The sequence below is a fragment of the Oncorhynchus nerka genome, linkage group LG11, assembly GCF_034236695.1.
Source record: "Oncorhynchus nerka isolate Pitt River linkage group LG11, Oner_Uvic_2.0, whole genome shotgun sequence".
Lineage (NCBI taxonomy): Eukaryota > Metazoa > Chordata > Actinopteri > Salmoniformes > Salmonidae > Oncorhynchus > Oncorhynchus nerka.
In genome coordinates this window covers 54,450,242-54,594,420 of record NC_088406.1, presented here as the reverse complement: position 1 = coordinate 54,594,420, position 144,179 = coordinate 54,450,242, and the positions used below count along the sequence as shown (strand labels likewise).

At 38.5% G+C, this 144,179-nt stretch overlaps 2 protein-coding genes across 2 annotated transcripts; one reads left to right on the top strand and one right to left on the bottom strand.

Annotated features, from left to right (window-relative positions):
* Positions 1-75,565: 75,565 nt before the first annotated feature.
* LOC115137512 (NACHT, LRR and PYD domains-containing protein 3-like) lies at positions 75,566-85,102 on the bottom strand. The gene is made up of 7 exons (XM_065024086.1): positions 85,092-85,102; positions 84,845-84,953; positions 82,814-83,547; positions 80,877-81,050; positions 77,241-77,414; positions 76,950-76,996; positions 75,566-76,092 (listed from the first exon to the last, which is right to left on the bottom strand). The coding sequence occupies exons 1-7, from the start codon at positions 85,100-85,102 to the stop codon at positions 75,566-75,568; spliced, it is 1,776 nt and encodes a 591-aa protein (XP_064880158.1).
* Positions 85,103-86,585: 1,483 nt separating this feature from the next.
* ano7 (anoctamin 7) lies at positions 86,586-143,232 on the top strand. The gene is given in 25 exon segments (XM_029673280.2): positions 86,586-86,873; positions 99,011-99,121; positions 99,496-99,553; positions 103,280-103,431; positions 103,969-104,076; positions 104,424-104,560; positions 104,975-105,032; positions 105,709-105,819; positions 108,136-108,304; positions 109,734-109,824; positions 110,065-110,161; positions 111,801-111,944; positions 112,133-112,270; positions 112,588-112,686; positions 116,614-116,716; positions 116,823-116,934; positions 117,058-117,112; positions 132,311-132,408; positions 132,805-132,965; positions 134,876-135,081; positions 135,179-135,318; positions 135,459-135,549; positions 139,101-139,178; positions 139,180-139,221; positions 141,045-143,232. Coding segments are annotated over 24 exon segments (2,706 nt in total). The 5' UTR covers positions 86,586-86,873; positions 99,011-99,028; the 3' UTR covers positions 141,210-143,232.
* The last annotated feature ends 947 nt before the right edge of the window (positions 143,233-144,179 follow it).

Here is a 144,179-nt window from a genome sequence, read left to right as displayed (position 1 = left end):
GTTGGTGTGTTATCAACAACAGTGAATAATGTTGGTAAGGTGTGTTATCAACATCTGTGAATAATGTTGGTAAGGTGTGTTAACAACAACAGTGAATAATGTTGGTAAGGTGTGTTAACAACAACAGTGAATAATGTTGGTAAGGTGTGTTATCAACAACAGTGAATAATGTTGGTAAGGTGTGTTAACAACAACAGTGAATAATGTTGGTGTGTTATCAACAACAGTGAATAATGTTGGTAAGGTGTGTTATCAACATCAGTGAATAATGTTGGTAAGGTGTGTTAACAACAACAGTGAATAATGTTGGTAAGGTGTGTTAACAACAACAGTGAATAATGTTGGTAAGGTGTGTTAACAACAACAGTGAATAATGTTGGTAAGGTGTGTTAACAACAACAGTGAATAATGTTGGTAAGGTGTGTTAACAACAACAGTGAATAATGTTGGTAAGGTGTGTTATCAACAACAGTGAATAATGTTGGTAAGGTGTGTTAACAACAACAGTGAATAATGTTGGTGTTATCAACAACTGTGAATAATGTTATGTTGGTAAGGTGTGTTAACAACAACAGTGAATAATGTTGGTAAGGTGTGTTATCAACAACAGTGAATAATGTTGGTAAGGTGTGTTATCAACAACAGTGAATAATGTTGGTAAGGTGTGTTAACAACAACAGTGAATAATGTTGGTAAGGTGTGTTATCAACAACAGTGAATAATGTTGGTAAGGTGTGTTATCAACAACAGTGAATAATGTTGGTAAGGTGTGTTAACAACAACAGTGAATAATGTTGGTAAGGTGTGTTAACAACAACAGTGAATAATGTTGGTAAGGTGTGTTATCAACAACAGTGAACAATGTTGGTAAGGTGTGTTATCAACAACAGTGAATAATGTTGGTAAGGTGTGTTAACAACAACAGTGAATAATGTTGGTAAGGTGTGTTATCAACAACAGTGAATAATGTTGGTAAGGTGTGTTATCAACAACAGTGAATAATGTAGGTAAGTGGTGTTATCAACAACAGTGAACAATGTAGGTAAGTAGTGTTATCAACAACAGTGAATAATGTTGGTGTGTTATCAACAACTGTGAATAATGTTGGTAAGGTGTGTTAACAACAACAGTGAATAATGTTGGTAAGGTTTGTTAACAACAACAGTGAATAATGTTGGTAGGTGTGTTAAACAACAACAGTGAATAATGTTGGTAAGGTGTGTTATCAACAACAGTGAATAATGTTAGGTAGGTGTGTTATCAACAACAGTGAATAATGTTGGTAAGGTGTGTTATCAACAACAGTGAATAATGTTGGTAAGGTGTGTTATCAACAACAGTGAATAATGTTGGTAAGGTGTGTTATCAACATCTGTGAATAATGTTGGTAAGGTGTGTTATCAACAACAGTGAATAATGTTGGTGTGTTATTGTGAATAATGTTGGTGTGTTAACAACAACAGTGAATAATGTTGGTAAGGCGTGTTAACAACAACAGTGTTAACAACAACAGTGAATAATGTTGGTAAGGCGTGTTAACAACAACAGTGAATAATGTTGGTAAGGTGTGTTATCAACAACAGTGAATAATGTTGGTAAGGTGTGTTATCAACAACAGTGAACAATGTAGGTAAGTGGTGTTAACAACAACAGTGAATAATGTTGGTAAGGTGTGTTAACAACAACAGTGAATAATGTTGGTAAGGTGTGTTATCAACAACAGTGAATAATGTTGGTAAGGTGTGTTATCAACATCTGTGAATAATGTTGGTAAGTGTGTGTGAATAATGTTGGTGTGTTATCAACAGTGAATAATGTTGTTGTTAACAACAACAGTGAATAATGTTGGTAAGGTGTGTTATCAACAACAGTGAATAATGTTGGTAAGGTGTGTTATCAACAACAGTGAATAATGTTGGTAAGGTGTGTTAACAACAACAGTGAATAATGTTGGTAAGGTGTGTTAACAACAACAGTGAATAATGTTGGTAAGGTGTGTTATCAACAACAGTGAATAATGTTGGTAAGGTGTGTTATCAACAACAGTGAATAATGTTGGTAAGGTGTGTTAACAACAACAGTGAATAATGTTGGTAAGGTGTGTTAACAACAACAGTGAATAATGTTGGTAAGGTGTGTTAACAACAACAGTGAATAATGTTGGTAAGGTGTGTTAACAACAACAGTGAATAATGTTGGTAAGGTGTGTTAACAACAACAGTGAATAATGTTGGTGTGTTATCAACAACTGTGAATAATGTTGGTAAGGTGCGTTAACAACAACAGTGAGTAATGTTGGTAAGGTGTGTTATCAACAACAGTGAATAATGTTGGTAAGGTGTGTTATCAACAACAGTGAATAATGTTGGTAAGGTGTGTTAACAACAACAGTGAATAATGTTGGTAAGGTGTGTTATCAACAACAGTGAATAATGTAGGTAAGGTGTGTTAACAACAACAGTGAATAATGTAGGTAAGTGGTGTTATCAACAACAGTGAACAATGTAGGTAAGTAGTGTTATCAACAACAGTGAATAATGTTGGTGTGTTATCAACAACTGTGAATAATGTTGGTAAGGTGTGTTAACAACAACAGTGAATAATGTTGGTAAGGTTTGTTAACAACAACAGTGAATAATGTTGTACGGTGTGTTAAACAACAACAGTGAATAATGTTGGTAAGGTGTGTTATCAACAACAGTGAATAATGTAGGTAAGGTGTGTTATCAACAACAGTGAATAATGTTGGTAAGGTGTGTTATCAACAACAGTGAATAATGTTGGTAAGGTGTGTTATCAACAACAGTGAATAATGTTGGTAAGGTGTGTTATCAACATCTGTGAATAATGTTGGTAAGGTGTGTTATCAACAACAGTGAATAATGTTGGTGTGTTATCAACAACTGTGAATAATGTTGGTAAGGTGTGTTAACAACAACAGTGAATACTGTTGGTAAGGCGTGTTAACAACAACAGTGAATACTGTTGGTAAGGCGTGTTAACAACAACAGTGAATAATGTTGGTAAGGTGTGTTAACAACAACAGTGAATAATGTTGGTAAGGTGTGTTATCAACAACAGTGAATAATGTTGGTAAGGTGTGTTATCAACAACAGTGAATAATGTAAGTGGTGTTAACAACAACAGTGAATAATGTTGGTAAGGTGTGTTAACAACAACAGTGAATAATGTTGGTAAGGTGTGTTATCAACAACAGTGAATAATGTTGGTAAGGTGTGTTATCAACAACAGTGAATAATGTTGGTAAGGTGTGTTATCAACAACAGTGAATAATGTTGGTAAGGTGTGTTAACAACAACAGTGAATAATGTTGGTGTGTTATCAACAACTGTGAATAATGTTGGTAAGGTGTGTTAACAACAACAGTGAATAATGTTGGTAAGGTGTGTTATCAACAACAGTGAATAATGTTGGTAAGGTGTGTTATCAACAACAGTGAATAATGTTGGTAAGGTGTGTTAACAACAACAGTGAATAAATGTTAACAACAACAGTGAATAAAGGTGTGTTATCAACAACAGTGAATAATGTTGGTAAGGTGTGTTATCAACAACAGTGAATAATGTTGGTAAGGTGTGTTATCAACAACAGTGAATAATGTTGGTAAGGTGTGTTATCAACAACAGTGAATAATGTTGGTAAGGTGTGTTATCAACAACTGTGAATAATGTTGGTAAGGTGTGTTATCAACAACAGTGAATAATGTTTGGTCAACAACTGTGAATAATGTTGGTAAGGTGTGTTAACAACAACAGTGAATAATGTTGGTGGTTAACAACAACAGTGAATAATGTTAAGGTGTGTTATCAACAACAGTGAATAATGTTGGTTCAACAACTGTGAATAATGTTGGTAAGGTGTGTTAACAACAACAGTGAATAATGTTGGTAAGGTGTGTTAACAACAACAGTGAATAATGTTGGTAAGGTGTGTTAAACAACAACAGTGAATAATGTTGGTAAGGTGTGTTATCAACAACAGTGAATAATGTAGGTAAGGTGTGTTATCAACAACAGTGAATAATGTTGGTAAGGTGTGTTATCAACAACAGTGAATAATGTTGGTAAGGTGTGTTATCAACAACAGTGAATAATGTTGGTAAGGTGTGTTATCAACAACAGTGAATAATGTTGGTAAGGTGTGTTATCAACAACAGTGAATAATGTTGGTAAGGTGTGTTATCAACAACAGGTGTGTTATCAACAACAGTGAATAATGTTGGTAAGGTGTGTTATCAACAACAGTGAATAATGTTGGTAAGGTGTGTTAACAACAACAGTGAATAATGTTGGTAAGGTGTGTTATCAACAACAGTGAATAATGTTGGTAAGGTGTGTTAACAACAACAGTGAATAATGTTGGTAAGGTGTGTTAACAACAACAGTGAATAATGTTGGTAAGGTGTGTTATCAACAACAGTGAATAATGTTGGTAAGGTGTGTTAACAACAACAGTGAATAATGTTGGTGTGTTATCAACAACAGTGAATAATGTTGGTAAGGTGTGTTATCAACATCTGTGAATAATGTTGGTAAGGTGTGTTAACAACAACAGTGAATAATGTTGGTAAGGTGTGTTAACAACAACAGTGAATAATGTTGGTAAGGTGTGTTAACAACAACAGTGAATAATGTTGGTAAGGTGTGTTAACAACAACAGTGAATAATGTTGGTAAGGTGTGTTAACAACAACAGTGAATAATGTTGGTAATGTTAACAACAACAGTGAATAATGTTGGTAAGGTGTGTTAACAACAACAGTGAATAATGTTGGTGTGTTATCAACAACTGTGAATAATGTTGGTAAGGTGTGTTAACAACAACAGTGAATAATGTTGGTAAGGTGTGTTATCAACAACAGTGAATAATGTTGGTGTGTTATCAACAACAGTGAATAATGTTGGTAAGGTGTGTTAACAACAACAGTGAATAATGTTGGTAAGGTGTGTTAACAACAACAGTGAATAATGTTGGTAAGGTGTGTTAACAACAACAGTGAATAATGTTGGTTGTGTTAACAACAACAGTGAATAATGTTGGTAAGGTGTGTTAACAACAACAGTGAATAATGTTGGTGTGTTATCAACAACTGTGAATAATGTTGGTAAGGTGTGTTAACAACAACAGTGAATAATGTTGGTAAGGTGTGTTATCAACAACAGTGAATAATGTTGGTAAGGTGTGTTATCAACAACAGTGAATAATGTTGGTAAGGTGTGTTAACAACAACAGTGAATAATGTTGGTAAGGTGTGTTATCAACAACAGTGAATAATGTAGGTAAGGTGTGTTAACAACAACAGTGAATAATGTAGGTAAGTGGTGTTATCAACAACAGTGAACAATGTAGGTAAGTAGTGTTATCAACAACAGTGAATAATGTTGGTGTGTTATCAACAACTGTGAATAATGTTGGTAAGGTGTGTTAACAACAACAGTGAATAATGTTGGTAAGGTTTGTTAACAACAACAGTGAATAATGTTGGTACGGTGTGTTAAACAACAACAGTGAATAATGTTGGTAAGGTGTGTTATCAACAACAGTGAATAATGTAGGTAAGGTGTGTTATCAACAACAGTGAATAATGTTGGTAAGGTGTGTTATCAACAACAGTGAATAATGTTGGTAAGGTGTGTTATCAACAACAGTGAATAATGTTGGTAAGGTGTGTTATCAACATCTGTGAATAATGTTGGTAAGGTGTGTTATCAACAACAGTGAATAATGTTGGTGTGTTATCAACAACTGTGAATAATGTTGGTAAGGTGTGTTAACAACAACAGTGAATACTGTTGGTAAGGTGTGTTAACAACAACAGTGAATAATGTTGGTAAGGGTGTTAACAACAACAGTGAATAATGTTGGTAAGGTGTGTTAACAACAACAGTGAATAATGTTGGTAAGGTGTGTTATCAACAACAGTGAATAATGTTGGTAAGGTGTGTTATCAACAACAGTGAACAATGTAGGTAAGTGGTGTTAACAACAACAGTGAATAATGTTGGTAAGGTGTGTTAACAACAACAGTGAATAATGTTGGTAAGGTGTGTTAACAACAGTGAATAATGTTGGTAAGGTGTGTTATCAACATCTGTGAATAATGGTAAGGTGTGTTATCAACAGTGAATAATAATGTTGGTAAGGTGTGTTAACAACAACAGTGAATAATGTTGGTAAGGTGTGTTATCAACAACAGTGAATAATGTTGGTAAGGTGTGTTATCAACAACAGTGAATAATGTTGGTAAGGTGTGTTAACAACAACAGTGAATAATGTTGGTAAGGTGTTAACAACAAACAGTGAATAATGTTGGTAAGGTGTGTTATCAACAACAGTGAATAATGTTGGTAAGGTGTGTTATCAACAACAGTGAATAATGTTGGTAAGGTGTGTTAACAACAACAGTGAATAATGTTGGTAAGGTGTGTTAACAACAACAGTGAATAATGTTGGTAAGGTGTGTTAACAACAACAGTGAATAATGTTGGTAAGGTGTGTTAACAACAACAGTGAATAATGTTGGTAAGGTGTGTTAACAACAACAGTGAATAATGTTGGTGTGTTATCAACAACTGTGAATAATGTTGGTAAGGTGTGTTAACAACAACAGTGAATAATGTTGGTAAGGTGTGTTATCAACAACAGTGAATAATGTTGGTAAGGTGTGTTATCAACAACAGTGAATAATGTTGGTAAGGTGTGTTAACAACAACAGTGAATAATGTTGGTAAGGTGTGTTATCAACAACAGTGAATAATGTAGGTAAGGTGTGTTAACAACAACAGTGAATAATGTAGGTAAAGTGGTGTTATCAACAACAGTGAACAATGTAGGTAAGTAGTGTTATCAACAACAGTGAATAATGTTGGTGTGTTATCAACAACTGTGAATAATGTTGGTAAGGTGTGTTAACAACAACAGTGAATAATGTTGGTAAGGTTTGTTAACAACAACAGTGAATAATGTTGGTACGGTGTGTTAAACAACAACAGTGAATAATGTTGGTAAGGTGTGTTATCAACAACAGTGAATAATGTAGGTAAGGTGTGTTATCAACAACAGTGAATAATGTTGGTAAGGTGTGTTATCAACAACAGTGAATAATGTTGGTAAGGTGTGTTATCAACAACAGTGAATAATGTTGGTAAGGTGTGTTATCAACATCTGTGAATAATGTTGGTAAGGTGTGTTATCAACAACAGTGAATAATGTTGGTGTGTTATCAACAACTGTGAATAATGTTGGTAAGGTGTGTTAACAACAACAGTGAATACTGTTGGTAAGGCGTGTTAACAACAACAGTGAATACTGTTGGTAAGGCGTGTTAACAACAACAGTGAATAATGTTGGTAAGGCGTGTTAACAACAACAGTGAATAATGTTGGTAAGGTGTGTTATCAACAACAGTGAATAATGTTGGTAAGGTGTGTTATCAACAACAGTGAACAATGTAGGTAAGTGGTGTTAACAACAACAGTGAATAATGTTGGTAAGGTGTGTTAACAACAACAGTGAATAATGTTGGTAAGGTGTGTTATCAACAACAGTGAATAATGTTGGTAAGGTGTGTTATCAACATCTGTGAATAATGTATGTAAGGTGTGTTATCAACATCTGTGAATAATGTTGGTAAGGTGTGTTAACAACAACAGTGAATAATGTTGGTACGGTGTGTTAACAACAACAGTGAATAATGTTGGTCAACAACTGTGAATAATGTTTAAGGTCGTTAACAACAACAGTGAATAATGTTGGTAAGGTGTGTTATCAACAACAGTGAATAATGTTGGTAAGGTGTGTTAACAACAACAGTGAATAATGTTGGTAAGGTGTGTTAACAACAACAGTGAATAATGTTGGTACGGTGTGTTAAACAACAACAGTGAATAATGTTGGTAAGGTGTGTTATCAACAACAGTGAATAATGTTGGTAAGGTGTGTTATCAACAACAGTGAATAATGTTGGTAAGGTGTGTTATCAACAACAGTGAATAATGTTGGTAAGGTGTGTTATCAACAACAGTGAATAATGTTGGTAAGGTGTGTTATCAACATCTGTGAATAATGTTGGTAAGGTGTGTTATCAACAACAGTGAATAATGTTGGTGTGTTATCAACAACTGTGAATAATGTTGGTAAGGTGTGTTAACAACAACAGTGAATACTGTTGGTAAGGCGTGTTAACAACAACAGTGAATAATGTTGGTAAGGTGTGTTATCAACAACAGTGAATAATGTTGGTGTGTTATCAACAACTGTGAATAATGTTGGTAAGGTGTGTTAACAACAACAGTGAATACTGTTGGTAAGGCGTGTTAACAACAACAGTGAATAATGTTGGTAAGGTGTGTTAACAACAACAGTGAATAATGTTGGTAAGGCGTGTTAACAACAACAGTGAATAATGTTGGTAAGGTGTGTTATCAACAACAGTGAATAATGTTGGTAAGGTGTGTTATCAACAACAGTGAACAATGTAGGTAAGTGGTGTTAACAACAACAGTGAATAATGTTGGTAAGGTGTGTTAACAACAACAGTGAATAATGTTGGTAAGGTGTGTTATCAACAACAGTGAATAATGTTGGTAAGGTGTGTTAACAACAACAGTGAATAATGTTGGTGTGTTATCAACAACAGTGAATAATGTTGGTAAGGTGTGTTATCAACATCTGTGAATAATGTTGGTAAGGTGTGTTAACAACAACAGTGAATAATGTAGGTAAGGTGTGTTAACAACAACAGTGAATAATGTTGGTAAGGTGTGTTAACAACAACAGTGAATAATGTAACAACAACAGTGAATAATGTTGGTAAGGTGTGTTAACAACAACAGTGAATAATGTTGGTAAGGTGTGTTAACAACAACAGTGAATAATGTTGGTAAGGTGTGTTAACAACAACAGTGAATAATGTTGGTAAGGTGTGTTAACAACAACAGTGAATAATGTTGGTAAGGTGTGTTAACAACAACAGTGAATAATGTTGGTGGTGTGTTAACAACAACAGTGAATAATGTTTGGTTATCAACAACTGTGAATAATGTTGGTAAGGTGTGTTAACAACAACAGTGAATAATGTTGGTAAGGTGTGTTATCAACAACAGTGAACAATGTTGGTAAGGTGTGTTATCAACAACAGTGAATAATGTTGGTAAGGTGTGTTAACAACAACAGTGAATAATGTTGGTAAGGTGTGTTATCAACAACAGTGAATAATGTTGGTGTGTTATCAACAACAGTGAATAATGTTGGTGTGTTATCAACAACTGTGAATAATGTTGGTAAGGTGTGTTAACAACAACAGTGAATACTGTTGGTAAGGTTTGTTAACAACAACAGTGAATAATGTTGGTACGGTGTGTTAAACAACAACAGTGAATAATGTTGGTAAGGTGTGTTATCAACAACAGTGAATAATGTAGGTAAGGTGTGTTATCAACAACAGTGAATAATGTTGGTAAGGTGTGTTATCAACAACAGTGAATAATGTTGGTAAGGTGTGTTTCATCAGGTGTGTTATCAACATCTGTGAATAATGTTGGTAAGGTGTGTTATCAACAACAGTGAATAATGTTGGTGTGTTATCAACAACAGTGAATAATGTTGGTAAGGTGTGTTAACAACAACAGTGAATAATGTTGGTAAGGCGTGTTAACAACAACAGTGAATAATGTTGGTAAGGTGTGTTATCAACAACAGTGAATAATGTTGGTAAGGTGTGTTATCAACAACAGTGAACAATGTACGTAAGTGGTGTTAACAACAACAGTGAATAATGCTGGTAAGGTGTGTTATCAACATCTGTGAATAATGTTGGTAAGGTGTGTTAACAACAACAGTGAATAATGTTGGTAAGGTGTGTTAACAACAACAGTGAATAATGTTGGTAAGGTGTGTTAACAACAACAGTGAATAATGTTGGTAAGGTGTGTTAACAACAACAGTGAATAATGTTGGTAAGGTGTGTTAACAACAACAGTGAATAATGTTGGTAAGGTGTGTTAACAACAACAGTGAATAATGTTGGTGTGTTATCAACAACTGTGAATAATGTTGGTAAGGTGTGTTAACAACAACAGTGAATAATGTTGGTAAGGTGTGTTATCAACAACAGTGAATAATGTTGGTAAGGTGTGTTATCAACAACAGTGAATAATGTTGGTAATGTTAACAACAACAGTGAATAATGTTGGTGTGTTATCAACAACTGTGAATAATGTTGGTAAGGCGTGTTAACAACAACAGTGAATAATGTTGGTAAGGTGTGTTATCAACAACAGTGAATAATGTTGGTAAGGTGTGTTATCAACAACAGTGAACAATGTAGGTAAGTGGTGTTAACAACAACAGTGAATAATGTTGGTAAGGTGTGTTAACAACAACAGTGAATAATGTTGGTAAGGTGTGTTATCAACAACAGTGAATAATGTTGGTAAGGTGTGTTATCAACATCTGTGAATAATGTATGTAAGGTGTGTTATCAACATCTGTGAATAATGTTGGTAAGGTGTGTTAACAACAACAGTGAATAATGTTGGTACGGTGTGTTAACAACAACAGTGAATAATGTTGGTGTGTTATCAACAACTGTGAATAATGTTGGTAAGGTGTGTTAACAACAACAGTGAATAATGTTGGTAAGGTGTGTTATCAACAACAGTGAATAATGTTGGTAAGGTGTGTTAACAACAACAGTGAATAATGTTGGTAAGGTGTGTTAACAACAACAGTGAATAATGTTGGTAAGGTGTGTTAACAACAACAGTGAATAATGTTGGTAAGGTGTGTTATCAACAACAGTGAATAATGTTGGTAAGGTGTGTTATCAACAACAGTGAATAATGTTGGTAAGGTGTGTTATCAACAACAGTGAATAATGTTGGTAAGGTGTGTTATCAACAACAGTGAATAATGTTGGTAAGGTGTGTTATCAACATCTGTGAATAATGTTGGTAAGGTGTGTTATCAACAACAGTGAATAATGTTGGTGTGTTATCAACAACAGTGAATAATGTTGGTAAGGTGTGTTAACAACAACAGTGAATAATGTTGGTAAGGTGTGTTAACAACAACAGTGAATAATGTTGGTAAGGTGTGTTATCAACAACAGTGAATAATGTTGGTGTGTTATCAACAACTGTGAATAATGTTGGTAAGGTGTGTTAACAACAACAGTGAATAATGTTGGGTGTTAACAACAACAGTGAATAATGTTGGTAAGGTGTGTTAACAACAACAGTGAATAATGTTGGTAAGGCGTGTTAACAACAACAGTGAATAATGTTGGTAAGGTGTGTTATCAACAACAGTGAATAATGTTGGTAAGGTGTGTTATCAACAACAGTGAACAATGTAGGTAAGTGGTGTTAACAACAACAGTGAATAATGTTGGTAAGGTGTGTTAACAACAACAGTGAATAATGTTGGTAAGGTGTGTTATCAACAACAGTGAATAATGTTGGTAAGGTGTGTTAACAACAACAGTGAATAATGTTGGTGTGTTATCAACAACAGTGAATAATGTTGGTAAGGTGTGTTATCAACATCTGTGAATAATGTTGGTAAGGTGTGTTAACAACAACAGTGAATAATGTTGGTAAGGTGTGTTAACAACAACAGTGAATAATGTTGGTAAGGTGTGTTAACAACAACAGTGAATAATGTTGGTAAGGTGTGTTAACAACAACAGTGAATAATGTTGGTAAGGTGTGTTAACAACAACAGTGAATAATGTAGGTAAGGTGTGTTAACAACAACAGTGAATAATGTTGGTAAGGTGTGTTAACAACAACAGTGAATAATGTTGGTAAGGTGTGTTAACAACAACAGTGAATAATGTTGGTAGGTGTGTTAACAACAACAGTGAATAATGTTTGTGGTGTGAATAATGTTGGTCGTTAACAACAACAGTGAATAATGTTGGTAAGGTGTGTTATCAACAACAGTGAACAATGTTGGTAAGGTGTGTTATCAACAACAGTGAATAATGTTGGTAAGGTGTGTTAACAACAACAGTGAATAATGTTGGTAAGGTGTGTTATCAACAACAGTGAACAATGTAGGTAAGTAGTGTTATCAACAACAGTGAATAATGTTGGTGTGTTATCAACAACTGTGAATAATGTTGGTAAGGTGTGTTAACAACAACAGTGAATACTGTTGGTAAGGTTTGTTAACAACAACAGTGAATAATGTTGGTACGGTGTGTTAAACAACAACAGTGAATAATGTTGGTAAGGTGTGTTATCAACAACAGTGAATAATGTAGGTAAGGTGTGTTATCAACAACAGTGAATAATGTTGGTAAGGTGTGTTATCAACAACAGTGAATAATGTTGGTAAGGTGTGTTATCAACAACAGTGAATAATGTTGGTAAGGTGTGTTATCAACATCTGTGAATAATGTTGGTAAGGTGTGTTATCAACAACAGTGAATAATGTTGGTGTGTTATCAACAACAGTGAATAATGTTGGTAAGGTGTGTTAACAACAACAGTGAATAATGTTGGTAAGGTGTGTTAACAACAACAGTGAATAATGTTGGTAAGGTGTGTTATCAACAACAGTGAATAATGTTGGTAAGGTGTGTTATCAACAACAGTGAATAATGTTGGTAAGGTGTGTTATCAACAACAGTGAATAATGTTGGTAAGGTGTGTTATCAACAACAGTGAATAATGTTGGTAAGGTGTGTTAACAACAACAGTGAATAATGTTGGTAAGGTGTGTTAACAACAACAGTGAATAATGTTGGTAAGGTGTGTTAACAACAACAGTGAATAATGTTGGTAAGGTGTGTTAACAACAACAGTGAATAATGTTGGTAAGGTGTGTTATCAACAACAGTGAATAATGTTGGTAAGGTGTGTTAACAACAACAGTGAATAATGTTGGTGTGTTATCAACAACTGTGAATAATGTTGGTAAGGTGCGTTAACAACAACAGTGAATAATGTTGGTAAGGTGTGTTATCAACAACAGTGAACAATGTTGGTAAGGTGTGTTATCAACAACAGTGAATAATGTTGAATAATGTTATCAACAACAGTGAATAATGTTGGTGTGTTATCAACAACTGTGAATAATGTTGGTAAGGTGTGTTAACAACAACAGTGAATACTGTTGGTAAGGTTTGTTAACAACAACAGTGAATAATGTTGGTACGGTGTGTTAAACAACAACAGTGAATAATGTTGGTAAGGTGTGTTATCAACAACAGTGAATAATGTTGGTGTGTTATCAACAACTGTGAATAATGTTGGTAAGGTGTGTTAACAACAACAGTGAATACTGTTGGTAAGGTTTGTTAACAACAACAGTGAATAATGTTGGTACGGTGTGTTAAACAACAACAGTGAATAATGTTGGTAAGGTGTGTTATCAACAACAGTGAATAATGTTGGTAAGGTGTGTTATCAACAACAGTGAATAATGTTGGTAAGGTGTGTTATCAACAACAGTGAATAATGTTGGTAAGGTGTGTTATCAACAACAGTGAATAATGTTGGTAAGGTGTGTTATCAACAACAGTGAATAATGTTGGTAAGGTGTGTTAACAACAACAGTGAATAATGTTGGTAAGGTGTGTTAACAACAACAGTGAATAATGTTGGTAAGGTGTGTTAACAACAACAGTGAATAATGTTGGTGTGTTATCAACAACTGTGAATAATGTTGGTAAGGTGTGTTAACAACAACAGTGAATAATGTTGGTAAGGTGTGTTATCAACAACAGTGAACAATGTTGGTAAGGTGTGTTATCAACAACAGTGAATAATGTTGGTAAGGTGTGTTAACAACAACAGTGAATAATGTTGGTAAGGTGTGTTATCAACAACAGTGAATAATGTTAGGTAAGGTGTGTTAACAACAACAGTGAATAATGTTAGGTAAGTGGTGTTATCAACAACAGTGAACAATGTAGGTAATAATGTTATCAACAACAGTGAATAATGTTGGTGTGTTATCAACAACTGTGAATAATGTTGGTAAGGTGTGTTAACAACAACAGTGAATACTGTTGGTAAGGTTTGTTAACAACAACAGTGAATAATGTTGGTACGGTGTGTTAAACAACAACAGTGAATAATGTTGGTAAGGTGTGTTATCAACAACAGTGAATAATGTAGGTAAGGTGTGTTATCAACAACAGTGAATAATGTAGGTAAGGTGTGTTATCAACAACAGTGAATAATGTAGGTAAGGTGTGTTAACAACAACAGTGAATAATGTTGGTAAGGTGTGTTATCAACAACAGTGAATAATGTTGGTAAGGTGTGTTATCAACAACAGTGAATAATGTTGGTAAGGTGTGTTATCAACAACAGTGAATAATGTTGGTAAGGTGTGTTAACAACAACAGTGAATAATGTTGGTAAGGTGTGTTAACAACACAGTGAATAATGTTGGTAAGGTGTGTTATCAACAACAGTGAATAATGTTGGTAAGGTGTGTTAACAACAACAGTGAATAATGTAGGTAAGGTGTGTTATCAACAACAGTGAATAATGTTGGTAAGGTGTGTTAACAACAACAGTGAATAATGTTGGTAAGGTGTGTTATCAACAACAGTGAATAATGTTGGTAAGGTGTGTTATCAACAACAGTGAATAATGTTGGTAAGGTGTGTTAACAACAACAGTGAATAATGTTGGTAAGGTGTGTTAACAACAACAGTGAATAATGTTGGTAAGGTGTGTTAACAACACCAGTGAATAATGTTGGTAAGGTGTGTTATCAACAACAGTGAATAATGTTGGTAAGGTGTGTTATCAACAACAGTGAATAATGTTGGTAAGGTGTGTTATCAACAACAGTGAATAATGTTGGTAAGGTGTGTTATCAACATCTGTGAATAATGTTGGTAAGGTGTGTTATCAACAACAGTGAATAATGTTGGTAAGGTGTGTTAATCAACAACAGTGAATAATGTTGGTAAGGTGTGTTATCAACAACAGTGAATAATGTTGGTAAGGTGTGTTAACAACAACAGTGAATAATGTTGGTAAGGTGTGTTAACAACAACAGTGAATAATGTTGGTAAGGTGTGTTATCAACATCTGTGAATAATGTTGGTAAGGTGTGTTATCAACATCAGTGAATAATGTTGGTAATGTTAACAACAACAGTGAATAATGTAGGTAAGGTGTGTTATCAACAACAGTGAATAATGTTGGTAAGGTGTGTTAACAACAACAGTGAATAATGTTGGTAAGGTGTGTTAACAACAACAGTGAATAATTGGTAAGGTGTGTTAACAACAACAGTGAATAATGTTGGTAAGGTGTGTTATCAACAACAGTGAATAATGTTGGTAAGGTGTGTTATCAACAACAGTGAATAAATGTAGGTAAGTGGTGTTAACAACAACAGTGAATAATGTTGGTAAGGTGTGTTAACAACAACAGTGAATAATGTTGGTAAGGTGTGTTATCAACAACAGTGAATAATGTTGGTGTGTTATCAACAACTGTGAATAATGTTGGTAAGGTGTGTTAACAACAACAGTGAATACTGTTGGTAAGGTGTGTTAACAACAACAGTGAATAATGTTGGTACCGTGTGTTAAACAACAACAGTGAATAATGTTGGAGGTGTGTTATCAACAACAGTGAATAATGTGGTAAGGTGTGTTATCAACAACAGTGAATAATGTTGGTAAGGTGTGTTATCAACAACAGTGAATAATGTTGGTAAGGTGTGTTATCAACAACAGTGAATAATGTTGGTAAGGTGTGTTATCAACATCTGTGAATAATGTTGGTAAGGTGTGTTATCAACAACAGTGAATAATGTTGGTAAGGTGTGTTAACAACAACAGTGAATAATGTTGGTAAGGTGTGTTATCAACAACAGTGAATAATGTTGGTAAGGTGTGTTATCAACAACAGTGAATAATGTTGGTAAGGTGTGTTATCAACAACAGTGAATAATGTTGGTGTGTTATCAACAACAGTGAATAATGTTGGTAAGGTGTGTTATCAACAACAGTGAATAATGTTGGTAAGGTGTGTTATCAACAACAGTGAATAATGTTGGTAAGGTGTGTTAACAACAACAGTGAATAATGTTGGTAAGGTGTGTTATCAACAACAGTGAATAATGTTGGTAAGGTGTGTTAACAACAACAGTGAATAATGTTGGTGGTGTGTTATCAACAACAGTGAATAATGTTGGTAAGGTGTGTTATCAACATCAGTGAATAATGTTGGTAAGGTGTGTTAACAACAACAGTGAATAATGTTGGTAAGGTGTGTTAACAACAACAGTGAATAATGTTGGTAAGGTGTGTTAACAACAACAGTGAATAATGTTGAATACAGTGAATAATGTTGGTAAGGTGTGTTAACAACAACAGTGAATAATGTTGGTAAGGTGTGTTAACAACAACAGTGAATAATGTTGGTAAGGTGTGTTATCAACAACAGTGAATAATGTTAAGGTGTGTTATCAACAACTGTGAATAATGTTGGTAAGGTGCGTTAACAACAACAGTGAATAATGTTGGTAAGGTGTGTTATCAACAACAGTGAATAATGTTGGTAAGGTGTGTTATCAACAACAGTGAATAATGTTGGTAAGGTGTGTTATCAACAACAGTGAATAATGTTGGTAAGGTGTGTTAACAACAACAGTGAATAATGTTGGTAAGGTGTGTTAACAACAACAGTGAATAATGTTGGTAAGGTGTGTTATCAACAACAGTGAATAATGTTGGTAAGGTGTGTTAACAACAACAGTGAATAATGTTGGTGTGTTATCAACAACTGTGAATAATGTTGGTAAGGTGTGTTAACAACAACAGTGAATAATGTTGGTAAGGTGTGTTATCAACAACAGTGAATAATGTTGGTAAGGTGTGTTATCAACAACAGTGAATAATGTTGGTAAGGTGTGTTAACAACAACAGTGAATAATGTTGGTAAGGTGTGTTATCAACAACAGTGAATAATGTAGGTAAGGTGTGTTAACAACAACAGTGAATAATGTAGGTAAGTGGTGTTATCAACAACAGTGAACAATGTAGGTAAGGTGTGTTATCAACAACAGTGAATAATGTTGGTGTGTTATCAACAACTGTGAATAATGTTGGTAAGGTGTGTTAACAACAACAGTGAATAATGTTGGTAAGGTTTGTTAACAACAACAGTGAATAATGTTGGTACGGTGTGTTATCAACAACAGTGAATAATGTAGGTAAGGTGTGTTATCAACAACAGTGAATAATGTTGGTAAGGTGTGTTATCAACAACAGTGAATAATGTTGGTAAGGTGTGTTATCAACAACAGTGAATAATGTTGGTAAGGTGTTATCAACATCAACAGTGAATAATGTTGGTAAGGTGTGTTATCAACAACAGTGAATAATGTTGGTAAGGTGTGTTAACAACAACAGTGAATAATGTTGGTAAGGTGTGTTATCAACAACAGTGAATAATGTTGGTAAGGTGTGTTATCAACAACAGTGAATAATGTTGGTAACAGTGAATAATGTTGGTGTGTTATCAACAACAGTGAATAATGTTGGTAAGGTGTGTTATCAACATCTGTGAATAATGTTGGTAAGGTGTGTTAACAACAACAGTGAATAATGTTGGTAAGGTGTGTTAACAACAACAGTGAATAATGTTGGTAAGGTGTGTTATCAACAACAGTGAATAATGTTGGTAAGGTGTGTTAACAACAACAGTGAATAATGTTGGTGTGTTATCAACAACAGTGAATAATGTTGGTAAGGTGTGTTATCAACAACAGTGAATAATGTTGGTAAGGTGTGTTATCAACAACAGTGAACAATGTTGGTAAGGTGTGTTATCAACAACAGTGAATAATGTTGGTAAGGTGTGTTACAACAACAGTGAATAATGTTGGTAAGGTGTGTTAACAACAACAGTGAATAATGTTGGTAAGGTGTGTTATCAACAACAGTGAATAATGTTGGTAAGGTGTGTTATCAACAACAGTGAATAATGTTGGTAAGGTGTGTTATCAACAACAGTGAATAATGTTGGTAAGGTGTGTTATCAACATCAGTGAATAATGTAGGTAGGTGTGTGTTATCAACAACTGTGAATAATGTTGGTAAGGTGTGTTAACAACAACAGTGAATAATGTTGGTAAGGTGTGTTATCAACAACAGTGAATAATGTTGGTAAGGTGTGTTAACAACAACAGTGAATAATGTTGGTAAGGTGTGTTAACAACAACAGTGAATAATGTTGGTAAGGTGTGTTAACAACAACAGTGAATAATGTTGGTAAGGTGTGTTATCAACAACAGTGAATAATGTTGGTAAGGTGTGTTATCAACAACAGTGAACAATGTAGGTAAGGTGTGTTATCAACAACAGTGAATAATGTTGGTAAGGTGTGTTATCAACAACAGTGAATAATGTTGGTAAGGTGTGTTATCAACAACAGTGAATAATGTTGGTATCAACAACTGTGAATAATGTTGGTAAGGTGTGTTAACAACAACAGTGAATACTGTTGGTAAGGTGTGTTAACAACAACAGTGAATAATGTTGGTAAGGTGTGTTAACAACAACAGTGAATAATGTTGGTAAGGTGTGTTATCAACAACAGTGAATAATGTAGGTAAGGTGTGTTATCAACAACAGTGAATAATGTTGGTAAGGTGTGTTATCAACAACAGTGAATAATGTTGGTAAGGTGTGTTATCAACAACAGTGAATAATGTTGGTAAGGTGTGTTATCAACATCTGTGAATAATGTTGGTAAGGTGTGTTATCAACAACAGTGAATAATGTTGGTAAGGTGTGTTAACAACAACAGTGAATAATGTTGGTAAGGTGTGTTATCAACAACAGTGAATAATGTTGGTAAGGTGTGTTATCAACAACAGTGAATAATGTTGGTAAGGTGTGTTATCAACAACAGTGAATAATGTTGGTAAGGTGTGTTATCAACAACAGTGAATAATGTTGGTAAGGTGTGTTAACAACAACAGTGAATAATGTTGGTAAGGTGTGTTAACAACAACAGTGAATAATGTTGGTAAGGTGTGTTATCAACAACAGTGAATAATGTTGGTGTTGTTATCAACAACAGTGAATAATGTTGGTGTGTTATCAACAACAGTGAATAATGTTGGTAAGGTGTGTTATCAACATCTGTGAATAATGTTGGTAAGGTGTGTTAACAACAACAGTGAATAATGTTGGTAAGGTGTGTTAACAACAACAGTGAATAATGTTGGTAAGGTGTGTTAACAACAACAGTGAATAATGTTGGTAAGGTGTGTTATCAACAACAGTGAATAATGTTGGTAAGGTGTGTTAACAACAACAGTGAATAATGTTGGTAAGGTGTGTTAACAACAACAGTGAATAATGTTGTTAACAACAACAGTGAATAATGTTGGTGTGTTATCAACAACTGTGAATAATGTTGGTAAGGTGTGTTAACAACAACAGTGAATAATGTTGGTAAGGTGTGTTATCAACAACAGTGAATAATGTTGGTAAGGTGTGTTATCAACAACAGTGAATAATGTTGGTAAGGTGTGTTAACAACAACAGTGAATAATGTTGGTAAGGTGTGTTAACAACAACAGTGAATAATGTTGGTAAGGTGTGTTAACAACAACAGTGAATAATGTTGGTAAGGTGTGTTAACAACAACAGTGAATAATGTTGGTAAGGTGTGTTAACAACAACAGTGAATAATGTTGGTGTGTTATCAACAACTGTGAATAATGTTGGTAAGGTGCGTTAACAACAACAGTGAATAATGTTGGTAAGGTGTGTTATCAACAACAGTGAACAATGTTGGTAAGGTGTGTTATCAACAACAGTGAATAATGTTGGTAAGGTGTGTTAACAACAACAGTGAATAATGTTGGTAAGGTGTGTTATCAACAACAGTGAATAATGTAGGTAAGGTGTGTTAACAACAACAGTGAATAAAGGTGTGGTGTTATCAACAACAGTGAACAATGTAGGTAAGTAGTGTTATCAACAACAGTGAATAATGTTGGTGTGTTATCAACAACTGTGAATAATGTTGGTAAGGTGTGTTAACAACAACAGTGAATAATGTTGGTAAGGTTTGTTAACAACAACAGTGAATAATGTTGGTACGGTGTGTTATCAACAACAGTGAATAATGTAGGTAAGGTGTGTTATCAACAACAGTGAATAATGTTGGTGTGTGTTATCAACAACAGTGAATAATGTTGGTAAGGTGTGTTATCAACAACAGTGAATAATGTTGGTAAGGTGAGTTATCAACATCTGTGAATAATGTTGGTAAGGTGTGTTATCAACAACAGTGAATAATGTTGGTAAGGTGTGTTAACAACAACAGTGAATAATGTTGGTAAGGTGTGTTATCAACAACAGTGAATAATGTTGGTAAGGTGTGTTATCAACAACAGTGAATAATGTTGGTAAGGTGTGTTAACAACAACAGTGAATAATGTTGGTGTGTTATCAACAACAGTGAATAATGTTGGTAAGGTGTGTTATCAACATCTGTGAATAATGTTGGTAAGGTGTGTTAACAACAACAGTGAATAATGTTGGTAAGGTGTGTTAACAACAACAGTGAATAATGTTGGTAAGGTGTGTTATCAACAACAGTGAATAATGTTGGTAAGGTGTGTTAACAACAACAGTGAATAATGTTGGTGTGTTATCAACAACAGTGAATAATGTTGGTAAGGTGTGTTATCAACATCTGTGAATAATGTTGGTAAGGTGTGTTAACAACAACAGTGAATAATGTTGGTAAGGTGTGTTAACAACAACAGTGAATAATGTTGGTAAGGTGTGTTAACAACAACAGTGAATAATGTTGGTAAGGTGTGTTAACAACAACAGTGAATAATGTTGGTAAGGTGTGTTAACAACAACAGTGAATAATGTTGGTAAGGTGTGTTAACAACAACAGTGAATAATGTTGGTAAGGTGTGTTAACAACAACAGTGAATAATGTTGGTATCAGGTGAATAATGTTAAGGTGCGTTCAACAACAGTGAATAATGTTGGTAAGGTGTGTTATCAACAACAGTGAATAATGTTGGTAAGGTGTGTTATCAACAACAGTGAATAATGTTGGTAAGGTGTGTTAACAACAACAGTGAATAATGTTGGTAAGGTGTGTTATCAACAACAGTGAATAATGTTGGTAAGGTGTGTTATCAACAACAGTGAATAATGTTGGTAAGGTGTGTTAACAACAACAGTGAATAATGTTGGTAAGGTGTATTAACAACAACAGTGAATAATGTTGGTAAGGTGTGTTAACAACAACAGTGAATAATGTTGGTAAGGTGTGTTAACAACAACAGTGAATAATGTTGGTAAGGTGTGTTAACAACAACAGTGAATAATGTTGGTAAGGTGTGTTAACAACAACAGTGAATAATGTTGGTCAACAACTGTGAATAATGTTGGTAAGGTGTTAGTGAATAATGTTGGTAAGGTGTGTTATCAACAACAGTGAATAATGTTGGTAAGGTGTGTTATCAACAACAGTGAATAATGTTGGTAAGGTGTGTTAACAACAACAGTGAATAATGTTGGTAAGGTGTGTTAACAACAACAGTGAATAATGTTGGTAAGGTGTGTTAACAACAACAGTGAATAATGTTGGTAAGGTGTGTTAACAACAACAGTGAATAATGTTGGTAAGGTGTGTTATCAACAACAGTGAATAATGTTGGTGTGTTATCAACAACTGTGAATAATGTTGGTAAGGTGTGTTAACAACAACAGTGAATAATGTTGGTAAGGTGTGTTATCAACAACAGTGAATAATGTTGGTAAGGTGTGTTAACAACAACAGTGAATAATGTTGGTAAGGTGTGTTATCAACAACAGTGAATAATGTAGGTAAGGTGTGTTAACAACAACAGTGAATAATGTAGGTAAGTGGTGTTATCAACAACAGTGAACAATGTAGGTAAGTAGTGTTATCAACAACAGTGAATAATGTTGGTGTGTTATCAACAACTGTGAATAATGTTGGTAAGGTGTGTTAACAACAACAGTGAATAATGTTGGTAAGGTGTGTTAACAACAACAGTGAATAATGTTGGTAAGGTGTGTTATCAACAACAGTGAATAATGTTGGTAAGGTGTGTTATCAACAACAGTGAATAATGTTGGTAAGGTGTGTTATCAACAACAGTGAATAATGTTGGTAAGGTGTGTTATCAACAACAGTGAATAATGTTGGTAAGGTGAGTTATCAACATCTGTGAATAATGTTGGTAAGGTGTGTTATCAACAACAGTGAATAATGTTGGTAAGGTGTGTTAACAACAACAGTGAATAATGTTGGTAAGGTGTGTTATCAACAACAGTGAATAATGTTGGTAAGGTGTGTTATCAACAACAGTGAATAATGTTGGTAGGTGTGTTAACAACAACAGTGAATAATGTTGGTAAGGTGTGTTATCAACAACAGTGAATAATGTTGGTAAGGTGTGTTATCAACATCTGTGAATAATGTTGGTAAGGTGTGTTAACAACAACAGTGAATAATGTTGGTAAGGTGTGTTAACAACAACAGTGAATAATGTTGGTAAGGTGTGTTATCAACAACAGTGAATAATGTTGGTAAGGTGTGTTAACAACAACAGTGAATAATGTTGGTGTGTTATCAACAACAGTGAATAATGTTGGTAAGGTGTGTTATCAACATCTGTGAATAATGTTGGTAAGGTGTGTTAACAACAACAGTGAATAATGTAGGTAAGGTGTGTTAACAACAACAGTGAATAATGTTGGTAAGGTGTGTTAACAACAACAGTGAATAATGTTGGTAAGGTGTGTTAACAACAACAGTGAATAATGTTGGTAAGGTGTGTTAACAACAACAGTGAATAATGTTGGTAAGTTAACAACAACAGTGAATAATGTTGGTCACAACAACAGTGAATAATGTTGGTGTGTTATCAACAACTGTGAATAATGTTGGTAAGTGCGTTAACAACAACAGTGTAATGTTGGTAAGGTGTGTTATCAACAACAGTGAATAATGTTGGTAAGGTGTGTTATCAACAACAGTGAATAATGTTGGTAAGGTGTGTTAACAACAACAGTGAATAATGTTGGTAAGGTGTGTTAACAACAACAGTGAATAATGTTGGTAAGGTGTGTTAACAACAACAGTGAATAATGTTGGTAAGGTGTGTTAACAACAACAGTGAATAATGTTGGTAAGGTGTGTTAACAACAACAGTGAATAATGTTGGTGTGTTATCAACAACTGTGAATAATGTTGGTAAGGTGCGTTAACAACAACAGTGAGTAATGTTGGTAAGGTGTGTTATCAACAACAGTGAACAATGTTGGTAAGGTGTGTTATCAACAACAGTGAATAATGTTGGTAAGGTGTGTTAACAACAACAGTGAATAATGTTGGTAAGGTGTGTTATCAACAACAGTGAATAATGTAGGTAAGGTGTGTTAACAACAACAGTGAATAATGTAGGTAAGTGGTGTTATCAACAACAGTGAACAATGTAGGTAAGTAGTGTTATCAACAACAGTGAATAATGTTGGTGTGTTATCAACAACTGTGAATAATGTTGGTAAGGTGTGTTAACAACAACAGTGAATAATGTTGGTAAGGTTTGTTAACAACAACAGTGAATAATGTTGGTACGGTGTGTTAAACAACAACAGTGAATAATGTTGGTAAGGTGTGTTATCAACAACAGTGAATAATGTAGGTAAGGTGTGTTATCAACAACAGTGAATAATGTTGGTAAGGTGTGTTATCAACAACAGTGAATAATGTTGGTAAGGTGTGTTATCAACAAAAGTGAATAATGTTGGTAAGGTGTGTTATCAACATCTGTGAATAATGTTGGTAAGGTGTGTTATCAACAACAGTGAATAATGTTGGTGTGTTATCAACAACTGTGAATAATGTTGGTAAGGTGTGTTAACAACAACAGTGAATACTGTTGGTAAGGCGTGTTAACAACAACAGTGAATACTGTTGGTAAGGCGTGTTAACAACAACAGTGAATAATGTTGGTAAGGCGTGTTAACAACAACAGTGAATAATGTTGGTAAGGTGTGTTATCAACAACAGTGAATAATGTTGGTAAGGTGTGTTATCAACAACAGTGAACAATGTAGGTAAGTGGTGTTAACAACAACAGTGAATAATGTTGGTAAGGTGTGTTAACAACAACAGTGAATAATGTTGGTAAGGTGTGTTATCAACAACAGTGAATAATGTTGGTAAGGTGTGTTCAAATCAGTGAATAATGTTGGTAAGGTGTGTTATCAACAGTGAATAATGTTGGTAATCTGTGAATAATGTTGGTGTGTTGTTAACAACAACAGTGAATAATGTTGGTGTGTTATCAACAACAGTGAATAATGTTGGTAAGGTGTTATCAACAACAGTGAATAATGTTGGTAAGGTGTGTTATCAACAACAGTGAATAATGTTGGTAAGGTGTGTTAACAACAACAGTGAATACTGTTGGTAAGGTGTGTTAACAACAACAGTGAATAATGTTGGTACGGTGTGTTAAACAACAACAGTGAATAATGTTGGTAAGGTGTGTTATCAACAACAGTGAATAATGTAGGTAAGGTGTGTTATCAACAACAGTGAATAATGTTGGTAAGGTGTGTTATCAACAACAGTGAATAATGTTGGTAAGTTGTGTTATCAACAACAGTGAATAATGTTGGTAAGGTGTGTTATCAACATCTGTGAATAATGTTGGTAAGGTGTGTTATCAACAACAGTGAATAATGTTGGTTATCAACAACTGTGAATAATGTTGGTAAGGTGTGTTAACAACAACAGTGAATACTGTTGGTAAGGCGTGTTAACAACAACAGTGAATAATGTTGGTAAGGTGTGTTATCAACAACAGTGAATAATGTTGGTGTGTTATCAACAACTGTGAATAATGTTGGTAAGGTGTGTTAACAACAACAGTGAATACTGTTGGTAAGGCGTGTTAACAACAACAGTGAATAATGTTGGTAAGGTGTGTTAACAACAACAGTGAATAATGTTGGTAAGACGTGTTAACAACAACAGTGAATAATGTTGGTAAGGTGTGTTATCAACAACAGTGAATAATGTTGGTAAGGTGTGTTATCAACAACAGTGAACAATGTAGGTAAGTGGTGTTAACAACAACAGTGAATAATGTTGGTAAGGTGTGTTAACAACAACAGTGAATAATGTTGGTAAGGTGTGTTATCAACAACAGTGAATAATGTTGGTAAGGTGTGTTAACAACAACAGTGAATAATGTTGGTGTGTTATCAACAACAGTGAATAATGTTGGTAAGGTGTGTTATCAACATCTGTGAATAATGTTGGTAAGGTGTGTTAACAACAACAGTGAATAATGTAGGTAAGGTGTGTTAACAACAACAGTGAATAATGTTGGTAAGGTGTGTTAACAACAACAGTGAATAATGTTGGTAAGGTGTGTTAACAACAACAGTGAATAATGTTGGTAAGGTGTGTTAACAACAACAGTGAATAATGTTGGTAAGGTGTGTTAACAACAACAGTGAATAATGTTGGTAGGTGTGTTAACAACAACAGTGAATAATGTTGGTAAGGTGTGTTAACAACAACAGTGAATAATGTTGGTAAGGTGTGTTAACAACAACAGTGAATGAATAATGTGAATAATGTTGGTAAGGTGTGTTAACAACAACAGTGAATAATGTTGGTAAGGTGTGTTATCAACAACAGTGAACAATGTTGGTAAGGTGTGTTATCAACAACAGTGAATAATGTTGGTAAGGTGTGTTAACAACAACAGTGAATAATGTTGGTAAGGTGTGTTATCAACAACAGTGAATAATGTAGGTAAGTAGTGTTATCAACAACAGTGAATAATGTTGGTGTGTTATCAACAACTGTGAATAATGTTGGTAAGGTGTGTTAACAACAACAGTGAATACTGTTGGTAAGGTTTGTTAACAACAACAGTGAATAATGTTGGTACGGTGTGTTAAACAACAACAGTGAATAATGTTGGTAAGGTGTGTTATCAACAACAGTGAATAATGTAGGTAAGGTGTGTTATCAACAACAGTGAATAATGTTGGTAAGGTGTGTTATCAACAACAGTGAATAATGTTGGTAAGGTGTGTTATCAACAACAGTGAATAATGTTGGTAAGGTGTGTTATCAACATCAGTGAATAATGTTCAACAACAGTGAATAATGTTGGTAAGGTGTGTTATCAACATCTGTGAATAATGTTGGTAAGGTGTGTTATCAACAACAGTGAATAATGTTGGTGTGTTATCAACAACTGTGAATAATGTTGGTAAGGTGTGTTAACAACAACAGTGAATACTGTTGGTAAGGCGTGTTAACAACAACAGTGAATACTGTTGGTAAGGCGTGTTAACAACAACAGTGAATAATGTTGGTAAGGCGTGTTAACAACAACAGTGAATAATGTTGGTAAGGTGTGTTATCAACAACAGTGAATAATGTTGGTAAGGTGTGTTATCAACAACAGTGAACAATGTAGGTAAGTGGTGTTAACAACAACAGTGAATAATGTTGGTAAGGTGTGTTAACAACAACAGGTGTGTTATCAACAACAGTGAATAATGTTGGTAATGTTGGTAATGTTGTAAGGTGTGTTATCAACATCTGTGAATAATGTTGGTAAGGTGTGTTAACAACAACAGTGAATAATGTTGGTACGGTGTGTTAACAACAACAGTGAATAATGTTGGTGTGTTATCAACAACTGTGAATAATGTTGGTAAGGTGCGTTAACAACAACAGTGAATAATGTTGGTAAGGTGTGTTATCAACAACAGTGAATAATGTTGGTAAGGTGTGTTAACAACAACAGTGAATAATGTTGGTAAGGTGTGTTAACAACAACAGTGAATAATGTTGGTACGGTGTGTTAAACAACAACAGTGAATAATGTTGGTACGGTGTGTTATCAACAACAGTGAATAATAGGTAGGTGTGTTATCAACAACAGTGAATAATGTTGGTAAGGTGTGTTATCAACAACAGTGAATAATGTTGGTAAGTTGTGTTATCAACAACAGTGAATAATGTTGGTAAGGTGTGTTATCAACATCTGTGAATAATGTTGGTAAGGTGTGTTATCAACAACAGTGAATAATGTTGGTGTGTTATCAACAACTGTGAATAATGTTGGTAAGGTGTGTTATCAACAACAGTGAATAATGTTGGTAAGGTGTGTTAACAACAACAGTGAATAATGTTGGTAAGGTGTGTTATCAACAACAGTGAATAATGTTGGTGTGTTATCAACAACTGTGAATAATGTTGGTAAGGTGTGTTAACAACAACAGTGAATACTGTTGGTAAGGCGTGTTAACAACAACAGTGAATAATGTTGGTAAGGTGTGTTAACAACAACAGTGAATAATGTTGGTAAGGCGTGTTAACAACAACAGTGAATAATGTTGGTAAGGTGTGTTATCAACAACAGTGAATAATGTTGGTAAGGTGTGTTATCAACAACAGTGAACAATGTAGGTAAGTGGTGTTAACAACAACAGTGAATAATGTTGGTAAGGTGTGTTAACAACAACAGTGAATAATGTTGGTAAGGTGTGTTATCAACAACAGTGAATAATGTTAACAACAACAGGAATAATGTTGGTGTGTTATCAACAACAGTGAATAATGTTGGTAAGGTGTGTTATCAACATCTGTGAATAATGTTGGTAAGGTGTGTTAACAACAACAGTGAATAATGTTGGTAAGGTGTGTTAATCAACAACAGTGAATAATGTTGGTAAGGTGTGTTAACAACAACAGTGAATAATGTTGGTAAGGTGTGTTAACAACAACAGTGAATAATGTTGGTAAGGTGTGTTAACAACAACAGTGAATAATGTAGGTAAGGTGTGTTAACAACAACAGTGAATAATGTTGGTAAGGTGTGTTAACAACAACAGTGAATAATGTTGGTAAGGTGTGTTAACAACAACAGTGAATAATGTTGGTACGGTGTGTTAACAACAACAGTGAATAATGTTGGTGTGTTATCAACAACTGTGAATAATGTTGGTGTGTTAACAACAACAGTGAATAATGTTGGTAAGGTGTGTTATCAACAACAGTGAACAATGTTGGTAAGGTGTGTTATCAACAACAGTGAATAATGTTGGTAAGGTGTGTTAACAACAACAGTGAATAATGTTGGTAAGGTGTGTTATCAACAACAGTGAACAATGTAGGTAAGTAGTGTTATCAACAACAGTGAATAATGTTGGTGTGTTATCAACAACTGTGAATAATGTTGGTAAGGTGTGTTAACAACAACAGTGAATACTGTTGGTAAGGTTTGTTAACAACAACAGTGAATAATGTTGGTAAGGTGTGTTAACAACAACAGTGAATAATGTTGGTAAGGTGTGTTATCAACAACAGTGAATAATGTAGGTAAGGTGTGTTATCAACAACAGTGAATAATGTTGGTAAGGTGTGTTATCAACAACAGTGAATAATGTTGGTAAGGTGTGTTATCAACAACAGTGAATAATGTTGGTAAGGTGTGTTATCAACATCTGTGAATAATGTTGGTAAGGTGTGTTATCAACAACAGTGAATACTGTTGGTAAGGCGTGTTAACAACAACAGTGAATAATGTTGGTAAGGCGTGTTAACAACAACAGTGAATCATGTTGGTAAGGTGTGTTATCAACAACAGTGAATAATGTTGGTAAGGTGTGTTATCAACAACAGTGAACAATGTACGTAAGTGGTGTTAACAACAACAGTGAATAATGCTGGTAAGGTGTGTTATCAACATCTGTGAATAATGTTGGTAAGGTGTGTTAACAACAACAGTGAATAATGTAGGTAAGGTGTGTTAACAACAACAGTGAATAATGTTGGTAAGGTGTGTTAACAACAACAGTGAATAATGTTGGTAAGGTGTGTTAACAACAACAGTGAATAATGTTGGTAAGGTGTGTTAACAACAACAGTGAATAATGTTGTAAGGTGGTAACAACAACAGTGAATAATGTTGGTGTGTTATCAACAACTGTGAATAATGTTGGTAAGGTGCGTTAACAACAACAGTGAGTAATGTTGGTAAGGTGTGTTATCAACAACAGTGAACAATGTTGGTAAGGTGTGTTATCAACAACAGTGAATAATGTTGGTAAGGTGTGTTAACAACAACAGTGAATAATGTTGGTAAGGTGTGTTATCAACAACAACAGTGAATAATGTGAATAATGTTGGTAAGGTGTGTTAACAACAACAGTGAATAATGTTGGTAAGGTGTGTTAACAACAACAGTGAATAATGTTGGTAAGGTGTGTTAACAACAACAGTGAATAATGTTGGTAAGGTGTGTTATCAACAACAGTGAATAATGTTGGTGTGTTATCAACAACTGTGAATAATGTTGGTAAGGTGTGTTAACAACAACAGTGAATACTGTTGGTAAGGTTTGTTAACAACAACAGTGAATAATGTTGGTACGGTGTGTTAAACAACAACAGTGAATAATGTTGGTAAGGTGTGTTATCAACAACAGTGAATAATGTAGGTAAGGTGTGTTATCAACAACAGTGAATAATGTTGGTAAGGTGTGTTATTAACAACAGTGAATAATGTTGGTAAGGTGTGTTATCAACAACAGTGAATAATGTTGGTAAGGTGTGTTATCAACATCTGTGAATAATGTTGGTAAGGTGTGTTAACAACAACAGTGAATAATGTTGGTAAGGTGTGTTAACAACAACAGTGAATAATGTTGGTAAGGTGTGTTAACAACAACAGTGAATAATGTTATCAACAACTGTGAATAATGTTGGTAAGGTGCGTTAACAACAACAGTGAATAATGTTGGTAAGGTGTGTTATCAACAACAGTGAACAATGTTGGTAAGGTGTGTTATCAACAACAGTGAATAATGTTGGTAAGGTGTGTTAACAACAACAGTGAATAATGTTGGTAAGGTGTGTTATCAACAACAGTGAATAATGTAGGTAAGGTGTGTTAACAACAACAGTGAATAATGTAGGTAAGTGGTGTTATCAACAACAGTGAACAAAGGTAAAGTGTTATCAACAACAGTGAATAATGTTGGTGTGTTATCAACAACTGTGAATAATGTTGGTAAGGTGTGTTAACAACAACAGTGAATACTGTTGGTAAGGTTTGTTAACAACAACAGTGAATAAATAAACAACAACAGTGAATAATGTTGGTAAGGTGTGTTATCAACAACAGTGAATAATGTAGGTAAGGTGTGTTATCAACAACAGTGAATAATGTAGGTAAGGTGTGTTATCAACAACAGTGAATAATGTAGGTAAGGTGTGTTAACAACAACAGTGAATAATGTTGGTAAGGTGTGTTATCAACAACAGTGAATAATGTTGGTAAGGTGTGTTATCAACAACAGTGAATAATGTTGGTAAGGTGTGTTAACAACAACAGTGAATAATGTTGGTAAGGTGTGTTAACAACAACAGTGAATAATGTTGAATAGGTGTGTTATCAACATCTGTGAATAATGTTGGTAAGGTGTGTTATCAACATCTGTGAATAATGTTGGTAAGGTGTGTTAACAACAACAGTGAATAATGTTGGTAAGGTGTGTTATCAACAACAGTGAATAATGTTGGTAAGGTGTGTTAACAACAACAGTGAATAATGTTGGTAAGGTGTGTTATCAACATCTGTGAATAATGTAGGTAAGGTGTGTTATCAACATCTGTGAATAAAGGTGTGTTAACAACAACAGTGAATAATGTAGGTAAGGTGTGTTATCAACAACAGTGAATAATGTTGGTAAGGTGTGTTAACAACAACAGTGAATAATGTTGGTAAGGTGTGTTATCAACAACAGTGAATAATGTTGGTAAGGTGTGTTATCAACAACAGTGAATAATGTTGGTAAGGTGTGTTATCAACAACAGTGAATAATGTAAGGTGGTTATCAACATCTGTGAATAATGTAGGTAAGGTGTGTTATCAACATCTGTGAATAATGTTGGTAAGGTGTGTTAACAACAACAGTGAATAATGTTGGTAAGGTGTGTTATCAACAACAGTGAATAATGTTGGTAAGGTGTGTTAACAACAACAGTGAATAATGTTGGTAAGGTGTGTTAACAACAACAGTGAATAATGTTGGTAAGGTGTGTTATCAACATCTGTGAATAATGTAGGTAAGGTGTGTTATCAACATCTGTGAATAATGTTGGTAAGGTGTGTTAACAACAACAACAACAGTGAATAATGTTGGTAAGGTGTGTTAACAACAACAGTGAATAATGTTGGTAAGGTGTGTTAACAACAACAGTGAATAATGTTGGTAAGGTGTGTTATCAACATCAGTGAACAATGTTGGTAAGTGGTGTTAACAACAACAGTGAATAATGTTGGTAAGGTGTGTTAACAACAACAGTGAATAATGTTGGTAAGGTGTGTTATCAACAACAGTGAATAATGTTGGTAAGGTGTGTTAACAACAACAGTGAATAATGTTGGTAAGGTGTGTTAACAACAACAGTGAATAATGTTGGTAAGGTGTGTTATCAACAACAGTGAATAATGTTGGTAAGGTGTGTTATCAACAACAGTGAATAATGTTGGTAAGGTGTGTTATCAACAACAGTGAATAATGTTGGTAAGGTGTGTTATCAACATCTGTGAATAATGTTGGTAAGGTGTGTTATCAACAACAGTGAATAATGTAGGTAAGTAGTGTTATCAACAACAGTGAATAATGTTGGTGTGTTATCAACAACTGTGAATAATGTTGGTAAGGTGTGTTAACAACAACAGTGAATACTGTTGGTAAGGTTTGTTAACAACAACAGTGAATAATGTTGGTACGGTGTGCTAAACAACAACAGTGAATAATGTTGGTAAGGTGTGTTATCAACAACAGTGAATAATGTAGGTAAGGTGTGTTATCAACAACAGTGAATAATGTTGGTAAGGTGTGTTATCAACATCTGTGAATAATGTAGGTAAGGTGTGTTATCAACATCTGTGAATAATGTTGGTAAGGTGTGTTATCAACAACAGTGAATAATGTAGGTAAGGTGTGTTATCAACAACAGTGAATAATGTTGGTAAGGTGTGTTAACAACAACAGTGAATAATGTTGGTAAGGTGTGTTATCAACAACAGTGAATAATGTTGGTAAGGTGTGTTATCAACAACAGTGAATAATGTTGGTAAGGTGTGTTATCAACAACAGTGAATAATGTTGGTAAGGTGTGTTATCAACATCTGTGAATAATGTTGGTAAGGTGTGTTATCAACATCAGTGAATAATGTTGGTAAGGTGTGTAAACAACAACTGTGAATAATGTAGGTAAGGTGTGTTATCAACAACAGTGAATAATGTTGGTAAGGTGTGTTAACAACAACAGTGAATAATGTTGGTAAGGTGTGTTAACAACAACAGTGAATAATGTTGGTAAGGTGTGTTAACAACAACAGTGAATAATGTAGGTAAGGTGTGTTATCAACAACAGTGAATAATGTTGGTAAGGTGTGTTATCAACAACAGTGAATAATGTTGGTAAGGTGTGTTATCAACAACAGTGAATAATGTTGGTAAGGTGTGTTATCAACATCAGTGAATAATGTTGGTAAGTGTGTGTTAACAACAACAGTGAATAATGTTGGTAAGGTGTGTTAACAACAACAGTGAATAATGTTGGTAAGGTGTGTTATCAACAACAGTGAATAATGTTGGTAAGGTGTGTTAACAACAACAGTGAATAATGTTGGTAAGGTGTTAACAACAAAGTGAATAATTGGTAAGGTGTGTTATCAACAACAGTGAATAATGTTGGTAAGGTGTGTTATCAACAACAGTGAATAATGTTGGTAAGGTGTGTTATCAACAACAGTGAATAATGTTGGTAAGGTGTGTTATCAACATCTGTGAATAATGTTGGTAAGGTGTGTTATCAACAACAGTGAATAATGTAGGTAAGTAGTGTTATCAACAACAGTGAATAATGTTGGTGTGTTATCAACAACTGTGAATAATGTTGGTAAGGTGTGTTAACAACAACAGTGAATACTGTTGGTAAGGTTTGTTAACAACAACAGTGAATAATGTTGGTACGGTGTGCTAAACAACAACAGTGAATAATGTTGGTAAGGTGTGTTATCAACAACAGTGAATAATGTAGGTAAGGTGTGTTATCAACAACAGTGAATAATGTTGGTAAGGTGTGTTATCAACATCTGTGAATAATGTAGGTAAGGTGTGTTATCAACATCTGTGAATAATGTTGGTAAGGTGTGTTAACAACAACAGTGAATAATGTAGGTAAGGTGTGTTATCAACAACAGTGAATAATGTTGGTAAGGTGTGTTAACAACAACAGTGAATAATGTTGGTAAGGTGTGTTATCAACAACAGTGAATAATGTTGGTAAGGTGTGTTATCAACAACAGTGAATAATGTTGGTAAGGTGTGTTATCAATAACAGTGAATAATGTTGGTAAGGTGTGTTATCAACATCTGTGAATAATGTAGGTAAGGTGTGTTATCAACATCTGTGAATAATGTTGGTAAGGTGTGTAAACAACAACTGTGAATAATGTAGGTAAGGTGTGTTATCAACAACAGTGAATAATGTTGGTAAGGTGTGTTAACAACAACAGTGAATAATGTTGGTAAGGTGTGTTAACAACAGTGAACAGTGAATAATGTTGGTAAGTGTGTTAACAACAACAGTGAATAATGTTGGTAAGGTGTGTAACAACAACAGTGAATAATGTTAATGTGTGTTATCAACATCTGTGAATAAAGGTAAGGTGTGTTATCAACATCTGTGAATAATGTTGGTAAGGTGTGTTAACAACAACAGTGAATAATGTAGGTAAGGTGTGTTATCAACAACAGTGAATAATGTTGGTAAGGTGTGTTATCAACAACAGTGAATAATGTTGGTAAGGTGTGTTATCAACAACAGTGAATAATGTTGGTAAGGTGTGTTATCAACAACAGTGAATAATGTTGGTAAGGTGTGTTATCAACAACAGTGAATAATGTTGGTAAGGTGTGTTATCAACATCTGTGAATAATGTTGGTAAGGTGTGTTATCAACATCTGTGAATAATGTTGGTAAGGTGTGTTAACAACAACAGTGAATAATGTAGGTAAGGTGTGTTATCAACAACAGTGAATAATGTTGGTAAGGTGTGTTAACAACAACAGTGAATAATGTTGGTAAGGTGTGTTATCAACAACAGTGAATAATGTTGGTAAGGTGTGTTATCAACATCTGTGAATAATGTAGGTAAGGTGTGTTATCAACATCTGTGAATAATGTTGGTAAGGTGTGTTAACAACAACAGTGAATAATGTTGGTAAGGTGTGTTATCAACAACAGTGAATAATGTTGGTAAGGTGTGTTAACAACAACAGTGAATAATGTTGGTAAGGTGTGTTAACAACAACAGTGAATAATGTTGGTAAGGTGTGTTATCAACATCAGTGAATAATGTTGGTAAGTGGTGTTAACAACAACAGTGAATAATGTTGGTAAGGTGTGTTATCAACAACAGTGAATAATGTTGGTAAGGTGTGTTATCAACAACAGTGAATAATGTTGGTGTTAACAACAACAGTGAATAATGTTGGTAAGGTGTGTTAACAACAACAGTGAATAATGTAGGTAAGGTGTGTTATCAACAACAGTGAATAATGTTGGTAAGGTGTGTTATCAACAACAGTGAATAATGTTGGTAAGGTGTGTTATCAACAACAGTGAATAATGTTGGGTGTGTTATCAACATCTGTGAATAATGTTGGTAAGGTGTGTTATCAACAACAGTGAATAATGTAGGTAAGTAGTGTTATCAACAACAGTGAATAAATCAACAACTGTGAATAATGTTGGTAAGGTGTGTTAACAACAACAGTGAATACTGTTGGTAAGGTTTGTTAACAACAACAGTGAATAATGTTGGTAGGTGTGTTAACAACAACAGTGAATAATGTTGGTAAGGTGTGTTAACAACAACAGTGAATAATGTTGGTAAGGTGTGTTATCAACAACAGTGAATAATGTTGGTAAGGTGTGTTATCAACAACAGTGAATAATGTTGGTAAGGTGTGTTATCAACAACAGTGAATAATGTTGGTAAGGTGTGTTATCAACAACAGTGAATAATGTTGGTAAGGTGTGTTATCAACAACAGTGAATAATGTTGGTAAGGTGTGTTATCAACAACAGTGAATAATGTTGGTAAGGTGTGTTATCAACAACAGTGAATAATGTTGGTAAGGTGTGTTATCAACAACAGTGAATAATGTTGGTAAGGTGTGTTATCAACAACAGTGAATAATGTTGGTCAACATCTGTGTGTAGGTAAGGTGTGTTATCAACATCTGTGAATAATGTTGGTAAGGTGTGTTAACAACAACAGTGAATAATGTTGGTAAGGTGTGTTAACAACAACAGTGAATAATGTTGGTAAGGTGTGTTAACAACAACAGTGAATAATGTTGGTAAGGTGTGTTAACAACAACAGTGAATAATGTTGGTAGGTGTGTTATCAACATCAGTGAACAAGGTGTGTTATCAACAACAGTGAATAATGTTGGTAAGGTGTGTTAACAACAACAGTGAATAATGTTGGTAAGGTGTGTTAACAACAACAGTGAATAATGTTGGTAAGGTGTGTTATCAACAACAGTGAATAATGTTGGTAAGGTGTGTTATCAACAACAGTGAATAATGTTGGTAAGGTGTGTTATCAACATCTGTGAATAATGTTGGTAAGGTGTGTTATCAACATCAGTGAATAATGTTGGTAAGGTGTGTTAACAACAACAGTGAATAATGTTGGTAAGGTGTGTTATCAACAACAGTGAATAATGTTGGTAAGGTGTGTTAACAACAACAGTGAATAATGTTGGTAAGGTGTGTTTATCAACAACAGTGAATAATGTTGGTAAGGTGTGTTATCAACAACAGTGAATAATGTTGGTAAGGTGTGTTATCAACAACAGTGAATAATGTTGGTAAGGTGTGAATAATTAACAACAACAGTGAATAATGTTGGTAAGGTGTGTTAACAACAACAGTGAATAATGTAGGTAAGGTGTGTTATCAACAACAGTGAATAATGTTGGTAAGGTGTGTTAACAACAACAGTGAATAATGTTGGTAAGGTGTGTTAACAACAACAGTGAATAATGTTGGTAAGGTGTGTTATCAACAACAGTGAATAATGTTGGTAAGGTGTGTTAACAACAACAGTGAATAATGTTGGTAAGGTGTGTTAACAACAACAGTGAATAATGTAGGTAAGGTGTGTTATCAACAACAGTGAATAATGTTGGTAAGGTGTGTTAACAACAACAGTGAATAATGTTGGTAAGGTGTGTTATCAACAACAGTGAATAATGTTGGTAAGGTGTGTTATCAACAACAGTGAATAATGTTGGTAAGGTGTGTTATCAACAACAGTGAATAATGTTGGTAAGGTGTGTTATCAACAACAGTGAATAATGTTGGTAAGGTGTGTTAACAACAACAGTGAATAATGTTGGTAAGGTGTGTTATCAACAACAGTGAATAATGTAGGTAAGTAGTGTTATCAACAACAGTGAATAATGTTGGTGTGTTATCAACAACTGTGAATAATGTTGGTAAGGTGTGTTAACAACAACAGTGAATAATGTTGGTAAGGTTTGTTAACAACAACAGTGAATAATGTTGGTACGGTGTGCTAACAACAACAGTGAATAATGTTGGTAAGGTGTGTTATCAACAACAGTGAATAATGTTGGTAAGGTGTGTTATAAGGTGTGTTATCAACAACAGTGAATAATGTAGGTAAGGTGTGTTATCAACAACAGTGAATAATGTTGGTAAGGTGTGTTATCAACAACAGTGAATAATGTTGGTAAGGTGTGTTATCAACAACAGTGAATAATGTTGGTAAGGTGTGTTATCAACAACAGTGAATAATGTTGGTAAGGTGTGTTATCAACATCTGTGAATAATGTTGGTAAGGTGTGTTATCAACAACAGTGAATAATGTTGGTAAGGTGTGTTATCAACAACAGTGAATAAATAAGGTGTGTTGTCAACAACAGTGAATAATGTTGGTAAGGTGTGTTAACAACAACAGTGAATAATGTTGGTAAGGTGTGTTAACAACAACAGTGAATAATGTTGGTAAGGTGTGTTATCAAACTGTGAATAATGTGAACAACATCTGTGAATAATGTTGGTAAGGTGTGTTAACAACAACAGTGAATAATGTGGTAAGGTGTGTTATCAACAACAGTGAATAATGTTGGTAAGGTGTGTTAACAACAACAGTGAATAATGTTGGTAAGGTGTGTTATCAACAACAGTGAATAATGTTGGTAAGGTGTGTTATCAACAACAGTGAATAATGTTGGTAAGGTGTGTTATCAACAACAGTGAATAATGTTGGTAAGGTGTGTTATCAACAACTGTGAATAATGTTAGGTAAGGTGTGTTATCAACATCTGTGAATAATGTTGGTAAGGTGTGTTAACAACAACAGTGAATAATGTTGGTAAGGTGTGTTATCAACAACAGTGAATAATGTTGGTAAGGTGTGTTAACAACAACAGTGAATAATGTTGGTAAGGTGTGTTATCAACAGTGAATAATGTAGGTAAGGTGTGTTATCAACATCTGTGTGGTAAGGTGTGTTATCAACATCTGTGAATAATGTTGGTAAGGTGTGTTAACAACAACAGTGAATAATGTAGGTAAGGTGTGTTATCAACAACAGTGAATAATGTTGGTAAGGTGTGTTAACAACAACAGTGAATAATGTTGGTAAGGTGTGTTAACAACAACAGTGAATAATGTTGGTAAGGTGTGTTATCAACACAGTGAACAATGTTGGTAAGTGGTGTTAACAACAACAGTGAATAATGTTGGTAAGGTGTGTTAACAACAACAGTGAATAATGTTGGTAAGGTGTGTTATCAACAACAGTGAATAATGTTGGTAAGGTGTGTTATCAACAACTGTGAATAATGTAGGTAAGGTGTGTTATCAACAGTGAATAATGTTGGTAAGGTGTGTTATCAACAACAGGTGTGTTATCAACAACAGTGAATAATGTTGGTAAGGTGTGTTAACAACAACAGTGAATAATGTTGGTAAGGTGTGTTATCAACAACAGTGAATAATGTTGGTAAGGTGTGTTATATCAACAGGTGTGTTATCAACAACAGTGAATAATGTTGGTAAGGTGTGTTATCAACAACAGTGAATAATGTTGGTAAGGTGTGTTATCAACAACAGTGAATAATGTAGGTAAGTAGTGTTATCAACAACAGTGAATAATGTTGGTGTGTTATCAACAACTGTGAATAATGTTGGTAAGGTGTGTTAACAACAACAGTGAATACTGTTGGTAAGGTTTGTTAACAACAACAGTGAATAATGTTGGTACGGTGTGTTAAACAACAACAGTGAATAATGTTGGTAAGGTGTGTTATCAACAACAGTGAATAATGTTGGTAAGGTGTGTTATCAACAACAGTGAATAATGTTGGTAAGGTGTGTTATCAACATCTGTGAATAATGTTGGTAAGGTGTGTTATCAACAGTGAATAATGTTGGTAAGGTAAGTGTTATCAACAACAGTGAATAATGTTGGTAAGGTGTGTTATCAACAACAGTGAATAATGTTGGTAAGGTGTGTTATCAACAACAGTGAATAATGTTGGTAAGTGTGTTATCAACAACAGTGAATAATGTTGGTAAGGTGTGTTAACAACAACAGTGAATAATGTTGGTAAGGTGTGTTATCAACAACAGTGAATAATGTTGGTAAGGTGTGTTATCAACATCTGTGAATAATGTAGGTAAGGTGTGTTATCAACATCTGTGAATAATGTTGGTAAGGTGTGTTAACAACAACAGTGAATAATGTAGGTAAGGTGTGTTATCAACAACAGTGAATAATGTTGGTAAGGTGTGTTAACAACAACAGTGAATAATGTTGGTAAGGTGTGTTAACAACAACAGTGAATAATGTTGGTAAGGTGTGTTATCAACAACAGTGAACAATGTTGGTAAGTGGTGTTAACAACAACAGTGAATAATGTTGGTAAGGTGTGTTAACAACAACAGTGAATAATGTTGGTAAGGTGTGTTAACAACAACAGTGAATAATGTTGGTAAGGTGTGTTATCAACAACAGTGAATAATGTTGGTAAGGTGTGTTATCAACAACAGTGAATAATGTTGGTAAGGTGTGTTATCAACATCTGTGAATAATGTGGTAAGGTGTGTTGTGAATAATGTTGGTAAGGTGTGTTATCAACAACAGTGAATAATGTTGGTAAGGTGTGTTATCAACAACAGTGAATAATGTTGGTAAGGTGTGTTAACAACAACAGTGAATAATGTTGGTAAGGTGTGTTATCAACAACAGTGAATAATGTTGGTAAGGTGTGTTATCAACAACAGTGAATAATGTTGGTAAGGTGTGTTATCAACAACAGTGAATAATGTTGGTAAGGTGTGTTATCAACATCTGTGAATAATGTAGGTAAGGTGTGTTATCAACATCTGTGAATAATGTTGGTAAGGTGTGTTAACAACAACAGTGAATAATGTAGGTAAGGTGTGTTATCAACAACAGTGAATAATGTTGGTAAGGTGTGTTAACAACAACAGTGAATAATGTTGGTAAGGTGTGTTAACAACAACAGTGAATAATGTTGGTAAGGTGTGTTATCAACATCAGTGAACAATGTTGGTAAGTGGTGTTAACAACAACAGTGAATAATGTTGGTAAGGTGTGTTAACAACAACAGTGAATAATGTTGGTAAGGTGTGTTATCAACAACAGTGAATAATGTTGGTAAGGTGTGTTATCAACAACAGTGAATAATGTTGGTAAGGTGTGTTATCAACAACAGTGAATAATGTTGGTAAGGTGTGTTATCAACAACAGTGAATAATGTTGGTAAGGTGTGTTATCAACAACAGTGAATAATGTTGGTAAGGTGTGTTATCAACAACAGTGAATAATGTTGGTAAGGTGTGTTATCAACATCTGTGAATAATGTTGGTAAGGTGTGTTATCAACAACAGTGAATAATGTAGGTAAGTAGTGTTATCAACAACAGTGAATAATGTTGGTGTGTTATCAACAACTGTGAATAATGTTGGTAAGGTGTGTTAACAACAACAGTGAATAAGGTTTGTTAACAACAACAGTGAATAAAGGTGTGTTAACAACAACAGTGAATAATAAGGTGTTGGTAAGGTGTGTTATCAACAACAGTGAATAATGTTGGTAAGGTGTGTTATCAACAACAGTGAATAATGTTGGTAAAGTGTGTTAACAACAACAGTGAATAATGTTGGTAAGGTGTGTTATCAACAACAGTGAATAATGTTGGTAAGGTGTGTTATCAACAACAGTGAATAATGTTGGTAAGGTGTGTTAACAACAACAGTGAATAATGTTGGTAAGGTGTGTTATCAACAACAGTGAATAATGTTGGTAAGGTGTGTTATCAACATCTGTGAATAATGTAGGTAAGGTGTGTTATCAACATCTGTGAATAATGTTGGTAAGGTGTGTTAACAACAACAGTGAATAATGTTGGTAAGGTGTGTTATCAACAACAGTGAATAATGTTGGTAAGGTGTGTTAACAACAACAGTGAATAATGTTGGTAAGGTGTGTTAACAACAACAGTGAATAATGTTGGAATAATGTTGGTAAGGTGTGTTATCAACAACAGTGAATAATGTTGGTAAGGTGTGTTAACAACAACAGTGAATAATGTTGGTAAGGTGTGTTATCAACAACAGTGAATAATGTTGGTAAGGTGTGTTATCAACAACAGTGAATAATGTTGGTAAGGTGTGTTATCAACAACAGTGAATAATGTTGGTAAGGTGTGTTATCAACAACAGTGAATAATGTTGGTAAGGTGTGTTATCAACAACAGTGAATAATGTTGGTAAGGTGTGTTATCAACAACAGTGAATAATGTTGGTAAGGTGTGTTATCAACATCTGTGAATAATGTTGGTAAGGTGTGTTATCAACAACAGTGAATAATGTAGGTAAGGTGTGTTATCAACATCTGTGAATAATGTTGGTAAGGTGTGTTAACAACAACAGTGAATAATGTTGGTAAGGTGTGTTATCAACATCTGTGAATAATGTATGTAAGGTGTGTTATCAACATCTGTGAATAATGTTGGTAAGGTGTGTTAACAACAACAGTGAATAATGTTGGTAAGGTGTGTTATCAACAACAGTGAATAATGTTGGTGTCAACAACAGTGAATAATGTTGGTAAGGTGTGTTATCAACAACAGTGAATAATGTTGGTAAGGTGTGTTATCAACAACAGTGAATAATGTTGGTAAGGTGTGTTAACAACAACAGTGAATAATGTTGGTAAGGTGTGTTAACAACAACAGTGAATAATGTTGGTAAGGTGTGTTAACAACAACAGTGAATAATGTTGGTAGGTGTGTTATCAACATCTGTGAATAATGTAGGTAAGGTGTGTTATCAACATCTGTGAATAATGTTGGTAAGGTGTGTTAACAACAACAGTGAATAATGTAGGTAAGGTGTGTTATCAACAACAGTGAATAATGTTGGTAAGGTGTGTTAACAACAACAGTGAATAATGTTGGTAAGGTGTGTTAACAACAACAGTGAATAATGTTGGTAAGGTGTGTTATCAACAACAGTGAATAATGTTAACAACAACAGTGAATAATGTTGGTAAGGTGTGTTAACAACAACAGTGAATAATGTTGTGTCAACAACAGTGAATAATGTTGGTAAGGTGTGTTAACAACAACAGTGAATAATGTTGGTAAGGTGTGTTATCAACAACAGTGAATAATGTTGGTAAGGTGTGTTATCAACAACAGTGAATAATGTTGGTAAGGGTGTTATCAACAACAGTGAATAATGTTGGTAAGGTGTGTTATCAACATCTGTGAATAATGTTGGTAAGGTGTGTTATCAACAACAGTGAATAATGTTGAATAATGAATAATGTTGGTAAGGTGTGTTAACAACAACAGTGAATAATGTTGGTAAGGTGTGTTAACAACAACAGTGAATAATGTTGGTAAGGTGTGTTAACAACAACAGTGAATAATGTTGGTAAGGTGTGTTATCAACAACAGTGAATAATGTTATGGTGAATAATGTTGGTAAGGTGTGTTATCAACAACAGTGAATAATGTTGGTAAGGTGTGGTAATGTTGGTAAGGTGTGTTATCAACAACAGTGAATAATGTTGGTAAGGTGTGTTAACAACAACAGTGAATAATGTTGGTAAGGTGTGTTATCAACAACTGTGAATAATGTGGTAAGGTGTGTTATCAACATCTGTGAATAATGTTGGTAAGGTGTGTTATCAACAACAGTGAATAATGTTGGTAAGGTGTGTTATCAACAACAGTGAATAATGTTGGTAAGGTGTGTTAACAACAACAGTGAATAATGTTGGTAAGGTGTGTTAACAACAACAGTGAATAATGTTGGTAAGGTGTGTTATCAACAACAGTGAATAATGTTGGTAAGGTGTGTTATCAACAACAGTGAATAATGTTGGTAAGGTGTGTTATCAACAACAGTGAATAATGTTGGTAAGGTGTGTTATCAACAACAGTGAATAATGTTGGTAAGTTATCAACAACAGTGAATGATGTTGGTAAGGTGTGTTATCAACATCAGTGAATAATGTTGGTAAGGTGTGTTATCAACAACAGTGAATAATGTTGGTAAGGTGTGTTAACAACAACAGTGAATAATGTTGGAATAACAACAAAGTGAATAATGTTGGTAAGGTGTGTTAACAACAACAGTGAATAATGTTGGTAAGGTGTGTTATCAACAACAGTGAATAAAGGTGTGTTATCAACAACAGTGAATAATGTTGGTAAGGTGTGTTATCAACAACAGTGTTATCAACAAATGTAATGGTAAGTAGTGTTATCAACAACAGTGAATAATGTTGGTGTGTTATCAACAACTGTGAATAATGTTGGTAAGGTGTGTTAACAACAACAGTGAATACTGTTGGTAAGGTGTGTTAACAACAACAGTGAATAATGTTGGTACGGTGTGCTAAATCAACAACAGTGAATAATGTTGGTGTTGGTTATCAACAACAGTGAATGGTAAGGTGTGTTATCAACAACAGTGAATAATGTTGGTAAGGTGTGTTATCAACAACAGTGAATAATGTTGGTAAGGTGTGTTATCAACAACAGTGAATAATGTTGGTAAGGTGTGTTATCAACAACAGTGAATAATGTTGGTAAGGTGTGTTAATCAACAACAGTGAATAATGTTGGTAAGGTGTGTTATCAACAACAGTGAATAATGTTGGTAAGGTGTGTTATCAACATCTGTGAATAATGTTGGTAGGTGTGTTATCAACAACTGTGAATAATGTTGGTAAGGTGTGTTAACAACAACAGTGAATAATGTTGGTAAGGTGTGTTATCAACAACAGTGAATAATGTTGGTAAGGTGTGTTAACAACAACAGTGAATAATGTTGGTAAGGTGTGTTAACAACAACAGTGAATAATGTTGGTAAGGTGTGTTATCAACAACAGTGAATAATGTTGGTAAGGTGTGTTATCAACAACAGTGAATAATGTTGGTAAGGTGTGTTAACAACAACAGTGAATAATGTTGGTAAGGTGTGTTATCAACAACAGTGAATAATGTTGGTAAGGTGTGTTAACAACAACAGTGAATAATGTTGGTAAGGTGTGTTATCAACAACAGTGAATAATGTTGGTAAGGTGTGTTATCAACAACAGTGAATAATGTTGGTAAGGTGTGTTATCAACAACAGTGAATAATGTTGGTAAGGTGTGTTATCAACATCTGTGAATAATGTAGGTAAGGTGTGTTATCAACAACAGTGAATAATGTTGGTAAGGTGTGTTAACAACAACAGTGAATAATGTTGGTAGGTGTGTTATCAACAACAGTGAATAATGTTGGTAAGGTGTGTTAACAACAACAGTGAATAATGTTGGTAAGGTGTGTTATCAACAACAGTGAATAATGTTGGTAAGGTGTGTTATCAACATGAATAATGTTAACAGGTGTGTTATCAACAACTGTGAATAATGTTGGTAAGGTGTGTTATCAACAACAGTGAATAATGTAGGTAAGGTGTGTTATCAACAACAGTGAATAATGTTGGTAAGGTGTGTTATCAACAACAACAGTGAATAATGTTGGTAAGGTGTGTTATCAACAACAGTGAATAATGTTGGTAAGGTGTGTTAACAACAACAGTGAATAATGTTGGTAAGGTGTGTTAACAACAACAGTGAATAATGTTGGTAAGGTGTGTTAACAACAACAGTGAATAATGTAGGTAAGGTGTGTTATCAACAACAGTGAATAATGTTGGTAAGGTGTGTTAACAACAACAGTGAATAATGTTGGTAAGGTGTGTTATCAACAACAGTGAATAATGTTGGTAAGGTGTGTTATCAACAGTGAACAATGTTGGTAAGTGTGAACAGTGAATAATGTTGGTAAGGTGTGTTAACAACAACAGTGAATAATGTTGGTAAGGTGTGTTAACAACAACAGTGAATAATGTTGGTAAGGTGTGTTATCAACAACAGTGAATAATGTGGTAAGGTGTGTTATCAACAACTGTGAATAATGTTGGTAAGGTGTGTTAACAACAACAGTGAATAATGTTGGTAAGGTGTGTTATCAACAACAGTGAATAATGTTGGTAAGGTGTGTTAACAACAACAGTGAATAATGTTGGTAAGGTGTGTTAACAACAACAGTGAATAATGTTGGTAAGGTGTGTTATCAACAACAGTGAATAATGTTGGTAAGGTGTGTTATCAACAACAGTGAATAATGTTGGTAAGGTGTGTTATCAACAATCTGTGAATAATGTTGGTAAGGTGTGTTATCAACAACAGTGAATAATGTGGTAAGGTGTGTTTATCAACAACTGTGAATAATGTTGGTAAGGTGTGTTAACAACAACAGTGAATAATGTTGGTGTTGTTAACAACAACAGTGAATAATGTTGGTAAGGTGTTAACAACAACAGTGAATAATGTTGGTAAGGTGTGTTATCAACAACAGTGAATAATGTTGGTAAGGTGTGTTATCAACAACAGTGAATAATGTTGGTGTGTTATCAACAACAGTGAATAATGTTGGTAAGGTGTGTTATCAACAACAGTGAATAATGTTGGTAAGGTGTGTTAACAACAACAGTGAATAAATAATGTGTTATCAACAACAGGTAATGTTGGTAAGGTGTGTTATCAACAACAGTGAATAATGTTGGTAAGGTGTGTTATCAACAACAGTGAATAATGTTGGTAGGTGTGTTATCAACAACAGTGAATAATGTTGGTAAGGTGTGTTATCAACAACAGTGAATAATGTTGGTAAGGTGTGAATAATGTTGGTAAGGTGTGTTATCAACATCTGTGAATAATGTTGGTAAGGGTGTGTTAACAACAACAGTGAATAATGTTGGTAAGGTGTGTTATCAACAACAGTGAATAATGTTGGTAAGGTGTGTTAACAACAACAGTGAATAATGTTGGTAAGGTGTGTTATCAACAACAGTGAATAATGTTGGTAAGGTGTGTTATCAACAACAGTGAATAATGTTGGTAAGGTGTGTTAACAACAACAGTGAATAATGTTGGTAAGGTGTGTTAACAACAACAGTGAATAATGTTGGTAAGGTGTGTTATCAACAACAGTGAATAATGTTGGTAAGGTGTGTTATCAACAACAGTGAATAATGTTGGTAAGGTGTGTTATCAACAACAGTGAATAATGTTGGTAAGGTGTGTTATCAACATCTGTGAATAATGTAGGTAAGGTGTGTTATCAACATCTGTGAATAATGTTGGTAAGGTGTGTTAACAACAACAGTGAATAATGTAGGTAAGGTGTGTTATCAACAACAGTGAATAATGTTGGTAAGGTGTGTTAACAACAACAGTGAATAATGTTGGTAAGGTGTGTTATCAACAACAGTGAATAATGTTGGTAAGGTGTGTTATCAACAACAGTGAATAATGTTGGTAAGGTGTGTTATCAACAACAGGTGTGAACAGTGAATAATGTAGGTAAGGTGTGTTATCAACATCTGTGAATAATGTTGGTAGGTGTGTTAACAACAACAGTGAATAATGTTGGTAAGGTGTGTTATCAACAACAGTGAATAATGTTGGTAAGGTGTGTTAACAACAACAGTGAATAATGTTGGTAAGGTGTGTTAACAACAACAGTGAATAATGTTGTTATCAACATCAGTGAACAATGTTGGTAAGTGGTGTTAACAACAACAGGTGTGTTAACAACAACAGTGAATAATGTTGGTAAGGTGTGTTATCAACAACAGTGAATAATGTTGGTAAGGTGTGTTAACAACAACAGTGAATAATGTTGGTAAGGTGTGTTATCAACAACAGTGAATAATGTTGGTAAGGTGTGTTATCAACAACAGTGAATAATGTTGGTAAGGTGTGTTATCAACAACAGTGAATAATGTTGGTAAGGTGTGTTATCAACAACAGTGAATAATGTTGGTAAGGTGTGTTATCAACATCTGTGAATAATGTTGGTAAGGTGTGTTATCAACAACAGTGAATAATGTAGGTAAGTAGTGTTATCAACAACAGTGAATAATGTTGGTGTGTTATCAACAACTGTGAATAATGTTGGTAAGGTGTGTTAACAACAACAGTGAATACTGTTGGTAAGGTTTGTTAACAACAACAGTGAATAATGTTGGTAAGTGTGCTAAACAACAACAGTGAATAATGTTGGTAAGGTGTGTTATCAACAACAGTGAATAATGTTAGGTAAGGTGGTCAACAGGTGAATAATGTAGGTAAGGTGTGTTATCAACAACAGTGAATAATGTTGGTAAGGTGTGTTATCAACAACAGTGAATAATGTTGGTAAGGTGTGTTATCAACAACAGTGAATCATCAAAGTGAATAATGGTAAGGTGTGTTAACAACAACAGTGAATAATGTTGGTAAGGTGTGTTAACAACAACAGTGAATAATGTTGGTAAGGTGTGTTATCAACATCTGTGAATAATGTGAATCAAATGTTGTGAATAAAGGTGTGTTAACAACAACAGTGAATAATGTTGGTAAGGTGTGTTATCAACAACAGTGAATAATGTTGGTAAGGTGTGTTAACAACAACAGTGAATAATGTTGGTAAGGTGTGTTATCAACAACAGTGAATAATGTTGGTAAGGTGTGTTATCAACATCAGTGAATAATGTTGGTAAGGTGTGTTATCAAATCTGTGAATAATGTTGGTAAGGTGTATTATCAACAACAGTGAATAATGTAGGTAAGGTGTGTTATCAACAACAGTGAATAATGTTGGTAAGGTGTGTTAACAACAACAGTGAATAATGTTGGTAAGGTGTGTTATCAACAACAGTGAATAATGTTGGTAAGGTGTGTTATCAACAACAGTGAATAATGTTGGTAAGGTGTGTTAACAACAACAGTGAATAATGTTGGTAAGGTGTGTTCAACATCAACAACAGTGAATAATGTTGGTAAGGTGTGTTAACAACAACAGTGAATAATGTTGGTAAGGTGTGTTAACAACAACAGTGAATAACAGGTGTGTTATCAACAGTGAATAATGTTGGTAAGGTGTGTATCAACATCAGTGAATAATGTAGGTAAGGTGTGTTATCAACAGTGAATAATGTTGGTAAGGTGTGTTAACAACAACAGTGAATAATGTTGGTAAGGTGTGTTATCAACAACAGTGAATAATGTTGGTAAGGTGTGTTAACAACAACAGTGAATAATGTTGGTAAGGTGTGTTAACAACAACAGTGAACAATGTTGGTAAGGTGTGTTATCAACATCAGTGAACAATGTTGGTAAGTGGTGTTAACAACAACAGTGAATAATGTTGGTAAGGTGTGTTAACAACAACAGTGAATAATGTTGGTAAGGTGTGTTAACAACAACAGTGAATAATGTTGGTAAGGTGTGTTATCAACATCTGTGAATAATGTAGGTAAGGTGTGTTATCAACATCTGTGAATAATGTTGGTAAGGTGTGTTAACAACAACAGTGAATAATGTAGGTAAGGTGTGTTATCAACAACAGTGAATAATGTTGGTAAGGTGTGTTAACAACAACAGTGAATAATGTTGGTAAGGTGTGTTAACAACAACAGTGAATAATGTTGGTAAGGTGTGTTATCAACATCAGTGAATAATGTTGTTGGTAACAACAACAGTGAATAATGTTGGTGTTATCAACAACAGTGAATAATGTTGGTAAGGTGTGTTATCAACAACAGTGAATAATGTTGGTAAGGTGTGTTAACAACAACAGTGAATAATGTAGGTAAGGTGTGTTATCAACAACAGTGAATAATGTTGGTAAGGTGTGTTATCAACAACAGTGAATAATGTTGGTAATGTTATCAACAGTGAATAATGTTGGTAGGTGTGTTATCAACAACAGTGAATAATGTTGGTGTGTTATCAACAACTGTGAATAATGTTGGTAAGGTGTGTTAACAACAACAGTGAATACTGTTGGTAAGGCGTGTTAACAACAACAGTGAATAATGTTGGTAAGGTGTGTTAACAACAACAGTGAATAATGTTGGTAAGGCGTGTTAACAACAACAGTGAATAATGTTGGTAAGGTGTGTTATCAACAACAGTGAATAATGTTGGTAAGGTGTGTTATCAACAACAGTGAATAATGTTGGTAAGGTGTGTTATCAACAACAGTGAATAATGTTGGTAAGGTGTGTTAACAACAACAGTGAATAATGTTGGTAAGGTGTGTTATCAACAACAGTGAATAATGTTGGTAAGGTGTGTGTGAATAATGTTATCAGGTGTGTTATCAACAGTGAATAATGTTGGTAAGGTGTGTTAACAACAGTGAATAATGTGAGGTGTGTTATCAACAACAGTGAATAATGTTGGTAAGGTGTGTTAACAACAACAGTGAATAATGTTGGTAAGGTGTGTTAACAACAACAGTGAATAATGTTGGTAAGGTGTGTTATATCAGGTGTGTTATCAAATCAGTGAATAATGTTGGTAAGGTGTGTTAACAACAACAGTGAATAAATGTGTGGTGAATAATGTTGGTAAGGTGTGTTAACAACAACAGTGAATAATGTTGGTAAGGTGTGTTAACAACAACAGTGAATAATGTTGGTAAGGTGTGTTATCAACATCAGTGAACAATGTTGGTAAGTGGTGTTAACAACAACAGTGAATAATGTTGGTAAGGTGTGTTAACAACAACAGTGAATAATGTTGGTAAGGTGTGTTATCAACAACAGTGAATAATGTTGGTAAGGTGTGTTATCAACAACAGTGAATAATGTTGGTAAGGTGTGTTAACAACAACAGTGAATAATGTAGGTAAGGTGTGTTATCAACAACAGTGAATAATGTTGGTAAGGTGTGTTATCAACAACAGTGAATAATGTTGGTAAGGTGTGTTATCAACATCTGTGAATAATGTTGGTAAGGTGTGTTATCAACAACAGTGAATAATGTTGGTGTGTTATCAACAACTGTGAATAATGTTGGTAAGGTGTGTTAACAACAACAGTGAATAATGTTGGTAAGGTGTGTTATCAACAACAGTGAATAATGTTGGTAAGGTGTGTTAACAACAACAGTGAATAATGTTGGTAAGGCGTGTTAACAACAACAGTGAATAATGTTGGTAAGGTGTGTTATCAACAACAGTGAATAATGTTGGTAAGGTGTGTTATCAACAACAGTGAATAATGTTGGTAAGGTGTGTTATCAACAACAGTGAATAATGTTGGTGAATAATGTTGGTAAGGTGTGTTAACAACAACAGTGAATAAAGGTGTGTTATCAACATCTGTGAATAATGTAGGTGGTGTGTTATCAACATCTGTGAATAATGTTGGTAAGGTGTGTTAACAACAACAGTGAATAATGTAGGTAAGGTGTGTTATCAACAACAGTGAATAATGTTGGTAAGGTGTGTTAACAACAACAGTGAATAATGTTGGTAAGGTGTGTTAACAACAACAGTGAATAATGTTGGTAAGGTGTGTTATCAACATCTGTGAATAATGTAGGTAAGGTGTGTTATCAACATCTGTGAATAATTTTGGTAAGGTGTGTTATCAACAACAGTGAATAATGTTGGTAAGGTGTGTTATCAACAACAGTGAATAATGTTGGTAAGGTGTGTTATCAACAACAGTGAATGATGTTGGTAAGGTGTGTTATCAACATCTGTGAATAATGTTGGTAAGGTGTGTTATCAACAACAGTGAATAATGTTGGTAAGGTGTGTTAACAACAACAGTGAATAATGTTGGTAAGGTGTGTTAACAACAACAGTGAATAATGTAGGTAAGGTGTGTTATCAACAACAGTGAATAATGTTGGTAAGGTGTGTTATCAACAACAGTGAATAATGTTGGTAAGGTGTGTTATCAACAACAGTGAATAATGTTGGTAAGGTGTGTTATCAACATCTGTGAATAATGTTGGTAAGGTGTGTTATCAACAACAGTGAATAATGTAGGTAAGTAGTGTTATCAACAACAGTGAATAATGTTGGTGTGTTATCAACAACTGTGAATAATGTTGGTAAGGTGTGTTAACAACAACAGTGAATACTGTTGGTAAGGTTTGTTAACAACAACAGTGAATAATGTTGGTACGGTGTGCTAAACAACAACAGTGAATAATGTTGGTAAGGTGTGTTATCAACAACAGTGAATAATGTAGGTAAGGTGTGTTATCAACAACAGTGAATAATGTAGGTAAGGTGTGTTATCAACAACAGTGAATAATGTTGGTAAGGTGTGTTATCAACAACAGTGAATAATGTTGGTAAGGTGTGTTATCAACAACAGTGAATAATGTTGGTAAGGTGTGTTAACAACAACAGTGAATAATGTTGGTAAGGTGTGTTAACAACAACAGTGAATAATGTTGGTAAGGTGTGTTATCAACATCTGTGAATAATGTAGGTAAGGTGTGTTATCAACATCTGTGAATAATGTTGGTAAGGTGTGTTAACAACAACAGTGAATAATGTAGGTAAGGTGTGTTATCAACAACAGTGAATAATGTTGGTAAGGTGTGTTAACAACAACAGTGAATAATGTTGGTAAGGTGTGTTAACAACAACAGTGAATAATGTTGGTAAGGTGTGTTATACATCAGGTGTGTTATCAACAGTGAATAATGTTGGTAAGGTGTGTTAACAACAACAGTGAATAATGTAGGTAAGGTGTGTTATCAACAACAGTGAATAATAATGTTAACAACAACTGTGAATAATGTTGGTAATGTGTGTTATCAACAACAGTGAATAATGTTGGTAAGGTGTGTTATCAACAACAGTGAATAATGTTGGTAAGGTGTGTTATCAACAACAGTGAATAATGTTGGTAAGGTGTGTTATCAACATCTGTGAATAATGTAGGTAAGGTGTGTTATCAACATCAGTGAATAATGTTGGTAAGGTGTGTTAACAACAACAGTGAATAATGTAGGTAAGGTGTGTTATCAACAACAGTGAATAATGTTGGTAAGGTGTGTTAACAACAACAGTGAATAATGTTGGTAAGGTGTGTTATCAACAACAGTGAGGTGTGTTATCAACATCTGTGAATAATTGGTAAGGTGTGTTATCAACATCTGTGAATAATGTTGGTAAGGTGTGTTAACAACAACAGTGAATAAAGGTAATGTTATCAACAACAGTGAATAATGTTGGTAAGGTGTGTTAACAACAACAGTGAATAATGTTGGTAAGGTGTGTTAACAACAACAGTGAATAATGTTGGTAAGGTGTGTTATCAACATCAGTGAACAATGTTGGTAAGTGGTGTTAACAACAACAGTGAATAATGTTGGTAAGGTGTGTTAACAACAACAGTGAATAATGTTGGTAAGGTGTGTTAACAACAAACAACAACAACAGTGAATAATGTTGGTAAGGTGTGTTAACAACAACAGTGAATAATGTTGGTAAGGTGTGTTATCAACAACAGTGAATAATGTTGGTAAGGTGTGTTAACAACAACAGTGAATAATGTTGGTAAGGTGTGTTAACAACAACAGTGAATAATGTTGGTAAGGTGTGTTATCAACAACAGTGAATAATGTTGGTAAGGTGTGTTAACAACAACAGTGAATAATGTTGGTAAGGTGTGTTAACAACAACAGTGAATAATGTAGGTAAGGTGTGTTATCAACAACAGTGAATAATGTTGGTAAGGTGTGTTATCAACAACAGTGAATAATGTTGGTAAGGTGTGTTATCAACATCTGTGAATAATGTTGGTAAGGTGTGTTATCAACAACAGTGAATAATGTTGGTGTGTTATCAACAACTGTGAATAATGTTGGTAAGGTGTGTTAACAACAACAGTGAATACTGTTGGTAAGGCGTGTTAACAACAACAGTGAATAATGTTGGTAAGGTGTGTTATCAACAACAGTGAATAATGTTGGTAAGGTGTGTTATCAACAACAGTGAATAATGTTGGTAAGGTGTGTTATCAACAACAGTGAATAATGTTGGTAAGGTGTGTTAACAACAACAGTGAATAATGTTGGTAAGGTGTGTTATCAACATCTGTGAATAATGTAGGTAAGGTGTGTTATCAACATCTGTGAATAATGTTGGTAAGGTGTGTTAACAACAACAGTGAATAATGTAGGTAAGGTGTGTTATCAACAACAGTGAATAATGTTGGTAAGGTGTGTTAACAACAACAGTGAATAATGTTGGTAAGGTGTGTTAACAACAACAGTGAATAATGTTGGTAAGGTGTGTTATCAACATCTGTGAATAATGTAGGTAAGGTGTGTTATCAACATCTGTGAATAATTTTGGTAAGGTGTGTTATCAACAACAGTGAATAATGTTGGTAAGGTGTGTTATCAACAACAGTGAATAATGTTGGTAAGGTGTGTTATCAACAACAGTGAATGATGTTGGTAAGGTGTGTTATCAACATCTGTGAATAATGTTGGTAAGGTGTGTTATCAACAACAGTGAATAATGTTGGTGTGTTATCAACAACTGTGAATAATGTTGGTAAGGTGTGTTAACAACAACAGTGAATAATGTTGGTAAGGTGTGTTAACAACAACAGTGAATAATGTTGGTAAGGTGCGTTAACAACAACAGTGAATAATGTTGGTAAGGTGTGTTAACAACAACAGTGAATAATGTTGGTAAGGCGTGTTAACAACAACAGTGAATAATGTTGGTAAGGTGTGTTATCAACAACAGTGAATAATGTTGGTAAGGTGTGTTATCAACAACAGTGAATAATGTTGGTAAGGTGTAACAACAACAGTGAATAATGTTGGTGTGTTATCAACAACAGTGAATAATGTTGGTAGGCGTGTTAACAACAACAGTGAATAATGTTGGTAGGTGTGTTAACAACAACAGTGAATAATGTTGGTGTGTTTATCAACAACAGTGAATACTGTTGGTAAGGCGTGTTAACAACAACAGTGAATAATGTTGGTAAGGGTGTTAACAACAACAGTGAATAATGTTGGTAAGGTGTGTTATCAACAACAGTGAATAATGTAAGGTGGTATCAACAACAGTGAACAATGTAGGTAATAACAACAACAGTGAATAATGTTGTAAGGTGTGTTAACAACAACAGTGAATAATGTTGGTAAGGTGTGTTATCAACAACAGTGAATAATGTTGGTAAGTGTGTTATCAACAACAGTGAATAATGTTGGTAAGGTGTGTTATCAACAACAGTGAATAATGTTGGTAAGGTGTGTTATCAACAACAGTGAATAATGTTCAACAACAGTGAATAATGTTGGTAAGGTGTGTTATCAACATCTGTGAATAATGTAGGTAAGGTGTGTTATCAACATCTGTGAATAATGTTGGTAAGGTGTGTTAACAACAACAGTGAATAATGTAGGTAAGGTGTGTTATCAACAACAGTGAATAATGTTGGTAAGGTGTGTTAACAACAACAGTGAATAATGTTGGTAAGGTGTGTTAACAACAACAGTGAATAATGTTGGTAAGGTGTGTTATCAACATCTGTGAATAATGTAGGTAAGGTGTGTTATCAACATCTGTGAATAATGTTGGTAAGGTGTGTTAACAACAACAGTGAATAATGTAGGTAAGGTGTGTTATCAACAACAGTGAATAATGTTGGTAAGGTGTGTTAACAACAACAGTGAATAATGTTGGTAAGGTGTGTTAACAACAACAGTGAATAATGTTGGTAAGGTGTGTTATCAACATCAGTGAACAATGTTGGTAAGTGGTGTTAACAACAACAGTGAATAATGTTGGTAAGGTGTGTTAACAACAACAGTGAATAATGTTGGTAAGGTGTGTTATCAACAACAGTGAATAATGTTGGTAAGGTGTGTTAACAACAACAGTGAATAATGTTGGTGGTTATCAACAACAGTGAATAATGTTGGTAAGGTGTGTTAACAACACCAGTGAATAATGTTGGTAAGGTGTGTTAACAACAACAGTGAATAATGTAGGTAAGGTGTGTTAACAACAACAGTGAATAATGTTGGTAAGGTGTGTTAACAACAACAGTGAATAATGTTGGTAAGGTGTGTTAACAACAACAGTGAATAATGTTGGTACGGTGTGTTAACAACAACAGTGAATAATGTTGGAATAATGTTGGTAAGGTGTTATCAACAACAGTGAATAATGTTGGTAAGGTGTGTTATCAACAACAGTGAACAATGTTGGTAAGGTGTGTTATCAACAACAGTGAATAATGTTGGTAAGGTGTGTTAACAACAACAGTGAATAATGTTGGTAAGGTGTGTTATCAACAACAGTGAATACTGTTGGTAAGACGTGTTAACAACAACAGTGAATAATGTTGGTAAGGTGTGTTAACAACAACAGTGAATAATGTTGGTAAGGCGTGTTAACAACAACAGTGAATAATGTTGGTAAGGTGTGTTATCAACAACAGTGAATAATGTTGGTAAGGTGTGTTATCACCAACAGTGAATAATGTTGGTAAGGTGTGTTATCAACAACAGTGAATAATGTTGGTAAGGTGTGTTAACAACAACAGTGAATAATGTTGGTAAGGTGTGTTAACAAAAACAGTGAATAATGTTGGTAAGGTGTGTTATCAACACAGGTGTGTTATCAACATCTGTGAATAATGTTGGTAAGGTGTGTTAACAACAACAGTGAATAATGTAGGTAAGGTGTGTTAACAACAACAGTGAATAATGTTGGTAAGGTGTGTTATCAACATCTGTGAATAATGTAGGTAAGGTGTGTTATCAACAACAGTGAATAATGTTGGTAAGGTGTGTTAACAACAACAGTGAATAATGTTGGTAAGGTGTGTTAACAACAACAGTGAATAAATGTTATCAACATCTGTGAATAATGTAGGTAAGGTGTGTTATCAACATCTGTGAATAATGTTGGTAAGGTGTGTTATCAACAACAGTGAATAATGTTGGTAAGGTGTGTTATCAACAACAGTGAATAATGTTGGTAAGGTGTGTTATCAACAACAGTGAATGATGTTGGTAAGGTGTGTTATCAACATCTGTGAATAATGTTGGTAAGTTATCAACAACAGTGAATAATGTTGGTGTGTTATCAACAACTGTGAATAATGTTGGTAAGGTGTGTTAACAACAACAGTGAATAATGTTGGTAAGGTGTGTTAACAACAACAGTGAATAATGTTGGTAAGGTGCGTTAACAACAACAGTGAATAATGTTGGTAAGGTGTGTTAACAACAACAGTGAATAATGTTGGTAAGGCGTGTTAACAACAACAGTGAATAATGTTGGTAAGGTGTGTTATCAACAACAGTGAATAATGTTGGTAAGGTGTGTTATCAACAACAGTGAACAATGTAGGTAAGTGGTGTTAACAACAACAGTGAATAATGTTGGTAAGGTGTGTTAACAACAACAGTGAATAATGTTGGTAAGGTGTGTTATCAACAACAGTGAATAATGTTGGTAAAGTGTGTTATCAACAACAGTGAATAATGTTGGTAGGTGTGTTAACAACAACAGTGAATAATGTTGGTAAGGTGTGTTATCAACAGTGAATAATGTTGGTAATGTGTGTTATCAACATCTGTGAATAATGTAGGTAAGGTGTGTTATCAACATCTGTGAATAATGTTGGTAAGGTGTGTTAACAACAACAGTGAATAATGTAGGTAAGGTGTGTTATCAACAACAGTGAATAATGTTGGTAAGGTGTGTTAACAACAACAGTGAATAATGTTGGTAAGGTGTGTTAACAACAACAGTGAATAATGTTGGTAAGGTGTGTTATCAACATCTGTGAATAATGTAGGTAAGGTGTGTTATCAACATCTGTGAATAATGTTGGTAAGGTGTGTTAACAACAACAGTGAATAATGTAGGTAAGGTGTGTTATCAACAACAGTGAATAATGTTGGTAAGGTGTGTTAACAACAACAGTGAATAATGTTGGTAAGGTGTGTTAACAACAACAGTGAATAATGTTGGTAAGGTGTGTTATCAACATCAGTGAACAATGTTGGTAAGTGGTGTTAACAACAACAGTGAATAATGTTGGTAAGGTGTGTTAACAACAACAGTGAATAATGTTGGTAAGGTGTGTTATCAACAACAGTGAATAATGTTGGTAAGGTGTGTTAACAACAACAGTGAATAATGTTGGTGTGTTATCAACAACAGTGAATAATGTTGGTAAGGTGTGTTAACAACACCAGTGAATAATGTTGGTAAGGTGTGTTAACAACAACAGTGAATAATGTAGGTAAGGTGTGTTAACAACAACAGTGAATAATGTTGGTAAGGTGTGTTAACAACAACAGTGAATAATGTTGGTAAGGTGTGTTAACAACAACAGTGAATAATGTTGGTACGGTGTGTTAACAACAACAGTGAATAATGTTGGTGTGTTATCAACAACTGTGAATAATGTTGGTAAGGTGCGTTAACAACAACAGTGAATAATGTTGGTAAGGTGTGTTATCAACAACAGTGAACAATGTTGGTAAGGTGTGTTATCAACAACAGTGAATAATGTTGGTAAGGTGTGTTAACAACAACAGTGAATAATGTTGGTAAGGTGTGTTATCAACAACAGTGAATAATGTAGGTAAGGTGTGTTAACAACAACAGTGAATAATGTAGGTAAGTGGTGTTATCAACAACAGTGAACAATGTAGGTAAGTAGTGTTATCAACAACAGTGAATAATGTTGGTGTGTTATCAACAACTGTGAATAATGTTGGTAAGGTGTGTTAACAACAACAGTGAATACTGTTGGTAAGGTTTGTTAACAACAACAGTGAATAATGTTGGTACGGTGTGTTAAACAACAACAGTGAATAATGTTGGTAAGGTGTGTTATCAACAACAGTGAATAATGTAGGTAAGGTGTGTTATCAACAACAGTGAATAATGTTGGTAAGGTGTGTTATCAACAACAGTGAATAATGTTGGTGTGTTATCAACAACAGTGAATACTGTTGGTAAGGTGTGTTAACAACAACAGTGAATAATGTTGGTAAGGTGTGTTAACAACAACAGTGAATAATGTTGGTAAGGTGTGTTATCAACAACAGTGAATAATGTTGGTAAGGTGTGTTATCAACAACAGTGAACAATGTAGGTAAGTGGTGTTAACAACAACAGTGAATAATGTTGGTAAGGTGTGTTAACAACAACAGTGAATAATGTTGGTAAGGTGTGTTATCAACAACAGTGAATAATGTTGGTAAGGTGTGTTATCAACAACAGTGAATAATGTTGGTAAGGTGTGTTATCAACAACAGTGAATAATGTTGGTAAGGTGTGTTATCAACAACAGTGAATAATGTTGGTAAGGTGTGTTATCAACATCTGTGAATAATGTAGGTAAGGTGTGTTATCAACATCTGTGAATAATGTTGGTAAGGTGTGTTAACAACAACAGTGAATAATGTAGGTAAGGTGTGTTATCAACAACAGTGAATAATGTTGGTAAGGTGTGTTAACAACAACAGTGAATAATGTTGGTAAGGTGTGTTAACAACAACAGTGAATAAAGGTGTGTTATCAACATCTGTGAATAATGTATGTAAGGTGTGTTATCAACATCTGTGAATAATGTTGGTAAGGTGTGTTAACAACAACAGTGAATAATGTTGGTAAGGTGTGTTATCAACAACAGTGAATAATGTTGGTAAGGTGTGTTAACAACAACAGTGAATAATGTTGGTAAGGTGTGTTAACAACAACAGTGAATAATGTTGGTAAGGTGTGTTATCAACATCAGTGAACAATGTTGGTAAGTGGTGTTAACAACAACAGTGAATAATGTTGGTAAGGTGTGTTAACAACAACAGTGAATAATGTTGGTAAGGTGTGTTATCAACAACAGTGAATAATGTTGGTAAGGTGTGTTAACAACAACAGTGAATAATGTTGGTGTGTTATCAACAACAGTGAATAATGTTGGTAAGGTGTGTTATCAACATCTGTGAATAATGTTGGTAAGGTGTGTTAACAACAACAGTGAATAATGTAGGTAAGGTGTGTTAACAACAACAGTGAATAATGTTGGTAAGGTGTGTTAACAACAACAGTGAATAATGTTGGTAAGGTGTGTTAACAACACCAGTGAATAATGTTGGTAAGGTGTGTTAACAACAACAGTGAATAATGTAGGTAAGGTGTGTTAACAACAACAGTGAATAATGTTGGTAAGGTGTGTTAACAACAACAGTGAATAATGTTGGTAAGGTGTGTTAACAACAACAGTGAATAATGTTGGTAAGGTGTGTTAACAACAACAGTGAATAATGTTGGTAAGGTGTGTTAACAACAACAGTGAATAATGTTGGTAAGGTGTGTTAACAACAACAGTGAATAATGTTGGTAAGGTGTGTTAACAACAACAGTGAATAATGTAGGTAAGGTGTGTTAACAACAACAGTGAATAATGTTGGTAAGGTGTGTTAACAACAACAGTGAATAATGTTGGTAAGGTGTGTTAACAACAACAGTGAATAATGTTGGTAAGGTGTGTTAACAACAACAGTGAATAATGTTGGTACGGTGTGTTAACAACAACAGTGAATAATGTTGGTGTGTTATCAACAACTGTGAATAATGTTGGTAAGGTGCGTTAACAACAACAGTGAATAATGTTGGTAAGGTGTGTTAACAACAACAGTGAATAATGTTGGTAAGGTGTGTTATCAACATCAGTGAACAATGTTGGTAAGTGGTGTTAACAACAACAGTGAATAATGTTGGTAAGGTGTGTTAACAACAACAGTGAATAATGTTGGTAAGGTGTGTTATCAACAACAGTGAATAATGTTGGTAAGGTGTGTTAACAACAACAGTGAATAATGTTGGTGTGTTATCAACAACAGTGAATAATGTTGGTAAGGTGTGTTAACAACACCAGTGAATAATGTTGGTAAGGTGTGTTAACAACAGTGAATAATGTAGGTAAGGTGTGTTAACAACAACAGTGAATAATGTTGGTAAGGTGTGTTAACAACAACAGTGAATAATGTTGGTAAGGTGTGTTAACAACAACAGTGAATAATGTTGGTACGGTGTGTTAACAACAACAGTGAATAATGTTGGTGTGTTATCAACAACTGTGAATAATGTTGGTAAGGTGCGTTAACAACAACAGTGAATAATGTTGGTAAGGTGTGTTATCAACAACAGTGAACAATGTTGGTAAGGTGTGTTATCAACAACAGTGAATAATGTTGGTAAGGTGTGTTAACAACAACAGTGAATAATGTTGGTAAGGTGTGTTATCAACAACAGTGAATAATGTAGGTAAGGTGTGTTAACAACAACAGTGAATAATGTAGGTAAGTGGTGTTATCAACAACAGTGAACAATGTAGGTAAGTAGTGTTATCAACAACAGTGAATAATGTTGGTGTGTTATCAACAACTGTGAATAATGTTGGTAAGGTGTGTTAACAACAACAGTGAATAATGTAGGTAAGGTGTGTTAACAACAACAGTGAATAATGTTGGTAAGGTGTGTTAACAACAACAGTGAATAATGTTGGTAAGGTGTGTTAACAACACCAGTGAATAATGTTGGTAAGGTGTGTTAACAACAACAGTGAATAATGTAGGTAAGGTGTGTTAACAACAACAGTGAATAATGTTGGTAAGGTGTGTTAACAACAACAGTGAATAATGTTGGTAAGGTGTGTTAACAACAACAGTGAATAATGTTGGTAAGGTGTGTTAACAACAACAGTGAATAATGTTGGTAAGGTGTGTTATCAACAACAGTGAATAATGTTGGTAAGGTGTGTTAACAACAACAATGAATAATGTTGGTAAGGCGTGTTAACAACAACAGTGAATAATGTTGGTAAGGTGTGTTAACAACAACAGTGAATAATGTAGGTAAGGTGTGTTAACAACAACAGTGAATAATGTTGGTAAGGTGTGTTAACAACAACAGTGAATAATGTTGGTAAGGTGTGTTATCAACAACAGTGAATAATGTTGGTAAGGTGTGTTAACAACAACAGTGAATAATGTTGGTACGGTGTGTTAACAACAACAGTGAATAATGTTGGTGTGTTATCAACAACTGTGAATAATGTTGGTAAGGTGCGTTAACAACAACAGTGAATAATGTTGGTAAGGTGTGTTAACAACAACAGTGAATAATGTTGGTAAGGTGTGTTATCAACATCAGTGAACAATGTTGGTAAGTGGTGTTAACAACAACAGTGAATAATGTTGGTAAGGTGTGTTAACAACAACAGTGAATAATGTTGGTAAGGTGTGTTATCAACAACAGTGAATAATGTTGGTAAGGTGTGTTAACAACAACAGTGAATAATGTTGGTGTGTTATCAACAACAGTGAATAATGTTGGTAAGGTGTGTTAACAACACCAGTGAATAATGTTGGTAAGGTGTGTTAACAACAACAGTGAATAATGTAGGTAAGGTGTGTTAACAACAACAGTGAATAATGTTGGTAAGGTGTGTTAACAACAACAGTGAATAATGTTGGTAAGGTGTGTTAACAACAACAGTGAATAATGTTGGTACGGTGTGTTAACAACAACAGTGAATAATGTTGGTGTGTTATCAACAACTGTGAATAATGTTGGTAAGGTGCGTTAACAACAACAGTGAATAATGTTGGTAAGGTGTGTTATCAACAACAGTGAACAATGTTGGTAAGGTGTGTTATCAACAACAGTGAATAATGTTGGTAAGGTGTGTTAACAACAACAGTGAATAATGTTGGTAAGGTGTGTTATCAACAACAGTGAATAATGTAGGTAAGATGTGTTAACAACAACAGTGAATAATGTAGGTAAGTGGTGTTATCAACAACAGTGAACAATGTAGGTAAGTAGTGTTATCAACAACAGTGAATAATGTTGGTGTGTTATCAACAACTGTGAATAATGTTGGTAAGGTGTGTTAACAACAACAGTGAATACTGTTGGTAAGGTTTGTTAACAACAACAGTGAATAATGTTGGTACGGTGTGTTAAACAACAACAGTGAATAATGTTGGTAAGGTGTGTTATCAACAACAGTGAATAATGTAGGTAAGGTGTGTTATCAACATCTGTGAATAATGTTGGTAAGGTGTGTTATCAACAACAGTGAATAATGTTGGTGTGTTATCAACAACAGTGAATACTGTTGGTAAGGCGTGTTAACAACAACAGTGAATAATGTTGGTAAGGTGTGTTAACAACAACAGTGAATAATGTTGGTAAGGCGTGTTATCAACAACAGTGAATAATGTTGGTAAGGTGTGTTATCAACAACAGTGAACAATGTAGGTAAGTGGTGTTAACAACAACAGTGAATAATGTTGGTAAGGTGTGTTAACAACAACAGTGAATAATGTTGGTAAGGTGTGTTATCAACAACAGTGAATAATGTTGGTAAGGTGTGTTATCAACAACAGTGAATAATGTTGGTAAGGTGTGTTATCAACAACAGTGAATAATGTTGGTAAGGTGTGTTATCAACAACTGTGAATAATGTGAATAATGTTGGTAAGGTGTGTTATCAACAACAGTGAATAATGTTGGTAAGGTGTGTTATCAACATCTGTGAATAATGTAGGTAAGGTGTGTTATCAACATCTGTGAATAATGTTGGTAAGGTGTGTTAACAACAACAGTGAATAATGTAGGTAAGGTGTGTTATCAACAACAGTGAATAATGTTGGTAAGGTGTGTTAACAACAACAGTGAATAATGTTGGTAAGGTGTGTTAACAACAACAGTGAATAATGTTGGTAAGGTGTGTTATCAACATCTGTGAATAATGTTGGTAAGGTGGTCAACATCTGTGAATAATGTTGGTAAGGTGTGTTATCAACATCTGTGAATAATGTTGGTAAGGTGTGTTAACAACAACAGTGAATAATGTAGGTAAGGTGTGTTATCAACAACAGTGAATAATGTTGGTAAGGTGTGTTAACAACAACAGTGAATAATGTTGGTAAGGTGTGTTAACAACAACAGTGAATAATGTTGGTAAGGTGTGTTATCAACATCAGTGAACAATGTTGGTAAGGGTGTTAACAACAACAGTGAATAATGTTGGTAAGGTGTGTTAACAACAACAGTGAATAATGTTGGTAAGGTGTGTTATCAACAACAGTGAATAATGTTGGTAAGGTGTGTTAACAACAACAGTGAATAATGTTGGTGTGTTATCAACAACAGTGAATAATGTTGGTAAGGTGTGTTATCAACATCTGTGAATAATGTTGGTAATGTTGGTGTGTTAACAACAACAGTGAATAATGTTAGGTAAGGTGTGTTAACAACAACAGTGAATAATGTTGGTAAGGTGTGTTAACAACAACAGTGAATAATGTTGGTAAGGTGTGTTAACAACACCAGTGAATAATGTTGGTAAGGTGTGTTAACAACAACAGTGAATAATGTAAGGTAAGGTGTGTTAACAACAACAGTGAATAATGTTGGTAAGGTGTGTTAACAACAACAGTGAATAATGTTGGTAAGGTGTGTTAACAACAACAGTGAATAATGTTGGTAAGGTGTGTTAACAACAACAGTGAATAATGTTGGTAAGGTGTGTTATCAACAACAGTGAATAATGTTGGTAAGGTGTGTTAACAACAACAATGAATAATGTTGGTAAGGCGTGTTAACAACAACAGTGAATAATGTTGGTAAGGTGTGTTAACAACAACAGTGAATAATGTAGGTAAGGTGTGTTAACAACAACAGTGAATAATGTTGGTAAGGTGTGTTAACAACAACAGTGAATAATGTTGGTAAGGTGTGTTAACAACAACAGTGAATAATGTTGGTAAGGTGTGTTAACAACAACAGTGAATAATGTTGGTACGGTGTGTTGACAACAACAGTGAATAATGTTGGTGTGTTATCAACAACTGTGAATAATGTTGGTAAGGTGCGTTAACAACAACAGTGAATAATGTTGGTAAGGTGTGTTATCAACAACAGTGAACAATGTTGGTAAGGTGTGTTATCAACAACAGTGAATAATGTTGGTAAGGTGTGTTAACAACAACAGTGAATAATGTTGGTAAGGTGTGTTATCAACAACAGTGAATAATGTAGGTAAGGTGTGTTAACAACAACAGTGAATAATGTAGGTAAGTGGTGTTATCAACAACAGTGAACAATGTAGGTAAGTAGTGTTATCAACAACAGTGAATAATGTTGGTGTGTTATCAACAACTGTGAATAATGTTGGTAAGGTGTGTTAACAACAACAGTGAATACTGTTGGTAAGGTTTGTTAACAACAACAGTGAATAATGTTAACAACAACGGTGTGTTAAACAACAACAGTGAATAATGTTGGTAAGGTGTGTTATCAACAACAGTGAATAATGTAGGTAAGGTATGTTATCAACAACAGTGAATAATATTGGTAAGGTGTGTTATCAACATCTGTGAATAATGTCGGTAAGGTGTGTTATCAACAACAGTGAATAATGTTGGTGTGTTATCAACAACTGTGAATAATGTTGGTAAGGTGTGTTAACAACAACAGTGAATACTGTTGGTGTGTTAACAACAACAGTGAATAATGTTGTTGTGTTATCAACAACAGTGAATAATGTTGGTAAGGTGTGTTAACAACAACAGTGAATAATGTTGGTAAGGTGTGTTATCAACAACAGTGAATAATGTTGGTACGGTGTGTTATCAACAACAGTGAATAATGTTGGTAAGGTGTGTTATCAACAACAGTGATATTTGAGGTGTAACACTGGAAGAAGACATTTGGTCTCCCATATTCTCCAGTAATACATTAACAGACACTATATTATTGGTTCTAATACATGGTATTAAGTGCCGTGACCAATGAAAAGGCACAAATACCATAACTATTCTCTGGGGAAGTGGGTATCAACACCCTAACTATTCTCTGGGCAAGTGGGTATCAATACCATAACTATTCTCTGGGGAAGTGGGTATCAATACCATAACTATTCTCTGGGGAAGTGGGAATCAATACCATAACTATTCTCTGTGGAATTGTGTATCAATACCATAACTATTCTCTGGGGAAGTGGGTATCAATACCATAACTATTCTCTGGGGAAGTGGGTATCAATACCATAACTATTCTCTGTGGAAGTAGGTATCAATACCATAACTATTCTCTAGGGAAGTGGGTATCAATACAATAACTATTCTCTGGGGAAGTGGGTATCAATACCATAACTATTATCTGGGGAAGTGGGAATCAATACCATAACTATTCTCTGGGGAAGTGGGTATCAATACCTTGGAAAACAGTTAATAACAGACTTAGAGCTGGGAGTGAAGAAGATATGAACACCATGGACATCTTTGGGGAAAGGTCTCAGAATAATAACTACTGAAATGGAGACAGAAGGACCAGATTCTCCCTGTAAAGTGGGACTAGAGGAAGAGAAGTTTAATAAGTGCTCGGGCATTCTACTAATTTGGCTCCAATATGGGAACAATACGGAACATTCTAATCTAATAAAGAACTCAGAGATGTTCTTGTGGTCTGGCACAATAAATAACATTAAGCTGGCACACACCCAGAAACAAACATTATTTTGTGTGGAGGTGCTGACTAACGGCAAATAAACTATAAAGTAAAAAAAAGAGAGTCCCACACTCCATATATAAACTCCCAGTAATTTATTGGGTTTTTACCAACGTTTCAGCATCACTGCTCCTTCTTCAGGGTGATGTCATGAATACTTGAACCAGGTTATGTAGACAAACAGTGCAATTAGTGCAACCAATGACAGTAGTGAGGGGTGTGTCATAATTATTAAGTTAATTAGAATGAATTAATGAACTGTTAAAAAAACAATAGTTTATGGCATATTGAATATATTAGGCTATTATATATTCACCCAAACAACTTGATATAAGTCATTGCTAGGGTTGGGTTGGGTTGGGATGGGCTGGGCTGGGCTGGGCTGGGTTGGGTTGGGTTAGGGTTGGGTTGGGTTAGGGTACAGTAGGGTAGGGTACGGTAGGGTAGGGTACGGTAGGGTAGGGTAGGGTACGGTAGGGTAGGGTTGGGTTGTGAAAGGGTTAGGGTGGGTTTAGGGTTAAGTTGGGTTTGGGTTGTGAAAGGGTTAGGGCGGGTTTAGGGTTGGGTTAGGGTTAGGGTTGGTTTAGTTGGGTTATGGTTAGGGTTAGGGTTGGGTTAGGGTTGGTTTAGGTTGAGTTAAGGTTTGGTTAGGTTTAGGGTTACGGTTAGGTTAGTGTTGGGTTGGGTTGAGGTTAGGGTTGGGTTAGGGTTGGGTTAGGGTTAGGGTTACAATTAGTGTTAGGATAGTGTTGGGTTGGGATTAGGGTTGGTTTAGGGTTGGGTTAGGGTTACGTTTAGGGTTAGGTTAGGTTAGTGTTGGATTTGGTTGAAGCTAGCATGTGGATGGACATGAGTCTAAGATTTGAGGATATATAATTCATTCTCTGTATTGACCTGATTGAGTCTAAATTTGAGGATATATAATTAATTCTCTGGCTGTATTGACCTGATTGAGCCATATTTCTAGTCCTGTAAACAGAGAGACAACAACATACATGGAATTGTGTTTAACACGGTTTCATTTTAATCATGTTAATTTGTAACTCTCTCTCTGTATGGCAGATTCTCAGTAGGTTTCCATAGTCCATTAACCTAACAGCCTGGCAGGCCTACACTGTGTGTGTGTGTGTGAGTGTGAGTGTGAGTGAGAGTGAGAGTGAGAGTGAGAGAGAGAAAAAGGTACTGTGGGATTATTTAATCAGTTTAGCTCATTGGACAGGTCAGAGTCAATGTTTGTGAGAGAGGGGGAGTGTGAGTGTGGAGACTGTAGAAGGGGAGACGGAGAGAGGAGCGAAAAGAGAGAGAGGAGACCGGAGACATTATAACCACCTACCACTAGAGGGTGACGAATACACAATTTTGTTAGTTTGTCATTCTTACATTCATGGTAACAAAATGAACACTCCTCAAATGGCACCATATTCCCCATAATACACTACACAGCCCTATAGAACCTGGTCAAAGTAGTGCACTATATAGGGAATAGGGTTCCACTTGGGACAGGCGTCAGACTTGAATCAATGGTCCTGGAGACTGCTAGTTGTTCATACGGTGTTGATTTTAATGATTGAACTTGAAATGCAGTGGTCTGAATCAGGGTCACACAGTGTTTGTTGGAAGTCTAAAACCAATCTACTTTGAAACAAAGATGTGCACCACAAACACATGGTTACGGGCTTAATGAAAGAAGACACCTGTACCATGTCAGATATGAAGTTGAAATGGATTCCATATTTTTTTTTTTTCATCCCAATATTACACTTTATATAGATCACAGATGACTGAAATATAGCAAATCCATTTGGCATAGAAACACCGGATCTTCGGCATGAAAAAACAAATTCTTTATTAATTATGAAATTATAAAAAATATGAATAACATTCCAGCATGAGGTCACTAGGTAATTTGACTGCAGGAAAGGACTCCAGGTAATAATGATACAATATGAATAACATTCCACCATGAGGTCACTAGGTAATAATGATACCATATGAATAACATTCCACCATGAGGTCACTAGGTAATAATGATACAATATGAATAACATTCCACCATGAGGTCACTAGGTAATAATGATACAATATGAATAACATTCCACAATGAGGTCACTAGGTAATTTGACTGCAGGAAAGGACTCCAGGTAATAATGATACAATATGAATAACATTCCACCATGAGGTCACTAGGTAATAATGATACCATATGAATAACATTCTACCATGAGGTCACAAGGTAATAATGATACAATATGAATAACATTCCACCATGAGGTCACTAGGTAATAATGATACAATTTGAATAACATTCCACCATGAGGTCACTAGGTAATAATGATACAATATGAATAACATTCCACCATGAGGTCACTAGGTAATAATGATACAATATGAATAACATTCCACCATGAGGTCACTAGGTAATAATGATACAATATGAATAACATTCCACCATGAGGTCACTAGGTAATAATGATACAATTTGAATAACATTCCACCATGAGGTCACTAGGTAATAATGATAGAATATGAATAACATTCCACCATGAGGTCAATAGGTAATAATGATAGAATATGAAAAACATTCCACAATGAAGTTACTAGGTAATTTGACTGCAGGAAAGGACTCCAGGTAATAATGATACAATTTGAATAACATTCCACCATGAGGTCACTAGGTAATAATGATACAATATGAATAACATTCCACCATGAGGTCACTAGGTAATAATGATACAATTTGAATAACATTCCACCATGAGGTCACTAGGTAATAATGATACAATATGAATAACATTCCACCATGAGGTCACTAGGTAATAATGATACAATTTGAATAACATTCCACCATGAGGTCACTAGGTAATAATGATACAATATGAATAACATTCCACCATGAGGTCACTAGGTAATAATGATACAATTTGAATAACATTCCACCATGAGGTCACTAGGTAATAATGATACAATATGAATAACATTCCACCATGAGGTCAATAGGTAATAATGATAGAATATGAAAAACATTCCACAATGTTGTACTAGGTAATTTGACTGCAGGAAAGGACTCCAGGGAATAATGATACAATATGAATAACCTTCCACCATGAGGTCACTAGGTAATAATGATACAATTTGAATAACATTCCACATCGAGGTCACTAGGTAATAATGATACAATCTGAATAACATTCCACCATGAGGTCACTTGGTAATAATGATACAATTTGAATAACATTCCACCATGAGGTCACTAGGTAATAATGATACAATATGAATAACATTCCACCATGAGGTCACTAGGTAATAATGATACAATATGAATAACATTCCACCATGAGGTCACTTGATAATAATGATACAATTTGAATAACATTCCACCATGAGGTCACTAGGTAATAATGATACAATTTGAATAACATTCCACCATGAGGTCACTAGGTAATAATGATACAATATGAATAACATTCCACCATGAGGTCACTAGGTAATAATGATACAATATGAATAACATTCCACCATGAGGTCAATAGGTAATAATGATAGAATATGAAAAACATTCCACAATGAAGTTACTAGGTAATTTGACTGCAGGAAAGGACTCCAGGTAATAATGATACAATATGAATAACATTCCACCATGAGGTCACTAGGTAATAATGATACCATATGAATAACATTCCACCATGAGGTCACTAGGTAATAATGATACAATATGAATAACATTCCACCATGAGGTCACTAGGTAATAATGATACAATTTGAATAACATTCCACCATGAGGTCACTAAGTAATAATAATACAATATGAATAACATTCCACCATGAGGTCACTAGGTAATAATGATACAATTTGAATAACATTCCACCATGAGGTCACTAGGTAATAATGATACAATATGAATAACATTCCACCATGAGGTCACTGGATAATAATGATACAATTTGAATAACATTCCACCATGAGGTCACTAGGTAATAATGATACAATATGAATAACATTCCACCATGAGGTCAATAGGTAATAATGATAGAATATGAAAAACATTCCACAATGAAGTTACTAGGTAATTTGACTGCAGGAAAGGACTCCAGGTAATAATGATACAATATGAATAACATTCCACCATGAGGTCACTAGGTAATAATGATACAATTTGAATAACATTCCACCATGAGGTCACTAGGTAATAATGATACAATATGAATAACATTCCACCATGAGGTCACTAGGTAATAATGATACAATTTGAATAACATTCCACCATGAGGTCACTAGGTAATAATGATAGAATATGAATAACATTCCACCATGAGGTCAATAGGTAATAATGATAGAATATGAAAAACATTCCACAATGAAGTTACTAGGTAATTTTACTGTAGGAAAGGACTCCAGGTAATAATGATACAATATGAATAACCTTCCACCATGAGGTCACTAGGTAATAATGATACAATATGAATAACATTCCACCATGAGGTCACTAGGTAATAATGATACAATTTGAATAACATTCCACCATGAGGTCACTAGGTAATAATGATACAATATGAATAACATTCCACCATGAGTTCACTAGGTAATAATGATACAATTTGAATAACATTCCACCATGAGGTCACTAGGTAATAATGATAGAATGTGAAAAACATTCCACAATGAAGTTACTAGGTAATAATGATACAATATGAATAACCTTCCACCATGAGGTCACTAGGTAATAATGATACAATATGAATAACATTCCACCATGAGGTCACTAGGTAATAATGATACAATATGAATAACATTCCATCATGAGGTCACTAGGTAAACTGACTGCAGGAAAGGACTCCAGGTAAATAACAGTGTTATTTCCTGATAGTTGCTGATTTAAAATATAATCTACATAGCACCTTATAATCAGCAAGTTTAACATTGATGGAGCTTTGGCTTGCTTGGTGACATCACCAGGTGGTATAAGTTCAAGAGGGAACCCTTGGTGACATCACCAGGTGGTATAAGTTAAGAGAGAAGCCTTGGTGACATCACCAGGTGGTATAAGTTAAGAGGGAACCCTTGGTGACATCACCAGTTGGTATAATTTAAGAGGGAACCCTTGGTGACATCACCAGGTGGTATAAGTTAAGAGAGAACCCTTGGTGACATCACCAGGTGGTATAAGTTAAGAGGGAACTCTTGGTGACATCACCAGGTGGTTTAAGTTAAGAGGGAACCCTTGGTGACATCACCAGGTGGTATACGTTAATAAAGAACCCTTGGTGACATCACCCTGATCAAGGAGCAAATAATAATAATAAACAGTCTGTCCTACAAACAATAATTATATAAACACTTTTTGGGTATTAAAGTGTAGTATTGTTTAATAATAATATGTATAATTTATTTAAAGGTTTATTAATATAATACATCAAAAAAATCAATTTAGCCTCAAGTAAATAATGAAACATGTTCAATTTGGTTTAAATAATGCAAAAACAAAGTGTTGGAGAAGAAAGTAAAAGTGCAATATGTGCTATGTAAGAAAGCTAACGTTTCAGTTCCTTGCTCAGAACATGAGAACATATGAAAGCTGGTGGTTCCTTTTAACATGAGTCTTCAATATTCCCAGGTAAGAAGTTTTAGGTTGTAGTTATTATCGGAATAATAGGACTATTTCCCTCTATACCATTTGTATTTCATTAACCTTTGACTATTGGATGTTCTTATAGGCCCTTTAGTATTTCCAGTGTAACAGTATAGCTTCCGTCCCTCTCCTCGCTCCTCCCTGGGCTCGAACCAGGAACACAACGACAACAGCCACCCTCGAAGCAGCGTTACCCATGCAGAGCAAGGGGAACAACGACTAGAAGGCTCAGAGCAAGTGACGTTTGAAACGCTATTAGTGCGCACTAACTAGCTAGCCATTTCACTTCGGTCACAACAGCCTCATCTCGGGAGTTGATAGGCTTGAAGTCATAAACAGCTCAATGCTTGACGCACAACGAAGAGCTGCTGGCAAAACGCACAAAAGTGCTGATTGAATGAATGTTTACGCGCCTACCACCGCTCAGTCAGATACTTAGATACTTGTATGCTTGTATGCTCAGTCAGATTATATGTAACGCAGGACACGCTAGATAATATCTAGTAATATCATCAACCATGTGTAATTAACTAGTGATTATGATTGATTGGTTTTTATAAGATAAGTTTAATGCTAGCTAGCAACTTACCTTGGCTTACTGCATTCGCGTAACAGGCAGTCTCCTTGTGGAGTGCAACTAGAGAGAGGCAGGTCATTATTGCGTTGGACTAACTCTAAGGCTGCAATTTTGGTTCCCCGAGTTGACAAGGTGAAATTATGCCCCTGAACAAGGCAGTTAACCCACCGTCATTGAAAATAAGAATGCATTCTTAAACTGACTTGCCTAGTTAAATAAAGGTATAAAAAAACATATTTAAAAAAATAATCGGCAAATCGGTGCCCAAAAATACCGATTTCTGAATGTTATGAAAACTTGAAATCGGCCCTAATTAATCGGCCATTCTGATTAATGGGTCGACCTCTAATGTGGACTGTATCTATAATGTTATCTCTCTCAATGTATAATATGTTTTACAGTTTTTTACAACTGCTTACACACAAAATCTTTTCATGTCACACGATTTTTGAAACCTCTCACTCAAAGTACAAAACTACACACCAAATATCCAATACCATAAGCTATTTCTCAGCCTTTGACTCAGTTGCATAAATTGCACTTTTTTTCAAAACACTACACACAATTCTCTACCTAAAACACAAAAATCTAACAGGAAGTGACTTGCTTTACTTTTCCAAACACAACCAATCAAAATGCTACAATTATTCACCAGGTCACACACACACTCCTCACATGTGCAAACACTAATAGCTTAACTGATCACTTACCAATCACTGCTTTACTGTAGTATAGGCCTATAAATAGGTCAAAGGTCAGATTACCTGTTTTGAACAATGGATGCCAACAATGGACAGAGAGCAAGAGGAGTAGGAGGGAGAGGAAGAGGAAGAGGAGGACGGGAGCAAAGAAGAGAAGGAAGGAGAGCCATCTATGATGAGATTAGGGCAACACTTGTTGATCATGTGATCATGTGATCAACCACGGTTTGACCATGAGAGAGGCTGGACTGAGAGTCGATTTACAGTGGCGTCCATAATTCTAACCTTCAGAAATGAGAACAGGTATGCAACTATAGCCATCCATTTACTGCACTGCAATGAATGAATGAGGTTGGTTATCATGCTGTACTACATTTTTTTGTACATTGTTTACAGTTCCTATGCTGAACACATACTGTGTTTGAATTCTGTACAGAGTGGAAAGGCAAAGACATATTGGAGGACGAGTACGCTTGTTTACGTATGTACAAGAAACTGTCATTATAAATATGGTTTTGGCCAACAATGCAATTAGGATTCGGGAGATAAGAGAGCATATCTTGAATAATGACACCATATTTAACAACATCAATGCTGTAAGCCTGTTGACCATAATGAGCCTGTCGACCACGATGAAACAACTTTACAAGGTGCCATTTGAGAGAAACTCTGACAGAGTCAAGAATATGCGACATGACTTTGTAGAGGTATGTATGCAACACTACTTCCAGTACTTCAGACATACCATATTTACTCATCTGTATATCCTTTTGTCTGTTACAGAGAGTATTGGAGCTGGATGCCCATGTAATTCTCCATGAATTTATTTATGTGGATGAGGTTGGCTTCAACCTCACCAAAACCAGGCGCCGCGGAAGAAATGTAATAGGACAGTTACCAATGTCCCTGGACAGCGTGGGGATAATATAACTGTGTGCTGCCATCAATCAAAACGGGGTTCTCCATCACAATGTCACACTGGGTCCGTACAACACCGGCCATATGCTCACTTTTCTGGATGCAATTTACACAATGCTTGTCCCTGATCCAGATCAGGAGCCTGCTAGATTTGTCGTTTTTATGGGACAATGTTAGTTTTCACCGGGCTGTTCTGGTCCAAAACTGGTTTGCCACCCATCCACAATTTGTAGTTTTGTACCTACCCCCATATTCACCTTTTCTAAATCCCATAGAGGAATTCTTCTCAGCCTGGCGCTGGAAAGTGTATGATCATCAACCCTATGCCCGCATGCCGCTTCTCCAGGCAATGGAGGACGCATGTGGGGACATAGAGGTTTCCTCTGTCCAAGGTTGGATACGCCATGCTAGGAGATACTTCCCTCGATGTTTGGCAAGAGAAAACGTATCTTGTGATGTGGACAAAGTATTGTGGCCAGACCCAGGCCGGAGAAGAGATGAAGTGTAACTTAGCACTGGTGACTGCCTCCCCCCTCACCAATTCCTGGACTACCCCCTCCCCCCCCCCCCCAGGACCCCACACACACAATTGTGTTCTTTAATGTATTCTAAAAAATATACTTTTGGTTTACATATGTTTATGGTTTTGTTGTATGCTACTGTATACAGCAGTAATGTTTGGCCTAATAAATATTTTTTGTTTCTACATTGCATTGGTGTTTACAGTGTACTTGTTACCCCTCTCAGCAGATTACTTTCACTGTAGAACATTGTATTGAAATGTAGATATAAGCCTATGAAATACCAAAGAGCTTTAGATTTAGAACAACAGTGTTTACATGGTATATCCAAAAATGTACTATTATGAAAGCAGTGTTTGCCATTTGATGCAAATGCTTCATTCTGACATGTGTTTATGGCATTTTGAATGCAGTGTTACATTTTGAAGGAGATGTGAGGCATTTTGCATTTTGTGTGTGCATTTTTGGGAATTGTGTGTAGAGTTTGGAAAAAAGGAGACAGTTTTGAAAACGTGTGTAAGCAGTTGGAAAAAACTGTAAATTAAGACCATAAAACAACGTTATTTTCCACAGCCAATTTTGACTTCGCAGCTGGCATATCTAGAGGAAATTGCACAGTTCTGCCTCCAGGTCAAGATTCATAACAAACGTCAACCTGCGACTGGCAGAGGCAATGTAAAATAATAACTAAATTGTTTTCACAATTAACATGCTTATTCCTTGTTTCAAGTTTGTTTTATTATGAAAAGTACAATATATCCTTGTATACTTGTACAACTATGGAGCGTTTGTCCATATTTAATTGTACAATTTGTTATTCAACATAAAAGACGCACAACAAATGATCACATTGCTATTTTAACGGTGTTATTGTAAGAGTTTAAATGTTTAAACAGAGGATACATCTACAACAGTATAAAACAAGTGCAGTATGTTCTGAGTATGTTACTTTAACGTCAACTCATAACGTCACACTATAATTTCATGCGAGTCTTGTGGAAAGACTGCATGTTGTTTTGGGTGGATTGAGTGACGTCTTCATCAACATTTGCAGAATATTCCTGTAATATTTTCACCTCTGTGTTTGTGGGACCACTTAGAAATGGAAAGAGGTGTGTGTTTGTTCCCAATCAGAAATGATGGTCCTCATTGGAAGGTCCTGTGTCAAGGTCCTCACAATTATAGGGAGACGTATGTGTGTGTGTTGTGTGAGTGTTTGTCCAGTGTGTGTGTGTATCAGTGTGTGTGTGTGTGTGTGTCCAGTGTGTGTGTGTGTTTGTCCAGTGTGTGTGTGTGTGTGTGTGTGTGTGTGTGTGTGTGTGTGTGTGTGTGTGTGTGTGTGTGAGTCCAGTATGTGTGTGAGTCATGTGTGTGTGTGTCCAGTGTGTGTGTGTGTGCATCCAGCGTGTGTGTGTCCAGTGTGTGTGTGTGTGTCCTGTGTGTGAGTCTAGTGTGTGTGAGCATACAGGGTGTATGTCCAGGGTGTGTGTGTGCATCCAGCGTGTGTGTGTTTGTGTGTGTGTGTGTGTGCGCATGTAGTGTGTGTTTGTCCAGTGTGTGTTTGTTCAGTGTGTGTGTGTGTGTCCAATGTGTGCGTGTGTGTGTCCAGTTTTTGTCAGTGTGTGTGTGTGTGTCCAGTGTGTGTGTGTGTGCCCAGTGTGTGTGTTTAATTGTGTCCAGTGTGTGTGTGTGTGTGTGTCAGTGTGTGTGTTTGTGTGTTTTCAGTGTGTGTGTTTGTCCATTGTGTGTGTATATCAGTGTGTGTGTGTGTGTTTGTGTGTTTCCAGTGTTTGTCCGGTGTGTGTGCATATCAGTGTGTGTGTCAAGTGTGTGTGTGTGTATATCAGTGTGTCTGTGTGTATGTCAAGTGTGTGTGTGTGTGTGTGTGTGTGTGTGTGTGGTATGTGTGTGTCCAGTGTGTGTGTGTGTATGTCGTGTGTGTGTGTGTTTGTGTGTCCTGTTTGTGTGCGTGTGTGTCCAGTGTTTGTGTGTGTGTGTATGTGTCCAATGTGTGTGTGTGTGTGGATCACTGTTAACATGGTAGTTATTTACAGGTTATTATTTACAGGGACACTGAGGAGTCATCACCCCAAAACCTAAACCCTGTATAGAGGGGCTCTGTGAATGTGGAGGTGAATGTGTACAGGTGGGTCAGTGTGTCAGAGGAGGCTCTATAGAAGGACAGAGTGCCGGCTGAGCAGTCCAGATACACTCCTACTTTGTGGGAGCCGGAGGGGTGGACGTCTATGGTTGTGGTAATATTATTGTGACAGGCATAGTAACTGTTGTCAGAGCAGAACAGACTCCAGGACTTGTTATTCCATCCAAGACAACAGTCATCACCCCCTCCTCTCCTGTTGATTCCTTTATATGTCACTCCGATGCCAACCCTTCTCCCACTCCACTCTACCTCACAGTAACAGCACCCAGTCAGACCCTCTCTACACAGCACCTGTTCACTGCCCTCAAATCTCTCTGGGTGATCAGGATACAGCTGCTCCTCTTTCCTACGTGTCACCTTTCTGTTCTCCTCAGACAGAGAGAGGAATCTGTTTACTGTGTTTGGGTCCAGTGTCAGATCACACACATCTGATGGATGAAAACAATATTAGAAATCATCATCATTCAGAGAATGTTAACTCACTTTTCACTAATTAATTTAATGTAGATGTTTCTAGGTATCAAAAGGAGAAGTTAAGGTAACTTGAGACTTGTTGAATGATCTTATGTTATACTTTATGGTAATATAAAACACACTTATTCACACACACACACACACACACACACACACACACACACACACGCATGTAATGGCTTTCGTCCTCGTCTGAAGAGGAGAGGCGAGAAGGATCGGAGGACCAATATGCGGCGTGGTAAGTGTCCATGGTTGTTTAAACACAAACTGAACACCATACAAAAACAATAAACGTAACGTCAATAACCAAAACCGAAAACAGTACCGTGTGGTGTAAAACACAGACACAGAAACAATCACCCACAAACAAACAGTGAAACCCAGGCTACCTAAGTATGATTCTCAATCAGAGACAACTAACGACACCTGCCTCTGATTGAGAACCATACTAGGCCGAACACAGAAAAACAACCTAGATACACAAAACATAGAATGCCCACCCAACTCACGTCCTGACCAACTAAAACAAACAAGTAACACAATAACTAGGGTCAGAACATGACAACACCTGTATACATCATGAACACAAACACACATTTCTTATGTAATACGAACACGCCACACACAAACACAGACACACACATTGTCAAAACAACTATTTTTAAACGTTGGTGTCCCTGATTTCTGCTTCTGTAGAACTACAGCTGATATTTAATATGACCAAGTAAGTAATGATGGTGGTCTTTGACTTTGACTTAACTTGAATTAAGATTTATTCTTAGTCATATTCTTCACAGCAGTCAACACTCACATTTTCTAAGCCCAGGTTTCATTGTGTACTCTCCACCATGTTCCACACTGTAGGGGTAAGCAGAAGAACAGACAGTCATTGAGTGATACACCTGAACACACACACACACACACACAACACACACACACACACACACACACACACACACACACACACACACACACACACACACACACACACACACACAGTCAACATATACCTTTGTCCAAGTTGTGGTAAGAATGTTTGTCTTAACTAGCCTGATAAGTCAAACATGTCTGATATGAACATTGACATAAACCCTCTACAAACTTGAGTTTCTCCAGTCTGCAGTGTGTGTCCTCCAGTCCAGCAGAGAGCAGTCTGACTCCTGAGACTCCTGGGTGATTGTAGCTCAGGTCCAGCTCTCTCAGGTGTGAGGGGTTTGACCTCAAAGCTGAGACCAGAGAAGCACAGCCTTCCTCTGTGACTAGACAGCGTGACAGTCTGCAAAGAGTCAAAACATTTTAAAATCACACTGCTATTCTTTGGCGGTGAAAATTGTGGCAGTGTATTTTTTCAACATTTTTAGATATATCAGTGTCCTGAAAACTGCCATATCCATAAATGAATGTATCATTATTAGAAATGACAAATTAAAAAGTATTAAAGTAAAGTATTGCCTGTAGAGAGAAAAATGTTTAGTACAAATATTTGAGTAGACATGCTGCAATAGTTTGTGTCGGGGGGCTAGGGTCAGTCAGTTATATCTGGTGTATTGCTCCTGTCTTATCCAGTGTGAAATTAAGTATTCTCTCTCTCTCTCGCTCTCTCTCTCTCTGAGGACCTGAGCCCTAGGACCATGCCTCAGGACTACCTGGCCTGATGACTCCTTACTGTCCCCAGTCCACCTGGTCATGCTGCTGCTCCAGTTTCAACTGTTCTGCCGGCGGCTATGGGACCCTGACCTGTTCACCGGACGTGCTACCTGTCCCAGACCTGCTGTTTTCAACTCTCTAGAGACAGCAGGAGTGGTAGAGATACTCTGAATGATCGGCTATGAAAAGCCAAATTACATTTACTCCTGAGGTGCTGACCTGTGATTATTATTATTTGACCCTGCTGGTCATGTATGAACATTTGAACATTTTGGCCATGTTCTGTTCTAATCTCCACCCGGCACAGCCAGAATAGGACTGGCCACCCCTCATAGCCTGGTTCCTCTCCTGGTTTCTTCCTAGGTTCTGGCCTTTCTAGGGAGTTTATCCTAACCACCGTGCTTCTACACCTGCATTGCTTGCTGTTTGGGGTTTGAGGCTGGATTTCTGTACAGCACTTTGTGACATCAGCTGATATAAGAAGGGCTTTATAAATACATTTGACTGATTGATTGAGTAGACTGACCAGACCAGTTTAAAAAGCAGTATCAGTCAAAAGACAGACAGTTAGGTATCAAATTTAGATTGTATTGAGTTTTTAGATTGTATTGTTTTATTTGAGGTGACAGTATAAAGGGACCTGGGTTTTTACTTTACCTTCTATACCGGTATTGATGCAGGGACCGGTTTGGGTTGTTACTTAACCTTCTATACCGGTATTGATGCAGGGACCGGTTTGGGTTGTTACTTTACCTTCTATACCGGTATTGATGCAGGGACCGGTGTGGGTTGTTACTTTACCTTCTATACCGGTATTGATACAGGGACCGGTTTGGGTTGTTACTTTACCTTCTATACCGGTATTGATGCAGGGACCGGTTTGGGTTGTTACTTAACCTTCTATACCGGTATTGATGCAGGGACCGGTTTGGGTTGTTACTTTACCTTCTATACCGGTATTGATGCAGGGACCGGTGTGGGTTGTTACTTTACCTTCTATACGGTATTGATACAGGGACCGGTTTGGGTTGTTACTTTACCTTCTATACCGGTATTGATGCAGGGACCGGTTTGGGTTGTTACTTAACCTTCTATACCGGTATTGATGCAGGGACCGGTTTGGGTTGTTACTTTACCTTCTATACCGGTATTGATGCAGGGACCGGTGTGGGTTGTTACTTTACCTTCTATACCGGTATTGATACAGGGACCGGTTTGGGTTGTTACTTTACCTTCTATACCGGTATTGATGCAGGGACCGGTTTGGGTTGTTACTTTACCTTCTATACCGGTATTGATGCAGGGACCGGTTTGGGTTGTTACTTTACCTTCTATACCGGTATTGATGCAGGGACCGGTTTGGGTTGTTACTTTACCTTCTATACCGGTATTGATACAGGGACCGGTTTGGGTTGTTACTTTACCTTCTATACCGGTATTGATACAGGGACCGGTTTGGATTGTTACTTTACCTTCTATACCGGTATTAATGCAGGGACCAGTTTGGGTTGTTACTTTACCTTCTATACCGGTATTGATGCAGGGACCAGTTTGGGTTGTTACTTTACCTTCTATACCGGTATTGATGAAGGGACCGGTTTGGGTTGTTACTTTACCTTCTATACCGGTATTGATGCAGGGACCGGTTTGGGTTGTTACTTTACCTTCTATACCGGTATTGATACAGGGACCGGTTTGGGTTGTTACTTTACCTTCTATACCGGTATTGATGCAGGGACCGGTTTGGGTTGTTACTTTACCTTCTATACCGGTATTGATACAGGGACCGGTTTGGGTTGTTACTTTACCTTCTATACCGGTATTGATGCAGGGACCGGTTTAGGTTGTTACTTTACCTTCTATACCGGTATTGATGCAGGGACCGGTTTGGGTTTTTAGTTTACCTTCTATAACGGTATTTGAATGTTTGGTTTGTTAAATGTGACACGCCATGTGTAATGTACATTTTTATAGTTTACTTCTTTACTTGAGTCATTTCCCTCTGCTCTTTCTCTCCGTGCAGCTTTCCACAGTGACCTATCCACGTCCCCTGTCACTCAAAGAACGCATTTGATGTTCCTCAACCACGAGACACTTGCGTTCAGTCTGCATGGATAATGCAGCACATGGAACAATGTTGATGACAACAAAGCTGTTTTCACTTTGCTTCTTCAAATAAATCCACCAACGTTCTGTAATGACACTATTAGTTTGTGTTTATTACATCAGCAAAACAGCTAGTTTGTCTTTTCTTAGCGAGTTGCCCTAAATCTTGTGAGACGCTAATTGTTCGCCACTAATGCTAATATCTAGCTAGATAGCTAATAAATGTACTGAATAAGAGCAAACGTAGCTAGATAATACAGCCTGATAATACCAGTGATGGTGTAGACCTAAATCAGCATGTTGATTGTGCAAAAGTCTCTTCTTAACCAAAGAGGAATATGCAGAGCAAGAACATGTTACCTACATGAAGTAGCTAAGAGAAAACATGCAATGTAGCAAAAGCTTATAGGGTCCCCTAGGAAACACTTACCAACACTTTAGTTCCTACCCTGTCACAATAACTCCTCACTGGCATTTTAATTTGTTGTCATCTCAAACACTGTATTCAAAGTGCCAAAAACTAAAAATACCTTCAAATACCTTCATACCATCCAATGTTTTGAATATTCTGTGATATAATATTTTGGCCATATCGCCCAGCCCTAGTTTGTTTGTGTGTCTGTGTGTTCATTGAGTGATACACTTGCAAACACATACACACCCACACTGGACACACACAGAACACACACACAATGGACAAACAGGACACACACACACAGGACGAACACACACAGGACGGACACACACTGGACACACACTGGACACACACACACACGCACACACACACACACACACACACACACACACACACACACACACACACACTGGACAAACACACACAGTTCAAAAGGCTGGAGCATAGCGCAAATTTAAAACTGTAAGCTTCACTGTCCAAACACATATGGTGTGGACTATGTGTGTCTGGTAAACACATGTGGATCTGGTGAACAGTTATCACTTGTTGACCAACTACAGGAATACTGACCTCAGAGTCTCCAGTTTACAGTGGGGATTCCCCAGTCCAGCAGAGAGCAGCTTCACTCCTGAATCCTTCAGGTCATTGTTACTCAGGTCCAGCTCTCTCAGGTGTGAGGGGTTTGACTCCAGAGCTGAGACCAGAGAAGCACAGCCTTCCTCTGTGACTCCACAGCCTGACAGCCTGACAAAGAGATCATCATGACTTCACAAACACACTGTTGTCATGACTCTCCTGATCAGGTCAGGAGACCACAACCCTGCAGATCATCTCTCACCCCCAACAGCGAAGGAGAGATCTAGGGGTCTGAAGATGTGGGGGTTTTATGACCCCTCACGCCCCTGGTAAATCTTAGGCCACAGACAACATTCCTTTGTCCTCTCACTATGGAGACCCACCCTCAGAACATTAAACATGCAATAAGGGACTTTGGAACAATGGTTTCCGTCAGCCACATTGGTGGTCATGACGATAGATGGAATATGAAAATGTATGTCATTTTTTGTTGTTATTAAAGGTTAATAGATGACATTATAAAGAAAACATTGTAACTTTAAGAGTTTTCCTAGGATATGCTTGATGTTTATACATTGCACGTGGAAAATGTCCAAATCAAAGAGAATGTTTTGGTAAAGATGAAATGTGAAGTGAGTTGTCTAAAATTGGAATTGAGTAAAATCTAGACCTTGCCTCGGTGCGCCCAGAGAATTGCCCTAAAGGCGGTTACTCCCACTTCTGACCCGAGGGTATAAGACATATGCATTAAGAATTAACATATCAGACTATGTGACCCAAACTGCAGCCATGATCTAAAAAGTAAATGAACCCAGAACGCAAAACAAGTTTGCAGAAAAATACATCTTTTTCTACCCAAGCTACGGATGAGACCCCCTAGCATCCAATCCCAGCGAATCGTGGTATCTAAACGGTTTCATTCCTATGCTGTGAGCTCTGAGTTTCAGAGCTGTCCATCCTCAGAAGACCCATTCCAGAGCAAATGTGAGGAAACAGACCACTAAGCCAAAAGGACACTGACATCGTGAGGACAGCCAGAGTTACGCCAGAGAAGTGCGTCATTGAGCAGCCTAAACGGACCACGCGGAGCTTCCCATCTGAGAACTTCCACACGTAATTACATCATTATATTCTGACCCATAAGAGCGGCAGTTCGGGGCAAGGCTAGGGTTAAAATAAGCAGATGCTGACAAATGCACCCAAATGTATATTTCTCTCGTGTACTTTCTCTTTTTCTCTCTCCTTAAATCCCCATTTTGGGTAACACGCGCCATAGTGTGTTGGCCCGTTATACTAAGTTCTAATCTATAGCCTAGATTGTGTTTTTGTGTATGTGTATTTTTTATCATAATTTTAGCTTTCTAGTAAATAAATAATCAACTAAGATTGATGTGGTACGAACTCATTGGTGAGACTCGGGTTTGTGCAGATTTCCGGATTATGCGACGTTCAGAAAGAGATTGTAGAGGAAACTGATTAATTAGTGACCGTTGTAAAAATCGATATTCTGATATACTTTGAGTTCATTTAGGAAATAGAAACTCAATAAAACAAATTTTCCCATGGTGCCCTAGGTAAATGAGTTAATAATTGCTTGATTCATTTAATCACGCAATTAGAAACCTTTAATCATTCGATGAGCAACAGTCGTCACATTAACTAATACAACGTCATGACACTGTTCATTTAACACCAGTAGTGCAGAAGGACAAAGGCAGATGCATTTGGTTTATTCTCTCAAACAACATATAGATTCATCTTCGGGTCTCCTAGAATTGTATGGTCATATTGTTATACTAATGTGAAAACCAATGCACTGATTCAATGTGTAATTCAATATGATATTGTATATATATTACAATACATATTTTTCTCTAAACTGAATATTGCTTCCTGATGATTAATTCTGATGTGTAATTTTATGTACTCACAGGACAGCTCTGGAGGCTTTGACCACTGGCAGCAGCCTCAGAAGACCTTCCTCTGATCTGGAGTATTTTTTCAGGTCAAACACATCCAGCTCCTTTTCTGAAGTCAGCAACACAAAGACCAGAGCTGACCACTGTGCAGGTGACAGGTTGGCTCCAGAGAGACTTCCTGTTCTCAGGTAGCTTTGGATCTCCTCCACTAGAGAATGGTCATTCAGTTCATTCAGACAGTGGAACAGATTGATGCTCCTCTCCGGAGAAAGATTCTCCCTGATCTTCTCCTTGATGTACTTGACTGCTTCTTCATGGCTCCGTGAGCTGCTTGTCTTTGTCAGTAGACCTTGTAAGTACTTCTGATTGGACTCCAGTGAGAGGCCCAGAAGGAAGCGGAGGAAAAGGTCCAGGTTTCCTGTCTTACTTTGTAAGGCTTTATCCACAGCACTCTTGAAGAAACTAACTTCAGGCTCGTCTCTGAATAGCAAAGAAAAGTTATTGGATTTTGTTTGCTGTTTGTCCATTAGATTCTCGTTGTTGTTGATGAATGAGAGGAACACATAAACAGCAGCCAGAAACTCCTGAATGCTCAGATGAACAAAGCAGTACACCTTCTCCTGGTCCAGCCCACATTCCTCTTTAAAGAGCTGTGTGCCCAATCCCGAGTACACTGAGGCTTCAATGACATCAATACCAGCCTCTTTCAGGTCCTCTTCATAGAAAATCAGATTGCCCTTCACAAGCTGTTGAAAAGCCGGTTTTCCCAGTGACAGAATGCTCTCTTTATTCCAGTGTGGACCTGTCTCTTCTTTCCCAAGATACTTTTCATTCTTCTGTTTGGTATGAAACACCACAAGGTGTGTGTACATCTCAGTCAGAGTCTTGGGCATCTCTTCTCTCTTATATTTCAGCATGTGTTCAAGGACTGTTGCAGAAATCCAACAGAAGACTGGAATGTGGCACATGATGTGGAGGCTCCTTGATGTCTTTATGTTTGAGATGATTCTGCTGGCCAGGTCCTCGTCACTGAATCTCTTCCTGAAGTACTCCTCCTTCTGTGGGTCATTGAACCCTCTTACCTCTGTCACCTGGTCAACACACACTGAAGGGATCTTATTGGCTGCTGCAGGTCTGGTAGTTATCCAGAGGAGAGCAGAGGGAAGCAGATTTCCCTTGATGAGATTTGTCAGCAGAACATCCACTGAGGTTGACTCTGTGACATCACAACAGATTTTGTTCTTCTGGAAGTCTAGGGGCAGTCGGCACTCATCCAGACCATCAAAGATGAACAGAACTTTGTACTTGTTGTAGAGGGAGATTCCTGATTGTTTGGTTTCCATTGAGAAGTGATTGAGAAGTTCAATGAAAGTGTGTTTGTTCTCTTTCATCAAATTCAGCTCCCGAAAAGGGAATGAAATGCTATTGAAGCGCCCCAAAGATAATATTAAAAAGTTCGGTACTTGGACACAGAGGGGTTAAACACTAAACCTCCAAACAAGCTTCAATGCCATACAACACTCCTTCCGTGGCCTCCAACTGCTCTTTAACGCTAATAAAACTAAATGCATGCTCTTCAACCGATCGCTGCCCGCACCGTTCTAGGCGGTTCTAACTTAGAATATGTGGAGAACTACAAATACCTAGGTGTCTGGCTAGACTGTAAACTCTCCTCCATACTCATATTAAGCATTTCCAATCCAAAATTAAATCTAGATTCGGCTTCCTATTTTGCAATAAAGCCTCCTTCACTCACGCTGCCAAACATACCCTCGTAAACCTGACTATCCTATCGATCCTCGACTTCGGCGGTGTAATTTACAAAATAGCCTCCAACACTCTACTCAGCAAACTGGATGCAATCTATCACAGTGCCATCCGTTTTTTCACCAAAGCTCCATATACAACCCACCACTGCACTGCGTCCTTTATGCTCTCGTTTGGCTGGCCCTCGCTACATATTAGTTGCCAGACCCACTGGCTCCATGTCATCTATAAGTCTTTGCTACGTAAAGCTCCACCTTATCTCAGCTCACTGGTCACCATAACAACATCCACCCGTAGCATGCGGTCCAGCAGGTATATCTCACTGGTCATCCGCAAAGCCAACACCACCTTTGGCCGCCTTCCAGTTGTCTGCTGCAAATTGTGACTGGAGCAAATTACAAAAATTGATGAAGTTGGAGACTCACATCTGCCTCACCATCTTTAAGCATCAGCTATCTTAGCAGCTTACCGGTCGCTGCAGCTGTACTTGGCCCATCTGTAAATAGCCCATCCAACTACCTACCTCATCCCCATATTGTTTTTATTTTTTTGCTCTTTTGCACACCAGTATTTCTACTTGCACATCATCATCTGCACATCTATCACTCCAGTGTTAATTTGCTACATTGTAATTACTTAATTGTAATTACGCTACTATGGCCTATTTATTGCCTTACCTCCTTACTCCATTTGCACACACTGTATATAGATTTTTCTATTGTGTTATTGACTGTACTTTTGTTTATCCAATGTGTAACTCTGTGTTGTTGTTTTTTGTCGCACTGCTTTGCTTTATCTTGGCCAGGTCGCAGTTGTAAATGAGAACTTGTTCTCAAGTGGCCTACCTGGTCAAATAAAGGTGAAATAAAAAATATTAAAAAACAGGATGCACCTGAGCTCAATTTCGAGTGTCATAGCAAAGGGTCTGAATACTTATGTAAATAAACCTGTTTTCGCTTTGCCATTATGGCGTATTGTGTGTAGATTGAGGAACATTTTTTATATTTAATCCATTTTCGAATAAGGTTGTAACATAATAAAATGTGGAAAAATGGAAGGGGTCTGAATACTTTCCAAATGCACTGATTATATTATAAAAGTGGTCATTTTCTTATGCCTCCGTGATTGTTTAACATAAGTATAAAAGTATCTTACCCTAACTCATTCACTACAGCATATCGACTGAAAACATCGTATTCATTATACTGTTAGAGCATGGGAAAGAGGTTATGTTAAGATATGTCAGTAGCACTTCATAAAAGCTCATACATGCTTATAAGAAATAGTAAGGCATTATATTTTATGTCCTGGATTAACTGAATGAATATGGACTTGCCCCGAAGCTGGTCAGTCAGCAGAGCCAATATATTTTACAACTTCTCCTTCATCAGTATCAGCCCTTATGTCTAGATTGGGAAAATACAAATGAGGAGCCTACACCACTAGAGTGCAGTAGAGTGATGTAGTTTGGATGTGAAATTGAAAAATCATGCCTAGCCATCAGCATAGGGGTCAATTGCATTTTATTTCAGTAAATTCAGGAAGTAAACTGAAATTCTAATTCCAGTTATAATTTTTTCCATTGCCACACACCAACAGTATTTCTGGAAGTTCTCATTTGTTCATGTAGAATAACAGTCTAAATCATTTTTAAAGTATATACATCAGAAGTTATATCAATAAGCCTGTAAAACTCATATTTTGACTGTGAAGACAAGATCGATCAACTTGACCAATGCAAATGTATGTATTTCCCTATAAAAAATGAATGATTTTGAAAAGATAAACTATTGCGTGCTTGCATCAGTGCGTACATCTGGTGTGTTTGTGTGTGTGTGTCTGCACATATGTCTCAGGGGTTGTACGGGTGAAATTAGGTGAAAGGAGCTCCACCTTCACAGCAAACAAAGCCTCTCCTCCTTCCCTCTCTCTCTCTCTCTTACTCCCTTCCTTGCTAACTTTTCTTCCCTCCCTCCTTCCCTCGTCTCTTATCTGTCCTGCCCGGATGTGTATGTCTGAGTGCTGTATCCTGCAGTGCCTCTGGCAGTAGTGACAGTTAGGGAAGTTAGTAACAACTACTACAGTAAAGGAGTACAGAACATTAGTTGCTGTTGGAGAGACACCACACGGATCAAGCCTTATAGTCTGGGAAGACCACGAACAGAGTAGGACTTCTGAGGATATCCTTCCTTCCCATCTATAGTATCTGGACTGAGGAGAGACTCCACCTGTAACGTTGTGATTGGGATTAAGTGAAGGCTCTAACCTGGGTGTGCGCCATAACGGTGAAACTGGATGAACACAGGTGAGCTCGAAAAGCGAGAAATAAGAGAAGGGAAGTGTAAATTAATAATAGTTCATGTTGAGAGCATATCCTGAGAGAGCGAGAAAGTATTTAGTCAGGTTCATAATGAGATGCTTAGGGTGATACATGCTTAAGACAGGTCTTACAATGTATTATAATTGCATCATATTCCATCTGCAGGCTAGTTAACTGTTTTTTGTTAGTTTTAGGTGTAGATCAGCTTTAATATTGCAGATTGTAGCTTCCATTATAATTTCCAATCTCCCATATATTTTTTTGTAAATATACACTACCAGTCAGTTTGGACACATCTACTAATTCAAGGGTTTTTCTTTATTTGTACTATTTCTACATTGTAGAATAATAGTGAAGACATCAAAACTATGAAATAACACATAAGGAAGCATGTAGTAACCAAAAAAGTGTTGGTGAAGCACTGTATATCAGGGTCTTCCGGGTTGGAGCGAGCCGGTCGCATCCGCGCTTCGGTCTGCAGGTTGTATAACTTTTTCATTACATTTCATTTCATTTCATTATAGTACAACGGTCTGATTTGTCTAATCTTAGCAATTTCTTCTTAGCTAGCTACATAGTCGTCGTTGTATCAAAGATAATTGCGTAATTATCGTATTTCGTCGTCTCCTATCTGCCCAACACGTTCACCGTCTACCGTAGCACTGTAGTAACTATCACACTCAACTGAACGACTTGATTAGTGTAGTATTAGCTAGCTACATAGTTGTCTTTGCTGTCTTCGTATCCAAGATAATTGTGTAGCTTAGAGTATGGAGTCTTAGAGTGATAATTGCGTTATTATCGTATTTCGTCGTCCTCCTATCTGCCTAGCAGCTAGCCAGCTAGCATACGTTCACCGGCTACCGTAGCACTGTAGTAACTATCACACTCAACTGAACGACTTGATTAGTGTAGTATTAGCTAGCTACATAGTTGTCTTTGCTGTCTTCGTATCCAAGATAATTGTGTAGTTTAGAGTGTGTAGTCTTAGAGTGATTATCTTAATTCACCGAGGTTAGCTAGCCAGCTATTTTGTCGTCCTTAACGTAGGAGACACTCCTAGCTAGCCAATAGCCAGCTAACGCCTACTGAATAGAACTTTCGCATTCAGGTCGCATTCCGCTTCGCTCCACAGGTAGTATCACATTTTCATTTCATTTCATTACAGTCCCAACGGTGTGATTTGTTTGATCGTAGCTAGCTACATAGCTAGCTACATAGCCGTCTTTGTTTCAAAGATAATTGTGTAGTCTAGAGCGATTTTCTAGGTTAGCTAGCCAGCTATTGTCGTTCTCCTAACGCAACGTAACGTAACCAACACTGCTAGCTAGCCAGCTAGCTCCCGAAAAGCAGCATTGTAGAAACTTCACACTCAACGGTACGACTTGATTAGGGTAGTGTCAACAACGCAGCTAGCCTACCCCAGCAGTACTGTATCATTTTAATCATTTTAGTCAATTAGATTCTTGCTACGTAAGCTTAACTTTCTGAACATTCGAGACGTGTAGTCCACTTGTCATTCCAATCTCCTCTGCATTAGCGTAGCCTCTTCTCTAGCCTGTCAACTATGTGTCTGTCTATCCCTGTTCTCTCCTCTCTGCACAGACCATACAAACGCTCCACACCGCATGGCCGCGGCCACCCTAATCTGGTGGTCCCAGCGCGCACGACCCACGTGGAGTTCCAGGTCTCCGGTAGCCTCTGGAACTGCCGATCTGCGGCCAACAAGGCAGAGTTCATCTCAGCCTATGCCTCCCTCCAGTCCCTCGACTTCTTGGCTCTGACGGAAACATGGATCACCACAGACAACACCGCTACTCCTACTGCTCTCTCTTCGTCCGCCCACGTGCTCTCGCACACCCGAGAGCTTCTGGTCAGCGGGGTGGTGGCACCGGGATCCTCATCTCTCCCAAGTGGTCATTCTCTCTTTCTCCCCTTACCCATCTGTCTATCGCCTCCTTTGAATTCCATGCTGTCACAGTTACTAGCCCTTTCAAGCTTAACATCCTTATCATTTATCGCCCTCCAGGTTCCCTCGGAGAGTTCATCAATGAGCTTGATGCCTTGATAAGCTCCTTTCCTGAGGACGGCTCACCTCTCACAGTTCTGGGCGACTTTAACCTCCCCACGTCTACCTTTGACTCATTCCTCTCTGCCTCCTTCTTTCCACTCCTCTCCTCTTTTGACCTCACCCTCTCACCTTCCCCCTACTCACAAGGCAGGCAATACGCTCGACCTCATCTTTACTAGATGCTGTTCCTCCACTAACCTCATTGCAACTCCCCTCCAAGTCTCCGACCACTACCTTGTATCCTTTTCCCTCTCGCTCTCATCCAACACTTCCCACACTGCCCCTACTCGGATGGTATCGCGCTGTCCCAACCTTCGCTCTCTCTCCCCCGCTACTCTCTCCTCTTCCATCCTATCATCTCTTCCCTCTGCTCAAACCTTCTCCAACCTATCTCCTGATTCTGCCTCCTCAACCCTCCTCTCCTCCCTTTCTGCATCCTTTGACTCTCTATGTCCCCTATCCTCCAGGCCGGCTCGGTCCTCCCCTCCCGCTCCGTGGCTCGACGACTCATTGCGAGCTCACAGAACAGGGCTCCGGGCAGCCGAGCGGAAATGGAGGAAAACTCGCCTCCCTGCGGACCTGGCATCCTTTCACTCCCTCCTCTCTACATTTTCCTCCTCTGTCTCTGCTGCTAAAGCCACTTTCTACCACTCTAAATTCCAAGCATCTGCCTCTAACCCTAGGAAGCTCTTTGCCACCTTCTCCTCCCTCTTGAATCCTCCTCCCCTCCTGCAGATGACTTCGTCAACCATTTTGAAAAGAAGGTCGACGACATCCGATCCTCGTTTGCTAAGTCAAACGACACCGCTGGTTCTGCTCACACTGCCCTACCCTGTGCTCTGACCTCTTTCTCCCTCTCTCTCCAGATGACATCTCGCGTCTTGTGACGGCCGGCCGCCCAACAACCTGCCCGCTTGACCCTATCCCCTCCTCTCTTCTCCAGACCATCTCCGGTGACCTTCTCCCTTACCTCACCTCGCTCATCAACTCATCCCTGACCGCTGGCTACGTCCCTCCTGTCTTCAAGAGAGCGAGAGTTGCTCCCCTTCTGAAAAAACCTACACTCGATCCCTCCGATGTCAACAACTACAGACCAGTATCCCTTCTTTCTTTTCTCTCCAAAACTCTTGAACGTGCCGTCCTTGGCCAGCTCTCCCGCTATCTCTCTCAGAATGACCTTCTTGATCCAAATCAGTCAGGTTTCAAGACTACTCATTCAACTGAGACTGCTCTTCTCTGTATCACGGAGGCGCTCCGCACTGCTAAAGCTAACTCTCTCTCCTCTGCTCTCATCCTTCTAGACCTATCGGCTGCCTTCGATACTGTGAACCATCAGATCCTCCTCTCCACCCTCTCCGAGTTGGGCATCTCCGGCGCGGCCCACGCTTGAATTGCGTCCTACCTGACAGGTCGCTCCTACCAGGTGGCGTGGCGAGAATCCGTCTCCTCACCACGTGCTCTCACCACTGGTGTCCCCCAGGGCTCTGTTCTAGGCCCTCTCCTATTCTCGCTATACACCAAGTCACTTGGCTCTGTCATAACCTCACATGGTCTCTCCTATCATTGCTATGCAGACGACACACAATTAATATTCTCCTTTCCCTCTTCTGACGACCAGGTGGCGAATCGCATCTCTGCATGTCTGGCAGACATATCAGTGTGGATGACGGATCATCACCTCAAGCTGAACCTCGGCAAGACGGAGCTGCTCTTCCTCCCGGGAAGGACTGCCCGTTCCATGATCTCGCCATCACGGTTGACAACTCCATTGTGTCCTCGTCCCAGAGCGCTAAGAACCTTGGCGTGATCCTGGACAACACCCTGTCGTTCTCAAATAACATCAAGGCGGTGGCCCGTTCCTGTAGGTTCATGCTCTACAACATCCGCAGAGTACGACCCTGCCTCACACAGGAAGCGGCGCAGGTCCTAATCCAGGCACTTGTCATCTCCCGTCTGGATTACTGCAACTCGCTGTTGGCTGGGCTCCCTGCCTGTGCCATTAAACCCCTACAACTCATCCAGAACGCCGCAGCCCGTCTGGTGTTCAACCTTCCCAAGTTCTCTCACGTCACCCCGCTCCTCCGCTCTCTCCACTGGCTTCCAGTTGAAGCTCGCATCCGCTACAAGACCATGGTGCTTGCCTACGGAGCTGTGAGGGGAACGGCACCTCACTACCTCCAGGCTCTGATCAGGCCCTACACCCAAACAAGGGCACTGCGTTCATCCACCTCTGGCCTGCTCGCCTCCCTACCACTGAGGAAGTACAGTTCCCGCTCAGCCCAGTCAAAACTGTTCGCTGCTCTGGCCCCCCCAATGGTGGAACAAACTCCCTCACGACGCCAGGACAGCGGAGTCAATCACCACCTTCCGGAGACACCTGAAACCCCACCTCTTTAAGGAATACCTAGGATAGGATAAAGTAATCCCCCCCCCCCCTTAAAAGACCTAGATGCACTATTGTAAAGTGGCTGTTCCACTGGATGTCATAAGGTGAAAGCACCAATTTGTAAGTCGCTCTGGATAAGAGCGTCTGCTAAATGACTTAAATGTAATGTAATGTAAATGTATATACATTTTTACAAATATATTTTTCTTTATTATGTTACCATAACCCTACCACCCCTCCCCTAATTGGAGTAAAATGATGGACAACAACACTTCGACTTCTACTTCCAGCTTATACATACTAAATACATTTTACGGACACAACTATTGTAAAATACATAATATATTTTTTGTTTTTAATCCCATCCTTCAGCTACCCTCAACCTATCCAATCTATCTCTGAAGACCATTCAGTTTTGTTTTTGCCACGCATTTTTAACTGTGCTGTTTTCACAAAAGTTCTGAACCTATATACATTTTACGGACCCAGTATATTTTTCATTAATTATATTGTTGTATTTAGTCCCACCCTTCAGCTAGACTCAACCCCTCCCATCTAAACTCAGCAAAAAAATTCACTGTCAACTGTGTTTATTTTCAGCAAACTTAACATGTGTAAATATTTGTATGAACATAACAAGATTCAACAACTGAGACATAAACTGAACATGTTCCACAGACATGTGACTAACAGAAATGGAATAATGTGTCCCTGAACAAAAGGGGGACAAAGGCGGGACTGAGACAGGACTGAGACGGGACTGAGACAGGTAGGGGCGGGACTGAGACAGGTAATGGCGGACTGAAAGTAGTTATGTAGATCACCTCAAGATGAAAACGTAATAGTCAATCTCGGCAAGTTAGACTAAATATTAGCACTACACAATCTGGTGGGTGATAACCTTCAATCTGGATAATAACACAAAACTAATCTTAAGACTAGAGAAATTTATTGACAAATATTACGAAAACAAGCAACACCCAAACATGACGGAGAGTAAGACAGGGGAACCGATTTCAAAACGAAAACGTGACTCTTCTACAGACACAGACAATTTAATATTTTCACCACCGGGAATGGTAAAGGTCGAAACCGATCTGTTAAAATCAATAAATTACAAACTGGGTATACTTGAATTAGTCAGTAAGGATATAAAAGAGTTGAAGGCAAGCCTCAAGATGAGTGATGAAAAACTGCGACATTGGAGAAGGAAACACAAGCTAAAAGGGACAGTCAATAAGATTGAAATCGAGAAAAAAAAGGAGAACACCATTCTGAGAGAAGCCTTACTTGACATACAGACTAGATCCATGAGAGAGAATCTGGTACTTACAGGTATCCAAGAGAAAGAAGGAGAAGTTCCTGAATCTGTAGTTAGAGAGTTCCTCCTTACAGCTCTTCAGAGTACACGCGAAGCTATCGTCAAAATCCAACTCGAACGTGTACACCGCTTCGGACCGAGAGGGCAGAGGTATGAATGCCCAATCGTTGCCAAATTTGCTTAATTTAAAGATAAAATAAGTGTTAAAAGCCTGGGTAAAAGACTTGCTGGGACCAAAATTGGCATGAATAACCAGTTCCTGAAGGAAATTGCAGAACAGCGTAAAGTTCTGCATCCAATTTAAAACATTAAAAAAATAGATTAAAAGGGAAACGAGTAGCTCTCGTTGTCGATAAACTATATATTGATAACCAGTTGTTCAGAGACACACAAAGACTACTCCATGGCTATTTTAAAAATTACAAAGTTCTTATAGACGAGGAAAATAATGAAACACAATTCTAGCCCGGTTACGGATTGTAATAATACAATAAAAAGATAGCTTTTCTATATATCTTCAAATATAACTAATTGGAACACAAAAGCACTAATTCAACATGGTAAAAACTCAATAAACAGAAGGCACAGTATGTGTGGATGGTGTGGTGTGTGTTTTCTGATGTTTGGGAACGTGTGGCGTTGAGTGAGAAAGGAAATGGTTGCATATCCCAGAACCAATGTATTGCTGTGAGCGGGGGTGTGAGAGAGTTTTCAATGTTGTTCAGATAATGGATATACTTTTTATAATGAATTATACATCTTATTTATTTATTTATTTATTGTCCTATCATGGTGGAAGAATGTTTTAAAATAAATTATACATTTAATTTTTTATTGTCCTATCATGGGGAACTACATTTTTAAAATAAATTATATACTGTATCTAATTTATGCCAGGAAATGCCTGGAATATTTGGATTTTGGGGAATCTCTTATAAAATGGCTTAAAGTTATGTATAGTAACCCTAGCTGTAAAATAATAAATAATGGCAACATATCAGAAAGTTTTAAACTATCTAGAGTGGTAAAACAAGGTTGTCCACTGTCGGCATATCTATTTATTATTATCATCAAAATGTTAGCTGTTAAAATTAGATCAAACAATAGTATTAAGGGATTAGAAATACGTGGTTTAAAAACTAAGGTGTCATTGTACGATGATGATTCATGTTTTCTTTTAAAACCACAACTATAATCTCTCCACAGCCTCATAGAGGATCTAGATACTTTTGCTATCCTCTCTGGATTAAAACTAAATTATAATAAGTGTACTATATTACGTATTGGATTACAAAAAAATGCAAATGTTACATTACCGTGTAGTTTACCAATTAAATGGTCTGATGGAGATGTGGTCATACTCAGTATACAAAACCAAAAAGAAAGAAATGATCTCACTCCAATGCACTTTTATAGAAAGTTAGCAAAAAGAAATAAGATCTTGCTACCATGGAAAGGAAAATACCTGACTATTTGTGGAAAAATCACCCTGATTAACTCTTTAGTTATATCACATTTTACCTATTTGCTTATGGTTTTGCCTACACCTAGTGACTTGCTTTTTAAATTATATGAACAAAAAAGATGCAATTTTATTTGGAATGGCAAGCCAGACTATGTATATATGTAATATAACGAATATGAATTCGGAGGGCAGAAATTATTCAATATTAAAGCATTAGACCTCTCACTAAAGGCATCAGTCATACAAAACTTATACTTAAATCCAAACTTGTTCTCTAGTAAATTGGTAGGAATGTCTCATCCTATGTTCAAGAATGGCCTTTTTTCCCTTTATTCAGATTACTTTTGGTTGTTTGAAAAGGAAATAATCTCCAAAATATCGTTATTTTTTAAACAAGCCTTAGAAAGTTCAGTTTAATGCACCTGAAAAGACAGAACAAATCATACAACAAATATTGTGTTTAAACTCATATATACTAATTGATAAAAATAAAAAAAAATTGATGAAAGTTTTAAAAAAGGTATAATTTTTGTGAATGATATCATAAATAGGACTGGTGGAGTTATGTCACACACGCAGCTAACACAGACATATGGAAATGTCTGCTCTACCAAAAATTACAACAAAATAATTGCAGAATTACCACAAAAATGGAAGAGGCAAGTAGAAGGGAAAAAAAGTAGGGAACTTGTATGTCGGCCCTGTATTAAAGAACATAAATGGTTAAAGAAAAGTGTGATAAATAAAAACATATACCAATTTCATTTAAGGACCAAAAACTGACAGTTGTGCCATATAAATTGCAAAATAGTTGGGAAGAGATTTTCGATGTACCCATTCCATGGCACATGGTTTATGAATTGATACGCAAAACAACGCAGGATTCAAAACTTTAAATTACTATAAAAATTCTTGCAACCAACAGAATGTTATATATACGGGGGGATACAATCTTCCCAGCTCTGCAGATTTTGCTGTGAGGAGGAAGAGTCATTAGATCATTTTTTTGGTATGAACAATTTATTTTGGTATTGTCCATATGTAGCTCATTTTTGTTCACAGGTCCAGGAATGGCTGAAGAATTGCATCATTTGCCTAGAACTAACGCTGCAGATAGCAATACTGGGTGATTTGAAAAGCCATAGTCAATCAATAATAATATAATCAATAATTATTATTATTTTAGCAAAAATGTTTATTTTTAATTTACAATCTGTAGAAGCTATGCGAATAGAAAGGTTCAGTACTTTTGTCAAGCATCACATCACAGTTGAAAAATAAATGGCAAATAGAAATCCAAAATGGATGGTGTTGAGAGATGGGAGGGGTTGAATGGAGCTGAAGGGTGTGACTAATAACAAGATAACCAATGTAAAACATACGGGGTCTGTAGAATGTATATAGGTTCCAAAATTCTGTGAAATAGCACAGTTACAAATATAAATCTAACTGGATGGACATCAGAAATAGAGGAAGGACTGAAAACAAACAAAATAGAACTATTGTAAAATAGATTGTCTGCAAAATGTGTATAAGATGTTTATACTGAACGTAGAAGCCTAAGCCAGTAGCATACTGCCCTGCATACTACTGCTGGCTTGCTTCTGAAGCTAAGCAGGGTTGGTCCTGGTCAGTCCCTGGATGGGAGACCAGATGCTGCTGGAAGTGGTGTTGGAGGGCCAGTACGAGGCACTCTTTCATCTGGTCTAAAAACGACCCCAGGGCAGTGATTGGGGACTCTGTGTAGGGTGCTGTCTTTTGGATGGGATGTTAAACGGGTGTCCTGACTCTCTTAGGTCGTTAAAGATCCCATGGCATTTATTGTAAGAGGAGGGGTGTTAACCCCGGTGTCCTGGCTAAATTCCCAATCTGGCCCTCAAACCATCACGGTCACCTAATAATCCCCAGTTTATGATTGGCTCATTCATCCCCCACCTCTCCCCTATAACTATTCCCCAGGTCGTTGCTGTAAATGAGAACGTGCTCTCATTCAACTTACCTGGTAAAATATAAATAAATAAAAAAGTGTTACTGTTTATTAGTTTACTCCAGAAGGGTGGTAGGGTTTTGCTGTGAATAATAAAGGTATGTTCTAAAAAAGGTATGTCTATATAGGTATGTGTACGTATATATGTATGTATGCATATGTGTATGTGTATGTGTATGTAAATAAATATATGGGGGCTTGGAAATGATGAAGACAATTACATTGATGGAAGCTACAATCTTTTCGCAATATTAAGCTGATCCACACCTTAAAAAAAGAAAAAAAGGGGGGCGGGGGTCAAAATCAAAAGTAACAGTCAGTTTCTGGTGTGGCCACCAGCTTGCATTAAGTACTGCAGTGCATCTCCTCCTCATGGACTGCACCAGATTTGCCAGTTCTTCCACCATGGCACCTGCGAGATCCCGGACATTTCTGGGGGGAATGGCCCTAGCCCTCACCCCCCGATCCAACAGGTCCCAGACGTGCTCAATGGGATTGAGATCCGGGCTATTCGCTGGCCATGGCAGAACACTGACATTCCTGTCTTGCAGGAAATCACGCACAGAACAAGCAGTATGGCTGGTGGCATTGTCATGTCAGGAGGGTCATGTCAGGATGAGCCTGCAGGAAGTGTACCACATGAGGGAGGAGGATGTCTTCCCTGTAATGCACAGCGTTGAGATTGCCTACAATGACAACAAGCTCTGTCCTATGATGCTGTGACACACCGCCCCAGACCATGACGGACCCTGCACCTCCAAATCGATCCCGCTCCAGAGCACAGGCCTCGGTGTAACACTCATTCCTTTGATGATAAACGCAAATCCGACCATCACCCCTTGTGAGACAAAACCACGACTCGTCAGTGAAGAGCACTTTTTGCCAGTCCTGTCTAGTCCAGCGACAGTGGGTTTGTGCCCATAGGCGACGTTGTTGCCGGTGATGTCTGGTGAGGACCTGCCTTACAACAGGCCTGCAAGCCCTCAGTCCAGCCTCTCTCAGCCTATTGCGGACAGTCTGAGCACTGATGGAGGGATTGTGCGTTCCTGGTGTAACTCGGGCAGTTGTTGTTGCCATCCTGTACCTGTCCCTCAGGTGTGATGTTCGGATGTACCGATCCTGTGCAGGTGTTACACGTGGTCTGCCACTACGAGGACAATCAGCTGTCCATCCTGGCTCCTTGTATTGCTGTCTTAGGGGTCTCACAATACGGACATTGCAATTTATTGCCCTGGCCACATCTGCAGTCCTCATGTCTCCTTGCAGCATGCCTATGGCACTTTCACGCAGATGGGCAGGGACCCCGGGCATCTTTCTTTTGGTGTTTTTCAGAGTCAGTACAAAGGCCTCTTTAGTGTCCTAAGTTTTCATAACTGTGACCTTAATTGCCTACCGTCTGTAGCCTATTAGTGTCTTAATGACCATTCCACAGGTGCATGTTCAGTAATTGTTTAAGCATGGGAAACAATGTTTAAACCCTTTAAAATGAAGATCTGTGAAGTTATTTGGATTTCTATGGATTATCTTTGGAAGAGAGGGTCATGAAAAATGGAAGTTTATTTTATTGCTGAGTTTCCTCTTAAACCCATCCAGGTTTTTCTATTTGCCATATGTTTTTCAATTGTGCTGTGACATTTCACAAAAATTCTGAACCTATCTAATCTCATAGTTTCTACAGATTGTAAATTATTATTATTAAGTATTATTATATTATTGATGGATTGACTATATTATTGATCGATTGACTACTTTCAATTGACTATATTATTGATCGATTGACTACTTTCAAATCACCCAGCAGTGCTATTTGTAGAGTTAGCTCCAGGTAATGTTGCAATTCTTCAACCCTTCCTGATCCTAGTTAAGTGTTTCCAATGAAAGAAAAGTAAATAGATTAATCACAGGATAGAGTTGTTCAGGGCCTGAGGCTGGGATTCGGTCAAACCTGCCATATGTTTACTCAGTGTCTACATGTACGAACTACTGTCTGAACACACACCAGCAGCAGCAGTAGCAGTAGTAGTAGTAGGTTTTCTTAGCACCCGATACCATTCTGTGATTTTATTTAAGCATGGGGTAAAAGCAACTGCATTAACACCGTAATGCGGGTTAGATTGAATTGAGCCCTATTACAAGTGCATGATACCATTCTGCCCTACAGCCGGCCCTGTATACAGTGGAGCCATTGCTGCGAGTCAGAGCCCGAATGGAGTGCTATCTGCATGGCTCATATCCAACAGTGTGAGGTGAAACATGCAGCCACACTCCAGTGCCACATAGCAAACCTGACCGGTTTATTTGACTAGATTGTGAATAGACAAATTTGAGGCCTCAGGGTTTTCTTATTACTCAATGTCAGTTGGCTGCAGGGATTCTGTGAAATTTGTGGTGAGACGTTGCTGTTAAGAGGCAGTGTTCTCTGGACTCCAACTTAATTTGCTACTCTTAATGGCCTCAATTGAGTTAATATGAAAACATCACTTTGTATCAAATAGCACCCTGGTCCATATATAGTGCACAGTAATGCACTATATAGGGGATAGTGTGTCATTAGGGACACAGCCCCATGACTGAGATGTTTGAGCTGTATACCTTCAAAAGGTCACTGTCTAGCTACTGAAGCGATTTCCTCTGCGACTGTACACTAATGCAGCTAATGGTGGCATAATCAGGCATAATCGTGTTACTTGCAGACATACAATAACATGGGATGTAAAGTCATTTAAATTGGACATACAGTGATGGGTACAATTAGGACGTGGCTGTTTTGCTGTATGAGTTTCATGTTGTGTGTTTTGATGAGAGGCCATACTGTGCTGAATCCCCTGGTATCTTGCTTGCTCTGGGAGCTTGTTCACACCAATAGAACATGAGAGACTTTATGTGCTCCAGGCAGCCTACTGAGAGACCATGATGAGGAGGGGAGAGGAGCGAGAGGACATCACCACTCTCATCGCCATGACTAACACTGCAGACCACAACTACGGGAGCATGGATACTGGGGTAATCATGAAAAAATATTGTTTGATCACATTTAAACACTCATAGTTATGGACTGTGTGTGTGTGTGTGTGTGTGTGTGTGTGTGTGTGTGTGTGTGTGTGTGCGTGCGTGCGTGCGTGCGTGCGTGCGTGCGTGCGTGCGTGCGTGCGTGCGTGCGTGCGTGCGTAGAAAACATTATGTTATGTCAACACCCACCCAGGCTAGTCTCCTGTTATGGTGTTGGGACGTTAATCAGTGACTCTGATTACAAAGACAGGAAGTCAGAGCGCATTAGTCCAACCGCAACAACACTATAACTAAGGGGAGAGTGGATGTTGGTTAGGAACAATCTTAAGTGGGTACATTAATAATAGATCAACTATTCATGTTCACAGATGTCTCAGGTCAGCTCTGGGGACAAAAATGTGTTCAGCGACGGCATCACTCGCATTGGTGAGTATACTGATGGAATGGAATGTAAGGATGGCTAAAAATACTATTGGGAAAAACTGGTTGCAATGGTCAGGTTGTACACAGCTTGTGTAAGGACGTTTTCTTAACGTCTTTATCTGGTTGTAATCTTTAATCTGACCTGATAATAACGTATAGTCCTTGTCACGAACAATATGTGTTTATTTGTCTTTACAGAGACCAGTTGATTGTAATCTGGTGACGTCTTCTTAACCAGTTTTAACTTATAAAAGCAATCAATGACATTATGTGCGAACGTTTGCCCGCAAGGTACATTTCTTCCATTCCTGGTGTCCTTTTCTTTGTCCTCACTGGGTTTAGGGTGAAGTTGGCACTAGACGCTGATCTTAGGTCAGTTTTGCATTTCCCTACTAGTTAGTCCATGGGCCAGAGGGCCACATTTCACATATTTGTCCACTTTGGATTATATTTTGGTATGTTTGCAATATATTCAAAGTAGCTAAATGTGTCTCACTGCATGCATTATATGTTATGACCCCTATGCGGTTAGTACGGCGAACAGGATCAGGGTATTAAATGTGGTTTTATATTATCAGGGAACAATCTTCTCTAACTAAGGCAATTTGATATGTTATTAACTTCATAATACAACATATTAAGGTATGAAACAATTGGAATGGGAAGGACCTGCATTGATTTTGCATGGTCAAAACCAGATAAATAATTGGTGTAACGGCCAATAATGGCTTAACATGTGTGTTACAATGAGGACAACCCAAAATGATGGCCCAAGTATGTCATACATATACATATTTAGCTCAATATTACCAGAATAGTGATAAAAATATGCCAAAAAATATGCTTGAATTGCTGAGTTTTGTAGCCATTTCAAATATATTACATTGAAAACACGTAAAATGTTCTAAAAGCGTTCATTGATTTCTAATTATTCCAATGGAATGCAATATGATTCTGAAATATGTATTGGTTAGTGGCTGCTGAGGGTTGTCAAGAGCATCAGCGATGGTGAAATTGCTAAAAGGCTGGATTTTTTCTAATCATCAATTGCATAATTTCTATCAAATTTGTCAACCAACCACTGAACTAATGGCTACAAAATAATTAGGTAACATATTTCAATAAATAACAAGGTTAGAGAGTATAAGTTTAAATCATGATGTTCAGGGACAGAAGCAGTGGTGTAAAAAGTACTAAATTGTCATACTTGAGTAAAAGAAAAAGATACCATAATAGAAAACTGACTCATGTAAAAGTTACCCAGCAAAATACTACTTGAGTAAAAGTAAAAAAATATCTGGTTTTGCATTTACTTAAATACAGGGGTGGAAAAAGTACTCAATTGTCATACTTGAGTAAAGGTAAATTCTGTACATCAAATTCCCATATATTAAGCAAACCAGACAGCACATGTTAAAAACAAATCATTTACAAATGCAGTATTTGCATTTAGTGAGTCCACCATATCAGAAGAAGTAAGAATTACAACTTGTTATATGGATAGGTGTGTGAATGGAACCATTTTTCTGTAATGCATTCTAAATCTAAAGAGTAGGTGTCAGGGGAAATGTATGGGAGTAAAAAGTACATATTTTCTTTAGAAGTGAAGTGGAGTAAAAGTAAATATTGTCGAAAATATCAATAATAAAGTACAGATACCCCCAAAAACTACTTAAGTAGTACTTTAAATGATTTTTTATTAAGTACTTTACACCATTGGACAGAAGAGATTAATCACCCATGTTCCTTTTTAGAGATCCTTGTGTTTACTTAAACCATTGTTGACTTGCTGTGACAACTCAACAAATGACAGAGCACACATTTGCACTATACTATCACATTTCAGCTAAGACCCAGATGCAGACAGTGTCGAAGTAACAAAAGTGTATTACTAGTACAGGGGACGGCAGAGGTCCCTAATCCAGATAGGGTGCAAAAAGGTCCAGAACGGCAGGCAAGGGTCAATAATCCAGTGTGGTGTGGCAAGGTACAGAACGGCAGGCAAGGATCAATAATCCAGTGTGGTGTGGCAAGGTACAGAACGGCAGGCAAGGATCAATAATCCAGTGTGGTGTGGCAAGGTACAGAACGGCAGGCAGGATCAATAATCCAGTGTGGTGTGGCAAGGTACAGAACGGCAGGCAAGGATCAATAATCCAGTGTGGTGTGGCAAGGTACAGAACGGCAGGCAAGGATCAATAATCCAGTGTGGTGTGGCAAGGTACAGAACGGCAGGCAAGGATCAATAATCCAGTGTGGTGTGGCAAGGTACAGAACGGCAGGCAAGGATCAATAATCCAGTGTGGTGTGGCAAGGTACAGAACGGCAGGCAAGGGTCAATAATCCAGTGTGGTGTGGCAAGGTACAGAACGGCAAGCAAGGATCAATAATCCAGTGTGGTGTGGCAAGGTACAGAACGGCAAGCAAGGGTCAATAATCCAGTGTGGTGTGGCAAGGTACAGAACGGCAAGCAAGGATCAATAATCCAGTGTGGTGTGGCAAGGTACAGAACGGCAGGCAGGATCAGCGTAGGCAGAATGGTCAAAACCCAGGAAACCAAGAACTGACAGGCGCAAAGGGAAACCGCTGGTAGGTTTCACAAAACAAAACGGACTGGCAAAAGACAAACCGAGAACACAGGGATAAATACACTGGGGATAATGGGGAAGATTGGCGACACCTGGAAGGGGGTGGAGACAAGCACAGACAGATGAAACAGATCAGGGTGTGATACTATACAACAGACTATTACAGGTGGCAATTATAAAAAATAATATGCTACCAGCTGATATCAACGGACTGTTATTTTGTCACCTGAGTCATGTGACTGTAGTATTTTTTTATATCACACGACAAATGGCAGTGTAAACAATGTTTTGGTACAATTGTTGATGGAATAACCATCAACTGTATGCAGTTGTTGACAGAATAACAATATGTTGTGTGCTCACTACACCCACCCACCCAGACTTGGAAAAGCATGCAGTTTTATTAGGCTACAGATATAATAATTTATTTAGAACTTCACATGGTGGTGAGAGTACACAGTGATGAGCTTGATGCTAATATCCTGTGAATATTGTATTCTGGTGAGATGATGATCAGTGCTGCCGTTTTTATAGACAAATAAAAATGACCTCGCTCCTATCCATAACATCATCATGTACCCTCTAGACTGTATATGCGAGCTGTTGGATAGAGCACATGTGCAAAGAGCATAATGGCCACATTTACTGTTTGTTGCAATACTTTTTGTGGCAAAACTATCAACAGAGTTAAATATGGGATGGAAATGTGCACTACGTCATTATGAACAGCTTTGCATTCGCAACAAGCCAGCTTGATGTAAACACACCACTGTGTAGAATGTGCATATTTTTGTGTGAAAAATATTAATATACTTGCTTGAAAATCTTTCAACAAATGTATTGAATGTTTGCTGAGCTGAGCCTAAGCCCTATTGGTAATCGCAATGCTAATTGTACACTGCATGAAGGGGTATATGTACAGTATGCACATGTTTATATGAAGTATATACCTGGGTCCCACAGAATTTGTGTTTAATTTAGAAGGAGAATTTGGCTGTGTTGAAGGATGGTGCTTCAGAGAAAGATGCTGAGCAGAGCCCATGGAGAATATAAGTTTGCTGAGCAGAGCCTAAGCCTTATTGGTAATTACAAAAACATTTTATATATCTGCACATGTTAATACCACACCTGGGTCCCACAGACTTTGTGTTAGTTTGGGAGGAGAGTTTAGCTGTGTTGAAGGATGGCACATTAGAGAAAGATAAGTCAAGTCACGCCACCCAAGACTCACACAGGAAGTGGAGGGAAGACTTCCTGTCCAGACTTCAAGCAGCCGGCATCGACCAGGAGATGGTGAGTGAGGGCTAAGGGACAGGGTCGTTTACATTTACTAGAGCCCTGAGTTTTGTGCCCAGACTAGGAAAAACTCTGATCCCTAGTTATAGCCTATAACCAGGGCCCAGAGTTATTCCTGATCAGGTCATGTAGTCTGGAAAAACTCCTGCCTCAATAAATGACACATCACCCATGATAAACAACTGCTCCCATACCAGTCATGGTTCCTATGTGAGCTGCACACTCCAGGATTCACCTGGAAAGAGAAAGACATTATCAATATTTACACAGCTTCCATAGAGCTTGTCTTCCAAGTCATTTACTTAGCCCTTTCTACTGGGTGCTTGAATCAACAAGCTACCACATATAATATTGGTGCATAACACCATATCATTGTATTATGCCAACAATGTAAAGAAATGTGAAACTTTTTTATTTTTTATTACATTATAATAGTTTTATTGTCCAGCATCAGTGGAAATAAATCATTGCTGTATCCAATTTATAAACATGCATAGTTAGTGATTTATGTTTTCCTGTTTGCCTCTCCGCTAGCGGGTAGTTCTTCAAGCTAAGAAGAAAATCTCCTATGTGCTCCTGAGCGCCCCCTGGAGTGTCCTTTGCTACTACGCTGAGGAGATCAGTCTCCGGGTCCCTCTGCAGGTCAGTTAGTCAGTTGACTCAGTTCTTATGTTTCTACTCTCCTGTCACATGTCAAGAGATGTAGACCTTTGGTATTAGGGTCAATTCAGCTTTCAATTCAGTCAATTCACAAAGTGAATTGAAATTAAATGAATCAATTGAAAAAATGCACATAGAAATGTTGAGTTCATTAGCTGAATTTCAATTCACTATTCAACCCTTATTCTGGAGAACTATGGATATCCTTTATACCCAGTAGCTCTCCAGGAGGAAGGTTGGTCACTCCTGCTTTCGGGTGCTTAATCTCACATGTTCACAAAATTAATCAAATGAGACACAAGTAGATCATGGTGCTGCATATTCCTCAGATGGTAACCACACCAAACTTCAACTGGTCAGAGAGGATGCTAGAGAAAATAAAAAGCCCAAACCTCATGAGCCAAGACGTGCCCAGCATGCCCCCGTACTATTACACCTGCCAGTTTCGCACCAACAAACTGGAAAGGTATGTTCAAATCCTAAATGATTTGCTTAGCAGCTGCTGTCAGTCAAACCACACTAAATTCTTTGCATTTCCACAACTAAACATCTTCCTGAAACAGTTAAACGATATGACCCATGTAGATTTTCCCAGCAAGACACTAGTCCAGTTTTAAAACTGGTTTTGTACAAGGAAAACACCTTCTATAAAGTATTATTCCCTCAGCTGTTTTCCCTGAAGGTGAAAAGGCATGATGTGTATATTCAGGCTTAAATGGTGTCAAATACATGGTAAATAAAAACACAGTGTTGTGTTTGACTGTCAGGTGTTGCTACAGAGAGGTGGAATCTAGGCAACAGACAAGTATATACAATATTTAACTTCAAACTATGCCATATACTGTACATACTATGTATGACCACCTGGCTGTGTCTACAGGTTTCTGGGCAGTGAGAATAAGGAGACGTTCTTCAAGACTACCCAAAGACACCAAGTAGTGAGTTTGCCATTTAAACTTGATTCTTCAAATTGGATCAGTATCTTGCAGTTAAGAGCGTCACCAATACGGTATTTCAAGGAAAAACAGCGGTGCAGATTCTGTCACACAAATGTAGACCTATCTACTCTTCAGGTAACCCTCTATCTGAGCTCGGGGTTGAGTTCATTAAGGCAGGCAATGGAAACCGTCTCAAAGCATTTTGGAATTGAAAACGAAATTTGACAATTATTGTTAGTCCCTCCCTGTTTCCGTCCGTTTTCTTCCATTTGGTGCCCAGTGAACACTACCCTGATTTACTAGTCAGATCCTTCTAGGTTTAAACAGTCCCTATTTAAGGTCATTATTCCTATTTAAAAATATATATTTGGGGGTGTTTTTTTACACTTTATTGAGACAGCATGCATATCAGAAGGGGATAATGGCAGGTGTAAGAAACAGTGGGAAGGGTGGACTCAGAGATAGAACACCGGTCTCCGGTGCGTTACCACTCAACCATGGCTCCATTTGGATGACTGTCTGGCAGATTAATGCAGGGAAATGTGATTGTAAAACCACCATACGAAGAGGTCATAATGAACATGTGATAAACACATCTGATATTTTTGACACTACAGTAGTAGAATAATAGACTTCCTCACTTTGACAGTACAACACATTCCTTTGTCTGACCTAGCTGTATGAGATTTTAGCACGGACGCCTTATGGGGCATTAAAAAGAGGAGAGGTGGGAATCGAAAGGCTGCTCAGCGAGAATGCCTTCTCTGCTGCATACCCCCTGCATGAGGTTAGTGTCCTCCATAGACATACCATATGTTATGTATATATAATGTATGTTATGTATGTATGTATGTGTATGTATGTATGTATGTATGTATGTATGTATGTATGTATGTATGTATGTATGTATGTATGTATGTATGTATGTACAGTTGAAGTCGAAAGTTTACATACACTTAGGTTGGAGTCATTAAAACTAGTTTTTCAACCACTCCACAAATTTCTTGTTAACAAACTATAGTTTTGATAAGTCCGTTAGGACATCTACTTTGTGCATGACACAAGTCATTTTCCCAATAATTGTTTACAGACAGATTATTTCACTTATAATTCACTGTATCACAATTCCAGTGGATCAGAAGTTTACTTACACTAAGTTGACTGTGCCTTTGAAAAGCTTAGAAAACCCGAGAAAATGATGTCATGGCTTTAGAATCTTCTGATAGGCTAATTGACATCATTTGAGTAATTTAGAGGTGTACCTGTGGAATCGTTTCAAGGCCTACTTTCAAACTCAGTGCATCTTTGCTTGACATGAGAAAATCAAAATAAATCAGCCAAGACCTCAGAAAATCAATTGTAGACCTCCACAGGTCTGGTTCATCTTTGCGAGCAATTTCCAAATGCCTGAAGGTACCAGATTCATCTGTACAAATAATAGTACGCAAGTATAAACACCATGGGACCACACAGCCGTCATACTGCTCAGGAAGGAGACACGTTCTGTCTCCTAGAGATGAATTTACTTTGGTGCAAAAAGTGTGAATCAATCCCAGAACAACAGCAAAGGACCTTGTGAAGATGCTGGAGGAAACAGGTACAAAAGTATCTATAGCTACAGTAAAACGAATCCTATATCGACATAACCTGAAAGGCCGCTCAGCAAGGAGTAGCCACTGCTCCAAAACCGCGATAAAAAAAGGCAGACTGCGGTTTGCAATTGCACATGGGGACAAAGATCATACTTTTTGGAGAAATGTCCTCTGGTCTGATGAAACAAAAATAGAACTGTTTGGCCATAATGACCATCGGTATGTTAGGAGGGAAAAGGGGGAGGCTTGCAAGCCAAAGAACACCATCCCAACTGTGAAGCACATGGGTGGCAGCATCATGTTGTGGAGGTGCTTTGCTGCAGGAGGGACTGGTGCACTTCACAAAATAGATGGCATCATGAGGGTCGAAAATTATGTGAATATATTGAAGCAACATCTCAAGACATCAGTCAGGAAGTTAAAGCTTGGTCGCAAATGGGTCTTCCAAATGGACAATGACCCCAAGCATACTTCCAAAGTTGTGGAAAAATGGCTTAAGGACAACAAAGTCAAGTTGTTGGAGTGGCCATCACAAAGCCCAGACCTCAATCCTATAGAAAATTTGTGGGCAGAACTGACAAAGCTTGTGCGAGCAAGGAGGCCTACAAACTTGAGTCAGTTACACCAGCTCTGTCAGGAGGAATGGGCCAAAATTCACCCAATTTATTGTGGAAAATGTGTGGAAGGCTACCCGAAACGTTTGACCCAATTGAAAACAAAAATTAGGCAATGCTACCAAATACTAATTGAGTGTATGTAAACGTCTGACCCACTGGGAATGTGATGAAAGAACAAAAAGCTGAAATAAATCATTCTCGCTACTATTATTCTGACATTTCACATTCTTAAAATAAAGTGTTGATCCTAACTGACCTAAGTTTACTAGGATTAAATGTCAGGAATTGTGAAAAACTGAGTTTAAAAGTATTTGGCTAAGGTGTGTAATGTATGTATGTATGTATGTATGTATGTATGTATGTATGTATGTATGTATGTGTGTGTGTGTGTGTGTGTGTGTGTGTGTGTGTGTGTGTGTGTGTGTGTGTGTGTGTGTGTGTGTGTGTGTGTGTGTGTGTGTGTGTGTGTGTGTGTGTGTGTGTGTGTGTGTGTGTATGATTTCATTACTGTACGCCCATACCCAGGGATCTTCTGATAAACCTAACTCTAAATCTCACTAATCTTATAAATCTTACCCTGTAATGTTAAATCAAACATTCATCTTGACTGTAACCAGAGGAGTCATACCCTAATGTTTTTGAGGGGGCTCTGATGACCAAAATCTGTCCTTTGATTATATCTGTAGAAAATAAATTGTAACTTGTAATTGTATCCAATGAATATCCTTCGGTAACACTGTATTTGAAATTCATGTCATAATATTGTCATAAACCGGACATAAATGTTGTGATGTCACTGAATGTCAAGCCACAATGGGCATGGTACCTTTGACCGTAAGCCCAAAACCTGAATAGTTATCCACCGTCTGACTCTGTCCTACGATGTTCCTGCAGGGTCCATTTGAGATGCCCGGGGGGGAGGCGGTGGACTCTCAGTCCTTGAGCATGAGGCAGATCCTCCACCAGTATTGGGCTCGCTGGGCCAGCTGGAAGAAATACCAGCCTCTGGACCACATCCGAGAGTACTATGGAGAGAAGATAGCACTGTACTTTGCCTGGCTAGGTAAGCATTGGCACTGGCAGTGTTTTGTTGGCTTGAAGTGGAGAGTCTGGCTTTTGGAGGAGTACTCGTCTTAGAAGCAGGTTAGCATTTATTGGGATGACTCATGTACTGGAGGCAGCTCTGCAGAGTGGTCATTAGCAGGCACAGCCACAAAGTCATAAAATCATAAAATCATATTTGAATCCTAACTCTAAACCTAATGAAAATAATAATGATTTAAACATGCATTTAATAATAATTTAAACATACATTTAAACAAACATAGAAACGTACCTGCAGTGAAGCCGCTCAACATTTACATTACATTCAGTAATCTAAGAGACTCCCATCCAGAGCAACCCACAGGAACAACCAGGGTCAAATGCCCTGCCCATGGGTACGTCGACAGATCTCCCATCAAGTCAAAATGGAGATCCGAACCAGCAACCTATCGGCCACCGGCCCAAGCTCCCAACCGCCAGGCCACCAACCATCCAAGATCTTCCCACAGTTCCGCTGGCCAGCCACTGTGGATTTATAGCATACAATTTGAATCAAACTAATCGAATAGAATCCACAGATTGCGAGTTGAAGATAAATACTTTTACAAAGAGTAGTAATATTTTAATATTTGACTGAACAGGTCTCTCCAGATCTCCCAACAATGCTATTTCTAGGGTCAATTTTAGATTCATGTTTTGCTTTTTCAGCCATTACTGAACCTGAGACCAGAAACAAGCTACATGAGGGCAATACCAGAACAAATAATATTGATTCTGAATCCTCACCACAGAATCGGCAGAGTTGCGATGATTGTATGTCCAAATATTCAACATCTTGCGTCGTTTTATATATCATGTGCCATGGTATCGGTACATGAAAAATCTCTTCCCAGATATTTTGCCATCTGTATGGCACAGCTGTCAACATCCTGGTCCTCAAATTAAACTGATATACATTCCTATTTATGCTATTTTTGTTCATCTGCCAGTTTTGATCTTTTATATTGGGCAGACAGACCAGTTCCTTACCTCCTCACACTGCCACCTGCCTCCTCCATTTTTGGGGTAATGCTGTAGTCAATCCTAACCTTAATTACACTGCTAAACTTAATGCCTAACGCTAACGCTAACACCAAAAAGCTAATTTTGTTTTTGATGAATTTTTACAATATAGCCAATTTTGACTTTGCACACCTAGGGGATATCGTTCAGTTCTGCCACCAGGACAAGACACATCTCAATAAACGTCAACCTGCTTCTTAGAATATAATAGTAAGCTTAAATATCCCATAAAGAGAAATTTGCAAATTTGCTTCACAACAGTGAACAAGCTCCTTGGCAAGAATATCATCCCAAGACTTACATCACATCAAATAATATACATCACAAGACATAATGAAATGACTCTTCTTTTGCTTACTCTCTCTCTCTCTCTTACCTCCATGTAGGGTTCTACACAGGCTGGCTGCTCCCAGCAGCTGTGGTTGGAACACTGGTCTTTCTGTTTGGCATCTGGCTGATGGTCACTGATGCGCCAGCGTGAGTATGACAGAGGACGACTTCAACCAAGCATGTCACTCCTCTTCTTAAGCCTCACCCACCATAATCCGTGTTGAGGGTTCCACCGGGGTTGTGAACATTCGGTGTTTATTTCCACACCTAAACACGTGTAAGAGCTAATAGTTTAACTCTGCTCAGGTGTGTGTTCAAACAGGGTTTCACTGTCGCCAACTGTATCACCAAAGGTCATTCTCTGAATGTCTATCCTCTGTCCCATAGGCGGGAGATCTGTGAGAGCAAGGATGAGTTTGTCATGTGTCCTCTGTGCAAAATCTGCTCCTACTGGAACCTATCCAGCATCTGTACCACCTTCAAGGTGTGTGTGTGTGTGTGTGTGTGTGTGTGTGTGTGTGTGTGTGTGTGTGTGTGTGTGTGTGTGTGTGTGTGGTGTGTGTGTGTGTGTGTGTTCACATGCATGTGTGATGGCATGATTAATTGTACTTACTGTATGTGTTTTAGTGTACAGTGTCCTCAGAAAATATTCACACCCCTTGAGTTTTTCTACATTTTGTTGTGTTACAGCCTGAATTTAAAATGGATTAAATTGAGATATTTTTGTCACTGGCTTACACACAATATGTTTCTAGAAATTAATAACAAATTAAAAGCTGAAATGTCTTGAATACTTATCTCGAGTCAATAAGTATTCAACACCTTTTTTTATGGCCAGCCTAAATAAGTTCAAGAGTAAAAATTAGCTTAACATGTCATATAATTGCAGTTGCATTGGCTCATTCGGTGTGCAATAATAGTGTTAACATGATTTTTGAAAGACTACCCCACACATACAATCCTCAGTAAGGTCCCTCAGTCGAGCAGTGCATTTCAAACACAGATTCAACCACAAAGACCAGGGAGGTTTTCCAATGCCTTGCAAAGAAGGGCACCTATTGGTATATTGACATTGAATATCCATTTGTTCATGGTGAAATTATGAATTATGATGAATGATGTATCAATACACCCAGTTACGACAAAGATACAGGTGTCCTTTCTAACTCAGTTTCTAGAGAGGAATGAAACCGCTCAGGGATTTCCCCATGAGGCCAATGATGACTTTAAAACAGTTACAGAGTTTAATGGCTGTGATAGGAGAAAACAGAGGATGGAACAACAACATTGCAGTAACTACACAATACTAACCTAAAATGACAGAGTGAAAAGAAGGAAGCCTGTACAAAATAAAAAATATTCCAAAACATGCATCCTGTTTGCAATAAGGCACTGAAGTAAAACTGGGGCCTACAGGGGTGCAAAGCTCTTAGATACTTACCCAGAAAGGCTCACAGCTGTAATTGCTGCCAAAGGTGATTCTAACATGTATTGACTCAGGGGGTTCAATACTTATCGAATCAAGATATATTACTGTTTTATTTTTCATAAATGTTAGAATTGTTCTTCCACTTTATTTTGTGTATATCGCTGACAAAAATGAGAATTAAGTGGGCCTCCTGGGTGGCGCAGTGGTCTAAGGCACCTCAGTGCTAGCTGTGCCACCAGAGACTCTGGGCTCGAGCCCAGGCTCTGTCGCAGCCGGCCGTGACCGGGAGGCCCATGGGGCAACGCACAATTGGCCTAGTGTCGTCCGGGTTAGGGAGGGCTTGGCCGGTAGGGATATCCTTGTCTCATAGCGCACTAGCGACTCCTGTGGCGGGCCGGGCGCAGCGCGCACTGACCAGGTCGCAAGGTGCACAGTGTTTCCACCGACACATTGGTGCAGCTGGTTTCCAGGTTGGATGCGTGCTGTGTTAATAAGCAGTGCGGCTTGGTTGGGTTGTGTCTCAGAGGACGCATGGCTTCCGACCCTCATCTCTCCTGAGCCCGTACAGGTGATGTAGTGATGAGACAAGATAGTAACTACTAAAAACAATTGAATTGAAGTCAAGAGGTTTGAATGCTTTGTGCACTGCCCATGCTGTTTTACTAAATTCTGTATGGCCATTCTCTCTTCACAGGTAGGGCTGTTATTTGACAATGGCGGAACGGTATTCTTCAGTATTTTCATGGCTCTATGGGCTGTCACTTTCCTGGAATACTGGAAGCGCACCAGTGCAGTGCTGGCCCACCGATGGGACTGTTCAGAGTTTCAGGAAACTGAGGTACAGTACAGTATGATCACAGTGGTTATATTATTTTTGGAAAGCCCAATCGAGTTCAGGCATGTAAAGTTTGTATGTGAAACTATTTCTAAGATGCACAATTTCAGATTTTCTGTCATGGAGCTTTAAGCACCAATAAGGAATGACAGATTTGGGATGTTGTTCCCGTTTAACCCTTTGTGACCCAGGAGCGCCCAAGGCCAGAGTTCACTGCCACAGCGCCCATGACCCTGCGGAACCCTGTGACTGGTGCAGAGGAGCCTTACTTCCCAAAGCGACGCCGCTTCAACCGCACCCTGACCGGCGGCATGGTCATCCTAATCATGGTAAGGTGCTGCAGGACATGGTTCTTTAATCCTGGCCTTGGGGGTCGCACAAGGGTGCACATTTCTGTTCTAGCCCAGCACTAGCACACGTGACTAGCAACTAATTAGCAAGCACTTGATTAGTATAATAAGGTGTTTTGGGCTAAAACAAATGTCTGCACACACTGGCCCTCCAGGATTGGAGTTTCCCATCCCTGATAACATGTGAGATAGGAAGTCAACTTATGATGACATGAATTAATGACTAATGAATTACATTAATCAAGAATCCCCGAAAAGCCCTAACTTTAGCTTTGATGCATTTTTGTCTCTCACAGGTATCTGTAGTGCTGATGTTTGTGGTGGCGATCATCATTTACCGGGTGATTCTGAGCATCATCATTTACAAATCTCACAATGCCTTCTTGATCTTCTCTGTGAGTCCCTTTTTAGACCTAAATCCCACTACGGTTGCATCATTCTTAGAAACTGTTTTTCTACCATTAACAGGACAATGATTCATACAAGTTCTAAAGACTATTGGCTCTCTCAGACAACATACTGGAGAAAAAAAAAAGATGAATTTGGCCTTACTGCTGTATGCCCATACAAACGCACTGAATAACAGATTCATACATAGTCCAAAAATAAACCAAAACTAAGTATGCTTTGAAGTGAAGCAAAAAATAATAATCTAAATCACCATGGAATTATTCGTACACCTTTGACATGGAAATGCCCCATTCACACGGTACCGGGAAACCATCAGACGAGTCCCGTGACACTTGTGGGGGTCGTTGAGTAAAACATATTAGTTTGTAGCCCAAACCATTACGGACGCTACAGACATTTTGGTGAGAAAAAAAAGCTATTTTCTTCTACTCTGACAAACAGCACTGTAGCTCTGCCACCTTCCACAGCAGATGTGGACGGCCGACATTGGCGGATGCAGTGGACTGAGATACAGCCCATGCAAAAACTCATGTCTCTAGCTGAAACAGACAGATCGGAATGGGGATTTGTTTATTATGTTAATTCGATGTCCATGGGGGCGCAGCAATTGACTCTAGATTATTTGGGTTCAAGCAGCGAAGCTGGGTGAAACCCTATTGTATTTGTTGCCATTCATTATGATTACACATCTTCAGTCAAGGAAATATAACATGCAAATTCTTGTGAAATGGTAAGGCCTAGGAGGGTGCAACTTGGCGTGATGGTAAAGTCCCATGGGCCGTACCCTCTCAAGCAATGCCATGGCAATTGGCCACATGGTGACGCTATAACATGCGATTGAAGATGAAAACTCACCCAGTTTGATAAAAAAATATCTATTTTTACCCTTATTTTACCAGGTAAATTGACTGAGAACACATTCTCATTTGCAGCAATGACCTGGGGAATAGTTACAGGGGAGAAGAGGGGGATGAATGAGCCAATTGTAAGCTGTGGATGATTAGGTAACCGCGGTATGAGAGCAAGATTGGGATTTTAGCCAGGACACTGGGATTAACACCCCTACTCTTACGATAAGTGCCATGGGATCTTTTTTTAATGTCCCATCTGAAAAACGCCTACCTAGTGCATGACAAAAGTAATTTTTCAAAAACTTGTTTACAGACAGATTATTTCATTTATAATTCACTGTATCACAATTTCAGTGGGTCAGAAGTTTACATACACAAAGTTGACTGTGCCTTTAAACAGCTTGGGAAATTAGTATTTGGTACTATGTAAACTTCTGACCCACTGGGAACATTCACATGATGAAAGAAATAAAAGCTGAAATAAATCATTCTTGCTACTATTATTCTGACATTTCACATTCTTAAAATAAACTGGTGATCCTAACTGACCTAAGGGATTTTTACAAGGATTAAATGTCAGGAATTGTGAAAAACTGAGTTTAAAAGTATTTGGCTAAGGTGTATGTAAACTTCCGACTTCAAATATGTGTATGTTCAACAAGCTTTTAAAGCCATTACATCATTTTCTGGAATTTTCCAAGCTGTTTAAAGGCACAGTCAATTTAGTGTATGTAAACTTCTGACCCACTGGAATTGTGATACAGTGAATTATAAGTTAAGTAATCTGTCTGTCAACAGTTGTTGGAAAAACTACTTGTGTCTTGCACAAAGTAAATTTCCTAACTGACTTGCCAAAACTATAGTTTGTTAACAAGACACTTGTGGAGAGGTTGAAAAAAACGAGTTTTAGTAACTCCAACCTAGGTGTATGACTTCAACTGTATATATAGTCATTATATATGTATGTATACAATAGTCATTTACACCATTAACAAATGTCCACACTGTATTTCTGATCAATTTGATGTTATTTTAATGGACAACCAAATTTGCTCTTCTAAGTGACACCAAACTTTTGAATGATATTCAGACTTTTGACTGGACTTTTTCCACATTTTGTTACGTTACAGCCTTATTCTAAAATTGATTAAATGTTGTTTTTCCCTCATCAATACACATAATACACACAATACCCCATAATGACAAAGAAAAACACAGGTTTTTAGAAATGTTGGAAAATGTATTAAAAAAAACAACTGAAATATCACATTCACCTAATTATTTAGACCCTTTACTCAGTACTTTGTTGAAGCACCTTTGGCAGCGATTACAGCCTCATAATGACAGATTTAAAAAAAAATGTTAGCTAACTTATACAAAAACTAAAATATCTTATTTGCATAAGTATTCAGACCCTTTGCTATGAGACTCACAATTGAGCTCAGGTGAAGCTTGTTTCCATTGATCACGGCCAAACTGAGCAATTGGGGGAGCAGAGCCTTGGTCAGGGAGGTGACCAAGAACCTGATGGTCACTCTGACAGAGCGCTAGAGTTTCTCTGTGGTGACCTCCACACCAGGCCCTAAAAATTGTCAAAGACCCCAGCCACCCCAGTCATAGACTGTTCTCTCTACTACCGCATGGCAAGTGGTACTGGAGTGCCAAGTCTGGGACAAAAAGGCTTCTCAACAGTTTTTACCCCCAAGCCATCCTAACTCCTGAGGAGTGGCTTCCGTCTCGTCACTTTACCATTAAGGCCCCAAATGGGCCCCGAGTGCTGCAGAGATGGTTGTCCTTCTGGAAGGTTCTTCAAATCAAATCAAAGTGTATTTGTCACGTGCGCTGAATACAACAGGTACCTTACAGTGAAATACTTACTTACAGGCTCTAACCAATAGTGCGAAAAAGATGTGTGTGTGTGAAGAAATAAAACAACAGTAAAAATACATTTGAATATAAGAGTAGCAAGGCTATATACAGACACCAGTTAGTCAGGCTTATTCAGGTAGTATGTGCATGTAGGTATAGTTAAAGTGACTATGCATATATGATGAACAGAGAGTAGCAGTAGCGTAAAAAGAGTGGGTGGCGGGACACAATGCAGATAGCCCGGTTAGACAATGTGTGGGAGCACTGGTTGGTCAGGTCAATTGAGGTAGTATGTACATGAATGTATAGTTAAAGATATTACGCACATAAGATAAACAGAGAGTAGCAGCAGTGTAAAAGAGGGGTGGGGGGGCACACAATGCAAATAATCCGGGTAACCATTTGGTTACCTGTTCAGTAAAAGGCACATGACAGCCCGCTTGGAGTTTGTCAAAAGGCACCAGAACACTCTCAAACCATGAGAAACAACATTCTCTGGTCTGATGAAACCAAGATTTAACTATTTGGCCTGAATGCCAAGCGTCACATCTGGAGGAAACCTGGCACCATCCCTACGGTGGAGCATTGTGGTGGTGGCAGCAGCATGCTGTGGTGATATTCTTCAGCGGCAGAGACTGGGAGTCTAGTCAGAATTGAGGGAAAGATGAACGGAGAAAAGTACAAAGAGATATTTGATGAAAACCTGCTTCAGAGTGCTCAAGACCTCAGACTGGGGCGAAGGAGCATCCCCTTCCAACAAGATAATGATCCTAAGCACACAGCCAGGACAACGCAGGAGTGGCTTTGGGACAAGTCTTTGAATGTCCTTGAGTGGCCCAGTCAGAGCCCAGACTTGAACCCGATCGAACATCTCGAGTGACCTGAAAATAGCTGTGCAGCGACGCTCCCCATCCTGACAGAGCTTGAGAGGATCTGCAGAGAAGAAAGGGAGAAACTCCCCAAATATAGTTGTGCCAAGCTTGTTGTGTCATACACAAGAAAACTCGAGGCTGTAATCGCTGCCAAAGGTACTTCATCAAAGTACTGAGTAAAGGGGTCTGAATACATATGTAAATGTCATATTTAAAACTTTTTTTGCTTCGTCATTATTTTGTGTACTGTGTGTCTTGTGTGTAGATTGATTAGGGGAAAAAAACAATTGAACCCATTTTAGAATACCTATCTCGGCAGGCTGGTCGGATAGCCAGTCTTACAGGGTCCGTGCTGAACCTTCTGGTGATCCTCATGCTCTCCCGGGTCTACATCTACCTTGCCCAGGTCTTAACGCGTTGGGGTGAGTCAGCAAGTCCGGCTCTTGTCAATCGTCGCTCAGATGAAAGATAAATATGTGTTTTAATTACCAATGTTTGCTCATATATTTTGCTTGGTCATATCAACAGAGATGCACCGCACACAGACCAAATATGAGGACATGTTTATTCTCAAGGTCTTCATCTTCCAGTTTGTCAACTTCTACTCCTCCCCGGTCTACATTTCCTTTTTCAAAGGCCGGTGAGTAGATCAAACAACGTCAAGGCACAAATGAGCCTTATGTATTGAAAGGTCCTGTATTTATAGACCCTCACAGTACAATGAAAATATGTCTCATCCTCAGCAAACTCCTATGTTTTGCAGGTTTGTTGGTTACCCTGGCAACTACTACAAGCTATTGGGAATACGGAATGAGGACGTGAGTGTTGTTCTTACATTCTAAAACGTACTTAACTTCCCAGCAAACAATTTCTAGTTAGCCTTGGAGTCCCAGAACGTTAGTCACAACATTACCTGAACGTTTGTCAGAGATTCCCAGGGATGTTCCCATGACATATCTATAATGTTTTCTACATTCTAGAAGTGTCATAAACAAACATTTTGATTTTTTTCTCCAAATGATCCTATAACCATTATAGTATGTCCTTCTACTAATGTTGATCAAATAATGTTTGTTGTGGCAATTTCAAAAACATACATTTTTTATTTAACCTTTATTTTGACAGGGAAAGCATAGAGACATAGAGGTCTCTTTTCCAAATGCGACCTGTATAATACAATATAAAATACACATTAAAGACTATACAGTGCATTCGGAAAGTACTCAGACCCCTTCTCTTTTTCCACATTTTGTTACGTTACAGCCTTTTTCTAAAATGTATATTTTTTTATCCTATTCAATCTAAACACTATACTTTTATTTATTTATTTTTATTTCACCTTTATTTAACCAGGTAGGCAAGTTGAGAACAAGTTCTCATTTACAATTGCGACCTGGCCAAGATAAAGCAAAGCAGTTCGACAGATACAACGACACAGAGTTACACATGGAGTAAAACAAACATACAGTCAATAATACAGTATAAACAAGTCTATATACAATGTGAGCAAATGAGGTGAGAAGGGAGGTAAAGGCAAAAAAGGCCATGGTGGCAAAGTAAATACAATATAGCAAGTAAAACACTGGAATGGTAGTTTTGCAATGGAAAAATGTGCAAAGTAGAAATAAAAATACTGGGGTGCAAAGGAGCAAAATAAATTAATTAATTAAATACAGTTGGGAAAGAGGTAGTTGTTTGGGCTAAATTATAGGTGGGCTATGTACAGGTGCAGTAGTCTGTAAGATGCTCTGAAAGTTGGTGCTTAAAGCTAGTGAGGGAGATAAGTGTTTCCAGTTTCAGAGATTTTTGTAGTTTGTTCCAGTCATTGGCAGCAGAGAACTGGAAGGAGAGGCGGCCAAAGAAAGAATTGGTTTTGGGGGTGACTAGAGAGATATACCTGCTGGAGCGTGTGCTACAGGTGGGAGATGCTACGGTGACCAGCGAGCTGAGATAAGGGGGGACTTTACCTAGCAGGGTCTTGTAGATGACATGGAGCCAGTGGGTTTGGCGACGAGTATGAAGCGAGGGCCAGCCAACGAGAGCGTACAGGTCGCAATGGTGGGTAGTATATGGGGCTTTGGTGACAAAACGGATTGCACTGTGATAGACTGCATCCAATTTGTTGAGTAGGGTATTGGAGGCTATTTTGTAAATGACATCGCCAAAGTCGAGGATTGGTAGGATGGTCAGTTTTACAAGGGTATGTTTGGCAGCATGAGTGAAGGATGCTTTGCTGCGAAATAGGAAGCCAATTCTAGATTTAACTTTACCCTATAATGAAGAAGCGAAAACAGGTTTAGACATTTTTGCTTGTTTATAAAAAATAAAAAATAGAAATACCTTATTTACATAAGTATTCAGACCATTTGCTATGAGATTTGAAATTGAGCTCAGATGCATCCTGTTTCAATTGACCATCCTTGAGATGTTTCTACAACTCGATTGGAATCCACCTGTGGTAAATTCAATTGATTGGACATGATTTGGAAAGGGACACACCTGTCTATATAAGGTCTCATAGTTGACAGTGCATGTCTGAGCAAAACCCAAGCCATCAGGTCGAAGGAATTGTCCGTAAGATCTCTGAGACAGGATTGTGTCGCGGCACAGATCTGGGGAAGGGTACCAACAAAAATGTCTGCAGCATTGGCCTCCATCATTCTTAAAAATGGAAGAAGTTTGGTACCACCAAGACTCTTCCTGTAGCTGGCCTTAGTCAGAGAGGTGACCAAGAACTCAATGGTCACTCTGACAGAGCTCAAGAGTTCCTCTTTGGAGATGGAAGAACCTTCCAGAAGGACAACCATCTCTGCAGCACTCCACCAATCAGAGTGGCAAGACGGAAGCCAGTCCTCAGTAAAAGGCACATGAGTTTGCCAAAAGGCACCTAAAGGACTCTGACCATGAGAAACAAGATTTTCTGGTCTGATGAAACCAAGATTGAACTATTAGGCTTGAATGTCAAGCGTGACGTCTGGAGGAAACCTGGCACCATCCCTACGGTGAAGCATGGTGGTGGCAGGATCATGCTGTGGGGATATTTTTCAGTGACAGGGACTGGGAGACTAGTCAGGATTGAGGGAAAGATGAATGGAGCAAAGTACAGAGAGATACTTGATGAAAACCTGCTTCAAAGCGCTCAAGACCTCAGACTGGGGCGAAGGAGCATTCCCTTCCAACAGGACAATGACCCTAAGCACACAGCCAAGACATCACAGGAATAACTCCGGGAGTCTCTGAATGTCCTTGAGTGGCCCAGCCAGAGCTTGGACTTGAACCTGTTCGAACATTTCTGCAGAGACCTGAGAATAGCTGTGCAGTGACGCTCCCCATCCAACCTGACAGAGCTTGAGAGGATCTGCAGAGAAGAATGGGAGAAACTCCCCAAATACAGGTGTGCCAAGCTTGTAGCGTCATACCCAAGAAGACTCACGGCTGTAATCGCTGCCAAAGGTGCGTCAACAAAGTACTGAGTAAAAGGTCTTGAGTACTCATGTACATTTTTTTATACATTTGCAAAAATTTATACGAACCTGTTTTTGCTTTGTCATTATGGGGTATTGTGTTTAGATTGTTGAGAAAAAAACTAACGATTTAATCAATTTTAGAATACGGCTGTAATGTAACAACATGTGGAAAAAGTCAAGGGGTCTGAATACTTTCCGAATGCACTGTAAATAGTGAAGAGGACAGGCTCCAAAATCGACCCCTGTGGTACACCTTTATGCACTTCAAGAAATTAATCAAATAATAATTTAGGTCACCCAGGATAAACACTTCTGATTTAGTAGATTAAGTACATAGATACAAAACATGACCAAAAGTATGTGGACACTTGGTCATCAACATCTCATTCCAAAACCATGGGCATTAATATGGAGTTATTCCCCCCTTTGCTGCCCACTCTTCTGGGAAGGCTTTCAACAAGATGTTGGAACACTGCTGCAGGGACTTGCTTCCAAAAGCATTAGTGACGTCAGGCACTGAATGTTGGGCGATTAGGCCTGGCTCGCAGTCGGCGTTCCAAAGATGTTCGATGGAGTTGAGGTCAGGGCCCTGTGTTGGCCAGTCAAGTTCTTCCACCCGATCTCGACAAACCACTTCTGTATGGACCTCACTTTGTGCACGGGGGCATTGTCATGTTAAAACAGGAAAGGGCCTTCCCCAAACGGTTGCCACAAAGTTGGAAGCACAAAATCATCCAGAATGTCATTGAATGTTGCAGCGTTAAGCGTTAATTTCCCTTCACTGGAACTAAGGGGCCTAGTCCAAACCATGAATAACAGCCCCAGACCATTATTCCTCCTCCACCAAACTTTACATTGGTGAAGCGTGATTCATCACTCCAGAGAACGCGTTTCCACTGCTCCTGAGTCCAATGGCGGCGAGCTTTACGCCACTCCAGCAACGGTTGGCATTGCGCATTGTGTTCTTAGGCTTGTGTGTGGCTGCTCAGCCATGGAAACCCATTTCATGAAGCTCCTGACGAACAGTACTTGTGCTGGCGTTGCTTCCAGAGGAAGTTTGGAACTCGGTAGTGAGTGTTGCAACCAAGGAAAAACCATTCTTACGCACTACGCGCTTCAGCACTTGGCAGTCCCGTTCTGTGAGCTTGTGTGGCCTACCACATTGCGGCTGAACTGTTGTTACTCCTAGTTGTCTCCACTTCCTTCATAACAGCACTTACATTTGACCGGGGCAGCTCTAGCTGGGCTGAAATTTGACAAAATGAGTAGTTGGAAAGGTGGCATGCTATGATGGTGCCACTACTGAGAATGTTTGTCTATGGAGATTGCATGTCTGTGTGATTTTATACACCTGTCAGCAACGGTTGTGGCTGAATCCACTCATTTGAAGGGGGGTCCACATCCTTTTATATATATAGTGTAGTTAACTCCTCGAGTGCTCAAAGGTTAGCCGAGGGAGCATGGTAGACAAAGGTTAGCCGAAGGAGATTGGTAGACAAAGGTTAGCCGAGGGAGGATGATAGACAAAGGTTAGCAGAGGGAGGATGGTAGACAAAGGTTAGCAGAGGGAGGATGGTAGACAAAGGTTAGCAGAGGGAGGATGGTAGACAAAGGTTAGCAGAGGGAGGACGGTAAACAAAGGTTAGCCGAGGGAGGACAGTAGACAAAGGTTAGTCGAGAAAGGATGGTAGACAAAGGTTAGCAGAGGGAGGATGGTAGACAAAGGTTAGCCGAGGGAGGATGGTAGACAAAGGTTAGCCGAGGGAGAATGGTAGACAAAGGTTAGCCGAGGGAGGATGGTAGACAAAGGTTAGCCGAGGGAGGATGGTAAGTCTAAGGTTAGCCGAGGGAGGATGGTAGACAAAGGTTAGCCGAGGGAGGATGGTAGACAAAGGTTAGCCGAGGGAGGATGGTAGACAAAGGTTAGCCGAGGGAGGATGGTAGACCCCTATAACAGTTATGGAGACATTTTTCCCAGACAAAGGCTTAAAGATAGTAGCTCAGCAACAGCTGGATCGCCAGGCTCCTCCTAAAGCAGCCTTGTTCTTTTATTCTCCAAGGGGGGTGGGGAGTGGGTGCCAGGATGGGAGGTCGGAGTAGGTTGGGAAGAGCGGGTGAGATGGGAAGGGGGAGGTGACTTCACTAAGGTGGGGTCACTGCAGGGCAGCCCTGGCCTGTCAGTCAGAGAGTGGCAACACGGTGAAGAGGCAGTGGCACGACATCCAGGCTGTGGAGTAGAAAAGGAAAAGGTCTTAGAGGGGGACCTATCCGGGATACGCTGCAGCGTCTCCATTTGCTTACTCTGGACGTCCAGCTCAGACATGTATTCCTCAATAACTGTGCAAAATATACTGAACAAAAATATAAACTCAACATGTAAAAGTTTCTCCCATGTTTCATAAGCTGAAAGAAAAGACCCCAGGAATTTTTTCATAAGCATATCATGTCTGCACAAAAGCTTATTTCTCTCAAATTGTGGCACAAATTTGTTTACATCCTTGCTAGTGGGCATTTCTTATTTGCCAAGATAATCTTCCATCTGACAGGTGTGGCATATCAAGAAGCTGATTAAACAGCATGATCATTACACAGGTGCAACTTCTGCTGGGGAAAATAAAAGGCCACTCTAAATTCACAACACAACACAATGCCATAGATGTCTCAAGTTTTAAGGGAGCATGCAATTGGCATACTGACTGCAGGAATGGCCGACAGAGCTGTTGGCAGAGAATGTGATGTTCATTTCTTTAAGATAAGCCACCACTAACGTCATTTTAGAGAATTTGGCAGTACGTCCAACCAGCATCACAATTGCAAACCCTGTGTAAATACGCCAGCCCAGGACCTCCACATCCGGCTTCTTCACCTGCAGGATTGTCTGAGACCAGCCACCTGGACAGCTGATGAAACTGTGGGTTTGCACAACCGAAGAATTTCTGGACAAACTGTCAGAAACGGTCTCAAGGAAACTCATCTGCATGCTCGTCGTCCTCACCAGGGTCTTGACCTGACTGCAGTTCGGCGTCGTAACCGTCTTCAGTGGGCAAATGCTCATCTTCGATGGCCCCTGGCACGCTGGAGAAGTATTTATTATGGATCCCCATTAGCTGCTGCCAAGGAAGCAGCTACTCTTCCTGGGGTCCAGCAAAATTAAGGCAGTTATACCATTTTTAAAACATTACAATACATTCATTACAGAATTCACAACACACTAAGTGTGTGCCTTCAGGCCCATCCACTGCTACCACATATCTACAACACAAAATGAATGTGTATGTGTGTGTATAGTGCATATATTATCAAGTGTGTGTATGCATGTGTCTGTGCCTATGTTTGTGTTGCTTCACAGTCCCTGCTGTTCCATAAGATGTATTTTTATCTGTTTTTAAAATCTGATTCTACTCCTTGCATAAGTTACCTGATGTGGAATAGAGTTCCACGTAGTCATGGCACTATGTAGTACTGTGCATCTCCCATAGTCTGTTCTGGACTTTGAAGAGACCTCTGGTGGCATGTCTTGTGGGGTATGCATGCGTGTCTGAGCTGTGTGCTAGTCGTTTAAACAGACAGCTTGGTGCTTTCAACATGTCAATACCTCTCACAAATACAAGTAGTGATGAAGTCAATCTCTCTTCTACTTTGAGCCAGGAGAGATTGGCATGCATATTATTAATGTTTGCTCTCTGTGTTCATCCAAGGGCCAGCCGTGCTGCCCTGTTCTGAGCCAATTGCAATTTTCCAAAGTCCCTCTTTGTGGCACCTGACCACATGAATGAACAGTAGTCCAGGTGCGACGAAACTAGAGCCTGTAGGACCTGCCTTGTTGATAGTACTGTTAAGAAGGTAGAGCAGCGCTTTATTATGGACATACATCTCCCCATCTTAGTTACTGTTGTATCAGATTGCGGGCACTGGTTACAGTTTGAAGCTTTTTCTTGAGTGGGCAGCTTGATGAAAGCCAGTTAATATCTAAATCACCCAGAAAATATACCTCTCTGTTGATATCACATACATTATCAAGTATTTCAAACGTGTTATCCGGATACTGACCGTTAGCACTTGATCTATAGCAGCTTCCCACAAGAATGGGCTTTAGGTGAGGCAGATTAACGTGTAGCAATATTACTTCAACAGTATTTAACATGAGATCCTCTCTAACCTTTACAGGAATGTGTTTTTTTATATAAATAGCAACACCTCCACCACTGGCATTTCTGTCTTTTCTGTAGATGTTATAACCTTGTATTGCTACCACTGTATCATCAAAGGAATTGTCTAAGTGAGTTTCAGATATTGTCAGAATATGAATGCCATTTGTTATCATTAATTTAATGAACCTTGTTTCTTAACTACATATGTTAACGTGGGCTACTTTGAGCAATTTTGTGTATATCCAAGATGGCGCAGCAGTAAGATGTTTGTTTTTGTCCCATGTAAATAATACATCTCTTTTTTTCCATTTTCAAATTAATTATACCTTCCTGCAACCTGCCTCACCCAATGTGGTACGGATCTGCTATTTTTTTTAGACCTTGTAACTGGAACCTCCATCAGAAGCTAGCCAACTAATTAGCTACTAGCTATTTAGTCATTGTTAGCCAATAATAGCGGTCTTTACCTTTAGCTCGGACACCAGCCGCTTTAGCCCGGATAGCCCGGATACACCTGCCAGTCTGCACAGCGCGATATCAGCCCTGAGAATATCGGACTGCCTTTTTATCCCACTACATCACCGGATTCCTGCAGCAAGCTCTGGACCATTACACCAGATCTTCGCAGCTAGCTAGCTGCTACCGAGTGGCTATTGCGGCTAATGCCCTTGTCCATGCACCAGTTAGCCTCGCTAGCAAACGAAGTACACCAACTACAATGCCTCTGTAGCCAATTGGCCTGGACCATTTGTCGACACAGAGCTCCGCCGATCCATCACGACTGGTCTGCTGATCTGCTGACGTAATTCAGCCGATGTGCTCTGAACCGGCCTCTGCATCGTGGATGTGGTGAAGATCCATCTGCTATCCCCGGCCTGCTAGCTTCCTGAACGCCGTGTCTCCCGCTCGCCTAGCGTAGTGATTGACTACCGAACGGCTCCCTGTTTCATCTATTGCTGCTCATTGGACCCTATGATCACTCAGCTACACAGCCGACGCCTGCTTGACTGTTCATTAACACGGTACTTCATTTTGTTTAGCTGTCGGCCCCAGCCTCGAACTCAGGCCCTGTGTGTAGCTAACTGACCCTCTCCGCCCATTCATCACCATTTACCCGTTGTTGTTGTCTTAGCTGTTTACCCGTTGTTATCTCACCCGTTGTTGTCTTAGCTCTCCCAATCAACACCTGTGATTGCTTTATGCTCTCTCTGTCAATATGCCTTGTATACTGTTAAGGGCAGCTCTCATTGTTTTATTTTACTGTGGAATCCCTAGTCCTGTTCAACATTACTCAGAAAGCCTCCTTGTCCCCCCCCCCCCCCCCCCACATGCGGAGACCGCACCTAGCTTAACTGGCGCCTCCAGAGATGCAACCTCGCTCATCGTCACTCATTGCCTAGGTTTATCCCCACTGTACTCGCACCCTACCATACCCTTGTCTGTACACTATGCCCTGAATCTATCCTGCCACACCCATAAACCTGCTCCTTTTATTCTCTGTTCCTAAAGCACTAGACGACCAGTTCTCATAGCGTTTAGCCGTACCCTCTGTTCCTCTGGTGATGTAGAGGTTAAGCCAGGCCATGTGTGTCCTCAGGCGCTCTCATTTATTGACTTCTGCAACTGTAAAAGCCGTGGGTTCATGCATGTTAACATCAGAAGCCTCCTCCGCCGCCTGCTTAATTCACTGCTTTAGCACACTCTGCCAAACCTGATGTCCTAGCCGTGTCTGAATCCTGGCTTACGAAGGCCACCAAATATTCTGACATTTCCATCCCCAATTACAACATTTTCTGTCATGACAGAACTGCTAAAGGTGGCAGAATTGCTATCTACTGTAGAGATAGCATGCAGAGTTCTGTCATAGTATCCAGGTCTATGCCCAAACAGTTTGAGCTTCTACTTTTAAATATCCATCTCTCCAGAAATAAGTCCCTCACTATTCTCAATGCTATAGACCACCCAGCTCCCAGCTGTGCCCTGGACATCATAGGTGAATTGATTGCGCCCAATCTATCGTCAGAGTTCGTACTGCTAGGTGACCTAAATTGGGATATGCTTAACACCCCGGCCGTCCTACAATCTAAGCTAGATGCCCTCAATCTCACACAAATTATCAAGGAACCTACCAGGTACAACCCCAAATAAGTAAACATGGGCCCCTCATAGATATCATCCTGAACAACTTGCCCTCCAAATACACCTCTGCTGTTTTCAACCAGGATCTCAGCAATCACTGCCTCATTGCCTGCATCCGCTATGGGTCTGCGGTCAAACGACCACCCCTCATCACTGTCGAACGCTCCCTAAAACACTTCAGCGAGCAGGCCTTTCTAATCGACCTGGCCCGGGTATCCTGGAAGGATATTGACCTCATCCCGTCTGTAGAGGATGCCTGGTTGTTCTTTAAAAGTGCATTCCTCATCATCTTAAATAAGCATGCCCATTTCAAAAAATGTAGAACTAAGAACAGATATAGTCCGTGGTTCACTCCAGACTTGTTTGCCCTTGACCAGCACAAAAACACCCTGTGGCGTACTGCACTAGCATCGAACAGTCCCCGCGATATACAACTTCTCAGGGAAGTCAGGAACCAATATACACAGTTTGAAAAAGCTAGTCTTTGCTTTCCTAACAGAAATTTGCATCCTGCAGCACTAATTCTAAAAAGTTTTGGAACACTAAAGTCCATGGAGAATAAGAGTACCTCCTCCCAGCTGCTCAATGCACTGAGACTAGGAAACACTGTCACCACTGATACAGCCACAATAATCAAGAATTTCAATAAGCATTTATCTACGGCTGGCCATGCTTTTCACCCTGGCTAACGCAACAGCTCTGCAACCCCGCAGCAACTGGCCCAAGCCCCCCCCCCCCTTCTCCCAAATCCAGACAGCTGATGTTCTGAAAGAGCTGCAAAATCTGAATCGCTACAAATCAGCTGGGCTAGACAATCTGGACCCTCTCTTCCTAAAAGTATCCGCCGCCGTTGTTGCAACACCTATTACTAGTCTGTTCAACCTCTCTTTCGTATCGTCTGAGATTCCTAAAGATTGGAAAGTGGCCACGGTCATCTCCCTCTTCAAAGAGGGAGACACTCTAGACTCAAACTGTTACAGGCCAATATCCATCCTGCCCTGCCTTTCTAAAGTCTTTGAAAGCCAAGTGAACAAACAGATCACCGACCATTTCGAATCCCACCGTACCTTCTCCGCTATGCAATCTGGTTTCCGAGCTGGTCACGGGTGCACCTCAGCCACCCTCAAGGTCCTAAACAATATTATAACCGCATTGAGAAAAGACAGTACTGTGCAGCCATCTTCATCGACCTGGCCAAGGCTTTTGACTTGATATTCTTATCGGCAGACTCAACGGCCTTGGTTTCTTGCCTGGTTCACTATCTACTTCCCAGACAGAGTTCAGTGTGTCAAATCGGAGGGCCTGTGTCCGGACCTCTGACAGTCTCTATGGGGGTGCCACAGGGTTTAATTCTCAGGCCGACTCTTTTCTCTGTGTATATCAATGATGTCGCTCTTGCTGCTGGCGATTCATTCCTCCACCTCTACGCAGACGACACCATTCTGTATACATCTGGCCCTTCTTTGGATTCTGTGTTACAAACCTCCAAACGAGCTTCAACGCCATACAGCACTCCTTCCATGGCCTCCAACTGCTCTTAAATACTAGTAAAACTAAATGCATGCTCTTCAACCGATCGCTACCCGCCCGCACAACTAGGATCACCCCTCTGGACGTTTCTGACGGTTCTGAATATGTGGACAACTATAAATACTTAGGTGTCCGGCTAGACTGTATACTCTCCTTCCAGACTCACATTAAGCATCTCCAATCCAAAGTTTAATCTAGAATCAGCTTCCTATTTCGCAACAAAGCCTCCTTCAATCATGCTGCCAAACATACCCTAGTAAAACTGACTATCCTACCGATCCTTGACTTCGGCGATGTCATTTACCACCTTCCGGAGACACCTGAAACCCCACCTCTTTAAGGAATACCTAGGATAGGATAAAGTAATCCCTCTCACCCCCCCCCCTGAAAAGATTTAGATGCACTACTGTTCCACTGGAGGTCATAAGGTGAATGCACCAATTTGTAAGTCGCTCTGGATAAGAGCGTCTGCTAAATGACTTAAATGTAAATGTAAATGTACAAAATAGCCTCCAACACTTTACTCAGCAATTTGGATGCAGTCTATCACAATGCCGTCTGATTTGTCACCAAAGCCCCATATACCACCCACCACTGCGACCTGTATGCTCTCGTTGGCTGGTCCTCGCCACATGTTCGTCGCAATCCCACTGGCTCCACGTTTTCTATAAGTCTTTGCTAGGTATAGCTCTGCCTAATCTCAGCTCACTGGTCACCACAGCAACACCCACCCGTAGCACACGCTCCAGAAGGTATATTTCACTTGTCATCCTAAAAGCCAACACCTACTTTGGCATCCTTTCCTTCCAGTTCTCTGCTGCTAATGACTGGAACTGAATTGCAAAAATCACTGAAGTTGGAGACTGATATCTCCCTCACTAACTTTATTAAGCGTCAGCTCTCAGAGCAGCTTATCGATCGCTGCAGCTGCAGCTTATCGATCGCTGCAGCTGTACTTGGCCCATCTGTAAATAGCCCATCCAACCAATTACCTACCTCATCCCCATGTTTGTTTTCCTGCTCTTTTGCACACCAGTATTTCTACTTGCACATCCTCATCTGTACATATATCACTCCAGTGTAAATTGCTAAATTGTAATTACTTCGCCACTATTGGCCTATTTATTGCCTTACCTCATTACTTCATTTGCACACACTGTACACTGATGTTTCTATTGTGTTATTGACTGTATGTTTGTTTATCCCATGTGTAACTCTGTGTAGTTGTTTTTTCGCACTGCTTTGCTTTATCTTGGCCAGGTCTCAGTTGTAAATGAGAACTTGTTCTTAACTGGCCTACCTGGTTAAATAAAAGGTGAAATAAAATGTTTTAAAATATAACTTTTCTGGAATGCTTGCTTGTTTTCATTGCTTTAACTGGGAAGCTTAGCAGTAGATATTCATGATAGCGCAGGATGAGCTGCACACAGTGAACTTCCTACTAGGGCTAACAGCATACATCTGATCCATAGGCACATGATTGCTGCATACAATAGGTGTAGGATCAGCAGAGGCATTCAGGGCAGTTAGCGGGACATAAATTAGGTTACTTACATTGTGTCTACCAATGCCCCTGGTAAAATGTACATTTGCTAAAGCATTATGACTCAGCGATACAGTGGTAGGGATTAACTGAGTGGGCTTGTGTCATTGATAAGTTATTGTCTCAACACAGTCTTATAAGGTGGTGAAAGGGTCCAGGAACCCAAATTATTTGTGTGGATCCCATCCTCCTTATAAAATGTGTTTTGTTTCCAAAAGGTATCGAAATTGTCAACAAAAGTTACTCCCACTGAGCTGCAATAATCACGTAGCCAATTGTGAAGTGAAAGAATCCTTTAATGCCACGATTCAGAGAAGGCACAGGGCCAGATATGATGGGTCTTTTATTAGTGTCTAGCAGAGAGTCAATCAACTCTTTGAAATCCAGTTTCAACTGTTTTCAGAGCTGCTCTTCATTACGTCATTAAAGCCCGCATGGACTACGATAGTAATCAAATGTCATTTACTCAAGCTCCATTATAAGACATTCCTCGATTCAGATAAGGGACGGAAGATTGCTGACATCAACTTCGAAATTGTAGGGGAAGGAGTAGGAGTAGGCACAGCGGACACAGACACAGTTACTCCCTGCGACAAAGGTGCAGGGAGATCAGGCTCCAGGGTGGTGATGCTATTTGTTGTTTGTATCGGCTCCGGGATTCTCAGTGGGAGTGTAGGCTGCTTTGCAGCAGGCCGCTGTCTTCGACTTGCTCGTGACATGCGACGATCATCGTTGATTGCCATGCTGTGCTCCTTCGACTCCGCTATCAGATGGGGGAGGAGCGGCAGAAGATGGCTCCACTGGTGAATGAACTACGAGCAACACTGGCAAGTTGGATAACGACAAATGACAAGATGCATCCAATATGCGCAAACGCCGTCCAGCCACCGGCGTAGAAAAGGTCAACATTCCACACTGTTTTCCCCTATTTCTTACGTAGGCTGGCTACATGCGTGATTAAGGAAGCCATCTCAAGCCTATAATCCTCGGCAAGCAAACAATTGACACATTGGAACTCTGAGGGATCCAGTTTGTCCTGAAACAAAGCATAGTAGATACAGCTCCTACAGCGCTGGACCCGATCATTTACCTCTCCAGGCAAAGAAGGCTCCATTGGAAAACGTATCTGGGACTAACTCTGTTAGCTTGATGGCTAACGTTAGCAGCTTAGCGGCTCTTTCAAGCAGACGTTAACCTGCCAGTTAAGCAGGATTCCGAGACAAAAAAATAGTGGTCCTAGCTCACCGTGTCACGGAATCCATGCAAAAACAAGTTTGGTATTTATGTTTAACAAAGATTGGATAAGTTTTAGTTAAAATAACAAACCAAGTGTTTTCAGTATACAGTGTGCTCTTCACGGATGAATCCCGGTTTTAACTACTGGTCAGATGGCAGACAGCATATGGTAGCATCGTGGGTGAGTGGTTTGCTGATGTCACTGTTGTGAACAGAGTGCCCCATGGGGGCGGTGGAGTCATGGTATGAGCAGGCATAAGCTAAAGAGAATTGCATTTTATTAATGGCAGTTTGAATGCACTGATACCACAACGAGATCCTGAGGCCCAATGTCGTGCCATTTGTATAGGATCTGTACACAATTCCTGGAATCTGAAATTGTTCCAGTTCTTCCATGGCCTGCATACTCACCAGACATGTCCCCAATTGAGCATGTTTGGGATGCTCTGGGTTGACGTGTACGACAATGTTCCAGATCCCGCCAATATCCAGCAACTTTGCACAGCCATTGAAGAAGAGTGGGACAACATTTCACAGGGCACAATCAACAGCCTGATCAACTCTATGTGAAGGAGATGTGTCGTGCTGCATGAGGCAAATGGTGGTCACACCAGATACTAACTGGTTCTGATCCACACCCCTATCTTTAAAAAAAGTATCTATCACCAACAGATGCATATCTGTATTCCCAGTCATGTGAAATCCATAGATTAGGGCCTAATGAATTTATTTCACTTGACAGATTCCTTACACGAACTGTAACTCAGTAATATCATAGAAATAGTTGCATGTTGTCACGTTCGTCGTATTGATGAGACAAAGGCACAGCGTGATATGAATACATACTTCCTTTAATAAAGAAAGAGCACTAAACAAAATAACCGTGACGCTATATAAACCGAGTGCTACACAGGCAACTACACATAGACAATAACCCACAAAACCGAAAATGGCAACCTAAATAGGATCCCCAATCAGAGACAACGATAAACAGCTGGGAACCAATTCAGGCCACCATAGACCTACATTACCTAGACATACAAAAAAACATAGATATACAAAAACCCTAGACAGGAAAAAACACACATACCCACCCTCGTCACACTCTGACCTGACCAAAATAATACATAAAACATAGATAACTAAGGTCAGGGCGTGACACGTTGTGTTTATATTTGTTCAGTGTAGGTGCAGCTCCTACATGGGATGAAACATTCACCCTAGTCTCTAAAGGTGGTAGACGCCACTTTGGAAGTATTCAGTTAAAATCCACGGAAATAAAAAAGGTTGGCGAGGAATCAGTTTAAAACCAATCAATCCACAGTGTAATAGTTAGTTTGAATAACACAGTTTGTAGGATCACCACAGTTATAGGCAGCAAGCCAGAACCCAACCACAGACTAAAAGGCAGCACAAGGACCCACAATAACACAACCAAGGCACAAAACTGGCCAACATAACAACAGCAAGGAAAGAGGGGTGACTTACTCGATGCGATTAAATGCTGGGGCCCATCAAATCAGCAACGCAACGCAGGCCATGTTACCAGTATTATAGCCAGGAGAGAAGCACCTTAGAGGGGATGTAGTTTCCAGTACAGGCCGGTCGAAAGCCAGGAGGGGGCTGTGGGAGAGTCCAAAAGGGTCAATCCAAGTGGAGTTCAAGTTTGGTAGTTGTCCAAAAACATCCAATGCACAATGTCAAGTGGAAAGGCAGGTGTCTGCTCAGATCATGTCCCAGTGCAGGGTAGGGTGCCCAGGTATATCCAAGTAGGCCTCAAGAGTTTCATAGTTCTGTTTTGTATGGGATGCTGCAATACTAAGGGACCTGTAGCAATGTTCACTGTTTGCTGGGATGTACATTTGCTGTCTTTATCAGCCTGTGTGTGTGTGTGTGTGTGTGTGCCTGCGCCCATGTGCATAACCTGTAAGTGTGTGTTGTTGTTTGCAGTGCGGTGCTGGGGGCTGTCTCATTGAACTGGCCCAGGAGCTACTGGTCATCATGGTGGGAAAACAGGTCATCAACAACATTCAGGAGTTTATCATGCCGTGAGTCTTGTAAATCCTACAGCTTCCCCCAGTTTTGTCTAAAATCCAATCACAGTCTCAATACACTTGGGAAAAACTGTTTTTCAATCAACATTGTTTCCATGTCATTTCAACACGAAAATTCAATGTGATGACGCTGAATCAATGTTGAAAACTGATTGGATTTGTCTTTTTTGTCACCCAATTTTTTACCTAAATCCAATTTTTGTTGATTTAATGTTGAATTCATATTAGTTGACGACAAATCAACCAAATGTAAATCAAAACTACATTTGTTGAACTGACATCTGTGCCCAGTGGGAGTAAGTTATTGTAATTGTCTTGCCCACATAAAGGACCTATGTACTGCTTCTGTGCTCGTTAAGGTAAAACCTCTCTCCTTTTGTCTCATGATAGAAAACTAAAGTCTTGGTGGCAGAAGCGCAAGATCCATCCTAAGGTTAGAGCTGAAGATGAGAAGGTGAAAGAGGGAGGACCGACACAGGATGCTGCACCCTGGGAGACCGACTATGAGCTCCTGCTGTGTGAGGGACTGTTCGATGAATATCTGGAAATGGGTGAGTGTTCCTGCACACCTTTAATAGGGCAGGGCTGTGGAACACGGTGTTTTAAAACATTCATGCAATGGGAATTGTAATTGTGTATTTCTTATTGGATAAGGAATTACTCTTGTGATTTTTGTTACTCTTGAATAAGTGAGTTTATCTGGGTAACTGGCAGTGACACGCACCGGGAGCAAACGAACCCTAACATTTTAAATAGACTGTGTGCCATCAAGTAATTGATTGAGAAACACAGTTGAAATCCCTAGGTCTTGACAATATGATTCTACTAAGCCGTTGAGGAGGATTAGCTACACACGTTTACTGCTCTACTTCCCACGTGCTCTACTTCCCCCAGTCAATGTAACTGTCCCCTCATCCCAAAGAATATTGTGCCATGTAGGTAATAAACAGTGCTGTGCAGAACCTACTCAGTCAGATTGTGTAATCCATACCCCAAATTAATTCATTCACTTGCTTTGGAGGATAATATACAGAATATACAGTACACGTAGTGTACAATACATTACGAAGACCTTCGTTATATTGAGTTGCAACAACACTTTTGCCCTCAGAACAGCCTCAATTTGTCGGGGCATGGACTCTACAAGGTGTCGAAAGTGTTCTACTGGGATGCTGGCCCATGTTGACTCCAATGCTTCCCACAATTGTGTCAAGTTAAATTGGTTGTTTATAATTGCTATACAACCATTTTCAGATCTTGCAATAGATGTTCAAGTAGATTTAAAACTGTAACAGTCACTCAGGAACATTCACTGTCTTCTTCTATTTTTGTGAAAACTGAAATGGTCTATTCATTTACTGTTGTAGACACTTATCCAGTGCAACTTACAGTAGTGAGTACATATATTTTCATAGTTTTTCCCCATGGGAATCGAATCCACAACCCTAGCATTGCAAGAGCCATGCTCTACCAACTGAGCGAGATCGTCACATCACATCATCACAAACCACTTGATGTGTCAATGTTCTCAAGTGCTGTATTGTGCATTGTTTTTCTTCATTTTTTAAATTCTTTATTTAACTAGGCAAGTCAATTAAGGACAACAGAGGCAAGGTATTGGAGTGGCCATCACAGAGCCCTGACCTCAAGCCTATAGAAAATGTGTGGGCAGAACTGAAAAAGTGTGTGCGTGCATGGAGGCCTACAAATCTGACTCAGTTCCACCAGCTCTGTCAGGAGGAATGGGACAAAATTCACCCAACTTATTGTGGGAAGCTTGTGGAAGGCTCCCCTAAACATTTGACCCAAGTTGAACAATTTAAAGGCAATGCTACCAAATACTAATTGAGTGTATGTAAACTTCTGACCCACTGGGAATGTGATGAAAGAAATAAAAGCTGAAATAAATCATTCTCTCTACTATTATTCTGACATTTCACAATCTTAAAATAAAGTGGTGATCTTAACTGACCTAAAACCACTCATTTTTACTAGGATTAAATGTCAGGAATTGTGAAAAACTGAGTTTAAATGTAGTTGGCTAAGGTGTATGTAAACCTCTGACTCCAACTGTATTGACTCCAGACATTTCAGCTTTTTATTTTTTATTAATTTCTAAAAACATAATTCCGCCTTGACTTTGTGGGATATTGTGTTTAGGCCAGTGACAAAAAAAATCTCAATTTAATCAGTTTTAAATTCAGGCTGTAACACAACAAAATAGGGAAAAGGTCAAGGGGTATAAATACTGTGAACAAAACATTAAGAACACTTGCTCTTTCCATGACACAGACAAATTAACAAATTATTTCAGAATATTTTCTGTGGGCACTATATTCTGCTAATACATCATTAAATTAATTTAACAGAATTGTACATTACTACATTACTCAGATTACAGATGCATTTACATACCCCAACACAAGCAGAAGGTGAATGCTGACTTCCCCCCTCTTTGCAGTGCTGCAGTTTGGCTTCATTACCATCTTTGTGGCGGCATGTCCACTTGCCCCCCTGTTTGCCCTGATCAATAACTGGGTAGAGGTGCGTCTGGATGCACAGAAGTTTGTGTGTCAGTACAGACGGCCCGTAGCCGAGAGGGCTCAGGACATTGGAATCTGGCTAGACATCCTACAAGTCATCACCTACGTTGCTGTCATTAGTAATGTAAGTGTACTGTATATGTGTGTGTGTCTGTGTTACTTGCGTGTGTGTGATGTTATTAGTGTACTTGGTTTAATGAAGACTCCTGCCTCTCTGCCAGGCCTTCCTGATAGCTTTCACTTCTGACTTCCTGCCTCGCCTCTACTACCGCTACAACAATGATGGAAACCTTCAGGGTTATGTTAACTTCACCCTGGGTACTTCCCCAAGCAACTTTAACGCCAACAACACACAATGCAGGTAGAGACACACTCATAATCACCCATGAATGTATATATGCATTTCGTGAATGTCGTTATTTTCTTGTTCCTATTACTCTACAACTGGCATTGTCATCTAGCATTTATTTGTTCGTTTTTTATTTTTATTTTTTTTTTTAGATATAGAGGATACAGGGACAGAAATGGGCATTTTCGACCGGAGTACTTCCACCTTCTGGCTTGCCGGCTGGCCTTTGTCATAATTTTTGAGGCAAGTTCCGTTGAGTTGAGCTATGTCATTATGTGGACAACTTTTGCAGTACAGATTCAATGCAATTCATTGACTAATTCAGTGTTTACAGGTCTATCTGTGTATGCATTTTTGTTAAGGAGCTGAGGCATCTTGGAGAATTGAGAATGAGATGCCTTGTCGTGTGCTCCGAGAATGTGTTTCGTTTTTATACTGTGGTGCTTCATTTTGGTGTTTTATTTTTATACTCTGGTCTCGGAGTGTTGGCTAGTCAACACATTGCATCTGAGTAAGCTTACAGGCTTGTTACGATGTTCATATACAGTGCATTTGGATTGTATTCAGACAACCTTGACTTTTTCCACATTTTGTTACGTTGCAGCCTTGTTCTAAAATTGATTTAATTGATTTCCCCCTGATAAATCTACACACAAAACTCCAATATGACAAAGCATAAACAGATTTTTAGACATTTTAGGAAATTTATAAAAAAAATAAAAACATACAGTGCCTTGCGAAAGTATTCGGCCCCCTTGAACTTTGCGACCTTTTGCCACATTTCAGGCTTCAAACATAAAGATATAAAACTGTACTTTTTTGTGAAGAATCAACAACAAGTGGGACACAATCATGAAGTGGAACGACATTTATTGTATATTTCAAACTTTTTTAACAAATCAAAAACTGAAAAATTGGGCGTGCAAAATTATTCAGCCCCCTTAAGTTAATACTTTGTAGCGCCACCTTTTGCTGCGATTACAGCTGTAAGTGGCTTGGGGTATGTCTCTATCAGTTTTGCACATTGAGAGACTGAATTTTTTTCCCATTCCTCCTTGCAAAACAGCTCGAGCTCAGTGAGGTTGGATGGAGAGCATTTGTGAACAGCAGTTTTCAGTTCTTTCCACAGATTCTCGATTGGATTCAGGTCTGGACTTTGACTTGGCCATTCTAACACCTGGATATGTTTATTTTTGAACCATTCGATTGTAGATGTTGCTTTATGTTTTGGATCATTGTCTTGTTGGAAGACAAATCTCCGTCCCAGTCTCAGGTCTTTTGCAGACTCCATCAGGTTTTCTTCCAGAATGGTCCTGTATTTGGCTCCATCCATCTTCCCATCAATTTTAACCATCTTCCCTGTCCCTGCTGAAGAAAAGCAGGCCCAAACCATGATGCTGCCACCACCATGTTTGACAGTGGGGATGGTGTGTTCAGGGTGATGAGCTGTGTTGCTTTTACGCCAAACATAACGTTTTGCATTGTTGCCAAAAAGTTCAATTTTGGTTTCATCTGACCAGAGCACCTTCTTCCACATGTTTGGTGTGTCTCCCAGGTGGCTTGTGGCAAACTTTAAATGACACTTTTTATGGATATCTTTAAGAAATGGCTTTCTTCTTGCCACTCTTCCATAAAGGCCAGATTTGTGCAATATACGACTGATTGTTGTCCTATGGACAGAGTCTCCCACCTCAGCTGTAGATCTCTGCAGTTCATCCAGAGTGATCAGGGGCCTCTTGGCTGCATCTCTGATCAGTCTTCTCCTTGTATGAGCTGAAAGTTTAGAGGGACGGCCAGGTCTTGGTAGATTTGCAGTGGTCTGATACTCCTTCCATTTCAATATTATCGCTTGCACAGTGCTCCTTGGGATGTTTAAAGCTTGGGAAATCTTTTTGTATCCAAATCCGGCTTTAAACTTCTTCACAACAGTATCTCGGACCTGCCTGGTGTGTTCCTTGTTCTTCATGATGCTCTCTGCGCTTTTAACGGACCTCTGAGACTATCACAGTGCAGGTGCATTTATACGGAGACTTGATTACACACAGGTGGATTGTATTTATCATCATTAGTCATTTAGGTCAACATTGGATCATTCAGAGATCCTCACTGAACTTCTGGAGAGAGTTTGCTGCACTGAAAGTAAAGGGGCTGAATAATTTTGCACGCCCAATTTTTCAGTTTTTGATTTGTTAAAAAAGTTTGAAATATCCAATAAATGTCGTTCCACTTCATGATTGTGTCCCACTTGTTGTTGATTCTTCACAAAAAAATACAGTTTTATATCTTTATGTTTGAAGCCTGAAATGTGGCAAAATGTCGCAAAGTTCAAGGGGGCCGAATACTTTCGCAAGGCACTGTATACCTTATTTACATAAGTATTCAGACCCTTTGCTATGAGACTTGAAATTGAGCTCAGGTGCATCCTGTTTCCATTGATCATCCTTAAGATGTTTCTACAACTTGATTGGAGCCCACCTGTGGTAAATTCAATTCATTGGACATGGTTTGGAAAGGCACACACCTGCCTATATAAGGTCCCACAGTTGACAATGCATGTCAGAGCAAAACCAAGCCGTGAGGTTGAATTGTCCGTAGAGCTCCGAGACAAGATTGTCTGTGAGGCACAGATCTGGGAAAGGATATCAAAACATTTATTCAGCATTGAAGGTCCTTAAGAACACAGTGGCCTTCAAGTTTGGAACCAATAACACTCTTCCTAGAGCTGGCCGCTCGACCAAACTGAGGAATCGGGGGAGAAGGGCCTTGGTCAGGGAGGTGACCAAGAACCCGATGGTCACTCTGACAGTGCTTCCATCTCTGCAGCACTCCACCAATCAGGCCTTTATGGTAGAGTGGCCAGACAGAAGCCACTCCTCAGTAAAAGGCACATGACATCCCGCTTGGAGTTTGCCAAAAGACACCTAAAGTACTCTCAGACCACGACAAACAAGAATATCAGCTCTTATGAAACCAGGATTGAACCTTTTGTCCTGAATGCCAAGCATCACATCTGGAGGAAAACCTGGCACCATCCCTACGGTGAAGCATGGTGGTGGCAGCATCATGCTGTGGGGATGTTTTTCAGCGGAAAGGACTGGGAGACTAGTCAGGATCAAGGGAAAAATTAACGGAGCAAAGTACAGAAAGATCCTTGATGAAAACCTGCTCCAGAGTACTCAGAACCTCAGACTGGGGCGAAGGTTCAACCTTCCAACATGACAACGATCCTAAGCACACTGCCAAGACAACGCACGAGTGGCTTTGAGACAAGTCTCTGAACGTCCTTGAGTGACCCAGCCAGAGCCCGGATTTGAACCCGATCAAACATCTCTGGAGAGACCTGAAAATATCAGCAACGCTCCCCATCAAATCTGACAGAGCTTCAGAGGATCTGCAGAGAAGAATCGGAGAAACTCCCCAAATACAGGTGTGCTAAGCTTGTAGCGTCATACCCAAGAAGACTCAAGGCTGTAATTGCTGCCAAATGTACTTCAACAAAGTACTGAGTAAAGGGTCTGAATACTTAAGTAAATGTGATTTTTCAGCTCTTTTTTTTTAATCAATTTCCAAACTTTAAAAAAAACTTTTTTTGCTTTGTCCTTATGGGGTATTGTCTGTAGATTGAGGAGAAAAAAAACTATTTAATCAATTTTAGAATAAGGCTGTAACGTAACAAAATATGGAAAAAGTCAAGGGGTCTGAATACTTTCCAAATGCACTGTATGCTTATAATGTGTCTCCTTCCCTGGTCCATCTTCTCTCTCTCTTTCTTTTTTCCCTTTCTCTTTGCTCAGCATGTTGTGTTCTTCATCGGTCGTTTGATTGACATCATGGTCCCTGATATACCTGAGGATGTGGAGATCAAAATTAGAGAGAGAGCACTACATGGCCAAGGAGGCCCTGGCTGAGAACGAGGTGAGAACCCCTGTACCTCTTTCTAGATACCTGTCAGTCAATCGATCAATCAACCAACCGATTAACCAATCAAATCTCTATATAATTCACAGTGTAATTTTGGCTTCTTTTTTTTTAACCAATGATAACTCCAGCTGATTCTTCTACTGATTAGATAGTGTATTTTTTTCCTCATTATGAATCATCAAAACCACTTTACCCGACACAAAACGTCTCAACATAAAAGTTGAAACATGCCTTGCAGTAGTGGTCGCTGATTGGCTGGTCACTGATTAATTGATGAAGGGAAAACAGATTTAGCACAGATGCAACAAATTAAAATGAATGATCTTACTCGGGATAACTAGTGTATATCACAAAGTAGGATGAGATAGCTAGCCAGTTTACTTTCCTAAATATTCAGAAATATTAGCTCAGATATAAATGGGCATGCTACTAGTTATAGCTAGCTTACTCTACCTTATCAAAGGTTACAAGTTAATTTGTTATTTCTGAATGTTTATCAAAATAACTTTAGATACACCCATGACAGAACTTTTTCACTAAGCTGTCACTCTCTCTAAACTGATGCAAAGGAATTTTAAGAAGGAACAGTCAGATGTGACAAAATATCCCAGAACCTAAGCTGCACTGTGAGCCAGATTTAAAACAGAATGACATTAAAATTAATTGACTGATGCATGATACATTTTCCGTCCCGACTCCCGGTCAGAAGCCCCCAAAAGATCTATAACCATCCATGAACGATCATTTACAGAAGAAAAGTATAGACACGCAAGAGTCTACACTGGATCGGTCAGAATGAGACACGCCTAACCAATGACATTTCAATAGAGGCGGGCCTGAAGTTGTGTGGACCAATAAGGTGACAGGTCGCATGGCGCAAGCATCAGAAAAATAAACAAGGCGTCCCACATCACTGCACAGAGCGAAGACCGCTCAAATTTATTTGTCACGTGCTTCGTAGTCAACAGGTGTAGACTAAGAGTGAAATTCTTATTTATGAGTCCTTTTCCAACAATTCATAGTTATTCATAGTTAAAGATAAGATACATTTTTATTTATAAAAAACATAAATGTTGCAGTGAGTAGGCTGGTCAGGACAGCCCAATTGATTACACATGGTATTCAAAGTTGGGGTTGCGGGGGAATTGCCACCATATTAATAAAAAATATATATTTAAGAGTATGGGACAATATAATTTTTTTTTAGAAAGATCATTTAGTTCTCTTCATTTTGATGAATGAATGTTGATGTAAAAATTGAAATTGACTGATTTTAAAGTTGTGTTGTTAGATTTGGGGTGGAGTCACAAGAAGATATTTTGAAAAAGAATGGTTCCCCTTTGAAAAAGTATGAATACCACTGGAGCTCCACCCCTAGAGCTATGACTGGGCTCTTGAACAGTGTGACATAGGGCATGTGGGCTACAATACATATGCCGCATACATGTGCTAGTCGGAACAAGGAAACTCTGAAATGTATAACTTGCTAACTGGTTGTAGTTATACACAAGCCGTGTTCAACCAGTTAGCAAGTACGGAATTTCAGAGTTTCCTAGTGCCGACTAGCATGTAAACGCTACATGTCTCAGGGACTAGATGTCAATGTGTGATCCCTCTCCAGCGTTTTTTTTGTACTGCATTATTACGTTGTATTATAGTGCATTGGTTGAGTATTTTGTTTGCTAACCTCAGAAAATGAATTTCCATGTAAATTAAGTTATTGTATTCTATGATATGAAGAAAATTCTACGCTAATTTTTCAGAGTCAATGAATCCACCCTTTGCTTTCTATTTGTTTCACACCCTTTATGTTGCAGGCTTTGGGTAAGGTTGTCGTCCTAGTTGAAAAGGAGAATCTGTCCACTGAGTTGCGACGCAGAGCCAAACCTCAAACTTCCACAGCGTCTCCACCCCGGGAGAGCAACTCACCACCACCCTTACTGAATCCAATCCCAGAGGACCCAGACAGATCACCGCTCTAACCCCTGACCTCCCCAGTGGTCGTTTGGACGCCAGCTCAAGGTCACATGATGGAGTGATGAGATTTATTTTTCAGCTCTGTGTTTCTAACAAACTTCAGTGACATGGACAAGTACAGTCATAACTGTAAGACTAAGGAGAAGGCAAATAACAGGACTAATCCTTACTCAGGACTGACTGCAGTGAGATTGAGGCTTTGCATTGTGCTTACCCATATTGAGCAGCAGTATACCCCCCACTCTAACCATGCAGCAAATGTGTGGACTACTAGAGAACTGTGACTAGACTAGTCTTTCGAATGAATCGTTAAACGGGAGTCCTGAATCTGTGGTCATAGAAAATTCCATTGCAGTTATTGTAAGAATTTGGGGTGATAACCCCAGTGTCTTGGCCAAATTCTCAACCTGGCCCCATTCAATCATGACCACCTATTCATCCCCCTGATTCCCAATTGGCATATATCACTCCTCACCTCTCCACCATGATAGCTGATGTGTGGTGAGTCTTCTGGCACAAAATGGTTTCTGTGCATCGCCCAAATGGGTGCTACACATTGGTAGTGGAAGAGGTGAGTTCCCCTCTTTAATATGTAAAGCACTACACAAATCCAATCAATCAATTACTACTAGAGAAATGTGTCTCTTTCAGTGTAGCTGCTCAGTCCTTAACTGAATAATATAATTACTTTTTTGGGTTGGCAGTGAACTCACTTCATGTTTCAGGAATTATAGTCTTCCAGTTCAATCCCCCCCCAAATACACTGTATATTTACTGTATGAAGCAGCTTGAAGCGATAAGCACATAGACTGGAATCAACTGAAGTATTTATTTAACTAACCCAATCATGATACATGTGTGTATATATATATAAATTCAGCAAAAAAAGAAACGTCCTCTCACTGTCAACTGTGTTTATTTTCAACTTAACGTGTAAATATTTGTATGAACATAACAAGATTCAACAACTGAGACATACACTGAACAAGTTCCACAGACATGTGACTAACAGAAATTGAATAATGTGTCCCTGAAAAAAGGGGGGAGGGTCAAAAAAAGTCACAGGCAGTATCTGGTGTGGCCACCAGCTGCATTAAGTACTGCAGTGCATCTCCTCCTCATGGACTGCACCAGATTTGCCAGATTTGCTGTGAGATGTTACCCCACTCTTCCACCAAGCCACCTGCAAGTTCCTGGAAATTTCTGGGAGGAATGGCCCTAGCCCTCACCCTCTAATCCAACAGGATTGAGATCTGGGCTCTTCGCTGACCATGGCAGAACATTGACATTCCTGTCTTGCAGGAAATCACGCACAGGACGAGCAGTATGGCTGGTGGCATAGTCATGCTGGAGGGTCGTGTCAGGATGAACCTGCAGGAAGAGGAGGGACCCTGGGCATCTTTCTTTTGGTGTTTTTCAGAGTCAGTAGAAAGGCCTCAGTGTCCTAAGTTTCCATAACTGTGACCTTAATTGCCTACCGTCTGTAAGCTGTTAGTGTCTTAACCACCGTTCGACAGGTGCATGTTCATTAATTGTTCATTGAACAAGCATGGGAAACAGTGTTTAAACCCTTTACAAAGAAGATCTGTGAAGTTATTGTGATTTTTACGAATTATCTTTGAAAGACGGTCCTGAAAAAGGGACGGTTCTTTTTTTTGCCAAGTGTGTATACACACATATATATATATATACACACACACATATATATACATATATATATACATATGAATGGAATACCACTTTTCTGTTACTTTTCCTCCTAATTATATATATATATATACTTCCTAGGAGGAAAAGTAACAGAAAAGTTGTATTCCATTCATTCAAGACTATACCTACTACTACAAACCAGTTCACATTATGAATTGACTAAATCTGTTTATGGGAGAGTCAAGCCAAAGATGATTAATGCAACATGTACGTAACATTGTCTTTGAATATAATTTACAATATTTAAATGTGGTGTTTATTGGAACAAATAAAAATTTGATAAAATACGTGACTTGATATTACAGTATCAAATCTAAATTGGTTTTGAAGATTTAATCATTTTTGAACAATTTGCTGCATTAATCTCTGCCATTAACTAGTCATTTGAAACATGCATACAATTAGGCTCCTCAAGTAACAGTGACATTTGAAAAGGATAAAGTTGATGATCAACATTGACTTTGCTCACTTTGCATGAGCAACAATAGTGGAATCTGCGGTTTGCCTGTAAGGAGGCGCTGGAGAAGAAGGCAGACGTTTTACATGCCCCCAACCGATTGTGTTTTTTGTTCATTTATTTGCGTTGTTTGAAACATATTTTTCTAACTTATTTTGTACATAATGTTGCCACTACGGTTTCTTATGACCGAAAATAACTTCTGTACATCAGGACTGGGATTACTCACCACGGACTGGCAGAATATATATTTTTTCATTTAACAACTCTGACGAAGCCGACTCGAATGATATACTGCTTTCTCGGAAACAGGCCCAGATCCCCGTGATTTGCGTGAAGAGGAGGCGGAGAGAAAGAGGCCGGAGGGTGGGCTGCCTTCTGAGAATTCATAGGCGATTGAATAAACCCCCACTTCCTTCCATTTTGCTAGCAAACGTGTAATCTTTGGACAATAAAATAGATCACATTCGCGGAAGATTAAACTACCAATGGAACATTCAAAACTGTAACATCTTATGCTTCACGGAGACGTGGCTGAACAATGACACAATCAACGTACAGCTGGCTGGTTAAATGCTGCACAGGCAGGATAGAACATTGGCGTCTGGTAAGACAAGGGGTGGTGGAATATGTATTTTTGTAAATAACAGCTGGTGCACAATATCTAAGGAAGTCTCGAGCTATTGCTCACCTGAGGTAGAGTATATCATAATAAACTGTAGACCACACTACCTACCTAGAGTTTTCATCAATATTTGTCATAGCTGTTTACATACCACCACAGTCAGAGGCTGACATTAACACAGCA

Coding starts and splice junctions, on each gene's coding strand:
- LOC115137512 (XM_065024086.1), bottom strand. Junction 81,051..82,813: donor AAAGCCTCCAGAGCTGTCCT/GTGAGTACATAA, acceptor TCTCTTTGTCAG/GCTGTCAGGCTGTGGAGTCA. Junction 76,997..77,240: donor TGCAGACTGGAGAAACTCAA/GTTTGTAGAGGG, acceptor TTACCCCTACAG/TGTGGAACATGGTGGAGAGT.